Here is a 144179-nt window from a genome sequence, read left to right as displayed (position 1 = left end):
AGGGCCATAAAGCGAGTTTCTGTCTTGAGGACACATCGTGTGACTACGGCTACCACAGGCGATTTGCATGTACTGCACACACACAGGTAGGATGGCAACCCACACGCTTCAGAGAGAAAACAGCCATCTATCTTCTTTCCTCCTGCCCATCTTTGTGAAAAACTAGTTTACTCGGGGGGTCATCTAGTCCAAATGGTAAACTATTGGGAAAAGGAAAGTGATGGCTTGATGATCCAAATTACTTTTAAAAAGTATTCCATCATCACAGAAGGTCAAGGTGTATACTTGGTATGTTCCACAATGAAGAGCAGTAGTCTATAATCTGAAAAGATCGGAAGGGTTTCCCATTTTTGCACTCAACTCAACTGGTAAGTAACTGTAGGAGAGAGATGTTTTGTCACCTGTAAAACTCTCTCTCCATCTGAGCTAAAAACAGAATGGTGGTTGGGGTTAACAAAAGGACAGAAATAAGTTTCTTAAAGAGCACTTAAAAAAATGTCTCTTTTAATCATGCAGAGAAGAGCAGAAGGACAGTTTCTTTCTCCATGCATATATATTTAAACCTACGGTATAATTGATGTCAGATGTTCTTTGGATGGATTTTTAAAAATAGTGCTGTCCTAAGCAGTTTGTATGTCTTATAATGGGAAAATGTGTGTCAGTTAAAAGCCGCGCCAGTATTTCCATAAGAAACCCTAATTTGTAAAAGGACATTATAATTTTACTCCAGCAGAAATCTTGGCAGGGAGTAGTGAATATATGTAACTCAGGGCACAAAGATCAGCAGCTGGCATCTTGGGAAGCAAATTCCAGGCCTGTGGCAGGAAGCTTTCTGGTGACCTAAATATTATCACTGCTTCTTTCTCTGGACTTAAAACATCATAGCAATTGGAAGGCAAAAGGTTCAGTTCCTCTCACCTGGGGCAGCGCTTACTCTAAGAACAAGAAGATGTAACCTCACATTACACGTATGTTTGTGTAGAATCCCTTTTCACACAGTGATCCCCAAGTCCCACAGCACCTGCCAGTGCAGGGTACCTTGAGTTTACTCTCTTAACTTAGGAAAAGAGGCACTCTGAACAGCTCAGTGCTGAAGTATTTGAATCTAAGACTATAGGCAGCATGTGAATCCCCCAACTCCTTGGCTGGTGACCCTACTTCATTTTATGTGGTAGCTTTCTGATTAATTACCCTCCATTTTATATCCTGTTTAACCACTGTTCACTAGATCTTGCACTGCAAATGACTAATGTATTTGTGTTTTTCACTACACTGGTTGTCTCTTGAACATGGGCTTCCTTTAAAGGGAAAAAAAATTTTCACAAAGCCCCAGTGTTGACTTAGTTATATTATGACCCTTTTAAATGTATCCAAATATAAAACTAGATATAACTTCTTTATATTTATACTCTCATATAAATTCTTGGGCTTCCCTTCCCTCAGCTGGTAAAGAATCTGCCTGCAATGTGGGAGACCTGGGTTCGATCCTTGAGCTGAGAAGATCCCGTGGAGAAGGGAAAAGCTACCCACTTCAGTATTCTGGCCTGGAGAATTCCATGGACTGTATAATCCATGGGGCTGCAAAGAATTTGCATATTAAATATATATGAAGCTAGAAATTACATTAACCTCATTCATGTAATAGTTACATTTGGCTAAAACCAAATAATTTATGTAGTCTTGGCTGTGGTTCTACATTTTTTAAGTTTTTCAAGTTTGAATACAGGAAATGCCTGTTTGCTTACTGCCCTGAAAAACCCTTTTTTTTTGTTTGCCAGTTCAAATAATCAAAACTTATACTTAAATTCTGCCATCTGAGTAAGGTAGAGTGCCAATGTCAGCATTCTTTAAAGTGCTCTTGTTCACTTGAGGGTAAGATAAGCATTATTGAAACCAGTCTTAAATAGGTATCTAATTTGGTGAATCCCTTACAGTGCCATGAAGGTGGTACTAGTAGTAGAAGTAGCAACGATAGTAGCTAACACTGAGTATATGCTCTGTGCCAGAGTAAGAATTATGTGCTGGGAATCAGAAACTGAAAATTCTTCACAATATATTGACTACGCAGCATAAGGTTAATGAATGATTGCAGGTTGGTATGGACCAGCATGGGAAAACACTTCTCACTGCAGTGGCACAGGTCCTTTCTGAGTTTGGCCTGTCTGTACTATTGCGTACTGTATGAGAACACAGTGCTCCCCCGCAAACCAGCACTGGCACAGCATGCTCCAGATGATTCTGCCCTCTCTCTGGTGGCCAAGGTGATCTTAAGCACCAAACAATATCGAGTTTAAAGGACTGCAGCCTATTCTTTTAAATTTACTTTGATTAGTATTAGAATGAAAATACAAAAGTGAAAACTTCTGATAAAGAACCAGTGGAATCAAGAATATACCTATGGATTCCACTTTGAGCAAATTTCTCCAGACTAACTTGCTGGAGGGCAAGAACCATATTTTAGTGGTGTTTTTCTCCTCTCAGCCGCTAGAAGGCACTCATTTACTACTGAAGTGAGTATCTGAGCAAGTAGAGTTGACGTGGCATTCATCCCTTTAACACAACAACAAAATATTCAGTGACGATGTGAGAAAGATTACAGCGTGGTGGTTACAAACAGGGACCCTGGACCCCAAATGCCTGAACTCAAAACCAGCTCAGCCACTTACCAGCTATTTATTCTTGGATGAGCTATTTGACCTTATACAGCCTTAGTTTCTTCATTCATAATATGTGTTACTACTACCCTCTCCCTTGTGTAGTTGTGAGAATTAAATTTATATATATATATATATATATAACATGCTTAAAATTGCTCCTGGCACATAATACATACTTCATAAGGGTTAACTATTCAAAAATGCAGTAAGACTCCATCCTTAGGGAGCTTACAATCTCTAGTAGATTCATTCTTACATAGGATGATTTTAATATAGAGACTAGACGGATAAATAGCATAAAATGTATACACAAATTGTGTATCATGGGCTTTCACAGTATAGGAAGGTAATTTCCAAGAACAGAAATTGGAGAGAGTTCCACCGATGACAAGACATTTGAGCTAAATTATTATGTGGCCTTTATTCCTGAACTGGTAATATTCAAGGATTTTGGTGGAGGCCTATTTTGTCACTTAAGATTGTATTTATCACTAGTGATTTATTACACTTTTAAGCGAGATGTACTACTACTTATATTAGTCCTGTATTTTTTTTAGCTGGAGGTGCTATAAGGCTGAGTAATATATACTTCTCAAAGGAGATGCAATATAAGTATAGTTTTATGTCAAACTCTTGTAAGTACTAAATTAAAATTTAATTTGCAAATACTAAGCATATTCTTTAGCATACTCTAACCATATACCATCCTTTTAATTTTTGAATTTTATTTGTTTCAGGGCTTGAGTCCTGGCTGCTATGATACCTATAATGCAGACATAGACTGCCAATGGATTGATATCACTGATGTCAAACCTGGAAACTATATTCTCAAGGTAGAGAACTTTGAACATATACCCATAATGTATTTCAATTGTGACTCAGTGGGCTTATTCTCTGGAGTCAAATGTTAAATATTCATGGTCCTGCAAACAATTATACATCTTCTAGAACTACTTTTAAACCAACCTAGATATATTAAAAAAATTCTTATTTGAAAGAACTTTATGGAAAAAGATCCAGCCTCCTTCAAAAACTCCAGAGTTGAAACACATGCCTAACTTACACCCTCTTCCTTGCCTGATTTAGTTGAATTATGCTGTCTCTATTTTAGCCTCCATTCTGGAAAGAGGAAAAAAATTAACCAGTAAACACTGCTGATGAAATCTGAAACACAGATGATGTTTGTTTTGCCTAGGTCAGTGTGAATCCCAGCTATTTGGTGCCTGAGTCGGATTATTCCAACAATGTCGTCCGCTGTGAAATTCGCTACACAGGACATCACGCATATGCCTCGGGCTGCACAATTTCACCGTGAGTCCCATTTGCCTAGCTAAGTAATTCTCTTGACGATGAGTTTCAATTCATTGATAGGCATTCTACACATACATCTGTTTTCACTACTACTGCAGCTTCCTTGTAAAATAGGTCAAAGGTAGAAAATGATAGCGAGTCTGCACTATCATATAATGGGAGCTGATCCTTTTTTGATAATGCTAGAAAACAGAGTCACAGATTTGATCCCTGGAAGATCTCCTGGAGAAGGAAATGGCAACCCATTCCAGTATTCTTGAGCGGGAGATCCAATGGACAGAGGAGCCTGGTGAGCTATATAGTCCATGGGATTACAAAAGAGATGGATACAACTTAGGGACTAAACAAAAACAAGAGGATGGAGGAGCAGATATGCTCAGGTTTTTAATCACCCTGAAACTTAGCTTTTAAGACAAGACACAGAACACATGTATTTACCCACAAAGCCTGTGTGGCAGCTGAATCTGTAAAATATGCAGTGTGGGTGACCTTGTGGGAGCCCAAAGAGTTGGGTTTCTGGCCTCTTCCTCATAGTCCATGAAGGAGCCCTGAAAAAATTCCTAGAATTCTTCAAAATACATTTTGAAAGTCACTACCTTAAAGTAAACAACTGAAGAGGTCAGACCACCTGTTCTGTAGAAATCAAGATTCCACATATTTGAGTTCTACAAACACAAGTAATAGGGAAATACCTTGCAAAAGAAGGGCTGTGTGGAGATGCCTTCATAATTTTTCTAGTCCAAAAGCCCTTCTTTGGATGAAATTTTAGAAGGAATCCCAGCAGTTACTATAACATGGTGCTTTGACGAGAGTAATGAAAGAAAGTTGGGCAGTTTTGCCTTCTTGTGTCTCTGTCCCACCCTGACCTGTGGCACTGCCTGCCCCAGTGATGCTGGGTTATAGATTCTAACTCATATGCCACCTGGGAGGGATACCTTCCCAACAATAAGAATACCATTAGAGTGATACTGAACACAAGCCAGGTTTGCTGTGATGGGAGAGAGGCACGAGTTAGTAGAAAGGTGTCTAACAGAACCACACTGGAAACATAATAGAAAATTTTCCCTGTTACACAAACCAGGGCAATGATTACTGCACATGGACCTGTAGTTTGTGGGCTTTCCGAACTCCACATGAACCTGTCTGGTTGTGCATATTTTGTCAACTACTCGGGGGCTAATGGCCAAGGGAAAGATGGAGCTTAAAGCAGCCCATGCTGTGCACTGTGGACTGGGCTACATTCACCTTGGAGAGGTGAATTTCCATGAAGGAGCAAAACCTGTGTTTTTTAAGTGTCATTATAGCATTAGAGACATATGTAGTCTATGACAAACAAAGGTGTAGGACTGAAAGAAGATTATCAAGTAAATTCTTCTGAACATGCCTGAAATACAGAAAACCTGGCTGGGTTTATGGCCCACACTGTGTGGAACTGATCACAGTATAACTGAAAATCCCCAGAAAAGGAATATAACTTAATTTAAAATTATTAATTTCTCTTAATTTTTATAATTCCATAATTTATTCACTCATTATTCACTGGCACTTTTTGATATAATGCTTAAATTGCATGGGGGGGTGCTAAAATAAAATGCATTAGAAACAGGAGGACCTCTACGATGATAAGCTAAGTGACTCTCAGGTACAACTGCTGATCTCCTATGAGGAAAAAGTCTGAGAGGTGATTCTATTGTTGTATAGAAAGTGACTTGCTTGTTTATCATCAGTAGAATCCATTGGGTTGGATATTGACAGACATTTAGAGCAAATAAAAACTGTTACTCTGTTCCAGCAGAGAGTTTCTTTCTCTTTTTTTCATTTTAGCCAGTTGTCATTGACTGTAAATTGTAAGAGTGGTTGATGAAAAACTTTAATGACCAATACGGATCAGATGAAGATATGCAAAAGTTAAAGGACGCATGGGTAGTGATTTGTAATTAAATAACAATCTCATACATATCTATGAATGGAAAATAATGGGAAAAGTACAAAAACCTTGACTTAAACCCCCACCTTCAGGAGAATGATGCTCGCCTCTTATATTGGCTCTCAGTTCCACCTCCCTTGATAGGGATCAGAGTTCAGAGGAAGAAATTTTCTCTGGCTATAGCTTTAGGACAGCACTTGAATTGGGCCTTGAGGGCTGAGGAGGACTGCACTGGAGAGGGTTAAGGAGGGCCATGCTAGGAGGAGTCAACATCACCCGCAACTACATGGCAAGAAGAAACTGCAGGGCATGTTTGGAAAAGCAAGTTAGCCTGGCTAAGGCATAAATTTCATGGGCAAAAAGAATGGAAAAGTTGGGACGAGATCAAAGTGAGCACTGAAGAGCAAGCTGAAAAGTCTCAGCTTCATCCTAGTGACCATGGGGAGTCTCTGAGGTTTCTTGAGCAAGGTGTGTATCTTGCCTAAAGCCATGTGGTCGCTCAGTGACTCTGTAAGCAGCAGTGTGTGTGTGATTCCCTTGGTAATGTTATTGTAATTAAAAAAAAACAAAACTCTTAAAGACATATCATCTCTTAGTTCACTGGTTGTTTTTCATGCTAATCAAATATCTGAGCACGTGTGTGTGTTTGTGTTCGTCGCTTCAGTCATGTCCAACTCTTTGTGACCCTATGGACTATAGCCCGCCAGGCTCCTCTGTCCATGGGATTTCCCAGGCAAAAATACTGGAGTAGGTTGCCATCTCCTTCTCCAGGGGATCTTCATGACCTAGAAATTGAACCTGGGTCTCCTGCATTGCAGAAAGATTCTTTACCATCTGAGCCACTAGGTATCGGTGTGTAAAAAAGTGTGTGCCTTGGGTGTATCCCCTCTCTCTCATTTTCCTTTCTGTAAACCCAGTGAATGACCCAGGTGACTCTGTGGCCCAGCTCAGTTCTAAGATACCATCATTAAGTTCTTTCTTCACAGAAACTACTTGGGAATAAATTCACAGAAATTATTTGGAAACTGATGGTTTATAATCTGGACTAAGTGATTCTTATTTCATGTACATAGGGATCTGTGATCACAGTATAAATACAGTATTTGATTTACTGGCTTTGACCCAGTCTTGGCCTATTAGTGTAACATTCTACATCCAGAACTTTGCTGGGAAACAACCAATGCCGGACAGTATGGAGGTCATGAACCTGCTTCTTGGTGGGCCTGCCACACTAGCTGCACAGAGTGAACTCACTTGGCCAGGGCTGGTGGTCCTGTAAGCCCTGCTTTATTCTTACATGTTTCAGAGGGTGTTTCTTTTAACTCTAAACATCAAGTTTGTAGGTATCAGGCATAAACTTTCTCCTAGTGACATAGTCACCATCTTCAAATCATGTATTAAATAATGTATTAATGGATAATTTCAGAAGGTGACTGTTGCATAGGTGGAGGGAAATTGTCATATATATATATATATTTTTTTTTTTAAGATGACTTTAAACTTGTCTACTATACTCATTCAGAGTATTATCAGGTTAATAACTTGTTTTATTTTGTTTTCTTAATCTAGGTATTAGAAAGCAAGCCAAAACTCCCAAAGGATATATCAGTGCCTGGTGTTCTGAAGTGGAAAAAAATAGATTAACTTCAGTAGGATTTATGTATTTTGAAAGAGAGAACAGAAAACAACAAAAGAATTTTTGTTTGGACTGTTTTATAACAAAGCACATAACTGGATTTTGAACATTTCAATCGGCATTATTTGGGAAATTTTTAATATTATTATTCACATTACTTTGTGAATTAACACAGTGTTTCAATTCTGTAATTGCACACTTGGCTCTTTCTGAGAAATCCAAATTTCTTATGCTTCTTCTGAAATTATAGTGCAAAAGGGAAAAAAAATTCGATGAATGAGTCAAAATTATTTTAAAACTGAGAATTTTCTAAAGTTCTAAAACTTTAGTGAACCTTAATAATAACTGGCTTATATATGTCCTAGCATAGATCACTTTAGAAATGAAGCTCCTACTGTTTAAATAGATATGGACACATTTGGTACTGAGGGAGGAATAAACAGGTTACCATTGGTGTCAAGAAATGTTACTATATAGCAGAGAAATGGCAATGTATGTATTCAGATAGTTACATCCCTATATAAAATTTGTTTACATTTTAAAAATTAGTAGATAAACTCCTTTCTTTCTGTCAAGTGTACAAGTTCATTCTGACTTAAGTCAGCTTTTGTTGTGGAACAAATTAAGTAATTGAGCTGCCCAACTTGTGTCTGACATTTGTTGATGCGCCCCTCTATTCTTTAATTTTTCTATGGGCAGAGACCTTTTCAGTGACATTCTTAAAATTACTGTTATGGGGATCTGCTAGACATAGGACAACTGTATCAATGGGAAGTCGTTCTGATGATAGATGTGATACATTCAAAGACAGTATGCACTTTAGTATCTTTAACTATTAGCCAAAAAAATGCCCTTGCTGACATAAAAATCATACAAAAAAGTCCCCCAGACCACAACTGTCTCTAAAATACTTAGGAATATTAGTGAGAAACTTAGGATTTTCAACTTTTCTACACTTTTTTAAATGATCAGCTTTAAAAAGAGTAAGACTAACATTTTTTAAATTATCCAGAATAGATGACATAATGTATATGAATACACAAACATTATTCTGGGTCATCTAGGAATCAGTCATATGTGTTTTTTGTGTGTGTATCTGAAATATAATACAAACTAGCAAAGCACATAGCATTACATACTTGAGACGTTGGTGAATAAGGGGGACCAAAAGAGAACAGCTTTCTGCAAAACCAAGGAGTGTGTTGCATAATGAGACAGCTGTGATTTTATTTTAAACTGTGAAACCATGTGCCACATCAGAATTTGGAGAATTTCTTTTTTTCCTAGATTCAAAAGATGTAGAAAGAGATCAAATTACAGTTTTTAAGTTAGTGGTGCTGAAGCAGAAGTTTTCCTCTCTTAACCAGTATTCAAATCCCAAGCAAGGTATTTCCAGTGCCAAGACACATTAGGTAGAATTTTAAAATGAGTGGCATCCCTATATTGTGTCATACAGTTGTAAAGTTAGCACCAACTACCAACCATTCTTCACTCACCGAGTGCTCTGCACTGTAAGAAGGGCTAGAGGTGGGCAGTCGTCAGGGGAGATAGAGCGGGCTGCAGGAGCCTCATCTGCCAGGCACACACTTACCATGAGACAATACAGACAGCTTGATAGAGACCCAGAATTTCCATTGAGCTAGTATCTGAGCTATGGAATAGCTTCTTTGATGTACCTCTTTGCCTTCGATTGCTTTTAGTTTTAAGACTGTAGAATGATCCTTTAAAATTGTAATCTTTTCTAATAGAGATATTTTAATATACTTGCTTTTTTAAAAAACAAAAACTACTGTCAGTATAATACTGAGCCAGACTGGCATCTACAGATTTACGACCTATCATTTCATCAAGATTCTCACCCCCATACTAAAAGCTAGCTAATATCATGGCCTTTGGATACGTATGAGATGTGTTTACTGTCATTCCATTGGCCTTCCATCTGCCTGTAGATCCATCATTTTAGGGCCTAAAATATGCTAGGGACTAACATGCTAGGCATTATGATATGAAAAAGGCTGTCCCTAACCTCATTAAGTATTCAAAATGCCATTATTACTCATTAGGTTCAACTTATCTCATTTTTAACATCATAAGTACATGTCTAGAAAATTTCTATTTTAAGCACTATTGTTTTTCATGACCATATTTTATTAAAAAATAAGTTTAAAATGAATACATATATGCATGTATGTGTTACTAATAATTAAAACTATCTAATCCCTGAAATCTCTGCCTTTTAAATATAACACATACTATTTCATTGATTTTGGGAAAAAAATTCAATTAAAAGGTTAAATATTCTCACTTATTCCTTATATAAATATTCCTCCCCCCTTAATCACTCCTAAACACTCTCAAATAACTCACAAATATTGATTTAACACTCAGTATTTTTGAACCTCAAAGAATCTCTTCTCTGAATAACCACGAAAACTCACAGATAATGATTAGTTGGTAAAATGTATCTATTAATAAAAAATATAATCCCGCCTTACCAAACTCTAAATAAAAAAATCTTTTAAATAGGAAGTAGAAATGAAACAAAGAATTTTGAGTACTGAAAAGAGACTGGTTTTTAAACACAGACTGTGAAAAAAATAGGAAGATAACTTAGTGAGTCTTCCACATGCCATATTAGTGGCCTCATAATTATTCAGACCACAGTTTGTATTAAAGAGGTCTTGCCTTCTAAGGCTAGGATTCAGTCTCACATAGCTTTCCTATTTCCAGGAAATCTTTATATTTTTACATAATGACATTCACAATTGCTAATCATTCACTAGACATTATTTTTAATAATGAAGAACAAATGTTTTTTCTCCTTGACCTCATAGGAGATCATCACACTCATAATCTTTCTCAATATTCAGATTGTAGAGGAAATGCAGTTCACTAAAATCATGGTACTAAGAATTCCTCTTTACCAAATTATGTTAAAATACTGAACTTCTGATCAGAAGACATTTTGTTTTAAAAATAACTTGTTTTGATACTAACAGTACAACTAATAAGTAAAACTACCCTTTTCTATATATCACAATCAATAGCCACATTTCATTCCCAGCTACCAAAAGTCTTGGGCCACTTTTGAATGCTTAAAGCATGTCATTTATCCTTCTAATCAAAATGGTGCTGAATTATTTCAACTTGAATGTAAAATGTGTTGTCTTAGCTCACAGGATATAAACATTTAATATATAACTGCTTGCTATGAACTACGTAACATGTGATTTGGTATTGTAATGTTTTTAATGACGTTTTAGTTTCTTCCAAATTTTTCAGGAATACTAGTTGTAAAACATTTTTAACTTTTTTTTTTGAAGAGCTCTTATTTTAAATGCCCAGACACTGGCTTTATAATCTTCTTTACACTCGCACATTCTTTTATTATATGCCTATACTATGATTGCAAGATTATGTAAAAATGCCTTGAATAAATGATTTCAAGTGTCTAGAGTGGTCATTTGTTGTTACATATAAATAAATGATATGAATTTCACTTAGATTAAGATCTTAAAGCCATGTGTATGGTTGGTGATTTTGCTTAATTGCCTTTTATATTAACAAACTGTTTATCAAGCTCACACAACTTGAAACTTGTCTATGATGGATAAAAATCTAGCTGATATTTTAAAAAGAAACTATCATACCGGAACAGATTCTAACTTTTGTCATCATTACCAACCACTTCCAAGGATGCGGAACAGGCACAGAAAGAATAACTGCCCTCTGTTTTGATTCGCATCTTAGAAATGCTCATGAGCATATGTGCACCCAGGGGACACATCTGGCTCAAGATACAAATTATTTATATGAAGAGAAACATTGCTATCACAGTAATCCTTATTTAAATGTGTACCAGATTAACTTGAAGCTAGTAGCCTAAGAAGACAGACAGGCCCCAAACTGTGAGCAAGTGTTTTGGGAGAAGAATAATTAATCCACAAACAATTTACCTTTAAGGAGCTCTTGCAGGTAAAATAGACGTAGGCTTGTGGCTGGCAGTTTTCATTTTTGACAGTACCAGGGACGGGGGAGCCTGGTGGGCTGCCGTCTATGGGGTCGCACAGAGTCAGACATGACTGAAGCGACTTAGCAGCAGCAGCAGGACATTAGCGACACCTGAAACCACCGATTTCCTGCTTTTCTCACCTGCTCATGGAAAGGTATTAGTGTAAAAGACGATTACTTTGGTGTCATCCAGTGTTCGCTGTTTCAGGCACTGTTCATTATTATTAGTTCATTAATCAAACATACATTCTAATTAGTCACAGTCCCTCTAGAGTGGGTACAATTCAATGGCAGAAAACCTGAGAGAAAAACACAGCAAAATATTAGTGTTCTGGAAGAAATGCAGCTGTAATGAGAGGGTTGGGGGAGAGGAACAGTAGTCAGCTGTACCCCTCCCTCTTGCAGTATTATCTTAGTGTTTTCACCACTTTTTAATCCATGATATAGAAAAATTCACATGTGGTTGATGCTGGGGTGAGGCAAGAGTGGTGCAACTCATTCCTGACGTTTCTGCGCCTGAGTCCAAGAGCATCAGCAACTGGGTTAAATTTGCTTTGCAGATGAGAGATCTGAGGGGACGAAGTAAGAGGAATGGGATAGAAAACACATAAATGGTGCAACTTCTTCCCTAATTTAGGCAACTGGTTCTCTGGAAAGTGACCTACAATGTCAAGATTTTCTCCAAGGCCCAGGCTGACCAGAGATGACTTTTCGTCCACAGGGAGTTATCCTGTTACTCTTTCAGAGTTTGAGAAGGCGTATCAGGAGCTAAGCATACAAAGCCTTATTTTCTGCCCCTTGCTCCCCAATTTTCTAAAAGGAATACTTCTGAGTATTAGAAACATGGGAAAAAAAGGTCATCCTCCTTTTCTCTTTTATGTACAGGATTCCACAATTTAGCAACAGGTGGTCCTCTGTGATTTTTTTTTTCTCTTTTGATGATCAACAAGAGGCCAATAAGAGTTTTAACCTCAAACAGTAGTCTCATTTGAATGTGCTTAGAAAAACATCTTAGGGTTGAGTTTGCCTTATCAGAATATTTTAGATATTCATTCAATACTTCCATTATGAAGTTATTTAAAGTTGATTGTCATCAATAAATAATGTTCCTTTCACTGCAGTAAAATTAACGTAACAGCTCCTTAATAGCATCAAATACCTAGTTAGCATTCAAATTTCACTGATTGTCTTAAAATTTTTTTTTAAGTTGATTTGTTTGATTCAGGATCAAACAAGGACACAATGACTTAGTTATTAAGTGTTTTCAGTTCAGTTCAGTTCAGTCGCTCGGTCGTGTCTGACTCTTTGCGACCCCATGAATCGCAGCATGGCAGGCCTCCCTGTCCATCACCAACTCCCAGAGTTCATTCAAACTCACGTCCATCGAGTCGGTGATGCCATCCAGCCATCTCATCCTGTCGTCCCCTTTTCCTCCTGCCCCCAATCCCTCCCAGCATCAGAGTCTTTTCCAATGAGTCAACTCTTCGCATGAGGTGGCCAAAGAAATTCTAGGGCTGATCTCCTTTAGAATGGACTGGTTGGATCTCCTTGCAGTCCAAGTGACTCTCAAGAGTTTTCTCCAACACCACAGTTCAAAAGCATCAATTCTTTGGCACTCAGCTTTCTCCACAGTCCAAATCTTGCATCCACACATGACCACTGGAAAAACCCATAGCCTTGACTAGACGGACCTTTGTTGGCAAAGTAATGTCTCTGCTTTTCAATATGCTATCTAGGTTGGTCATAACTTTTCTTCCAAGAGTAAGCATCTTTTAATTTCATGGCTGCAGTCACCATCTGCAGTGATTTTGGAGCCCCCAAAAATAAAGTCTGACACTGTTTCCACTATTTCCCCATCTATTTCCCATGAAGTGATGAGACCAGATGTCATGATCTTCGTTTTCTGAATGTTGAGCTTTAAGCCAACTTTTTCACTCTCCTCTTTCACTTTCATCAAGAGGCTTTTTTGTTCCTCTTCACTTTCTGCCATAAGGGTGGTGTCATCTGCATATCTGAGGTTATTGATATTTCTCCTAGCAATCTTGATTCCAGCTTGTGCTTCTTCCAGCCCAGCGTTTCTCATGATGTACTCTGCATAGAAGTTAAATCTTTTTAAAATCCATATATTTCCCTTTTATCATTTTTTGTCTTGCTATTAAAGTATGTGAATTTTTTTTTTTTTTTTTTTTTTTATATAGGACACCTACTATCTTATAGAATTTTCCACATTCTAGATTTTGAAGACTGGATACTGGTGGTGTCATTTAATATTAACACATTCTTCTGTTCCTTGTATTTCCAATGAAACGTCAAATCTGGAGGCTTGACCAGATGTAGGTTAGGTTTGATTTGGGGGTGCAACAAGACATGCTAGATGGTGGTGCATCCTTCATAACTCCATCATACGAGGAAGCCCAGGATGTCTCTACCATCTATCTTTTTGTGATGTTAAAAATGATCAGTGGGTTCAGCATTGTCAGTCTGATACCTCCACTATAGAAATCCCCAATAGATTCTTACCTACTCATTTTAGCAGTCATTGATGATCATTGCTAGATCTATTAACAAATTTCCATATTAGGTGATTTTCTAAAAAAAAGAAATGTTGAGTATTTCATAATGGTATACATGCTTTTTAATTTGAACTGAACTGTTTATTTCATTAATGCACTTTACTAATTAAATAACATTTAACATGAAGCTTAGTAACTGATCTTTATTTCCCCTCCTTTTAGTAATTTGAGATACTTCTGGAACCTTATAAAAGACATTCAAGGTGCTGTGCTCTTTCACAAGAAAAGCCAAAACGTTGTTTTTGGAGCTGTTTTTCCCATATGTGTGTGTATTTTTCTCCCATTATTGTTAAAGGTAATTTTAACCTTACACAAATGATCTGTTGATTTGAAATATCATGGGAAAACTTTGGCCTAGAACATTTTCAAAGAGGTTAGTTACTGGAAATACAAAAAAGCTAAGGATACTTGGCAAGGTGGTTATATTACATGCTTCAAATCTCTACACAAGTACATAGCTTTCTCCATCCTCAGATTTTTCAATTTCCAATTGAGTTTCTCAATTTCCTGTAAATTAAATTTCAAGAACCTTAAATGACATTCAAGGCCTTCTTTTAGCCTTAATTCTCCAGTTCAGCAGTTTCATATCTACCACTTTTCTGCATTCTCTTCTGTAGCCAAACTAGACAACTGACTGTTCCCCTTACTCCTCCTGTCTCTCCAGGAGTCAAGTACTTCCCTGGGGTACACATGGGGAGTTTACTTCTCTCTTAAGGTGTTTCGTTTCTTTCTATTAACAGATTCACATATATTCATGGTCTCTTACTAAACTTGTACAGGACAGCTACTCTTTCTTGGCTAACACCATGTCTTTCTACTATTTAAGAGATATTAGCGCCTTGATTTCCTTTGGGGGGGAATACTTTGCCCACATTGCATTGCTCACCATGATATCCTACACCAAGCAGGACACAGCTCCAGATCCCATGTTCAATGAATTAAAAGACACCTTCTCCCTAAAATGTTAATTGTCAGCAAAGTGACTAAAAGATTGACAATGTTTATAAATGATTAATCAGCAGTCAGATGAGTTTCTCAAGAACTAATAGTTATTATTTACTGAGTGCCTGCCAAGAAACCCTATATAGTATGTATGCAATCCATGAAGTATTTATTTTGTTGTTTTCAGGCTTTTTCTCACCTTTTCTTTCTCACTTAGCCTCAATTGGTCATTTCTTTACTCCCAGTTCATATTCACTTAGGAACAAACATTCAAAAAAACCTTACTCCTAAAGTGCCTGATGAGTTCTTATAGCCATACTTGTAGGGCTGTTTTCTCTGGCCTCAAATAAAACAGGGTCTGGGAGAAAGAGAAAAGTAGAGTAGGAATTCAAACTGATAAGGAAGATGGTTAGAAAGAGGAAGAACAAAAATTTTCAGAGTTTTGGGAAGCAGCATGAAAGGTTTTCTGACTTTTTACCTACAGGTAACTTGTCATTCAGGCTTCCCCAGTGGCTCAGATGGTAAAGAATATGCCTGTCAATGCAGAAGACCCAGGTTCAATCCTGGTGTTGGGAAAATCCTTTGGAGAGGAGAATGGCAACCTACTCCAGTGTTCTTGTCTGGAGAATCCCATGGGCGGAGGGCTACAGTCCATGGGGTTGCAAAAGCTGTATACAACTGAGTGACTAAGCACACACACAACCTCTCATTCAACAGTCCTGGACACTTGTGGGTCCTCCTGGAGAAAGGGGTGAGGGAATTTGGATACCTTACACGAAGATGAGGATAAAAAACAAACAAAAGCATCCTTACTGTAACCACAATAAAACTGGAATAAAATGAATGGGAAATATACTGTAAATAAGGCAGAGGTAGAACCGATGTTAATTTTATTTCTTCCTTTCCATTTCTAACTGCACTGGCTTCAACTTTTAAAACAATGATAAGTGAAAATGTAGTAACAGTATAATGAGAGCCATCCTTGTTATGTTTCTAACTTCCAATATTTCTCCACTAAGTGAAATACTGATTATTAGTGTCAGTCAGTCAGTTCAGTCCCTCAGTCACTTCTGACTCTTTGCGACCCCATGAATTGCAGAACGCCAGGCTTCCCTGTCCATCACCAACTCCCGGGGTTCACTCAAACTCACATCCATTGAGTAAGTAATGCCACCTAGCCATCCCATCCTCTGTCGTCCCCTTCTCCTCCTGTCCCCATTCCCTCCCAGCATCAGGGTCTTTTACAGTCAACTCTTCGTATGAGGTGGTCAAAGTATTGGAGTTTCAGCTTTAGCATCAGTCCTTCCAATGAACACCCAGGACTGATTTCCTTTAGGATGGACTGGTTGGATCTCCTTGCAGTCCAAGGGACCCTCACAAGTCTTCTCCAACACCACAGTTCAAAAGCATCTTCTCCGGTGCTCAGCTTTCTTCACAGTCCAACTCTCACATCCATACATGACCACTGGAAAAACCATAGCCTTGACTAGACGGACAATTGTTGGCAAAGTAATGTCTCTGCTTTTTAATATGCTATCGAGGTTGGTCACAACTTTTCTTCCAAGGAGTAAGCATCTTTTAATTTCATGGCTGCAGTTACCATCTGCAGTGATCCTGGAGCCAAAAAAAAATAAAGTCTGACACTGTTTCCACTATTTCCCCATCTATTTCCCATGAAGTGATGGGACCAGATGCCATGATCTTCGTTTTCTGAACGTTGAGCTTTAAGCCAACTTTTCCACTCTCCTCTTTCACTTTCATCAGTTCCTCTTCACTTTCTGCCATAAGGTTGGTGTCATCTGCATATCTGAGGTTATTGATATTTCTCCTGGCAATCTTGATTCCAGCTTGTGTTTTTTCCAGCCCAGCGTTTCTCATGATGTACTCTGTGTATGAGTTAAATAAGCAGGGTGACAATATACAGCTTTGACGAACTCCTTTTCCTATTTGGAACCAGTTTGTTGTTCCATGTCCAGTTCTAACTGTTGCTTCCTGACCTGCATACAGATTTCTCAAGAGGCAGGTCAGGTGGTCTGGTATTCCCATCTCTTGAAGAATCTTCCACAGTTCATTGTGATCCACACAGTCAAAGGCTTTGGCATAGTCAATAAAGCAGAAATAGATGTTTTTCTGGAACTTTCTTGCTTTTTTGATGATCCAGCAGATGTTGGCAATTTGAGCTCTGGTTCCTCTGCCTTTTCTAAAACCAGCTTGAACATCTGGAAGTTCACAGTTCACGTATTGCTGAAGCCTGACTTGGAGAATTTTGAGCATTACTTTACTAGTGTGTGAGAAGAGTGCAATTGTGCGGTAGTTTGAGCATTCTTTGGCATTGCCTTTGGGATTGGAATGAAAACTGACCTTTTCCAGTCCTGTGGCCACTGCTGAGTTTTCCAAATTTGCTGGCATATTGAGTGAAGCACTGTCATAGCATTACCTTTCAGGATTTGAAAGAGCTCAACTGGAATTCTATCACCTCCACTAGCTTTGTTTATAGTGATGCTTTCTAAGGCCCACTTGACTTCACATTCCAGAATGTCTGGCTCTAGGTGAGTGATCACACCATCGTGATTATCTTGGTTGTGAAGCTCTTTTTTTGTACAGTTCTCCTGTGTATTCTTGCCACTTCTTCTTAATATTTTCTGCTTCTGTTAGGTCCATACCATTTCTGTACTTTATTGAGCCCATCTTTGCATGAAATGTTCCCTTGGTATCTCTAATTTTCTTGAAGAGATCTCTAGTCTTCCCCATTCTGTTGTTTTCCTTTATGTCTTTGCATTGATCACTGAGGAAGGCTTTCTTATCTCTCCTTGCTATTTTTTGGAACTCTGCATTCAGATGCTTGTATCATTCCTTTTCTCCTTTTCTTTTCGCTTCTTTTCACAGCTATTTGTGAGGCATCCTCAGACAGCCATTTGGCTTTTTTGCATTTGTTTTCCATGGGGATGGTCTTGATCCCTGTCTCCTGTACAATGTCATGAACCTCCGTCCATAGTTCATCAGGCATGCTATCAGATCTAGTCCCTTAAATCTATTTCTCACTTCCACTGTATAATCATAAGGGATTTGATTTAGGTCATACCTGATGGTCTAGTGGTTTTCCCTACTTTCTTCAATTTCAGTGTCAATTTGGCAATAAGGAGTTCATGATCTGAGCCACACTCAGCTCCTGGTCTTGTTTTTGCTGACTTTATATAGCTTCTCCATCTTTGGCTGCAAAGAATATAATCAATCTGATTTTGGTGTTGACCATCTGGTGATGTCCATGTGTAGAGTCTTCTCTTGTGTTGTTGGAAGAGGGTGTTTGCTATGACCAGTGCATTCTCTTGGCAAAACTCTATTAGACTTTGCCCTGCTTCATTCCATACTCCAAGAACAAATTTGCCTGTTACTCCAGGTGTTTCTTGACTTCCTACTTTTGCATTCCAGTCCCCTATAATGAAAAGGACATCTTTTTTGGGTGTTAGTTCTAAAAGGTCTTGTAGGTCTTCATAGAACTGTTCAACCTCAGCTTCTTCAGTGTTGGTAGGTGTTGTGAGAGGGCATCAGAGGGCAGACACACTGAAACCATAATCACGGAAAACTAGCCAATCTGATCACACAGACCACAGCCTTGTCTAACTCAATGAAACTAAGCCATGCCCTGTGGGGCCACCCAGGATGGGAGGGTCATGCTGGAGAGGTCTGACAGAATGTGGTCCACTGGAGAAGGGAATGGCAAACCACTTCAGTTTTCTTGCCTTGAGAACCCCATGAACAGTATGAAAAGGCAAAATGATAGGATACTGAAAGAGGAACTCCCCCAGTCGGTAGGTGCCCAATATGCTACTGGAGATCAGTGGAGAAATAACTCCAGAAATAATGAAAGGATGAAGCCAAAGCAAAAGCAATACCCAGTTGAGGATGTGACTGTTGATAGACACAAGGTCTGATGCTGTAAAGAGCATTATTGCATAGGAACCTGGAATGTCAGGTCCATGAATCAAGGCAAATTGGAAGTGGTCAAACAGAAGATGGCAAGAGTGAACGTCGACATTCTAGGAATCAGCGAACTAAAATGGACTGGAATGGGTGAATTTAACTCAGATGACCATTATATCTACTACTGTGGGCAAGATTCCCTTAGAAGAAATGGAGTAGCCATCATGGTCAACAAAAGAGTCTGAAATGCATTACTTGGATTATTAGTGTAAGACACTCCTTTTTATGCTGAGAAATTAAACTTCTATTCTTAGATTTTTAAGTGCTTTGTTTAGAAAAGGACAGATTAAAGAAAAGAAAGAGAAAAGCAGAGTAGGAATTCAAACTGATAAAGATGATCATTAGAAAGAGGAAGGACAAGAACTTTCAGATTGTATACATAGCACATACAGACCTTAAAATTTTGATAGGGCTTATAAATTTCTCCTTTATCACAGGTGGTACCTATGATTTAAAAAATAATCAGAACTAGTTCACACTTACTTCAGACTTGAGCTAAATTGTTTATTGTTGGTGTATGTGAAGACTGTGAACTTCTGTCCATAAGAGAGCTAAGCTAAACAAAGAATATTCATATCATGTTTAGTTTAAAAATAAACACAAATAACACTCCACCATTCACTGATCCTCTAAGTTTTGGCTGTCTTTACTGAAAAACATCCTTTTAATTATATCCTGAAAACAGCATGGAGAATGACTTTCTTTCACAACCAGTTTTCCCTTGAGGGAAAACTCATGTTCAAAGTACAAACAACATTCCAATTTCCAACTTAAGGCTACTTAATTTCTGCACAATAATGTCATATTTAAGACTACTGAGCTTGCTCCTGTTCATATCATTTCTTCTGTAGTTCCACATTTTAGGGCCATCCATGGAAAGAGACCCATCATTTTATATAAATAACTACAGAACAACAATGAGAACACTTCTGAAATACAAATACCTTCCAGGTTACAAAAAAATTTCTAAAAGGAATCAAAATTAATATTCCAAGACAATTTTTTGAAATAAAACCTATAAGCTGATTTTAAAATCTGTTGCTAAAGAAAAGATATAAGTCTTGCTAAGAAAATTCTGAGGGAAAAAAAAAAAACCTTGTTAAGTAAAAACAGCTACTCAGTGTCTAAATAAATTACAAGGCTATAATAATTTAAAATGCAGTATTTGGTCAGAGAAACAGATAAGCAGCCAAGGGAGTGAGTCTATGAACAATGGACTGAATATTAATATACAGTGACATTTCAAATCAGTAGAGAAGGACAGACAACCCAACTATTCAAAAAAGGCATTAGAACAATATATATTTTGGAAAAACTAGAATAGTAAGGTACCAACCACACATACGTTTTACAATAATTCTTAGCTGCAGTAACAGCTAACACTCTAAATCTCAGTGACATAACCAAATACTTACTTAGCTCTTGCTCATGTGAAGTTCAATCGGTGGCTGGATACAACCAAGCAGGGACCCTGGCTGATATTAACAGAAATTTCACCATCTTGTAAATCTGTCTTGTAAGGCTGCCCAAGATGTTTAACATCTAGCTGAAAAACAAAGAGAGAAATGTGGAGATTCCCTGGAAAGTTCTATGGGGAAGGTGAAAATCATGTACCCACATTCTTCTGGCCAGCATTTGCCAACTTCAAGGAGGCTGGGAAGTGTAATTTAGACAGGTACCTAACTAAAAGAAGAAATAGATTAAATGAACACTTAGCCAGTTTCTAACATAGTATGTCCTTCTGGTTACCAGGTGCCCTACCTCATAAAGCATACTCCCTCCTTCCCCAAGAGAGAAAACTCAAAATTCCATTCAGTTATTGCAATCAGCTCAAAGGCCAAGATCTCTGAACGTGTGGTTCTTTCCACCAGTTCTGGATATGGCCACTTGAGGTTCCAGTGATACTTGCACTAACAATAAAGTTACAGAAATCTCTCTATTGCCACCAGACCCACTTTACAACGATAAAGCATGGACAGGAGGTTTGTGATATAAATTGCCATCTGGTAAAAGGAATACGGGAGACACACAGAAGGCACTGGTTATGATATTCTTCTGGCAGGCATTTTGAGATCCCTCTTTCTGGTAGTGGGCCACTTTCCTGATAGCAGCTTTTCTATCTAGAAGGAACTACTTATACAGTGTTCTTCATAGCTCTGAATCTACCTTTCTGGAGACTGTTTGGTCCATTACTACATTTGAAATAAATGATGGGGATATTGACTTTCCTGGGAGCCTTTAGTTTTTGCAACTCATCTCTTCTCTAAGCAAGTTTGGGATCCCCCACTCATAATGAAAGAAAATTCAAAGGCTACTGAAATCCAGACTTCCAATTTTGTTGGCATTACAAAAAGGCAAACCACTATTTTTGAGGGAGAGGTATCTATTCACTTACATATGCTAATAGTATCCTTCAAAGTTCTTTCCTAAATATAATTCTCAAGCCCAACTTATTTTTTCCATTTGCCAACATGGCTTAAAGCTATCATGCTTAGGAGGAAATGCCACATCTTAGGTCTGTGTAGACCCAGAAGTCTCAGTGGACATTTGTCCATTATCTCTTATTATTTGGGACTAGAAGTCATGGCTTTTTCATCTTTTTTTTTCTGCTTTTGAACTAACAGATTTTTGCTAAATCCCATTTTTCCCCCCCATCACCCTGTTAAGTCCAGAGTAACAATCAACACTCAATACCACCATTCCATTCTCCAGCCTCTCTCCTTAGTACTATGAGGTCAATAAACACGTCATCTACCTTTTAAGCAATTGCAAATAACCATTTAAAAAAATGTTTTGTCATTGCATGCACAAATCTCCAGTTTTATAGCCTTGGATTATTAGTTTCCATCTTGACTGTATAGTGGACCAATGCTAAGTATATTTTGGATTTTTGTCATAGGAACATTCTTTTTCTAAGAACAATTTCTGTATCAGAGTAATACTTGTACTACAAAAAAAATTCTCACTGGTTTTACACAAAGATGTTTGATAGAGGCTAACTTAAGTCAATTTGGCTTAAGTGGAGGGAAAGGTGGTAAGTATGATTTCCACAGTTATTGCGGTTCCCACATTGATGGTTATTTCTTCATCTTAAAAACAGGGTCCTCTACTGTCTCCCCAGGACTTGACACCTGAGGGTGAAAAGAAGGGTAGAAGATAGATGACAATTTCCTGGGGCAGATCTAGAAGTAGTTTATATAATTTTCACTCATATTCCAATAATTAATTCTTGTTACATGTCCCCAACCTAACTTCAGGAGAGGCTGAGAAACACAAATTCACTGTAACTAACTGGTGTGATTATTTAGCAGTTTGCCCATCAGGGTAAATTCCAGAAATATTAAGCTTGAAAGGTAAACAAAAACCCATAAAAGTTCTAGAGGAAAATGTAGTATAATTATTTAGAGATGTCAAGAACTCTAAAGGGTATGGGAATTCCATAGGTCTACACTGGGCACTCAGGAGAAAGACTGGGGACAGAGCAAAAACTTTTGTTGATGGTGCAGGCCTGAAAGAGGAGAGCTACTACTGAAGCAAGGACACAAATACCTACAAGATCCTTCTTCCTTACTGAGAAAAAAAGCCTTAAGCCACAATAAGGTCGTCAAACATTGTTAACCAGAACACAGGTACAAAGACTTGCTGTGGGCTGGGGAAGGGTAAAAGGAAAAATACGAAAAACAAGAAACAACTCTGCATCCCTGGGAAGGGTCAAGGCTTCACCCAGATCTCCTAACTTGGGAAGGAACAAGAAACTCCACCACAGATACAACGACTGTTTAACTGTCACAAGCAAAAGGGGCAGGATCACTGAGAAAGCCACAAACCCAAGATCCAGTCATGTTTAACTATGAAAACCAGAGAAAAAAAAATTTATAGTGTGAAAACTACAGAAAAACATTGAAGCATCAAGAGCTCAAACAGTTTTTTCCATGAGTTCTTTTTGAGGAATCTGCTAGAAAATGAACTTTATCCAACAAAAGATGACTGAGAAAACTTGAGCAATTTAGCTTTAACATACTTAATTGTAAATCTAAGCCTAAAATGAAGGTGGGGATAAGGGAACAATATGTTATATAATAATGCTCTATGTTATGTGTTGTATCTCCTAATGAAGTAAAAACAACAAAACTAAAAACTGGAAGAGAATGCAGATGGAAGGAGGAAAGTAGAATAAACCCATTAGTTGTGGTTTAGGCAACAAGTGAAACTTAAGAGATGTCACTGAAAATGGATAATACAGATTGTGAATTTAAAAAAAAAATACAGGACTAAAGGCATTAAATAAAGGTAGAAGCACAAAGATAACTACCAAAACGGAAATACTGGCTTTTCTAAACATCAAATTTAGGAATCTCTTTCTAAAAAAGAGAACATAGCAGACATTATGGAGAGGAACAAAATGAATATAATAATTATTGCCTGAGAGGATGAGAAGGTTGGACAGCATCAATGACTCAACGGACTTGAAAATGAGCAAACTCCAGGGACACAGTGAAGGTCAGGGAAGTCTAAAGCACTGCAGTTCATGGGGTTGCAGAGTTGGACTTGACTGAACAAAAATAGCATAACATAATCTGAAAGAGTTGAAAGCAATCATATTCATCTTATTAACAACTGTGAAAGGGTTTAATTTGATTATACAGAAAGATTTTCAAGCTGGCTCATAAAGGCTCAACAAAATGCTCTTTTCAAGAGACATATCTGAAACAGAATGATTCAGAAAGACTAAAAATCAAAGGATAGTCAAAGGTGTTTCAGACAAATGGAAACACAAAGAACACAGGGACAGCAAAATTGATATCAAAGTAGAAAGAAAGTAGCAGAGTAAGATTTTCTAACTATGATCCCAAATGTATATATAAAAATTAAAATAATAGTAAATACAGAGGAACCAGTACATCCGAATACATCAAATAAGTGATAGACAAACATGATGGAAACATGAATGACAAAAATCAAGACAACTGACAATGTATGGGGCTATTTTTAATAAAACTACATACACATTTACCTTCTAACCTAACAGTATTACTTCTAGGAACTTACTTCAAAGACACCCTCCAACAATATGAAAATACACAGTTGATTCATATTTTATTTGAAAATTGCTTGCAGTTGTAAAATATGAAAAATAACCAAAGGCTCATACATGGTGGTGGTGGTGGTGTAGTTGCTAAGTCGTGTCCGACTCTTGCGACCCCATGGACGAGCCTGCCAGACTCCTCTGTCCATGGGCTTCTCCAGGCAAGAATACTGGAGTGGGTTGCTATTCCCTTCTCCAAGACTCATACATAAGTGAGTGAATAAATAGATCTACTCAATGATGTGTGATGCTATTGCTATTCTGTAATGGCTTAAACAAAAATAAACATAATCTAATAGTTCTAAAGTCTGACATGGGTCTCAGTGGGCTAAAATCAGAGTTTCAGCAGGGCTGTGTTCCTCTTTAGAGGCACTCAGGTAGGGTCCTTCCCATGGCTCATTCAGGTTGTTAGCAGAATTCAGTTTTTTGAGGTGGTAGGCCTGAGATTCCCATTTTCTTCTTGATGTCAACGGAAGGCTTCTAGAAGCCACCAGCTTTCCTCAGGTTGTGATTCTTTCTCTGTCTTCAGAGCAAGCAACAGTGGATACAGCCCCTCTCACACACCTGGCCATGCTCCAGGTGCTGTGCACTACATCCTCAATACTTTTTTGTTCCTAGCAGTTTGAACCTCTTAATCCCCTTCACCTATCTTGCCCTTCCCCCACCTCTCTCCCCTTGGTAACCACTAGCCTGGTCTCCATATCTGTGTCCATTTCTATTCTGTTATATTCACTAGTTTTATTTTAAAGAAGGAAGACCTCTATGGACAGATCTGTAGAGATTTACAGAATATGTTGGGTTGGCCTTTGGTTTTTAACTAAAAATAAGACACATTTTTCATTTTCACCAAGAACTTTATTGAACAACACATTCACTATGTTGTTCCACTACCTTCTGGCATTTTTCAGGCAACTTTGTCATTCCATCATCCCAAAACTTTCTCTCTTTTTGAGCAAAGAACTATTCCAGGTGCCTTTTCAGTCTTCTAGGAAACGGAAGCTTTTTGCATTAAGAGAATTTTGTAAAGACTGAAATAACTGGACATGTGAAGGTGCAATGTCTGGTGAAAATGGTAGATGAATCAGAACTTCCCAGCCAGGCTTTAACAGTTTTTATCTGGTCATCAAAGAAATATGCAGTCTTATGGTAAGCTGATTATGCATTTTCTGTTGACTAATTCCAGACACTATTCTTTGAGTGCTTTCAGTTGGTCTAACTGGGAGCAATATTTGTTGGAAATAATCATTTGGTTTTCCAGAAGGTGCTCATAAGAGGACTCCCTTTCAATCACACCATATACACAACATCACCTTCTTTGGATAAAGTTTGGCCTTTGGTGTGGTTGGTGGTTCATTTTGCTTGCCGCAGGATCTCTTCTGTTCTACAACATTATACAGTATTCACTTTTCATCACTTATCACAATTTGTTTTAAAAACACAATATTTTCATTACTTTGAGGTAGAGAATTGCATGCAGAAATATAGTCAAGAAGGTTTTTTCACTTATGTGGAACCCAAATGTCAAAGAGATTAACTTGGCCAAGTTCGTGCAAATTATTTTCAACACTTGAGTTGGATATTCTGGGTATGTTGGCTATCTCCTGTGTGGTAAAATATTGATTATTCTCAATTAATGTCTATTTGATTGCTATCACTTCAACTGGTCTACCCGAAGACCATGGAAGATTTTTCAGCGAAAAATGTCCAGAATGAAACTTTGTAAACCATTTTTGACATGTCTGATCATTCACAGAACCTTCTTCATACACTGTACAAATCTTTTTCACATATTAGTTGTTTTCACCTTTCTTGAAATAATAAAGCATAATATGCCAAAAATGTTGCTTTCCCCATCTTCAATATTAAAATGGCTATACAAAAATTCACCAATTTTGATAAGTTTTTAATGCATGCTGATATGACAGCTGTCACAATATAATCTAACAAAATTGTTTTGAACAATGTTAAGGACAACTAAGCATTAACAAGAGCCATCTTATGGAAAAAAACAAATGAACTTTTGGACCAACCCAACATTTTTAAATGAAGAACGTGAACATGAAGTTGCTCAGTTGTGTCCGACTCTTTGCGACCCCATGGATACCAGGCTTCTCTGTCCATGGAATTTTTCTAGGCAGGAGTACTGGAGTGGGTTGCCATCTCCTTCTCCAGGGAATCTTCCCAACCCAGGGATCAAACCCAGGTCTCCTGCATTGTAGACAGACGCTTTACTGTCTGAGCCACCAGGGAACTCCTTTTTTAAATGAAGAAACCAAGGATTATACAAGCATCTAGAAAATTTCAATTTTTATGTAAGAAAGGGGAAATAAAAAATTAACATTTATTAGTCTGCAAATAAAAACACAGGAAGAATACACTAAGGATGAATGAGGCTGATTATCTACATGGGGAGGGAGGGCTTGGGGTGAAACGGAAATAAACAATTTGAAGAGCAGAGCTGCCACTTCTCTGAGTATACTGTTTTATGGAGCTCTTAACATACAGAACAATATTAACGTTTCACATACATAAAGAAAAAAGTAAATACAATTACCAAGGATATAGAAAATAATCCTTAAAATAAAATACAATCAGAAATATTTGAACTAAAATGCATTTCAAATGAAGTACTATATGGAAGGAAGAAGAGTGGGGGAAAAAATACACTAACCCAGGTAAAATGTTATTATTATTTTAAAAAAATGAGATATAATTCACATACAGTAATATGCATCCTTACAAAGCATACAATTCAGTGGATTTTTGTATATTCACAAAGTTGTGGAACCAACACTACAATATCCAATTTCAGAACACATCCAGTCCTTAAAGAAATGTCACATCCATTAACAGGCACTCCCTATTCCTCTCCCCCTCAGCCCTTCTCAGCCACTAACCTACTTTTGATCTCAATGGATTTACCTATTCCAGACATTTCACATAAACAGAACTCTAATTCATCCATGTCACAATATGTATCAATACTCCATTCTTTTTTAATGGCTCAATAATATGCCACTGCATGTATATACCATTTATCCAGTCATCAACGGATGGATATTTGGGTTCTTTCCTCTTTTTCTCTATTATGAATAATGCTCCCATGAACATTTGCATTCAATTTTTTTTCCTTTAAATATGTTTTCAATTCTCTTGGGGGTACACCACTATACTGGAAATGTGGGGTCATATTAGACTCTCATTATGCCTATATTAACACACTTGATGGTATCCCCATGGATCTTCAAGAGTCTACTAACTTTCATTATTTATTTTCAACTGATGAATTGTGAGCTTCAGTCAATCCTTCCTAACTGCTCAAATGTACTGTCGAACCCGTGTGTTGACATTTTTGTTTCAGTTATGTATTTTTCAATTTCTAAAATTTTTTCTTTCTTCTTTATAATTTCTATCTCATTACTTATATTCTCTATTTGATAAGAATAGTTCTCAAACTTTCTCTTAGACTTTTAGTATTGTTTCCTTTTGTTCACATTTAAAATAGCCTATTTGAAGTTTTTATCAAATAAATTCAAAGTCTGGGCCTATTTGGGACAGTTTGTATAGACTGTTTTTTTTCTCCTTGTATATGAGCCATATGCTGTGTATGTGTTACAACATTCTGTTGAAAACTAGACATTTTAAATAACAATGTATGTTGCAACTCTAAAAATCAGATATTCTCTTCTCCTTAGGGTTTGTTGTTGCTATTTTTTGTTGCTGTTTGTCTAGTGACTTTTCTTAACTATTTTTGTGAAATCTGTATTCTTTGTTGTATATGGCCACTAAAGTCTCTGCTTCATTTGCTTAGTGGTATGCTAATAACTGGACAAAGATTCCCTTAATGCCTGGAATTGATACTTCACTAACTTTGTTGAGAGCCTGTGTTGGGGTACACCTTCAACACTTGGCCAGGAAGTTGACAATTCCACACTAGCCATCACTTCCCGCTTATGTAGAACTCCCAAAGTCAACCAGAAGTGAGGGTTTAGGGCCTTCTCAACACTTTCCTGAACATGCACATAATCCTGTCATTCATATGACTTTCTTAATTCCAGGAAATACGTCAAAACTTATCAAAGTTCCCAAGGATAGTGAATTTTCCAGATTTCCTTTTAAACTGTTTGATTAACTTCTGTCTTTCCCAACTTATTCACTGCCTTGGGAAATTGTGATGTTAAACAATTGCCTCTAACTGATTTCAAAAAGTGATCTCAGAAAAAAGGCTTTTCACATTGGGCAAGCTCTTAGCCAAGTTAGTTAAAGACAGAATTGCCATGGGGTGTTCCAGTGAACTACCTTACTGGTCAAATAAAGATAATTCTCAGGGAATTTGAAAAAGTTCTGAAAAAGTTCCAACCTTCTTCTGGCTCCTCCAGTATCTGTCAGGCTGCAGGTTTTCATCATGATTGTGGGCTGCTGATTTTCAAGACACCATGGACTTGGGGAGTGGGGAATGAGAATAGAGCAAGTTAAAATGTCACAAAGATACTCTATCAAGTTTCAGCCATTTTTAATAAATAACAACCCTTAGTAAACTTTTGGTTAATTCTGCAGTTCTGAAAACGTCAATTCTGACACTATGAACAGCTTTCTCCACTGCTTTTAGAGGAGAAAGGTAATTCTTGGATGTCCTTAGTCAGCCATTTTTGCTAACAATATCCCAGATAACTTGCAAACTTAGTTTTGAAACCATATGCCCTCAGGCTAAAGAAAAAAGAACTTCAAACATAAATTAGTTTGGCTAATTTATTTAGCCAAATATACTTGTGTTTTGCAGAGGTATCAACCAGCAATTTTGAACTGAACTTCTGTGTACTCTGGGGCTGAGAAAATAAATATATTGTGGAAACTAAGAAACCACCTTCCTCACTACTACAGAAAGGACTTACATGCCAAAAAAACACAGGAAACAACTTGAAGGGGCTTCCACTAAGCAAAGTAAGGATAAACCAAGCATCGATATAAAGAACTTCTATTTCCTACCATTACAAAATAACAGGAATTAGATTTATTTTTCTATATTAAACTAGAAAACTGGACAAAACAGATGTGAAACAAAGGTTTCAGGCAATGGACAAAGAGCAGTACAGGATATTAATACCTGAGAGAAAACACAAATGAGTGCTCTAAGTGCACAGCTCACTGGTTGAAGAGTTTCCAAATTATAATGCAAGAGGAAGGGACATCAAAATAGCGCAATAGCTTTACTTAGGAGACAGTTCAAAGTTTAGGTAGGTTTATGTGACTAGAATTTGTGAGGCAAAAAAAAGAGGAAAGAGATGCACAGAGAGGAGGAAGCGCTCTGGAGGTCTATACAATGATTCCCTGAAATCAATCATATTAGACCGATCTGCATAAAGTATATAAAGAATCTAACAGGGCCAGGGGAAAAAAGTCACTAGACAAGAATTAGTGGAAACATCCTAACATAGGTCCAGGTACAGTCTGCTTTCACCAGACACAACAGAAAAATTTCCTAAGAGACAAAGAATTAGGCAGAGTTCTTAGAATGGTAATGCCTCAACAGTGGCACCAAATGAGCCCCAGACCAAGATTTCATAACCTTGGTACTGCTGAAATTCTGGGTGTGGTACTTATTTCTTGCATATATAATAGAATATTTAGCAGCATCCCTGGCCTATATCCACTAGATGCAACATTGTTCCCAGATGTGACACTCAAAGTATCTCTGCTGCTGCTGCTAAGTCACCTCAGTCCTGTCTGACTCTGTGTGACCCCAGACAGCAGCCCACCAGGCTGCCCTGTCCCTGGGATTCTTCAGGCAAGAACACTGGAGTGGGTTGCCATTTCCTTCTCCAGTGCATGAACGTGAAAAGTGAAAGTGAAGTCGCTCAGTCGTGTCCGACTCTTAGCGGCCCCATGGACTGCAGCCTACCAGGCTCCTCCATCCATGCGATTTTCCAGGCAAGAGTACTGGAGTGGGGTGCCATTGCCTTCTCCACAAAGTATCTCTAGGCAATGCCAAATATACCTTGTTGGTACAAACTGCCCCAAGAGAATGACTGCAGACAAGATCATTAAAACAGCTATTAATATTCCAGGAAGTAGAGAAAATCATAAACATGATACAAAGAAAAACAGAAATTTTAGTAAAATCAATAACAATGCACTACAGGGTTAAATGTAGAAGCAAAATGTATATAAACAATAGTACAAAAGCTTGGGGAGAAATGTGACATTTACTACAGTAAGGTGTTTGGATCGTATGTAAAGTAGTATAAATACTACTTGAGATGTATACTATAATAAATCTTATAATCCAATGATCGATAAAATGAATAAAAAATAGCCAATTAATAAAAAAATAATAGAAAAGGAGAAAAGTACCCATGAGATAATACTGAAATACATTTAAAAGCTCAACTAACAGGAAAAAAATGTAAGATTCTCCCTTATTCTAAAAAGCCATCTAGTAAGTATAGAAAAACAGTGAAATAAAAAAAATAATAATTTAAACCACTATAGCAATAATTATTTCAGGTTAAGAATTATGAATGAATGTTAAAACTAGTGCATGAAAGTTTCAAGACAGTTTCACACAGTCTCAAAGTATCTCCCCATAAGATAATTATTCATGACAAAGAGAAAATAGTAATCCTGCAGTGGAAAAACCATATAAATACCACTTAAAACAAGTAAGCAGAGTTAATATCACCAGTAAAGGCCCAGCCATATCAACATCATCACCTAACCTCAGATATGATGCAACAGGACAAATGCAACATTCTTTCTGCAACATTCCTGCCAAAAGTACATAACTTGAACATGAAAATGTGAATATTAGACAAGCCCAAATAAAAGCACACTGCAAAATAACTGATGTGCATTTTTGAAAAAGGTCAATGTCATGAAATCTTAAGACAGACTGAGGTACTTTTTCCAACCAAAGAGAGATAACTGAATGTAAGGTGACAACTGGATGTAAGGCTTGATGCTGGATTTTTCTGTTGCCATAAAAAGACACTGGGACAATTGGCAAAATCTTAACATTTGATAACTGAAGTGTGGTAATACAAAAGAACAAAGAATGACTTTGTTTTTAGAGAGAGGCTGTAAACAGCATAGAGAAAAAGAAGAAATGGTAAAAGGATGAGAGGAAGAGAGCAGATGGAGAGGGAGACAGGGATAAAATGAGGAAAAGAGAGATGAAGGGATAAAGATTATAAAAAAGGAAGGAGAGAAAGGGGAAAAGGGAGGAAAAAAGGAGGAGAGAAGGGAGTATGAGAGCCAAAGATAAAGTAGATACAGAAAAATGTTAATATTGGGGGAATTCGGGTGACGGATGCTGTGCAGTAAAGAACCTGGCCTTGCCCAAAGAGAGAAATGGCCTTTGCCTTCAGCTTCTTGAGGCACTCTATGTCATACCTGATAGGAGTGTCCTTGTTTAGAGCAGGGGTTGGCTGCACTACAAAAGACCTCATTTAGGATGAGCCTTCGGGTCATATGATATTATCAATCTATCTGAAACCATCACATGGGCAATCAACTGAGCATGTCTATATATGAAAGATACAATAAAAACTCTGGACACTAAAACTCCAGTGAGCTTTTCAGATTGGCAACACTGTACATATTGATGCAACGATGGTAATGCAACTTGAGGACAACAGAAACATTGCTTTTAGAACCCTCATGGACTTTGCCCTATGCATCTCTTCCCTTGGCTGGTTATAATCTGTACTCTTTACTTGTAATGAACTATCTGTTGTTGTTCAGTCACTGAACTGTATAATGAACTGTAACTAGGAATATAATAGGTTTTAGTGAGTTCTGCAAGCACATGTTTGAATCTGACAGTATTTGGGGAGCCCTCCCCTGCAATTTCCAAACCTGCAGTTGGTGTCAGAAGTGAGCAGTCTTGTGTGGCTTCTTTCTTCTAACTTTGTAGTCAAACCCTAACTCCTTGAAGTTAGGGTTAGAAGTGTTGGGTCGATGAATAGTGCGCTCAACCTCATGGTTTAGCTAAATCTGGGTAGGGACAGAAACATTATTTTTCAACTTTCTTAGAGTCGTTTTTCATAATTAAACTTTCAATTCAAATTAATTTCAATGTGACATAATTTTGTATGTAACTGTAAACAAACTTAAAAGAAAAAACAAATTTTGCATTTAACACAGCAAAAATAATTTTATTTCCGTATAACCTCTTGAATTCTACTGCTTTAGTTATCTAAACTCTTTAAGCATTTGAAAAAGATAAAAATGACTTTCCAGAGTTCCTGAATTCCTACCACCAGAAAGCTTTATTTCATCATTAATAGGATCAATGCATAAAAACATAGAATTTAGTTAGCATTACTTAGTTAACCAAGAACTTGAATTTCTCCCAGTAGCAAGAAGTGAAACATTTGAAGGGATTTTTAAAATTCTGTTTTCCCTTTAAATAACAGTACTATGAAATATAAAGCAGTCCCATCTTCAGTGAGTTATAACCTCTGCTTAGCTATCAGTGAAAATGCTTCTGTAATTATATCTCCTTCAGAATTTGCTCTTGTAAATTCCAAACCTATGATTCCTCAAAAACTGTTTCTATAAAGAACACATGTCTAGTATGTTATATATTTATGATTTTACACAAATTTTATATGCAGTAAAACCAATTTTTGGTTGGTTGCAACATTTGAACATGAATGCTGCCCAAATAACTAAACATAATTCAGAAATCCAAAAATTTCCTTGGAAACTATTTTAAACAGTCAAAAACTAAAAAATTACAAATAATTAAAACTATAATAAAAACTAATATTTACTTATATAACTTATTATCTGTATACCCATAATAAAAGTTATCATCTTAGTTTTGCTAACAAGAGTATCTTTCAGTAAAAATAGTCTGTTTTAAATAGCTACACTTTCCTCATATTTTTGCATTATTATTTTAAATATCACTCAACATTTATTTTCAAAGTAACGAAACACAGAGCTGACCTAGTGAAATACACTTCGTGATAAAACCAAATGAGAAAATGTGAGATAGCTATCATCTCAAAATTCTTTTATAGAGGGACAGCAGTCTAGACATATTTAAAATTAAGTATATACTTGATCAACAGAAGCTTAAACGTACATGAACACACATAAAAAAATAAAGACAAAATCAACTCATTTCTATAACCCATTCAGAGACTTACTTAAATATATATTTTAATAATGAGCTAGTTTAAAAAATAAGAAGAAAATCAAATTTAGACAGAGAAGTTAACAAAAATATAGTACTGATCAATCATCAAAAGTAATTTTTTTCCCCTGAAACACAGCAATTTTGGATTGCTGTTCTTTTCGCCGCCGGCTTGCTTCCCATGAAGGATGAAGAGGCAGCTGTGATTTCTGTTTTGTATTTTCAAATCCTCTTTGTGCTTTCTTATTAAACTGATTCTTGTTCTGAGGTTCAATGTGCTGAAAATCTGTAGGAGAAAACAAAATTAATGAAAACTAAGTCTACACATAAATAGCATAGAAGACAAAAACATTTTATCTTCTCAAACCAGTATTTAAGGAAGAAATTTAGTTTTACTTACGTAGAATACCTCATACTGTTAAAAAATCTAAGTCCTACTGGGAACTTTGAACTTGAAATACACATATGGCCAGTGATTTTGGGACACATGCTTTCTGTTGTCAATAAATGTTTGTTGCATGCCTCCTAGTATATGCTGTTCTATCTTTTTACATTGACATTAAGGAAACAGTCCAGACAACACATAAGGAAACAAAATTTTAAAAGTGGAGTATTTTGTATTTTTAAAGGAATATGATTCATTGGCATATGATATCTGTGTGTGGAGCAATGCAGCCAGAAAACTCACATGTTTTAACTAAAATATTGAATTCAACAGTGTGGATAAGTGAGCTGTTTAAAGGGCTATTAATTGATTCCACTCCCTTCTGTTACTGAACAAAAAATTTGTGACTGCAAGGTAACTGCTATATCTACTCAAATTTAAGACACTGTTCTTTTTGACCATAATATAAGTTATCCACCAAATATGAGGGTGGCAATTTGTAATCTAGCTCTTACCTCTTTCATTATGAGAAACTTCTATTACATTATTTTGAACAAAGTACTGGGAGACATACGGGCCTGGATGGACTGAATCAATGCACATTTATAGGATCAGAAAGACAAGGCAAAAAATTTAATACCGATTTACTAATCAGTCCTAGGGGTGCATAATTTCTCCACTGCTAGTTAGCCATCATTGTCAAGAAGCCTTTTAAAGATCTTAAAAAGTGTCATAATGTTATTGAAACAAGTGTACAATTGGGATAAATTTCCAAAGATCACTGCACACAGATTCAAAACATCCCATATCTTGTACAAATCACATGTGCTCTAGAAATCTGTTATAATACTCCAAGAGTGCCTATAGTGATAAAGAGTGAAGAATGAAAATGTTAAATGAAACCATTTCATGTAACTTAAAATTTGAATAAGATAGTATTTCTAAACTGGTATGTATTTTAATAACTATGTAAGGCATACTTGGATGTGAAAATAAATGGATAAATTAAATATCATAAATTTATAAGCTAAGTAGAAACAAAAACACGTTCTACTTATGCCTTCTCATTAGGAAGATGTGGGAATTTTTTAATTTGCAGCTATTCCGTATTTGTGAATATAAGGCCACGTATTTCCCAATGACTTTATACAGTCATTAAAATAACATAAAAATGTGGCATGGGTTTTGCAGTTCTGTAGTAGGTAGTATGGCACCCCACTCCAGTACTCTTGCCTGGAAAATCCCATGGATGGAGGAGCCTGGTGGGCTGCAGTCCATGGGGTCGCTAAGAGTCGGACATGACGAGCGACTTCACTTTCACTTTTCACTTTCATGCATTGGAGAAGGAAATGGCAACCCACTCCAGTGTTCTTGCCTGGAGAATCCCAGGGATGGGGGAGCCTGGTGGGCTGCTGTCTATGGGGTCGCACAGAGTCAGACACGACTGAAGTGACTTAGCAGCAGCAGCAGCAGTAGGTAGTAAGGAAATGATATCTAAGGCTGCAAGTGAGTATCCTATGTGTCACAAGTGAGCATCCTATGTGTGAGTATCCTATTTGTTAGTGAGTATCCTATGTGTTAGGAAAAAGTAAAACTGTTGTTAGTTAAAACTTGGGAAGCAGGCTACATGCTTATGGAACTGCAGCACAAGGTTAAGTGTCTGGAAAGAATAAAAAGATTAGTGTACTGATGGCTCTTTGGCAAAGTACTAAAAAGAAAAAGAGAACAGTTCAAAAAAAACTGGCCAGTTCACAGGCAGATACAAAAGGGAAAAGAGGGTACAGATATTGGGCATTTAAGGTTTAGAAAAGCCTTTGGACTCCAAACTGTGAGAGATAAGACTGAGAAAGATTTTAAGCAGTAATGACCTACAGAGATGTAGCCCTGTAGCAGAGCTAAGAGTAAAGGTATGGCTCTCTCATGAATGCAAAGAAGAGAAGCAGAAGGCAAAGGAGAAAAGGAAAGATATACCCATTTGAAGCCAGAGCTCCAAAGAATAGCATGGAGAGATAAGAAAACCATCCTCAGTGATTCATGCAAAGAAATAGAGGAAAACAACAGAATGGAAAAGGCTAGAGATCTCATCAAGAAAATTAAAGATACCAAGGGAACATTTAATGCAAAGATGGGCACAATAAAGGACAGAAACAGTATGGACCTAACAGAAGCACAAGATACTAAAGAAGAGGTGGCAAGAATACACAGAAGAACTGTACAAAAAAAATCTTCATGACCCAGATAACCGCAATGGTGTGATCATTGACCGAGACCCAGATATCCTGGAATGCGAAATCAAGTGGGCCTTAGGAAACATCACTACGAACAAAGCTAGTGGAGGTGATGGAATTCCAGTTGAGCTATTTCAAATCCTAAAAGATGATGCTGTGGAAGTGCTGCACTCAATATGTCAGCAAGTTTGGAAAACTCAGCAATGGTCACAAGACTGGAAAAGGTCAGTTTTCATTCCAATCCCAAAGAAAGGCAATGACAAAGAATGCTCAAACTACCGCACAATTGCACTCATCTCACATGCTAGTAAAGTAACGCTCAAAATTCTTCAAGCCAGGCTTCAGCAATACGTGAACCATGAACTTCCAGATGTTCAAGCTGGTTTTAGAAAAGGCAGAGGAATCAGAGATCAAACTGCCAACATCCATCGGATCATGACAAAACCAATGAATTCCAGAAAAACATCTGCTTTATTGACTACACTAAAGCCTGACTGTGTGGATCACAACAAACTGTGGAAAATTCTTCAAGAGATGGGAATACCAGATCAGCTTGCCTGCCTCCTGAGAAATCTGTATGCAGGTCAAGAAGCAACTGTTAGAAATGGACATGGAACAACAGTCAGTCAGTCAGTTCAGTCGCTCAGTGGTTTCCGACTCTTCGCGACCCCATGAATCGCAGCACTCCAGGCCTCTCTGTCCATCACCAACTCCCGGAGTTCACCCAGACCCACGTCCATCGAGTCAGTGATGCCATCCAGCAATCTCATCCTCTGTCGTCCCCTTCTCCTGCCCCCAATCCCTCCCAGCATCAGAGTCTTTTCCAATGAGTCAGCTCTTCGCATGAGGTGGCCAAAGTACTGGAGTTTCAGCTTCAGCATCATTCCCTCCAAAGAAATCCCAGGGCTGATCTCCTTCAGAATGGACTGGTTGGATCTCCTTGCAGTCCAAGGGACTCTCAAGAGTCTTCTGTTCTCCAACACCACAGTTCAAAAGCATCAATTCTTTGGCGCTCAGCCTTCTTCACAGTCCAACTCTCACATCCATACATGACCACTGGAAAAACCATAGCCTTGACTAGACGGACCTTTGTTGGCAAAGTAATGTCTCTGCTTTTGAATATGCTATCTAGGTTGGTTATAACTTTCCTTCCAAGGAGTAAGCATCTTTTAATTTCATGGCTGCAGTCACCATCTGCAGTGATTTTGGAGCCCCCAAAAATAAAGTCTGACAGTGTTTCCACTGTTTCCCCAGACTGGCTACAAATCAGGAAAGGAGTACGTCAAGGCTGTATATTGTCACCCTAGTATTTCAACTCATAGGCAGAGTACATCATGTGAAATGCTAGGCTGGATGAAGCACAAGCTGGAATCAAGATTGCGGGGAGAAGTATCAATAACCTCAGATATGCAGGTGACACCACCCTTATGGCAGAAAGTGAAGAAGAACTAAAAAGCCTCTTGATGAAAGTGAAACAGAAGAGTGAAAAAGTTGGCTTAAAGCTCAACATTCAGAAAACGAAGATCATGGCATCTGGTCCCATCACTTCATGGCAAATAGATGGGGAAACAATGGAAACAGCAAGAGAGTTTATTTTGGGGGTTCCAAAATCACTGCAGATGGTGACTGCAGCCATGAAATTAAAAGACGCTTGCAAAAGCGTCTGCCTACAATGCAGGAGACCTGGGTTCGATTCCTGGGTCAGGAAGATCCCCAAGGAAATGGCAACCCACTCCAGTACTCTTGCCTGGATAATCCCATGGGTGGAGAAGCCTGGTGGGCTACAGTCCATGGGGTCGCAAAGAGTCAGACATGACTGAGTGACTTCACTTTACTTCACTTGCTCCTTGGAAGAAAAGCTATGACCAACCTAGACAGCGTATTAAAAAGCAGAGACATTACTTTGCCAATAAAGGTCCATATATTCAAAGCGATGGTTCTTCCAGTCATCATGTATGGTTGTTAGAGTTGGACTATAAAGAAAGCTGAGTGCTGAAGAATTGACGCTTTTCAACTGTGGTGTTGGCAAAGACTCTTGAGAGTCCCTTGGACTGTAAGGAGATCCAGTCCATCTTAAAAGAAATCAATCTTGAATATTTATTGGAAAGACTGTTGCTGAAGGTGAAACTCCAATACTTTGGCTACCTGATGCAAAGAACTGACTCATTAGAAAAGACCCTGATGCTGGGAAAGATTGAAGGCGGGAGAAGGGGATGACAGAGGATGAGATGATTGGATGGCATCACCAACTCAATGGACATGAGTTTGAGTAAACTCCGGGAAGTTGCTGATGGACAGGGAGGCCTGGGGTGCTGCAGTCCATGGGGCCGCAAAGAGTCAGACTTGACTAAGTGACTGAACTGAACTGAAATCAAACAGACTCAATATTACTGATAAGTTCTGTCTGTATCTTTCCTACTGGCAGAACATAGAGAGTTAAAAAAACCACCTAATATAAAAAAACAAAAAACTATACTGATAATTACAAGATGCTCTATTTTCATTTCTGTGGGCACAGAATTTATTCAGACTACTAAGCAACCAGGCTTCTCTGGTGGCTCAGTGGTTAAGAATCAGGAGACACAGGTTCAGTCCCTGGCTCGGGAAGATCCCCTCGAGAAGGAAACGGCAACCCACTCTAGTATTCTTGCCTGGGAAATCCCATGGACAGAGGAGCCTGGCAGGCTACAGTCCACAGGGTCACAAAAGACTCAGACAGAAAAGTCTCAGACACGACTTCATGACTAAATAACAAGTAAGCAACCAGAGTTTTTCTTCTTTCCTCTTTGGAAAGGAACTGCTCAACTGTATGTGGAAGTCAGGTAGTTATTAGTACATACCCATGGTTTTGCTTCTTGGAACCTGTTCTCTGTGATTTCTAAAAGAAGAAAAACACCATTAGGATATTTAATATTGAAACAAATCTTCTGACTTTAAGAAGACAACATAATAAGAATGTTGATAAAACTCACTTTAAAAACTATCATGCTCCTTTACCTCCCCCACTAGAAACAATTAAAAAATTATGAAAACCCCATGTTTTAGCTACATCAAAGGTTTGTTAGATCCCAATATCACTATGGGCTTCCTAGATGGCACTAGTAAAGGTGGTGAAGAATCCACCTGCCAATGCAGGAGATGCAAGAGAAATGCATTTGATCCTTGGGTTGGAAGATCCTCTGGAGTAGGGATTAGCAGCCCCGTTTAGTATTCTTGCCTGGAGAATCCCATGGACAGCGGATGCCGATGGGCTACAGTCCATAGGGTCACAGAGTCAGACGTGACTGAGCGACTGAGCACAGTATCACTACAGAAGTATGTAGGAATCTTTCTCTCAACATCCTTATCGTGACTTTTGGCTATAAAATATCCTGTCTTGGTTACCTTGGATGCTTGAGAACTATCTAGACAAAGAATTTCAAAAATTTTCTTACTGGAACAATGAATCACATGTAACAAAAAGTAAGTTAACAATATTGGGGAAAAGAAAGGGATAGTGGTGTGTAATTTTCAAGTGAGGAAAAAAAATAAATCTTTCGAAGGCAGAGTTGGGAGCTACAAGGACTAATTTAATAATTTTCAAGGCTTCAAAGATGGTTTATGGGTCTTTTCCATACTCTTACTTTCTGGGAAAATTTCAACATCACTTTTTTTGTTTTATTAAAAATTATGCCTAACCTATTTATTATAGAAAAAGTTTACTGAAGAAGATAGCTAACCATGATTTTTATTCTAAAATGTAAAGATACCGCCTAACATTAGAATTACAAATGAAATTAAACCTATTGATTTACAACAAAACAGCTGAAAAAAACAGTGATTACAGAAGGGATAAGGATGACCACCTAGTATAAGCACCACCAAATAGAAAGCAGTCTGGAGATACTTGGTGTTAGGGCAAGCAAGCAGCCTTATATACTGAAACAGGAAAATGTATAAAACAATTGTTTTACAATAATGCTCTAGGTCAACAAGAGAAAAAACAAAACAAAACAAAAATTCACCAGTCTTTTCAGAAAGTTCTGTTTAGAAAGTGAAATACATGAGACATTTTCCAAAGTTTTCACCAAAAGTTAACTCAAAAGTTTCAAAACTTCAATAAGTGAAGGAATAAACTTAAATTAGCTAGATATTAAATTAGATAAATTATTTATCTATCTCATTTTCTGATGAGGCTGGAAGAATTTGGCTTTATCATACGTATATTTGAATATATTACTCCAATATAAAGTTGGAGACGGCCAAGTCTAAAGACAAATTCTGTACAAACTAGAATTATGTATGAGAGATAGCCATGTCAATGTCAGGGTGTGTAGCTATTTCATACCTTTCACAAATTAAGAATTAATAATTATTTCAGAATGAAAAAATATTCTTACCTTTCAAGGCTCTTAGATCCAGATAAAGACTGGAAAAACACTGATTCAAACCTCCTTGCCTCTGTACGTGGCTTGTTTTTATCATTTTGTAAATTTTGATGGGTTTCAAGTATACCTTCTTCAAGCAACAAGTTTTTGGGGGGGTTTTGTTCCTTATCTGAAAAACGACAACTACTTTCCTTCTTTCGTGCCCGTTTGACTTTCCCAATGAAGAAGTCATCACCACTATCACTATCCTCAGACATGGAAGACTGTTTGTAAAACCTTTCTTCTGTGCTATCATCAAAATATTCCTTCTCTTCTTCATATAATTCTTCTCCATCACTGTCAACATCAAGTGAGCTACTGGACTCTTTCATTTTTTTGGTTTTACTTAATGCTTTCATTTTGGGGTCAGAAGGTGTCTTCTGGGATGCTGAGGAAGCTGGAGAATCTTTTCCGGAAGGCTTTGATAGAGAATTTGGGACATCCATTGCTTTGGGTCCATGATCCATCTTGGCTATTTTTTCTTTTGAATTATTTATCGGTTTCTTTGCCAATATTTTGGCTTCCTTCTCTTTTTGTTCACGGATAATAGTTCCTTCATGCTGTAACTTGCTGGCATCATCATTTGAACACAAAGTGTCCTTGGAATGATTTTCTTCTGAAGCACTGTTTGATGACTTAACTTCAACAACATTTTGTCTTGCATCTTTAAAGGATTTGACAGCAGCTGCAAGAGAAACAGCACATGACTTGTTTCAGCACTGAAACAAATAATAAAAAACATCACTGTTTTAGTACCATATTTCTTAAATTATTTGGAAATACTTAACAGAATGATTGGAATTTAAATTACATATATATAATAGGTGCAAATTCACAAAGAACTCTATTAACTTTTAGAAAACCACAACACTTATGAAATGCTCAGAGATATCCATTTTAAATCTCTAAAATTAAATTTATTCTTCCATATATGATGTTAAAAACAGTAAAAACTTCACTGAATATAAATGAATAAAATTTTGCAACTTTAATTTCTATAGCAATAATGTATTAATACAATTTCAGGGTACTATAAATTGTGCTTTCAGGCATAAAAATAATTATCTTCTAATCTGTGTCAGAAGCATTTAGTTCTTTCATTGTATTTTATAATATACAAACATAAATAAAAATTATGTGACTGAATGGCAAGGTAAGTAATAATGTGAATTACATCAATATTTAGAAAGGGCTTGGTGGCTCAGTTGGTAAAAAAATCTGCCTGCAATGTGGGAGACATGGGTTCAATCCCTGGGTTGGAAAGATCCTCTAGAGGAGGGCATAGCAACCCACTTCAGGATTCTTGCCTTGAGAATCTCCATGGACAGAGGAACCTGGCAGGCTACAGTCCATGGGGTTGGAGAGTTGGACACAACTGAGTGACTAAGCACAGCAAAATATTTAGAAAGTCAGTTGTATTTAATATTACCATGAGTATTATCTATTTTAAGAATTTATAAAATTTAGAAAAAACACAATTTTTTAGATATAAAAAAATTTTCAGGTTGTTTCCTACATTTGGAAGCATTTGAAAAGACATTTATAATGTAAAAGATCCTCAAAAGTTAAAAAAAAATCATAAAAGTAAATAAATGAATGGCCATTTATTCAAATTATTTACTGAAAATGGCTTAAGTCATTTAATTCATACCTTTCAGCACATCTATTTTTTTCTTCAGAAGAGGGTGCACTGCTAGTCTAGCAATTGCTCTTTCAGCAGCAGTCGAATCAGGCTGCAAATTGAAATAATAAACACATGGGAATAAAAACTAACATTACTAAGAAGTGAATAAAATGCAACTCATAATTTTTAAAAGTTAAGAGTTAGGGAACAGAAATTTGTTAATATTCTAACTAGGTAACTCACCTATATAATGCATTCTAAAGATAACATGCTGAAAAAAATACTACTGTTCTTGACAGTTATAATTATGTAATCAATTAACAAATATTCTTTGAGTAATTAATATTGTTCCAGAATTGTGGTAGGCATCATGTGTGATATTTTAAAAAATGTAATATAGATCCTGCAGTCAAAGAGTTTAAAAATCTAGTATAGAATACTAAAATAACATGAACGAATCAAGTAACATATTAGTACTAAGCTGGGTGATAATCCATGACTAATATAACGCCTGAAGTTCCATTTACTAGAGACCTAAAGTTACCAAATACTATATATTTTTATGTTGAATGACTAATACCACTATTTCATTCTCAGAACTTTTCACCAGTGCCTGGCTTATAGCCAACACTTTGTAGATGTTTGATGATGACCGAATGGGATTATATACATATAATGATATGTGTGTGTGTGTGTATGTGTACACACATACACAAACATACAGACACACACATACATAGTATTTATTCATTGAGAAAATTCATAGTTCAGACTACTTTAAATAAATATTATCTGTGGTTGAAACTTCCAAATTTCTACCTCAAGCTCTAACTTGATCTCCAGACTCATATATCCAACTACCTACTTGACATGTTAAAAGAAAATTCTGTGATTTTCTCCTGAAACTTTAAACCTTTTCCCATCTTATTAGATATAAGTTTAATTTTTCTGTTGGTTAAGGGTTAAAACTCATGATTCTTCCATTACGTTTCTCCTTTTTTCACAGCTCACAATAAATCCTTCAGCAAATCCTGTGATTTCATCTGCAAAATCTATCCAGAACCAGTCACTAATCACCATTTCTACTTACTTCCTTTGACCAAATCACCAACACCTCTCACCTGGACCAAAGCAATAAGCCCATAACTAGTCATTCTCCATTGGCTTTTGTTCTTCCACAGACTGTTTTCCATATAGCAGTTACAGTGAAGTTTAAATGTAACCAGATCATGCTACTTCCTTATGGGTTCTTTTGAAAGCTTTACTGCCTTCTGATGCTTAAGCTATCCTTTGCAAGTTCTTCTCTACTTGGCTGATCATTTCATTGTATTCAGGTCTCTGCTCAAATGTTATCTGAATTAACACAACACTTTTCATCACCATTTACTTCACATCACAAGAGGCAGGGACTCTGTCTTCCACATTCCTGTAGACCTAGTGCCTAAAACAATAACTGATAATAGTTGGTATTCAATAAACACTCCCTGAAGCATGTAAAAATTTCACTAGTGTGTGAGAGCAGAGCTATCAGCTTTAAACATCTTTATATTTACCCTATTGTTAATAGCCCAATAAGGCTATTTTTCCTCCCAGTCATAAACACAGATGAGTACCTAAGCGAAAGCAAGATAGTAGCTTGAAATCTATTCTGTATGGAGAATTTATCTAGGTAAAAATCACTCAGAAAACAACTTTAGACCTGATGCAAATCCTGTGCTAGGATCACTTGCTGCCTAATTACGGTTTTTATCTTGGGTCAAATGGTATTATCCTCAAGTTTGATACCTAACAAGAAACTGCAAACGTGATCCTAGTTGGAAATAGGAACAAGGGCATTGCAGATATAATTAAGAGGACAGCATACTGGTTTAGGATGGGGCTTAAATCTATTATGACTGGTGTCCCTATAAGGAAGACACGTGGATACAGAGACACAGTAGACAGCAAGAGAATAACACTGAAGTAAAGGTTGGAGGTAGCCTCCCACAAGCCAAGCTGGAAGAAGCTACTGGCTCCACTAAAATGAGGAAGGAAACAAAAAGAGTGAGGAAGGCATGGATATGAGAAATAGGAAATTCAGGCCAAAGAAATGCCCAGGATGGTGACAGGGGATTTAGATTTATATTTAGAATACCTAGTGTTACTAAATATCTTGAGAAGAGATTTCAAAAACCAATGAGGAATTTGGTTTTACATAGAGTACACAATCAACAAAATAAGCATAATAATTATAAACTATAAGTAGAAATATTATACAGAAAAACAAAAGTAATAAACATTCACTAAATGACTCATAGCCAAAGTAACATAATCACTAAATGTTCACCTCATCTAAATCTGACCCAAGCATATTAGGAAGACAGAAGAGATAAAGAGGGTACATATATGACACAGAGGCTGAAGGAGGAAAGAGATCTAAATCCTTGTAAACCACAGCAGGAAGTCAATAGCTAGTGCTTAAATGTATTAATATAAACATATTGATGTGGGGGTAAATTCCATAAGAATCAACTGTAACTGAAGGTGGGGGATGACCAATAGAGAACTGTCATTTCTCTCTCTCTCTCTCTCTCTCTCTCTCACACACACACACACACACACAAATCTTGTAGAAGTATTTGATTTTCAAAATCATTGGCTGGCAAACTAACTCATGTGCCAGTTTCTCACCTGCTATCTGCTTTTAAAAATAAAGTTTTATTGGAACATAAAACCAAATTCATTCATCTATGGCTGCACTATGTCACCGTTGTATTGTTCAGTAGTTGTGACAAAGACTGTAAGGCCTAGAAAGCCTAAAATATTTACAATATGGTCCTTTATGGAAAGAGTTAATGTCGCTCTATATTACATGCAAGAAGAATCTTCAGCGGGGATCAACCAAAAACTGATGAAAACAGAAAAAACATTTTTTTTTAAAGTGAGCTCATGATGTCTAAAACTTGAATTTAAAACAAAAACACTGCCCTGACAGTTTTGCTGCCAAATTGAGGCAATGGGTTATAGCCCTAAATGCAGTAAATGTGCTTCCTGAACTGTGATATACTAAGATATTCTGGCTTAGTAGAAACAATTTGGTGTTCAATGCAGAGGCACTATTCTTAATCCTCAGGACTGCTGCTGCTGCTGCTAAGCTGCTTCAGTCGTGTCCGACTCTGTTTGACCCCATAGATGGCAGGCCACCAGGCTCCCCCGTCCCTGGGATTCTCCAGCCAAGAACATTGGAGTGGGTTGCCATTTCCTTCTCCAATGCATGAAAGTGCAAAGTGAAAGTGAAGTCGCTCAGTCGTGTCCAACTCTTAGTGACCCTATGGACTGCTGCCTACCAGGCTCCTCCGTCCATGGGATTTTCCAGGCAGGAGTACTGGAGTGGGGTGCAAATTACATTTTCCCTGGGTAGCTACTAAAAATTCAATTCACTTAAAAGAAAATTCCTGATGATATATGAACAACTGTATCTGTAAAGCAGAAAAACTAGAAAGTAACTATTTTTATCATGTGAGTTAATTTCACATGTTTTAGATAAGAAGTTCTGGGAATCCAAAATAGATTTTGACTAATGTATTCATGTATAATTGTTCAAAGCTATATTTATTACTGTTTCCAAATCTCTGTTTTGACAACTTGCAAAGAGTTTTAACGACCTGGGCGTTTTTCTTTCCAGAGCTAGCTGCATCTTTCCAGTTAGTCAGAAAAAGTTTAAAAGAACAGTGGTAGTACATGCATATCGAGTGTAGACACTAAGTAACACCACCTTGATAAAAATCACTTTACTTTGAATTTACTTAGCAATGCTACTTCTGTTCTCTGGAAAATATCTCAGAGTAATCTAACTTAGTGATCCAATTTCAGTAAATTTTATTTAAATTAAAAAAGAGCCCTAGAATATGATTTAAAATTGTATAATTACATATGACTTCTAATAAATGAAGAGTTATTCTTATTTGTTACATATTGTTTAACTGTATTTTTACGCTGCAACCTTTGCGGTGGACTTATTTGGGAAGAATACCAGGTTATTAAGAAGTGAGATTGAGTAAAAAAGAGTCATTGTATTCCATAATCCTAGGGTTGGCATTCACACTAGTTGTCACAATTGGAGTTATACAGTATATTGCTTATGCACCCAAATGTAAACGGTGAATTCAAACAAAAACATTAAGGCTCGAGTCGACAAGTTACACGGGTCTATAAAACTAAGTAGTTACTAATCAGGTATGATTACATAACAATAAGTAGAATTACCTATATCACAGCTTTAGGTTTTGTGATTATATGCAATTTGTGTTTTTAAAGAAAACAATGATATCAGCAAATAAAATTTTTATTATTCTTCTGAAAGTACACTGTTGATGAGTAATTACTTTAAAATAAAGATATATAATGAATTCTCATTCTTTGTGCTTCCTAGCAAACAGCTAGTGTGTGATGACAAGCGCTGGTGGCTCAGATGGTAAAGAATGCAATGTGGGAGAGCCAGGTTCGCTCCCTGGGTCAGGAAGATTCCCTGGAGAAGGGCATGGCAACCCACTCCAGTATTCTTGCCTGGAGAATTTCATGGACAGAGGAAGCTGGCTTGTTGAGGCAGTGTCCAGTACTATAAGGCAGTGTCCATGTCCTTAACAGTAGCTAGGAGAAACAGTACTCCATTGGTAGGAATACAATTCTGCTTAAAAAAACATAAGGAGACGAATGAGTTTCTCTAATGGTTTCTCTAATCAATGGTTTCTCTAATGCCAATCCTTTCAAACTCTTTCAGAAAAAAAAAATGAAGGGAGAACATTATTAAAGTACCAAAATTCAGCAACCACCACCCTGATCAGTCAGCAGTCATAAATTTCAAGGTAAGACCCTCCACCAGCAAAAAGAATACAACTTGCTGAAGACTCAGATGATGGCTAGTACTTTTCGGCAATGAAGTATTTTTAAATAAAGGTATGTACATTTTTTAGACATAATGCTATTATACACTTCATCGTCTACAGTAGTGCAAACATGACTTTTACATGCACTGGGAAACCAAAAATTTGTGTACTCTTTTATTGTGGTTATTTGCTTTACTGAGGTGGTCTGAAATTGAACACCCAATATCCTCAATGTATGCCAGCAGTTCTTAAAATGTTTGATTTGGATAAAGTCTTAGTTAAAAATATCAAATTTTATATATTAGAGCAAACATTTAAATAAATTCATAAAATTCTCTAAGTAAAAAATTGTCAAATTTAACACTTTAAACTTTTCTTTAACTTTATTCTTAAGAAAGCAATTAGAAAGCATTTATTTAATTTTTTAAGTTCAAATTTTAACAAGAGATTAAAGAAGTAAACAGAATAGAGATCACAGATTTTATCAACAATTTAATTAACAGTATTGACTTGATTTCAAGACCACTTAGCCAGTTAGGAACAAGTGAGAACTCAAAGTCAGGTTTCTAAATTCAATCTAGTATTCTCAACAAGCTTTTCTCTCAACTATTTCAAATTGGGTCATTTTGTGACCCAATTCCAAGACACCCTCAAATCTTTTTGTAAAGAAATTAAATATAAACGTAAAAACAAAAAGAGGCTTATTAATCAAGTGGGCTAAGTTCATACCTTTGGCAGTGTTTGGGGTCTGTGCTGCAATAAGAGATGTCTACATTTTCCTTAAGGCACTGAGGTTAAGTGTAGGAACTCACAAGAGTAAGTACAACAGTCCCTGAAATAAGGGACTTCCAATTCTTTATCTAACTTCCTTACTTCTTTCCCATCCCTTTTCCTTCCTCACTTAAGTTTCTCCCTCTTTATATTTACAGATATCTATATATAAATAGATACAGCTAACAAAACACGTACACTAGAACAAAGTAATGCTCAAAATTCTCCAAGCCAGGCTTCAACTGTATGTGAACCGTGAATTCCAGATGTTCAAGCTCAATTTAGAAAAGGCAGAGGAACCAGAGATGAAATTGCCAACATCCACTGGATCATCGAAAAAGCAAGAGAATTCCAGAAAAACATCTGCTTTGTTGACTATGCTAAAGCCTTTGACTGTATAGACCACAACAAACTCTGGAAAATTCTTCAAGAGATGGGAATACCAGATTACCTTACCCCTGCCTCCTGAGAAATCTGTATGCAGGTTAAAAAGCAACAGTTAGAACTGAAGATGGAATAACAGACTGGTTCCAAACTGGGAAAGGAGTACGACAAGGCTGTAAATTGTCACCCTGCTTATTTAACTTATATGCAGAGTACATCATGCAAAATGCCAGGCCAGATAAAGCACAAACTGGAATCAAGATTGCTTGGAGAAATATGAATAACCTCTGATATACAGATGACACCACACTTAAGGCAGAAAGTGAAGAGGAACTAAAGAGCCTCTTGATGAAAGTGAAAGAGGAGAGTGAAAAAGCTGGCTTAAAACTCAATATTCAAAAAAGTAAGATCAGGCCATCTGGTCCCATCACTTCACAGCAAATAGATGGAGAAACAATGAAAATTGTGACAGACTTTATTTTCTTGGGCTCCCCAATCACTGCAGATGGTGACCGCAGCCATGAAATTAAAACAATCTTGCTCCTTGAAAGAAAAGCTATGACCAACCTAGACAGCATATTAAAAAGCAGAGACATTACTTTGCCAACAAAAGTCCATCTAATCAAAGCTATGGTTTTTCCAGTCATCATGGATGTGAGAGTTGGACTATAGAGAAAACTAAGCACCAAAGAATTGATGCTTTTGCACTATGGTGTTGGCGAAGACTCGAGCGTCCCATGGACTGTAAAGAGAACCAACCAGCCCATCCTAAAGGAAATCAGTCCTGAATATTCATTGGAAGGTCTGATGTTGAAGCTGAAACTCCAATACTTAGGCCACCTGATGCTGAGAAAGACTGAAGGCAGGAGGAGAAGGGGATGACAGAGGATGAGATGGTTGGATGGCATCACCAACTTGATGGACATGAGTTTGAGCAAGCTCTGGGTGTTGCTGATGGACAGGGAGGCCTGGGGTGCTGCAGTCCATGGGGTCTCAAAGAGTCAGATGTGACTCAACTGAATGACTGATACGTAAGTATGCTTTATTATGTGAAGGTGAAATCTTACACATAAGGATACAAATATCATCTCTTGAGGCTCAGAATCTTTCACTAATTTAAAAGTTTAAAACAAATGCACAAATAACTAATCCAAAGCAGAACGTGATAAACTTCACAGGAGAGACTGAAAATGTTGTGGAGGTTTATAGAAGAATTAAAATATAGTCAAACATCTTAAATTTAAATAAAAATATTTTGAAGCTTAAAAGCCTAAACAATCTCTATTAACAAATAGAGATTTGTTAATCTCTCTTCCACACCTGCAAGAAACAGTCATCACAATATTGGGAGATATGCAGGAAACCACAATTTTCCTTATTTGAAGTTGACACAGTGTTTGCCTTGGAGCATTCTCAGGAAACTGTGGTTTTCACACACCTCCAGTTTCTTCCATTTCTAATAAATTAAATCAAAAAGGGAAAACACCTCATCTTGGAATGGAAAAATTTTATTTTGGCATATGGGTATTTCTGTGAACACAAAGCATTTGGCGCTCAATTTTGAAAAGAATTTTGAGAATGTACATGTAAATATAAACAAGAGTCTAAAAGTGGAACAGCTCTCTTACATGCAATGTTCATTCCTTTGAAATGTTGTTGCCTTAGAGAAGAACTAACACCTATCTCTGCTCAAACTGTTCTAAAAAATTGCAGAAGGAGGAAAACTCCCAAACTCAGTCTATGAGGCCATCACCATCCTGATATCAAAACCAGACAACGATATCACAGAAAAGGAAAACTACAGGCCGATATCACTGATGAACATAGATGCAAAAATCCTCAGCAAAGTTCTGGCAGACAGAATCCAACAACACATCGAAAGGAACAAACACCATTATCAAGTGGGGTTTACCCAAGGGATGCAAGGATTCTTCAATATATGCAAGTAAATCAAAGTGATACACCATATTAACAAACTGAAAAATAAAAACCATATGATCATCTCAATAGATGCAGAGAAAGCTTCTGACAAAATTCAGCACCCATTTATAATAATAATAATAATAATAATTAAAAAAAACCTCTCCAGAAAATTTGCAAGAGGAACTTTTTACCTCAACATAATAAAGGCCATACACAAGAAACCCACAGCAAACATTACTCTCAACAGTGAAAAACTAAAAGCTTTTTCTCTAAGATCAGGAACACTTACCACTATTATTCAGTACAGTTTTGGAAGTCCTGCTGCTGCTGCTAAGTCGCTTCAGTCGTGTCTGACTCTATGCGACCCCATAGACGGCAGCCCACAAGGCTCCCCTGTCCCTGGGATTCTCCAGGCAAGAACACTGGAGTGAATTGCCATTTCCTTCTCCAATGCATGAAAGTGAAAAGTGAAAAGTGAAGACGCTCAGTCATATCCGACTCTTAGCGACCCCATGGACTGCAGCCTACCAGGCTCCTCTGTCCATGGGATTTTCCAGGCAAGAGTACATGAGTGGGTTGTCACTAGCCACAGCAATTAAAGGAGAAAAAGAAATAAAGGAATCCAGGTTGGAAAACAAGTAAAACTCTCACTGTTTGCAGATGACATGATACTACACATAGAAAACCCTAAAAATACCACAAAACAACTACTAGAGCTAATCAATGAATTTAGTAAAGTCGTAGCATATAAAATCAATACACAGAAATCCCTTGCATTTCTGTACACTAACAATGAAAAATCAGAAAGAGAAATTAAGGAAACAATCTCATTCACCATTGCAACAAAAAGAATAAAATACCTAGGAATAAACCTACCTAAAGAGACAAAAGACCTGCATGCAGAATAAGACACTGATAAAGGAAACCAATGACGACACAGATGGAGAACTCGACCATATTCTTGGATTGGAAGAATCAATACTGTCAAAATGACTGTACTACCCAAAGCAATCTACAAATCAATGCAATTCCTATCAAATTATCAATGACATTTTCCACAGAACTAGAACTAAACATTTCACCATTTATATGGAAACACAAAAGACGACAAACAGCCAAAGCAATCATGAGAAAGAAAACCAAGCTGGAGGTATCAACTTCCCTGACTTCAGACTAAACTACAAAGCTACAGTCATCCAAGACAGTATGGTACTGGCACAAAAACAGAAATATACACCAATGAAATAAGACAGAAATCCCAGGGATAAACTCATGTATACATGGGCACCTTATTTTTGACAAAGGAGGCAAAAATATACAATGGAAAAAGAAAACCTCTTCAATGAGTGGTGCTGGGAAAACTGGTTAGCTACATGTAAAAGAATAAAATTAGAACATTTCCTAACAACACACACAAAAATAAACTCAAAATGGATTAAAGACTTAAATGTTAAGACTAGAAACTATAACGCTCTTAGAGGAAAACACAGGCAGTACTCTCTGACATAAATCACAGCAATATTCTCTCTGACCCACCTCCCTGATTAATGGAAATAAAAACAAAAATAAACAAATGGGACCTAATAAAACTTAAATAAAAGTAAAAAATAAAGCTTTTGCATAGCAAAGAAAGCCATAAACAAGATGAAAAGACAACTCTCAAAATGGGAGAAAAAAACTGCAAATGAAGCAACTGACAAAGGATTAGTCTCCAAAATATATAAGCAGCTCATACAGCTCAACATCAGAAAAACTAACAGCCCAATCAAAAATGGGCAGAAGACCTAAACAGACATTTCTCCACAAAGAAAATATCAGATCACATCAGATCAGATCAGTTGCTCAGTTGTGTCCGACTCTTTGCGACCCCATGAATCGCGGCACGCCAGGCCTCCCTGTCCATCACCAACTCCCGGAGTTCACTGAGACTCACGTCCATCGAAGTCAGTGATGCCATCCAGCCATCTCATCCTCTGTCATCCCCTTCTCCTCCTGCCCCCAATAGAGGTGGCTAATAAACACATGAAAAGATGCTCAACATCACTTATTATTAGAGAAATGCAAATCAAAACTACAATGAGGCATCACCTCACACCAGTCAGAATGGTCATCACCAAAAAATCTACAATCAATACTGGAGACGGTGTGGAGAAAAGGGAATTCTCCTGCATTATTGTAAACAGTATGGACACTCCTTAAAAAACTATAAATAAATCTACCATATGTCCCAGCAAATCCACTACTGGGCATATACCCTGAGGAAAACACAATTCTAAAATACACATGTATCCCAATGTTCACTGCAACAGTATTTATAATAGCTAGGACATGGACCCAAGCTAGATATCCATCGACAGATGAATGGATAAAAAAGATGTGGTACATAAATACAATGAAACATTCCTCAGCCATACAAGGGAACAAATTTGAGTCAGTTGTAGTGAGGTGGATGAACCTAGAGCCTCTTATACCAGTAAAGTAAGCCAGAAAGAGAAAAACAAGTACCATATATTAACACACATACGTGGAATCTAGAAAAATGATACTTTTTACCTAGTACAGAACAGACTGGTGTCCACGCTTGTTGTCTTGTATGTGTATCATACTATCATGTGTAAAACAGTTAATGGGAAATGCTATAAATACAGGGAGCTCAGCCTGGTGCTCTGTGATGACCTAGAGGGATGGGTTAGAGTGAGTGGAGGGAGGCTCAAGAGGGAGGGTGTATATATATACACGATGAAGTGTTGGTTTCTGCCATAAGCAGCATGAATAGATTGCCATGTGCTGTAAACATCATAGTAAAGCAATCTTTCATCAGTTAAAAATAAAAATCAAACTGACCAAAGGAACTCGTACAGGTAGAAAGCTAGTAGCAGTACTTTTAACATTAACTCGACTTCAATTCTAGGTTTTACCTAAAGATAGAAGTCAACACATTCATATTTGTATTTATTAAAAACATTTAGAAACATAATAAGAAACAGTCCTCTTAGCTGAATCAGAAGAATTGTGACAAGTAAAGGGCTTAGAGTCCACATTTAGGAGAACAGGAGATTTTTCTGTATTCATTAAACTCTTAAAATCCCATGATTCCAAAATGCTTTTACATATAGACACTTATTCTATCCTTTTGTCCTAAAATTTCATTTTGCAGGCAGAGACTTTGCTTGTCTAAACCTTGGATCTAACATTTCCTACTGATTGATCACAGGTATATTTTGACCTTTCTGGGCCCACTGTCTCATCTGTTAAATGAGATTATTATCATCTTAATGAGAAAGCTAATGTATATAAAGTATCTAACAAGTCAGCTACTAGCAGATGTTAGCAAATATTAATTTGCTTCCTCTTATCCTTTAAAATCAACATTCAGAAAACAAAGATCATGGCATCTGGTCCCATCACTTCATGGGAAATAGATGGGGAAACAGTGGAAACAGTGTCAGACTTTATTTTTTGGGGCTCCAGTATCACTGCAGATGGTGACTGCAGCCATGAAATTAAAAGATGCATACTGCTTGGAAGAAAAGTTATGACCAACCTAGATAGCATATTGAAAAGCAGAGACATTACTTTGCCAAGAAAGGTCCATCTAGTCAAGGCTATGGTTTTTCCAGTGGTCATGTATGGATGTGAGAGTTGGACTGTGAAGAAAGCTGAGCACCGAAGAATTGATGCTTTTGAACTGTTGTGTTGGAGAAGACTCTTGAGAGTCCCTTGGACTGCAAGGAGATACAACCAGTCCATTCTGAAGGAGATCAGCCCTGGGATTTCTTTGGAAGGAATGATGCTAAAGCTGAAACTCCAGTACTTTGGCCACCTCATGCAAAGAGTTGACTCATTGGAAAAGATTCTGATGCTGGGAGGGATTGGGGGCAGGAGGAGAAGGGGACGACAGAGGATGAGATGGCTGGATGGCATCACTGACTCGATGGACATGAGTCTGAGTGAACTCCGGGAGTTGGTGATGGACAGGGAGGCCTGGTGTACTGCGATTTATGGGGTTGCAAAGAGTTGGACACGACTGAGCGACTGAACTGAACTGAATCCTTTAAAATAACTATGTTCTATTCCCTTCCTTTTTTACATAGTGCCTGGCCAACTGTTCTGCATATAATAGACATTTGGACTTGAGAAGTCCTTGAAATTCTGGCAATAATTGTCTGGAAATGTCACAGTTCTAGTGCCCAAACTCTATAGTTTTAAAACTCTCATACAAATATTAACTGGCTACTTAATCTTTCTAACCATTTCTGAATTTGGAAAATGAAGATACTACTAGTATTACTACACACATGTACACACATGCATGTGCACACATGAATGTTTTCACTTGAAATCAATGTTGTAAGATCAACTGAGATACTAATGTATATGGAAGAACTAAGCAAGCTCTAAGGAGTTACACACATCAGCTTGTTCTGCTCTATTCTGATGGTCAGACAGCTTCAAATGTATAAGCTCTATGTAATAGCCTTATACTACCTCTTTGGTCATCTTTAATTAACTTCCCTTCCTGTGGCAAACCAGTCTTCTCTCCATGACACTCAGCTAATTTATTAACATATTTTGATACAGGAGAACATTAATTCAATGGGAAGAATATCATAAGTGAAATAAAACAGTAACAAAATAGTTGAAATCAAATAGCTCAGGAGGAATCTGAAACCATTCTTAAGCAAGGCAATTTCCCTTGGCTCTAAATCGTCAAGGGTTCCATCAAGAACTATAAAACAGAACTGTCTTCCTTTGTCCTTCTCCACCTCCCTTTCCTTCCTTTCATTTGGAGGAAGGTACCGAAAGGGCAGAAATGTAATGAATTTTTTTTTTTTTGCTTGACAACATTCCAGTTTGAGCCCAACTTTCTACATGTTTATGATACATCTCATGACTATAAATCTAGTGATATGCAAATGTATTTACTATTTAGAAAATATAAATGATAAGCGAATACAGACGCATTTCCCCATTTTTAGGATCACATTTCACACACTGGAAGGTTAAACAAAAGGTTGTAAATGTAATAAGATGCGCTAAAGAAACCTGATTTTACAAACACTACACATACATTAACTAACAATAACCTTCCAAGTGAAAATAATCAGACTGAAAAGTTCAAAGAAAAAAAGACAAAGATATATTATTTTGGATATTTTCAAGTTCCAATTAAAAAATACTGTCAAGCTTCAGTGCTGAAATTTAAATGGAAACATGATATTAGGCAACAAAAAGAAATTGGTTTTTATTCCCATCATAAATTAAATATTACTGAGATACTTTTAGGGTGCAGCAACCAGAAAATGAAAAAAATTTATTCTGGTAAAAACCTTAAATGATTATTTTTTTAAACTCTCAAGAGAAAACAAATACATTCTATCATATTTTTATACAATTACCACTATTCTATTTAACATGTCATTGTTTTGTCAGAAACATATACACCAAGTAAAAAAGTATCACAGAACTAAATTTTTTTCCTCTCTATGAATGAATGCTATGAAGTAAGAATATTTACTGCAGAATCAGGTAGAATCAAAATAAGGAAGCTGTAAAATCATGCTCCTGACTCTTTGGTGTCGCTTTCCTGACAAGGACCATAACAACAAAAACAAACGTTCCCTTTCCTCAAACATACAACAACCTTTCATTTTCTGCCCTTCTTACAATAAAATGTTTTAAAATTCTAATGTCTAATATCAATTAATTGCAGAGAAATGAGTACTAGTGTACATAAATGTGGAGTTAAGAGTATTTTTCTTCTTAAAGCTGTAATAGGAAAACTGCCATTTATAGTTGTAGATTCCAATACATCTCTCCTAGTAATCAATAAAACAAGCAGGCAGAAAGTCAGTAAAGCTGTATATCATCTGTACAACACCATCAATCAGTTTGACTTAAATGACATTTACAGGCCACTGATCTCAATATAATAATATTGCTTTCAAGTACACATGAAATATTCACCAAGATAAGCCATACTTTGAACAAGTAACATAAATACTAAAGTTAAAAGAATAATAATCATAAAAACTATGCTCATGGATCATAAAGAAAACAAAAAGATACCCCAAACCCTCTAATTGTTCAGAAATTAAACAATATCCATCTAATTAAACCATAGGTTAAAGGTGAAGTTTCAAGAGAAATTTAAAACATTTTAAAATCAAAGAAAATAAAATACAACATATCATATATATAAGATGTAGCTAAAGCAGTGCTTAGAGGGAATTTTATTGCATTAAATGTTTATATTAGAAAAAAAGAGAAATGTCTAAATTAGTAATTTAAGCTTCTAAATTAAGAAACCAGAGGAAAGAGCAAGTATACACAAATGCAAGAGGAGGAAATAATACAGATTACAGCAAACATGAATAAAAGTGAAAACAGAAAATCAATAGTTACAAAAATCAGTTAATTCAAAACTGTTCCCTGGTGGAACTGTTATGTAGGCTTCAGAAAAGTGGGCAGAAATGAAAAAGAGGGAAAAGCAAGAAGCAAGTGTAGCAAATGCAAGGGGTAGAAGCTCTGTGTAAAAGTCCATGTAAGTAACTGAACGTAACAGTGGTGTACTCTTACTTAGCTCACTTCTTACTTTCCGAGCTTCAGTTTCCTTACTTATAAAAAGGGGGTAGAAATAATTTCCATAGGATAAATGCAGAGATTAAATATTTATAAAAACTAGTATGTGGAAAAAATAAAAAATCTGTGTTCTAAATAATAAAATTAACAGACTAATTGCAGTCTAGCACACAAATGCCACATTAACGTCAACATACCTTTTAAGGTCTCTGGAGGTGTGATATAAGAATAAAGTAAAATTCATTAATTATCATAAAAATTTTTTTGGTAGCAACAGTAGAGCTCAAATAGAGAAAATCATCATACACTAATAGTAACTGGTTTATTCAAGGAAAAAAAGTTAAAAGAAAAAATGAGGTCAAGAATATAAATATGGAACTATTCCCCAAAGAAATACAACTTACTGCAAAATTACCTTTTTGCAGATTTTTTCAAAGTTGATATCTTCACCAAGAGCAGATTTAGTTACTACATCAGGTTTCAACTCCTGTAAAAGAATAAATTAATTTTAGTTATGACCCTAACTTTAAACTGTCATTATATTATGAGTTGAATTTCTTCCTGTGTTTTGCTTTCAAGGACTCTGTTATTTAAAGAAATTACTACTTATTTTAATGATATTTCAGGACACTGGAAATTCTATCAATTTATAAAGAAAAGCTGATATTTACAGAGAAATACTTAATTTTAATCCTTGATTTAAAAAAATCTAAACCACAAATATTTTTCTACTCTGGAAAGGATAAATCTTTTATTTTAGAAAACTAAGAAACACAGAAAAACAAAGAAAAGTAAATAAAATTACTGGCAATGTTTACATAATTATAATTTTATTATATATCCTTCTACAAGCTTCTTTCAGAGTTTAAGTTTGATATGCATTCCACTAAGGAATCGTCAGTACCAAAATCAGACTGATTCTATTCTATGCAATTGAAGATGGAGAAGCTCTATACACTCAGAAAAACAAGACCTGGAGCTAACTGTGGCTAAGATCATCAGCTCCTTATTGTAAAATTCAGGCTCAAATTGAAGAAAGCAGGGAAAACCACAAGCTTATTCAGGTATGACCTAAATCAAATTGCTTACACTTATACAGTGGAGATAATGAATAGATTCAAGGGACTAGATCTGGTAGACAGAGTGGATGAATAACTATGGACGGAGGTTCATAACACTGAACAGGAGGTGATGACCAAAATCATCCCCAAGAAAAAAGAAATTCAAGAAGTCAAAGTGGTTGCCTGAGATAACCACTGAGAGATAAGAAGAGAAGTGAAAGGCAAAGGAGAAAACATATACCCAACTGAATGAAGAGTTCCAGAGAACAGCAAGGAGAGGTAAGAAAGCCTTCTTAAGTGACCAATGCAAAGAAATAGAGGAAAACAATAAAATGTGAAAGACTAGAGATCTCTTTAAGAAAATTGGAGATATCAAGGGAATATTTCATATAAAGATAGGCACATTAAAGGATAAAACTGGCAAGGACCTAACAGAAGCATAAGAGATTAAGAAAAGGTGCAAAAATACACAGAAGAACTGTACAAAAAACCTCTTAATGACCCAGATAACCACAATGACGTGATCACTCACCTAGTCAGACATTGTGGAGTATGAAGTCACGTGGGCCTTAGGAAGCATTACTATGAACAAGGATAGTGGAGGTAATAGAATTCCAGCTGATCTATTTCAAATCTTAAAAGATGATGCTGTTAAAGTGCTGCATCCATTATGCCAGCAAATTGAAAAACTTAGCAATGGGCACAGGACTGGAAAAGGTCAGCTTTCATTCCAATTCCAAAGAAAGGCAATGCCAAAGAATGTTCAAATTTCCATACAATTGCAATCATTTCACATGACAGCAAGATTATGCTCCACATTCTTCAAACTAGGCTTCAAAAGTACATGAACCGAGGTCTTCCAGATGAACAAGCTGGATTTAGAAAAGGCAGAGGGACAAGAGATCAAATTGCCAAAATATGCTGGATCACAGAAAAAACAAGGGAATTCCAAAAAAAAAAAACCCATCTACTTCTGCTTCACTGACTATGCTAAAGCCTTTGACTATGGATCACAACAAACTGTGGAATATTTTTTTTTTCCCAGAATATTCTTAATGAGATGAGAATACCAGACCATATTACCTGTCTCCGGAGAAACCTGTATGCAGGACAACCAGCAACAGTTGGAACTGGATATGGAACAATAGACTGGTTCCAAATTGGGAAATGAGTACGTCAAGGCTGTAAATTGTCACTGTGCTTATTTAACTTATATGCACAGTTTATCATGCAAAATGCCAGGCTGGATGGAGTTAAGATTGTAGGGAGAAATATCAACAACCTCAGATACACAGATGATATCACTTTAATGGCAGAAAGTGAAGAACTAAAGAGCCTTTTAAAGAAAGTGAAAGAGGAGAGTGTAAAAGCTGGTTTAAAATTCAACATTCAAAAAATGAAGAACATGGCATCCAGTTCCATCACTTCCTGGCAAATAGATGGGGAAAATGTGGAAACCGTGTCAGATTTCATTTTCATTTTTCATTTTCTTGGGCTCCAAAATCAATGCAGATGGTGACTGCAGCCACAAAATTAAAAGAATAATTGGAATAATAGCTATGACAAACCTAGACAGTGTATTAAAAAGCATAGACAACACTTTGCCAACAGAGGTCCATATAGTCAAAGCTATGGTTTTTCCAGTTGTCGTGTCTGGATGTGAGAGTTGGACCATAAAGAAGGCTGAGAACTAATGAACTGACACTTTTGTACTGTGGTGCTGGAGAAGACTCTTGAGAGTCCCTTGGACAGGCAGGAGATCAAACCAGTCAATCCTAAAGGAAATCAGTCCTGAATAATCATTGGAAGGACTGATGCTGCAGCTGAAGCTCCAACACTTTGGCCACCTGATGCAAAGAGCTGACTCACTGGAAAAGACCATGATGCTGGGAAAGACTGACGGCAAGAGGAGAAGAGGGCGACAAAGGATGAGATGGTTGCATGGCAACGCTGACTCAATGCACATTTTGAGAAAACGCGCAGAGATAGTGAAGAACAAGGAAGCCTGGTGTTCTGCAGTTCATGGGTTGCAAAGAGTTGGACATGACTCAGTGAATGAACAACAACAATAGCATAATTCAGTGTTTTGGGTCAATTCATTTTTAACTTAATTTTAAATATAACCATATCTCCTATGACATCATACAAAATTTTTAAATGGTGCTTAAGTATCACTGTATAAATAGAAATGCTATGCCATAACTGGAATTTTGGTTCAGAACTATCCTAATTAGACACTGAGGAATTTAATAAATCAAGCAGTTCACTTGGTAATAAAATAAAAATAAAATAAAATATAAATTATAAATATATAAATTATGAACTTATTCTTTCCTCCCTTCAGTTTTATTCAGAAAAGATCAGGAACTGCCTTTCAGAAAAGACTCTTTGATATGTTATTCCAAATGGAGAGCAGCACCTCAAATGTTAGTATTCTTTTTAGAAGATACGATGAAATCTAACTGACAGCCTTTCTCAATTCTTCTAAGAGTCAGCTATGCAGTCTACTTGTGAAATTCATGGTAAACTCCCAAGACTTTCAAATTGTTGCTCCAAATTCTAAATCTGTATCTATTCTGACTCAGTATATCTAATACATGTTTAAAGGAAGAAGTCTTAAGAAACTATTTTCATTATTCTTGGATTGGATTTAGTAGTTCTAATGATAGGTTATAATCTAGCCACAAAACTCAATTTACTCATATTGTAATAATAAATTATCCTTCAAATTGATTATGAAAGACAGTTGCTATAGCAAAATTCACTAGGGTCTAACAGATCAGTAATATAAGCTACAGGGAATAGTATAATATTTTTTTAATACAAGATCTGAAGTAATCCACAGTTTTCAAAGAATGCCTTGGATGATGGGAATTTTTTACTGCAGCAAATGGGATGGGAAGTTGTGACTATAGAACCTTACCTGACATTCAGCTACTTTCTTCATTATAAATGAATGGCTTCCCATAAGAGTTTGAAAAGCATGTAAGATTGCAAGCTTTGTACATAAAACTCCAAAAAGCCCTCATTTAGGTAAAAAGTAGAGAACTCTAAAAGACAAGTGGTATTTAGAAGCTTGGTCATGAAAGAGTTTCAACAATTTCAGCTTTCAGGCTAGCTATTCAGAAATAGAAGTATAATCTAACCAGCATCTTGGGAACACTTCCACTTCAAGTACATGGGAAGAAGCTAGCTTGAACATGGTTAGGCAGTAAGCCATCTGGTCAAAAGGTCCGAGGAACTACATAAAAACATTGGGGAATAATTTATGTTTATGTTAATCTTGTTTTTCATTTTCTTGATGGGAAAATAAAATGAAGGGCCTAGAATGTAAGTTTTTCAAGGGTGAGAATGGTTTCTTATTCATCTTTGACTATCTGATCCTAGTACAATGACACATTTATTCAACAGAAATGGACCAGGGACAAGAAATTTAAAGTGCTTATTCCTCAGTGAGAGGTCAGTGAAGTCTTTTATCAACAGAAAAGGCAAATTCAGAATTTCCAAAGAATTTTTAGATGCCAATGTGGGCTTTTTCTTTAGAAAAGCAAAGGCAAGTACTATAAAAAAACCTACTAGGACCTACTAGAATGTTGCAAAGTAGAACATTATGCTCCAAAGTATTCTACACTACCTTAATTTTTATGTATAGCAGGAAAAGGCTAAATACTACTTAAGAACTCACTGAAACATATAGCTGTATCTTGAATGGCCAGGAAACCACACTAGCTAATAAGCCAGGCAGGTGCCATAAAAGACAAGACTGCTCTTTCTGAGAAAAGACTTCATACTAACTCAAAAATTAAGATTCATGTCTAGACCCAGGAAAAGACATTTACACAACAGCTCTGTTCCTATTCCAAAGACATTATACATACTCAGTGTAGAAAGGTTGTGTGATCCCCTCATGCACTAGACTTAAACGTAGTGTTAGTCACTCAATCGTGTCCAACTCTTTGCAACCCATGAACTGTAGTCCACCAGGCTCCTCTGTCCATAGAATTCTCTAGGCAAGAAGACTGTGCCATTCCCTTTTCTAGGAGATCTTTCTGACATAGGGATCAAACTCAGGTCTCATGCATTGCAGGCAGACTCTTCAATGTCTGAGCCACCAGGGAAGCCCTCAACATGGTTAAGAAAATACCGGTAAAAATATGAAAGAAAAGACATCAGTTCAGTGCTTATATGATAATTTTACACTATGCCATTTATAGTATTTGGGGTTAATGATAAGTAAAATGACTAAGACAGGAACACTTAGCTTTCTTTTATATAAAACTAATTCTAGTATCTTTTTTCAGATAAAAGTATTTTTCTTAAATTTTAGAGCTTTCTCTACTTTAAATTGAATTTAACCATTTCAAATAATTCTGCAACTTTAAATGCAGAACAAGATGCATTATTACAGATGGTAATTTGCAAATTTTATACCAAAGTCATACATTATGGACTCTGGGGGAAAAAAAAATGCCTAGGTATATTTCAAGGAGAAGGCAATGGCACCCCGCTCCAGTACTCTTTCCTGGAAAATCCCATGGATGGAGGAGTCTGGTAGGCTGCAGTCCATGGGGTCACGAAGAGTCGAGCACGACTGAGCGACTTCAGTTTCAATTTTCACTTTCATGCATGGGAGAAGGAGATGGCAGCCCACTCCAGTGTGCTTGCCTGGAGAATCCCAGGGACGGGGGAGCCTGGTGGGCTGCCGTCTATGGGGTGGTACAGAGTCGGACACGACTGAAGCGACTTAGCAGCAGCAGCAGGTATATTTCAACTTATGAAAAGAAAATGTTGAACACTTTTAAATCAAAGAAATTTTAAATATGACCCAAGCACATTAAAAGGGAAAAAGAATAACAATATTAAAATGCAAAAATAAATAAATAAATAAATAAATAAAAAGCAAAACTATTCTCAATTAGAAAACCACGGATCAAGAAAAAACAATGGGAAAATAAAGATACTGCAACTATGTAACAGGTGTTAAATATTGAATACTTCACTAAACAAGTTGAAAATGAGTGAGAGACTAACATTAAACAAGACAAGTAAAACTTGAGTAATTTTACACAACTGTACAAAAATGCTGCAAAATTTTTTCACTAAAAAAAGATGTTTAAATTTATCATAAGTGCCAGAGAAATTAAAAATATCAATAATTTGCTAATCAAATGCTAAGTGAACTTAAGCTTCTGAAACTGGGCTTAAGTAATTTTTTCCTCCATAGACTTCCTTAATGTTCACTTCCTTAATTTCCTTTATGTTCATCTTCCGACTTGTAAGCTTATTCATTAGTGAGCAGGGCTTGTGTTGACTTGTATAAGACCCACATTCTTTTGTTTTTCGACATTCAATTCAGCTTTGTTTTCTAGCATCAGCATAACTTCTTTTATTTCAAGTTTCAAATAGTTATGATTATCTAAGCCTTCTTAAAGATGAAATAAAACATTAACTACAATATATGAGTTACTAATCTGTTCATAAAACATCATAATTATTAGGGACTTCAGCTATCACATAATTCTACACCTGTGCAGGAAAGGGTTAAAGTCAGCAGGCGTGGGCTGCTCCAACTGCACATTCCTGAGAAGGCCTAACTTCTTCAGGACTGGCCTTTGGCCAGTTCCTAGGAATTAAGTTCTGAGCCCTTGGCCACAGGCTTACCAAGCTGATCAGGTAGTTTACCCTAGTAATGTGATTTATGGTGACTATGTCTTCACTCTGGGGAGTTGGAGTTTGCGTAGTAGGGAGGAGTCATGCAGGTGATTCATGTCTCTGTGACTGGCTCCCAATAAAACCCCTGACACCAAGGCTCAAGTGAGCTTCCCTGGTAGGCAACACTTTGCAAGTGTTGGCATACATCTCTGCTAGGAGTGTGTCCATGCAACCATACTATACTGGCTGAGGGCATCTACAGGCTTATGTCTGATTTTTCCTAGACTTCCCTTAGGGGCCTTTTTCTTTTGCTGATTTTAATCTGTATCCTTGAATATAAATAAACTGTTATTCTGAGTATAAAAGTTGCTTTTTGTTTTTTTTTCCTGAGTCCTGTGAATCCTTCCAGTGAATCATTCAACCTTGGGCACCCTCAACCATTCAATTTTAAAAAGAGAAAATGAGAAGCCAATAAAGTTTAAGAAACTCATTAATTTAAACTAACATTGCTCAAGTTTCCCACATTAAAGATAGCCATTCACTAATAACCAGACCCAGCAGAACATTTCAGTTCCTTATTCTACAGTGCCAGATGCTATGCAGCAAACTCGGTGGGAATTAGCTAATCTCAAATTTTGATTATTTGGCTATCTTCTTGTCTTTTTTTCTCTCCAAAGGCTTTTGTTTGAACAAATGAATATACCGAGTCATAACTAAACATAAAACTAGTGTGATGTTGTCTCTGGCTGAGTGGGCAAAGTATGTTTGCAACCAAACTATTCTGTATCAGGCTGTGGGGAGGGACACTAAGACGAAAAATAACTTGAAGGCATTAATCAAGCTGATGCTTTTAATTCCAAGAGACTCTCATTAAGGTTGGGCTTTTAATGTAATAAAATATAAAACATGTTTGTACTTTCCAAAATGTGATTAAAACTGGAACATGATATTTTAGATTACGAGGGGTTAATCTCTAATACCAGGGACTTACAAGGTGCCAAGAAAAGTCTGGATTCTTGGAGGTATTTTTTGTCTATTTGGAAATGAAGCAATAAATGCATTTCTCTGAAATAAAGAACCTGAAATAACTCGTGAGAGAGCTATTGACATCCAAATTCATGCTTTTCCACAGATGGGAATGTCATTATGGTTACCCTTCAGTGACAACAAAAACCCTATTTCCTATATACTGTTCTACTGTCTCCTAAATACAGTACCAGATGGAACTTCAATAAGGTTATACTCTGTCACCATATCGCCAAGGGATTTTTCCAAATAAAACATCTCTGTCTTTGTCCTTCACCTATCCCTGTGTTATCTACAGCATTTAATGGCATCTCCAGCCTCTGCTACTCAGGTTAGACAGCTCAGAGTCATCTGATACTGCGGGCCTCCTCGTCACGCCTCTGCTATGCTCCCATCCCCCTTTCCACTACTCTGCTGTGGTGTCTGTTGAATTTAGTTCCTCCTTTGGATTACCATTATTGTACCCACAGAATCAGAACTTCATTATGGATTGTGTGGGTTATAATAACGTAACTGAGTTTCCTGCCTCCACAACCAGTAATTCCAAGGACCATTATGTCACTGTCTTGAATACAGAAAGAAGCCCAAAACCTTTATTCTGGTGTTGAAATCCTTTCATTATCTGGTCTCGGTGCCTCCTTCTAACACTATAATACTCTTTTTCCATAAGTCTTATATGCATTCATTCAGCTTTACATAGAATTCCCTGAATAAGTTTCCTATTCTCCCACCCCAGTATCTTTGCTGCGTGCTTTAACAATTTTTATTGCAAAATGCCTTTCTCTTATCAGTCACCTGGCTTTCTCACGCTTTCTCCCCAATCAAGATCTATTAATGTTTCAACTCTTTGTTTCTGAGTGTCACTGAAATGAAGCAAGGCTTCTTAGAGACATGGCTGAATAGAATCTAAGGCAGAAAAAAGTATAATCCATGCAACGTTCTGTTACGCCAGGAAAGAAAATTGGGTTCTCTCAAAAACTCATAAAAGGTAGCTTAGAAAGGATACTACTGGTCAAATTTGGGTGTCAAAAGAATAATGACAGCAAAGAATCATAACCACACTGACCATATAAGTAGCTGTTTAAACCAGTACCCATCTGAGAGTGAAATGAGGCTCTATTAAAAATAATGCTGGGACAAGTGATGATTACCAGAACACCAGGGAAATCTAGTCATATAGCCACCCTAATCATAACACTTGCCAATTTTTCTCTTTTTCTCTTAAAGCCACTGCAAGCAGACTTTTAGCACGATTATCCCCATCAATCTCATTTTTGTTTTCACCAATCTCCACACTGCTAAATCTAATGAGCAGACCTCAGCACTCCTCTTACTTGAGGAGCATCAGGTGTCTTTTAAGCACCTAGAAAAGGGCATGTCATTTGGTAAATGTTCAGAAATACTTGTTAACAGAATAGATACTGAAGTTATTTTTACCCATTAGGCATTATAAATTGCTAAACTAAGTATCTATTATCTCAGTATTGGGTATAATATATGCCAGACCTGCTAGTAAACCCTGCTTCTGCTCAGGAGCTGAAGGAACTACAAGAGAGTACACTTAGAACTATGTCTTTCCTTCACATTTGTTATTTTTCAATTTTCTAAGTTAAAAACAAAAGACCCCATTAATTTTTATCCATGACTACACTGAGATGTGAATCTAAATCACTATCACAGATAACATAATTTCATTTAGGCAAACTTGTAAAATAATCTAAAAACTTTATAACTCTTGATCTTACAAGTACTTTCTTTACAAATTTTCAAAACAAGCACAATAAAGGCATATAAATTTAAGTGTCCATTCTGTAACCTGTGAAGTTACAGTCAGTCACTTTTTTTTTTTTAATTTTATTTTATTTTTAAACTTTACATAATTGTATTAGTTTTGCCAAATATCAAAATGAATCCATCACAGGTATACATGTGCTCCCCATCCTGAACCCTCCTCCCTCCCCATACCATCCCTCTGGGTTGTCCCAGTGCACTAGCCCCAAGCATCCAGTCTCATGCATTGAACCTGGCAGGAAGTTTCTCTTGAGTCCTCAAAGCAGTACTAAGTGGTGCTCCTCCAAGACATCTACCAGTAGATGTATTGTATTCAATACACTGGACTGAAACTGTTTACATGTCCATGTCGCTCATCAGACTCCAAGTTTCTCAAGGGCAAATGCCATACTGATTTCTATATACCTGTAAATTAGTACAGTATTTGGCATACAAAGTACAGACCTAGTACATTTTTGTTGAGCTGAAATAAAGTGCTTTGGCCATCTGGAAGGTTCTGAAGTCATTATAAAAATGTGCAAACTCTTCAGGCAAAGTACAGTTCTAAACATACCAGGTAAAACTTTCATTTTTGGATCCTACGGTACAAAGTAAAAGAATGAGAATGATTTCTGCACTAGTCTAAAGTCATAGTGCAACATGGACAATGATGATGGACTGTGTGGTATGCTACGTCTCCAAAAGACCTCTGGTTCAGGAACTCTGTCGTTGAATAGTTTTGGCCTACCTTTAAAAAAATGGTATTGAAGACAATGGCTATCTCAAATAATATTTCATCCATGCAAATTATATGGAGTAAAAGACTACAGAGATTCAAAATCTTGAAAAATTGAAAGAGTACCATACTAGGAACATTGATGTGGCATATTTTATTTAATCCCTACAGCAAATAGTTCAGACAGGAATTATTTCAAATTTTAAGGTGAAGAAACAGACTCAAGGACACAAATTAGTTAATGGTACAAAAACAGTATCAATCCAACTTGTTAAAAATTTCAGGAAATAATGTAAATGGTTTATTCTTCTTCACTGTTAGAATTACACCCTTCTGCATTTTAAAAGTTACCAACTTACTGTTGATTTTAGTTCAAAAAACTACTGAAATTCAAATTCTTAAATCCAAAATTCTTCAACAATAAAATCTCAAACATTAGCATTAGATAGAAAATAAGAAAAAGAAACAAAACATACCAAACAACTTTGATAGAGATCTATCTTCCTTTTGATTAGAAAAATTTAATGGCGCTTTGCTACTACCTCTTCAAATATCTGTTTATAATAGATATGTGCTTTGCTATTACCTCTTCAAATATCTGTTTATAATAGATGTGCGCTTTGCTATTACCTCTTCAAATATCTATCTGTAATAGATCTGTTATTAATATCTGAAACATGTTACTATTGTGCAAAATATCAGGCGCTGTTTAAAAATGCAAATAACCAGAAAGAGTACAGTTTTTAAAATAACATGCAAATGACCTGACATAACACAAGGGAAGATACACTAAAATACAGACTGTTAAAAACTATCACTTAAGAACTATACATATGAAGATGAAGTAGCAGGGCAATTTCTCCTCAGTGTTGTAGCTCTCAATGGTGGGAAAATAAAAAGATCCTCAAATTACTGGGAACCTTTCTCAAATTGGCCAAACCTCCCATCCATTATGATATACATGCCAGGCATGAATCTTTGTGCATTTATCCCCTGCCTCCTCCAGTAAAACCACTGTTACAGAGGATGGTGAAGGCTGTGAAAATGATTCACTCTAGTTTTGTAAAGAGCATGTAAGAGTTGGTGAATTCTGCCTTGTTATCAATAAAGCCCATGAAACTTAAAAACAGGATAATGTACAAAGTATGTGGAGGAGATACAACGCCAACCGTAATATGCAGACAAAAATGATCAGGAAGAGAGAGACCAACTGATAAAAACCTTTAAATACCCACAAGGAATTAGATCTGGTCTGGTAGACAACAGGAAAAGCTAACTTAGGTTGATTATTATGAGAATGATATAACAAAACAAAGTAGGTTTACTATTAGAAAATTTTACCAATTTCAGGTTTTTGCTGGCAGCCAGTTCAAAGCATTACTAAAGAATATACTAAAGATCAGTACTCTACTGATCTTTATATAATATATAAAGTATATTATACTAATAGTACAGTACTCTCCCCTTATCTGTGGTTTTGGTTTCTGCGGTTTCAGTTACCCACAGTAAACGGCAGTTCAAAAAATTCCAGAAATAAACAATTCATAAGTTTTAAATGATGAGCCATCACTCGAGTAGGGTGATGAAATCTTGTGCCATTCTGATCTGTCCTGCCTGGTACATCAATCATCTGTTTGTCCAGGTTTCATGCTCATTAGTCATTCAGAAGCCATTCCTATCAGACTGAGTGCTGAGGTATCACAGAGCCTTGGAGCAGTGACACTGGCAATTTGGATATGCTAAAGAGAAGCAGTAAAGTGCTTTCTTTAAGTGAAAACATGAAAGTTCTTGAAAATAATAATAATAATAAATCCTATATTGAGGTTGGTAAGATCCACAGTAAGAACAAATTTTCCATCCATGAAATTATCACGGAAAAAAAAAAAAAGAAATTCAAGCTAGTTTTGCTGCTGAGCCTCAAACTGCAAAAATCATGGATAAGTGCCTAGTTAAAATGGAAAAGGTATTAAATTTGTTGATGGACAACAGGAACACAAAACACATTTCAAGTCATGGCCGTGGGCTGCACCAGAAAGCCCTGAGCCTACAGGAAGACCACAGCCAGAGACTTACTGAAACAGGTGACACTAGCTTCACTGCAAGTAAGGGACGATTACACAGATTCAGTAACAGGTTTGGACTGAAAACTGTAAAAATTACTGGAAAGCTGCATTTGCCAATCAAGAAGCCTCTGCCACATTTTTGGCAGAGTTGAAGAGGTTGATAAAGGAGAGAGATCAACATTCACATAACTTTTATTACAGTCTACTGTTAAAGTTGTTCCATTTTATTATTAGTTACTATTAATCTCTTACTGTGCCTAATCTGTAAACTAAACTTTACTGCAGGTATTTACATTTAGGAAAAAACGCAATATTTATAGGATTGGTTTGAAACTGTTAGTCACTCAGTCATGTCCAACTCTTTGCAACACCGTGGACTGCAGCCCGCCAGGCTCCTCTGTCCGTGAAATTTTCCAAGCAAGATTACTGGAGTGGATAGCTGCTCCCTTCTCCAAAGGATCTCCACAACACAGGGATCAAATCTGGGTCTCCTGCACTGCAGGCAGATTCTTTACCATACTAGGCAGCAGGGAAGTCCATAGGATTGGATACCATCTTCCACTTTAGGCATCTACTGAGGGTCTTGGGAAATGTGCAGATAAAGGACTATTATACTGCCTGACTTTACTTCCATCTTGACTTGCATTCATGTTTAAAGCTGAAGTTTTGTATTTTAAAAACAGAATTCATCTTTCAACTATAAATTATTTTCAAGATATGAAAATAATTAGACACAAAAATAATTACAATTTCAGTGTGCTAAAAACAACTTGTACAATTCGACAGTCCAAACATTTGCATTTCACTTAAAAATAGTAACTAAGCATAAACATCATCAAATAATTTAGTCAAATGAAACTCTAAAACCACCTTATCTCTCACAATAGAACACTTTTTAGAAAACAGAATAGGACATTTTTATCCTTCTTTCCCCTGATCTAAACTGTTCTTGGCACATAAAATGACTCACTTCTGTCATGTTCAAAGAGGCAGGCAGAGAGAATGAGATAAGAGTAATTCTATCAACCCAGAGACTCTACACAGAACACTTCTGCATTCTAAAATAAGTCAGAGTAAACAGATTTTTTCATTCTAGAGATTCTTTTCTAACAAAATGGCTGGCTTTGGGGATAAAAGTTAACCATTTTTGAGTGGAATCCAAACATTTGTTTAAACGGGCATTATTTCGTGGCAAATTTATAGGGAGTAAACAAAATACTTAAACACCATATTTAGAATAACATGTTGAGAATAAGAACAATTAGAGAAGGTGAGATAATATATAGGTATTATTTTTTATTATTTAATAAGTATGTCAAAAAGAGGATAAATTATAGCTTGGTATGAATATAATAAATGTACTTTACTCCTGAATTTTTTTTTAATCTATATATCTTTGCAACTTTAGATTTCTTAACCCAACAACAAAGAGCTAAGGAAACGAAGAAACAAACAAAACCTCAAATTTAATGAATAATTATATAAGATCATAGCAAATATTCCCCACAGTGTAGCACCTAGAAAATGCATCAAAAGGCAGGAAATTGTTAGGGAAATTGTATTAGGTGCCTGAGGCAGTCTTTCTCTGTAATTTTAGAATTATGACTTAGATATAGGGATGTTCTAAAAGGGTTATAGGCATGTATTAAGAAAGAGAGCAATCTTTAACTGAAAGAATAAGGAACAATCTTTCAAAGTCTCTAGAAAGTCACATTATTTGTTATTACAAGTTCTAATTCCTTCAAAGTATTTTCTCTAGAACCTTCAAATTTGAAGCAAACTTTTCCAAGGGCATATATGATAACAAAATACATACTCATTTCTTAATTATATTTCTAAGTGTTAATAGTTTAAGGAACCTGTATCAATAGGATGTTACATTCAAGTATGTTTTTAAAGTGAAAGTGAAAGTTGCTCAGTCATGTCCGACTCTTTGCGACCCCATGGACTATGGACTACTGCTACAGTCCATGGAATTCTCCAGGCCAGAATACTGGAGTGGGTAGCCTTCCCCTTCTCCAGGGGATCTTTGCAACCCAGGGATCGAACCCAGGTCTTCCACATTGCGGGCAGATTCTTTACCAGCTGAGCCACAAGGGAAATACAGTGCCAAACTGAGTAAGGAATAAAACTTTTTTGAAATATAATCACTGTTATCAGTACATAATCCCAAGGGAATTGATTATTTTGGTATTTAGCTTCCAGACATTATTTCTAAATATTAAATTTACACACAAAAGCCTTTATGGATAACAAGACATTCTGTATCTTTAGGAAGTCCCAACTATTCTAATTATACCAAATTAAAAATGAATACTATTTTTCAACTCAAAGGAGCAATGATGATACAGTATTTCACCAGTATTTTTACTTTTCTATTAAAAACACAATGCAAAAGCACATTTATCATACCTTTATCAATCTTGATAAAAAAACTGTGTACTTAATTCTTTTTTTTTGTTTGTTTGTTTTTTTTTGTACTTAATTCTTAAGAGAGGTTAGGTTAGTAGAGTGTTAAGAACACAGGTTATTGATATAGATAGACATAGACTGAAGAACTCTGAGCAAAGCAATTAACACTTAAATCCCCAGTTTCCACCTCATTAAAACGGGGTTAAACAGGAACCTTTATGAGTTAATAAGATTACAAATAATACATGTAGATTGTAGCAGAAAATATGACATAGAGCAAGTGCTAAATAATAACTAAAATTACTAAGCTATTTATGAGCAGTATCCTTATATCTGAAATTGAGCTTCACAGTGCTATAAATAATATGTAAGTCTTGGATATGAAGTTGTTACATGAAACACTGTTCTTGCTGTCTAATTGGGATTCAATTAAATACTATCAAGGAAATCACATCAGTTTGAAAAATCAGTAATTTTTAAATTAAACTTTCCCAAGAAACATTCCTCAATTAATTACTAGCTAAAAGCAATCTTTTCTCTTCCATAATTTTCAAAGACCTTATCATAACTTGGAGGTACTTGCAGATCTGTATGCATTGTTCTTGTGCTCTATTTATCTAGTCTACCTTTTTGAAAACAGAATCATACTTATTCTTCAGGTTCCAACTCAGTACCACAATTCTGTAAGATCTTCCCTAAGTCCTAAAAGTAATTAAATAAATTGATCCTTTCTCTAGGTTCTTACAACTTTTTCACTGTAACAGGGTATGGCATATATTATAGAGACTAACATGCTTTTTCCCCAGAGAACAATGTGTTCCCTGACAGCAGAAATCTATTAATCTACACATATAATAGGCTCTAATTTAAAAGACATTTAACCAACCTGAGTATACAGTATGGAATTTATAACAGCTGTACTGTAAATTCCTAATTGTTTTTTTTTCTTTATATTTTCTTCTTTTCTGGTTGCAAATTTCATGGGTCTTAAAGATATATGATCATTAATAAACTAGGATGCTATCTTAGATTGTGATGAACAGCAGAAAACTATAGTTACTGATTCACTACAACCAAAACTCATAAGTTCTACTATATTTTAATATACCAAGTTTCAACAAAAATCAAGAATTTTAAAAAGTGAGAATTTCTCTCTCAACCTCACTCATATATAAAATTAAAATGCCTTTTAAGGAGTTTAGTTTTTATAGAAGGGGAGAATAAAAGAGAAATATATATTTTCAATGCAAATTGCTAAAAAAAATTTTTAATTGAATTAATTACTACTTGGGATTATTTTTGTTTCTTGGAAGACTACATAGTTTACATAATTTAGTGGCAGGTAGAGAAAAAAATAAAATTCTTCACAGGCAAGAAAAATTTTCTCTTGTCACAAAATACTGATTGAACAGCAAGCCACTAACACGAGGTATTCTAACATAGAAAAAAATATAGAGAGAGCTTCCATCACAATAGAAATCTGGCAACATAAAATATATGTTCAAAGTAAGGAATTTAAATGTTTAAAAATAATCTGTCTCCATTTAACCCAAAATTCAGGTGATATCCCAGATGAATAGAAAGAAAACCTCATTAAAAGAACAGTTACTTACTATTCTTATTGCTGCTTTTCTCTTGGGCCCTTTGTCTTCCACTGGGTATTTCCAACAATGCTGTAATATTTGCTCCTTTTCTCAATCACTGCATTATTCCATATTGGAATTAGGACAGTAGTATTGGTTGTCCAAATTTTTAAAAATTAATAGTTGAAAGGGGCTTTGGGTACTTTCACAGTTAGTTGGAACGTCATGCCAAGGTTGTAAGTTCAAATTTCCAAAATTACAAAACTTAAAAAATCAAATCAAAACAAAACAGAAAAAACAATATACATTTTGGGGGAAAAAAAACTCATATGATACTCCTTCCTTCCTACCCCTAAATCCTGTTTACACACTAAGTAAGTAGCCTTTGAACTAGGCTTAACTGGACTGAAGCAATTCCAAAGTAAGTTTTTCATTTTAAAATTAAGTGTACATGACTCAGTAAGTGGTAACAGTACTTCATCAATTTTACCAACAAGGACCTGTACCTTTTCATTTTCAAATAAAAGCAAGGAGGTTAAAAAGCAGGGAATGGATACCACTTTTATTTGCTACAACTGCTCTTATTTAAAACACAAAAATACTTTAAGGCCACCACAGACTTGACATAACATCTTTAATATCAAAGCAGCTTACAATGAAAACCATGACTCCTACATATTAAAAAATGCAACACTGCTAAGGATTTCAGGAATATAAACTATTCAAAATACTGGCTTCAAGCTGCAGGATCCACATGCCAAGAAAGCAAACTGGAATTCCAATGTGATGATCTGTTACTAAATGATGTTGTATGAGTGTGAGGAGAGTGGTATATACTGGTCCCTTGCCCTTTTAAAATACCACTATGACTTCCTGTTTATCATTTCAAATGTCACAAGCTGAGTACAGAAGGATATTAAATCAGGGCATCCTGCTCTGCCTTCAGAAGCAATAAAAGTTCTCCCTTAAAAAAAACAAAACTGAATTAGAAGTTAAATGGTCTTAGGAGTGCTGGTTAAGCTGACTATAAAATGAACAGCCTATTCATTCTTTGGTTTCTGATAATTAACATTAAAACCAACAAACAAAAACACACTATCCTAAGTTGACAATTTTTATTGAGGATCTTTAAAGTTACCTAAAGGTTTAAAAAATTATTTATTACTTGATTTCTACAATGCATTAGAGAAAAATAATCTAAATAAAAAGTACAGATTTATAAGAGACTTACAGGTCATAGTGCTGAACCTGTAACTATAGAAGACCATAATGTGGGTTATGCTCGAGTATGGAAACCACACAAGAAACAGAAACATTATGCCTCTTTCATACTTGGACCAGTGTTTGCAGCTTCTAGGTTTCAGACATAAAGGAAGAAAATATGAATGTGGAAACATTTCAAACTTTTGAGATTTTAATATCATTTTACAGAAACAATCAAGACAGGGAAGGGGAAGAATAGAAGGCATGCTTAGGATGACATGAGCAAGAACAAAACCCCTTCTGGTTCTATCAGCACAATTCTGCAAGGTATTCTAGACTCTAGAATTGAGACAACTTGAAAAATTCATTAGTGATTAGGATCTAATAGGTGAGTTTACACTTTACAAATAATATTGCTAATTTTGTAAACAAGAACAACAATATAAACACTTAGTTCATCACTCTGTTCTCTTGAGACAGTTTCTTCACTTGGTTTCCTAGATACCATACTCTCTTGGTTCTCTTTCTCCTTCACTATCTACACTTTCTCAGTCTATTTATTCTGTCTCTCTAAGATCTAAACTCTCAGTGTTGTGGGGTGCTCAGTCCTCTTCTCTAGCAATTTATAATTACTTTGAACTTTGGCTACTTCCATTTCTGGGAATGACAGACCAAGGTACTAGCAGATAACATGATTAACCCTTCCTTCAAAAAACAAAGTAAAGCAAAAATGAAAACTGGGCACACTACAAAAAACCTTCTCTGAAGGTAAAGCAGAGTAAATGCAAGAAGGCAGAGTCTGATGCAGTGTCAAAGCGCACTACGAATACAGATGGAAAGCTGTACAAATAAGTCACAACCTCTTAAGAATGTAACCTAAAACTAACTGCATTCTTCATGGTTCAGAAGCAGTGGCCAAGAACACATGGAACCCATGTGAAGCCTAGGTACATTACCCGCTCAGAGAGTAGGGGAAACCCAGAAGAGACGGAACCATACAAGGGGTTCTGAAACTTGAACAACTCATCAAAGAAACAGATTCAGTTCATCTCACCAAAAGGCAAAAGATCCGAACTGAAGCTAAAAGTGCTATCCAAGAAACACTGTTTGAAATTCAAGTGAAAGTTGCTCAGTCATGTCCAACTCTGCGACCCCATGGATTATACAGTCCATGGAATTCTCCAGGCCAGAATACTGGAAAGGGCAGCCTTTCCCTTCTCCAGGGGATCTTTGCAACCCAGGGATTGAACCCAGGTCTTTTGCATGGCAGGCAGAATCTTTACCAGCTGAGCCACAGTTTGAAATAAAAGCCTACTCCAAAAAGCCACCATTCACTGGAGAAGAATAACCAAACCCTGAATCTCTATCATTTAATCTTCGTAAAGTTCAGAGTACAATGCAAAATTATCCAGCATATGGTACTTCCCTGGCAATCCAGTGGTTAGGACTCCATGCTTGCACTGGCAAGGGGCATGGGTTCGATCTCTGATAAGGAAATAGATACTGCAGCATGCTGCACAGTGCAGCCAAAAACAAAACAAAAACCCCCTCAAATTACTCAGCAGATGAAGAACCAACAAAAACAACCATCTTTTCCTCTCTGAAAGCAAAAATGGCTATTATCCCTTTCCTATGATGCTAAAAGGAGAAGGCAATGGCAACCCACTCCAGTACTCTTGCCTGGAAAATCTTATGGACAGAGGAGCCTGGTGGGCTGCAGTCCATGGGGCCGCTAAGAGTCGGATATGACTGAGCGACTTCACTTTCACTTTTCACTGTCATGTACTGGAGAAGAAAATGGCAACCCACTCCAGTGTTCTTGCCTAGAGAATCCCAGAGATGGGGGAGCCTGGTGGGCTGCCGTCTGTGGGGTCGCACAGAGTCGGACACGACTGAAGTGACTTAGCAGTAGCAGCAGCAGCACCATGATGCCAAAAAAGAAAATCCTTTCAATGGATTAAAATCTTATGAGATAAATTAAAAAAAAAAAAAATCCCAGCACAGAAACAGAAACAAAAAAACTGGTAACTGATTCAGTCACAGAACATCAGTCACTGGGTGAAAAGACCACAGGATATTCATATAATCTCAAAGTTACCATTTTACAGATGACTTAACAAATGCTAAAACAGAAAAAGGAGCCTTTAAAAGGGAGGAATCTGTCAGACAACATCTAAACCAAGTGTTTGGAACTCACCATTGCCAGTAAGGGATAAACATGTATGTGATACAATGTATTATTATTATTACACCATAACATTACAATTTTCCTTTAGTTTTGAAATATTTTCCAAAAAGTTAGAGGGAAATACAAACAAAAAGAAAAAAATTGCAAAAAGGTGTATTTTTACAAATCAGAGAGAGAAGAATTAAAACAGCTGCCTTGCCATCTGTTCTCTTTTCTTACCAGGAAGAAACTCAGGGAAAGGTAGAAGATGGAGTTTAATGTGTAGTTGAAAATCTAGGTATAAGTTGCATATAACTTAGAAACAGGCCATGATGGAGCACAAGACAAAGCAATTCTAACAGCTGATAAAATGCAAAGGATGCTTTTAATAAGAGATTGAAACATGCAAAAACAGAAAAAGAATGGAACAAAAGGTGAAAGAGTTTTAACACAGAGAAGAGTAGCAGACAGAGCAAGATCTCACATATAAATTTTCATTGTATACGAATACTTAGCATAAAGAAAATTAATGGCCTCAGAGAAGTGAAGAAAAAAAAGTTAACTGGGTATATTTAGCTGTGAGGAAATAAAGAATCTGAAAACTCATCACACATCTTTGGACCTTTTTTCCTTAGAAAGCTTCATGTTTATTATATTACCTCTTTACTGGTGGCTTAGATGGTATGGTAAAGAATCTGCCTACCAATGCAGGAGACTCAGGTTCAATCCCTGGGTCAGGAAGATCCCTTAGAGGAGGAAATGGCAACTCACTCCAGTATTCTCCCCTGGGAAATCCCATGACACAAGAGCCTGGTGGGCTATAGTTTATGGGGTTGCAACGAGTCGGACACCACTGAGCAACTAACTCATCCAATCTTTAGGAGATAGAGTCTACATATATTTCTGAAGTTCTCATTTTAATGAAGGAGCATAGTGAAATGGCTAACACTATCAACTTTGTAGTTAGTTACAACTAGATCATTACCTAACAACTATTTGACCGAGAACAAGCTGCTGAACTTCTCTAAGCCTGTTTCCTACTCTGTAAGATGGAGATAATGATATCTACTTCATGAGATTGTGAATATAAAACACACAATACAGTGCCTGGCACATAGTAAAGAATAAAAGCTAGTTATTTAACCCTTATTATTGAGAAGAAAGATTTCTTGTACATTTTTATTAATTTCATTCTATGCTTTAATTTTACTGTCTCCTTCTCTAGCTAAACAACCTAGAAATCTAAGTCAAAAAGCTACCTTAATATCCAAAGAGAAAAGAACTGTTTCAGAAGCCAGTGTATATATACCAGAATCAAAGTTAAAAGTGTGAATACTATTAGAAAAGGCAGCAAGATTTCTTTCACATTCATACATTAAAGGCTATAAAACTGGAATCTATCATTTTATAGTATCATAAAGACCAGGCAATTTTTTTCCTTGACCAGAAAAAACAAACTCTTATTTCTAAAAATATCTCAGGTTTTCTTCTTAAGGAAGTCCTCTTGCAACAAAATACCCTATTATCATAGAAAGCAAGTATAGGACAAGACCATAAAAATGTAGTGGTATATGAGCCGAGGAAAAAATTCATGTGGAAAAATGAGTAAGAAAAGGTTTTTTCTTCAAAGTTAATTGAGACTGTGAGCTTTCTGTTTTGTGACTATTTCTTTGATACTCCCATGTACATGATAAAACATTCCCTTAAGAAATTACAAATGATCTTTCAATTTAAAAATGTTTTATGTATGTGCTTCTTTTAGAAAGAAAAGTAGACCAATTTTGTAAAAGAACCATAACTGAAGAATGAAATTTGACATGCAAGGAAAGCAAACATATAGACTTACTTTTTTCTAGTTTTTATATTTAGATTTAATCCATTTTTTAAACAGCACTGTGAAAGTTGAAGGTAGAGTATCCAAATTAAACTACCCTAACCACTGACATTGACTCAAGAAATATATATACTATTAATTTTATGAATTCAAGGACTATATCAGGCAGTGAATTTTAGCTTTCTATGAGGCAACAATTCCATAGTGGTCTTTTATAAACACAAGGAAAAACAGAAACAAACAAAAACTATAATCATGACAGTAATCTTAAAAACCTATGAACTTTATCAGTAAGTCTGATTTTCTACTGCTGATGAGGTTTAAGAATTACAGAAAACAAGTTTCACATATAGATCAAATAGGACAACTTAGTCCCTAATTAACTAAATTAAATTCACTATTGAGTTATGGAAGGCATGTAGTTTAAAGATTAATGAATATCTTTTGTTTCTAAACTCCTGATACAATGCACAGAGGTTTACTGTATATAATCCATCCTTTCCACAGTAAAATAAAATCACCAATTATATAGTAGCTCAAAGCCTCTGAATAATTTAGGACTACAAAAATGACTATTCAGAAGAAATTACAGAGAAAAGTTTAGGTAAGGAATGTAATTTAGTAAGGAGCTTGGTTAAGAGAAAGTGAAAGACAACAGCACAAATCATAACTTCTTACCTTAGTGTTATCCTCAAAAATCTCTAAAGATTTTATTTCTCATAGGAATTTTATGGGAAAAAAAGTCTAGATGATGTATAAAACAAAGTGATACAAATAATAATTAAGAGTCAAATATAGAGTATTTTGAATGAATGGCTGGACAGTAAGAGTATTAAAACTTATGACATATCAAATGGATGCCATGAATTTTATGGTCCTGTGAAAAACAATACAAATTGAGGGAAAAAAGCCACAAAAACCATACCTCACACCAAAGAATCATGTCCTACATCTGTTTCTATTCAGATCAACTATGGTAACTTTGTCTTATAGGACACTTTATCATCCTTTCAAAAGGAAAAAAACAGTGAGAAGTTTTGATAATCTAACTCAATTAAAATATTGTTAGAGATTTCTCTTGCTTTTTTATCTATCTCAAAACTTAGAAGTTCTACCAAAATGTAATAGTCAAACATACATGCAAAATGACCCTGCAATTAAGGTAATTGCTGGTACCAAATGTTGTTTTTAAGTTCTTCAATAAAACAGTCTTCCAGACATTTAATAGTATGTCATTTGGTAAATGAAAGTTTCCACAAAGAACAGCGAGAAGACCTAAAAATTATGTTAGAGAAGAGTCTGGCTGAAAGAAACGAAAATACGGATCATTTTGGTCCAATACTAATTTTATTTCAAGTTACTACAGAGCTGAATAATATGGTGATGCCACCACACAAAAATTTATTGAGCTGGCAATAGGCAAAGCATGATGTCAGCCATCAATATCACCATCCACATTACCAAACAACAGGAACTTAACTTAGACTTCATGCCTAAACTTTTAGTAAAAATAAAAACCTTAGGTATGAAGCATTATTAAATATAGAAGAGTTTAATCTGGCAGTTTTGACTCAAATTAATCTAGTACTTTAACAACTTAAGTAAAAAACATAAAATAATGCAAACAAATCTAATTTTCTAAATGTAGTGCTACATTCTTCACCAAACAGATCCACACAAACAAGCCTTAGCCAACTCACAGTTATATTCAATAAATAACACCGAACACACATACACAAAATGCAGCTGACAGGAGACATGGAAACACACATATACACAACTCCGCATAAGTTCTTACCTTCATGGCACGAATTTCTTCGAGCAATCGTTGTGCTCGTCTTTGGTTTTTTAACAATGCATCTTCACTACCCCTGCAAAAGACACATTATAATACGTAGCCAGAAAAAAGCATGTATTTTAGACTAGTATCATAATAAAAAGTCCTCCATTTCTTTTGGAAAAGCTTAATAATCTCTAAATAACAAGCATTCTGTCATTCTGCACTGCCCTTTCCCCCATCCAAAACACACTCCAACTCCATCAACAAACCCAAGATTTTGGCATTATATTAATGACTATTATCACTGATAGCTTGTCTTCTAATTCCTTAATAGGAAAGCCAAATAACACTTTCCAGTCAATTAATAGCACATTGCATTTCATGTAAGCGATAAGCTTGGATACAATTAAATGAAAATTTGTTTTCTGGAATTAAATAAATACCTAAAGAAATTAAATATATAATTGTATCAGAGGAGAGCTACCTTATGAAACACACACACAAAAATAAGAAATTAACCAGAAACAAAACATGTTTGAAGACTCTGTAAGTATTCACGCTTTAAAGCATAAGAAGTATAAATAACATACTTTTGTTCTCATACTAGTGATACCAAAAATATAAAACATTATTTTTTCAAAAAAATTAAATGGAACATAATGTTTTGACAAATACTTCCAAAAGGTACTAAAGATTTCAAATTAATCAGCAATTCAAGGAATACAGTGATATAAAATCTTCATAATTGATTCAGAGTATCACTTGATTTGCTAACCTATATGAAAAACATCTTAAAAGAATAACTTCTAATAACATAAAAAATATAAATAACTTCAAAGACTTTTCAGTTTGACAAAGCCAAAAGAAGAGTTTTGAAAACAGAATTTATCCTGTCTTAAGTGAATATGTTCTGAACTATGTAAGCACATGCTGACACAGCACATTTTATCTCACTCAAGATCTATCCACATATAAAACAAAGTGCTGTAAGAGTAAGAAATTTAATTAATCCTCTAGGCCCCACCCTCAAATTTTGTAAATACTGAACAAAAACAACTTTCAACATTTTGTTAGTCACAGGACCATAACATTAAATGACTAACTTTTTTGACTTCAGTCTGCCAACACTCCTGACAAGTTTTCGGATAACCAAAACTCGGATTCTCTTCACTTCTTTTCTCATCTTCACAACCTTCAAGGAATAAAGCCAAAATTAGAGAGGGTCTTAATTCAAGAGAGAATATACCTTATAGTGCATACTAATAATGCAGAATATGCCTGCCACTTCGGCAGAGTTTCGTTTAACTGTATTTATAGCTTGATGAAATCTAACTTCTTTCGTAACAGTGAAGGAATAAGAAATAAATCAACATTCTAAACAAGTGTATGAGGACTTACGAGAAACATCTCATGATTTAAAACACAAAACAGAGCATTCCCAGTGGCTAGTGTTTTAAATTACACTTATATCTTGTTGGGTTTGGCACACAATAAACTGTGAACTCACTGAGATCAGAGACCATCATATTTATCTCTAAATCCTTGTGGTTTAAAACAAAGCTTCACCTAAAAACTGTAGGAATTTAATTTACTGAATGAGCATTTGTATTAACAAAAGCAAATGCATGAAAGTGATTTTATTTTACTTATTTTTAGCACATCCCTTTAATTTATATTTAACAAATCATTTGAAGCATAACTTGAAAAACACAAGGGCAGACACCATGCAAGCACACACAGACACTTTAAATTACTCCATTAGAGAACAATGCTGAGCTCTAAGAATCAAAAAAGCCCAAAAACAAAAAACTGTTGGCCAAGAGAAAGAACTATTCTAATGATAAACAACTACATGTTATTAGTGCAATGGGATGCTACCATTCTGAGTTCCTGTTTTCTCCATCATTGTTAAGAGGCATACATATATAATTCCTCCTGTAATGTCCTTCATCCCATTCTCCACTTTAAGAACTACATGAAATTCAGTTTGGATGTATCATTCCTGTGAAATCTTCAACGACTTCTTCAGTAGGAGAGTCATCCTCTCCCTGGAGTTGCCACTATGCCTGTAGGCAGCGCTACCACCGCACTGTCACTATTGCTCATAAAACGGTCTTTTTCTATAACCTCCCAAAGGGCAGGGCCCTTGCAATATTTACATAATGTATTCTGTGCCTTGCAAGCAAGAGTGTCTGGCATGTACAATTCTCAAAGTCTTCTTGCCAAAGTAACAGTAGTAACATCATTCTGTTTTTACAAGGCTCTTGTATTTAGCTGTTACTTTTTTACCCTTCATTAATATCATTCATCCCCTTATTCATTGACAATATGGGTGACCAACCCACAATTTCTCTCCACCATAAGTTTTGCCATTATTCTGGGTGATGCAGATGTCCCAGAATTATTAAGGTGTCCACTTGAATAATCTACCCAATATTATAGCCTCATTCCTTGATTTCCTCCTTTCTAATGGCTTAATCTGTTCCATCACAGCCACCCACTTTCATGGTCACACTGTAGTCCCTGTCATTGTTCATGATTATTCAATTTCTAAAACCAATTTAAATTCTATACACTGAGATCAAAACTGCTTTCAGCTTGCATGTTCAACCCCAGCCACCACAAAGGTGTAACGATTTCACTGGAACCACCAGTTCACTGACCCCTATTACTTTTCCTCAAATGATTAGTCCTTTTCAATTTCCTTCTCTTATCTAGTTTAGGTACATAACCAACACTTGCCAATATATTATACTCATGCCTCTGGCTAGTGTATCCTGGATAAAAACAATATTCTGAGTTCTTTATCACAGTACCCCAAGAGCCATGAAACATCTGAGATATTCTATCTACTAGATATCTATCATAATTAACCTCGAATGAGTCCTTACTCTTCTTATCATACACAAATACCTACTTTGGTCAATTCACTTTACAATCATTATTCTAAATCTGTGCCTGCTTTCCTAAAACATCTAACCTTTCTCTTCCTCTCCTTCTCAATTTGATGAAGAAAATAAACATCAGATGGGAACCATCATCTTTCTACTATTATGAATGTAAATTTACTTGCATCACCCATCCCCTCTATTAATAAAGTCATGTGCATGCTCAATCATATCCAACTCTTTGTGACCCAAAGGCTATAAGCCCGCCAGGCTCCTCTGTTCATGGGATTTTCCAGACAATAATACTGGAGTGGGTTGTCATTTCCTCCTCCAATTCCCAACCCAGGGATTAAGCCCATGTCTCCTGTGGCTTCTGCACTGGCAGGCAGATTCTTTACCACTGAGCCACCTGGGAAGCACTTAATAAAGTTACAATATAAGAAATATTACTAAACTTTTCTGAGGTTAATCTTCTAACTGTATTTTGGATCCCATTCTTTTCTGCCTTCCTAGAATGCTTACTGCAAACTATGCATTTACTCTAGCATTGTCAATCTCTTAAATGGATGTTTCTCACTCATTTTTAAAAAACTGGGGTACAGTTGCTTTACAATGCTGTGTTAGTGGTGTACAACAAAGTGAGTCAGTTACATGTGTATATATATATTTCCCTTTCCTTTTGGAGCTCCCTCCCCCCATTCCACCCATCTGGGTCACCACAGAGCACTGAGCTGAGCTCCCTGTGCTACACAACAGGTTTCCATGAGCTATCTATTTTACACATAGTAGTTTATCTATGTCAATTCCAATTTTCCAATTCATCCCCCACATCCGTCCCCACCCCTTGTCCACATTGATTTTTGATCATGTTTGAGTCATTTTCATAAAAAACAGAAACAAAACAACCTCACTACAAAGTTTACAGGAAGCATCATCTCTCTTCAACCGCCCCAGAGTCAGGCTTTTTAGAGATGTTCAAACAGATCACTCCATATATGCATGCCATACAATTCCAGTTTAATTTCCCTTTCCACCAGTCTACTAAATGCTGTCACAAAGACACCAATGACTTCTAAAAGTCCCTGAAGCCAACAGGAATTTTTCAGACTTATTTTGCTTGAAATTTCAGCAGCATTTGATACTGATGAATACTTTCTCCTTCTTAAAATACTCCCCTTTGGCTTGTATACCAGAATATTTATTTTGGTTTTCCTTCTTCCTCTCTAGCCACTTCATCTTCGTCTTCTTTGGAGACACATACACATCTAATCAGTCTTGAACTGATTAGGCCAGCTCTTCCTTTCAAGATGTATTTTTTAGCCCTAAGTGATCTTATGTGTATATACAGTTTTAATTTGCCACCAAAGAAAGATGACTCAAAAATTTCTACAATTAGCTGAGATCTCCACTTTAGCTCCAGACCTAAATGTGTAACTGCCTACTTAACATTTCAAGTATGCTTAAAAACATCTCCAACTCACACTGAACCCATGCTTTCACTCCCAACTGGATCTCTTTTTTGGTCTTTCATATTTAAGGGAATAGAACAATTCTTTCAATTATAAACCTAACTTTCTTTTCTAAATCCCTCACAATGAATCTATTACTAAGTCCTAATAATTTTATTTCCTAATTATCTGCCAAATTGTACCATTTTTCCTTCTATCTTGACTCTCTTGGCTCTCTCGGCTGAGTTACTGCCAACTAGTTTCTCAATATTGTCCTTCTCCAATCAGTTATCCACAACTCAATCAGAATACATTTTTTAACACTTAGATCTGATGTAACACCTTTACTTATCTCTCTTCAGTTCAGTGGTTTCAACTGTTCTTAGGATGGCCACAAGCACCATCTTTTAGTCCATTCTCACCATGCTTACAACTACCACCAATCTTTACATCTGCCGTCTTCTCTGTTAGGAGTACTCTTTCTCCTCATGTTAGCTTGTTAACATCTTATCTGATTTGGCCTAATTGTCATTTCTCACTAAAGTGTCTCCTGGCCTCCCTCAGAGGGTCAAAAAGTGCTTATAGAATTATCTTGACCCTTATTTTAATATTTTACTTTTAATCTGATAATGCTTAATGTGTCTTTCTCCCACTAGGCTATAAATTCCATGAAAGTAAAATATCTGGTTTTATTCAACATTGTATCTTAACAGTGAGCATAGCAGATGACACAACACATGTTCAATAAATATTTGTTAAGTAAATGAACAGAAAAGGAGCAGTGCTCCCAGTGATCATTCACTGTTTCTAAACAGTAATATTTTAACAGAATATAATCAGATTTCCACTGTCTATATTAACCTCTTTAGAATTTGTTTCAAAGTTAGATCTATTTAGGAAAAAAAAAAAACAACATACTTGCATAAACAAAAAGCCACTGAGATGAGGTTTAAGTGCAAAATGAACTGCTACATTTCATAAGCAGCCTAATAGTGGATTATGATCCACTTCTGAAAGTCAGGTCATTCACAAAATGAATAGCAAGTGATAAATTATGCATTAAAATATATTAACAAATGTTTCCAACCGCTGTACCCTGCAGGTGCAGGAGAAGATTATCCATTTGCTAACTGCTGTTAACCAAACTTAACTAATAAACTGCAGGAAGCAGAACTGGTCCTCAGTTACATTCCAATCATGGGAAAGCTAGACTCCAATTTTAAAAATCCAATTTAAGAAGCACTATGTTTGTCATTACTGCATAAGGGAATTCTGAAAAGCAAAGGGAATGCTTCATGTGCTTAGTTTCATGCCGATGCCAAAAAATGCTTTTTTAGCCTATTAAAATTTTCAGTTATTTGGTAAGTTTAGTATACTAAAAAAATACATATATTCACTTCATATAAAAATGGAATTATTACTTTTATTTCCCTCATACTATTTGTCTCAAACACTTAGCTTTCTCCAAGCATTTAAATTTATTTTTGCACAACTGACAAACAGCTACCAGTAGCCCTTTACTTAGAATTTAAAAGGCTGCCAATTCATTTGTCACCCAGGAATTATGAAGCTGGTTGACAGATATCCCAGACATCAACAAACAGTCCTTAGACACCCAGTACTGTCAGAAGGCCAATGAACTGCTTAAGGGCAACACACTTTGGTGAATTCTTTAACCAAAAGCAAACATAACTGTGATTGTTACAAATGTGAAAAGAGTATAACACTGTTTGGGAGGAAAAGAAGGAAAGAGAAATAAAGTGAGAAAGAACAAAACAGGAATAATAATGAAATGTGCTGACAGGAAAGAGACACAATGAAAAAGAAGTAGAAGAGTGTGAAGTCAAAAACTGAAGGACAAAACTCTGCAGTGCATCATTACCAGGACTGGTAAGGCCACACTGAGTGCTTCTAAGCTGCAAAAGAATGCATTCAGTAACTGCAAGGGCACAAGAAGAAGAGTTAAGACACAAACATCCACATCCACACAAAACACACGCACTCACAGTGAGGTATCACCTAGAACCTGGGCACAGAGATGCCCTCAGTTAACCTGGTGAAACCTGAACACAGTAATGTAAACCTGGATCAACTCTTATGAAGATAGTAGAAAAATTATGATAATTAAATGAAAAGCTAATATACTTGCTCGGAGAAAGACCAAGTGAACATATGGGCAAGACTCAATATAAACACAGGAAAGGGAACCACAAAGAGCAAAAGCTGGCAGTATCTGAATCAAGAAGATTCCAGAGAAAAGTTCCCCAGCTCAGAGCCTTGGGAACTCCAATTTAGACAGGAATAACTCAATTATGGGGACAGATCTTATCACAGCCCAACACTGAATCATGCAACTAAAACCCTTGCTGTGGTAAATGTAAATGTTACTTTGAAATTATGCCTAGTTGGCTATCTGCTAGTCTGTCAATTAGCCAACCTCTTTTGGTAATGTAGTAACTTTGCTACATATATGAATTAGTGAAGTCACTCAGTCCTGTCTGACTCTTTGCAACCCCATGGACTGTCTCCCCCATGGGCTGTAGCCTACCAGGCTCCTCTGTCCATGGGATTTTCCAGGCAAGAGTACTGGAGTGGGTTGCCATTTCCTTCTCAAGGGGATCTTCCTGACCCAGGGATCAAACCCAGGTCTCCCTCGTTGAAGGCAGACGCTTATCTGTCTGAGCCACCAGGGAACCACATATCATACTGTATAAATGCAGTATCATAATATGTATCATTCTACAAGTTACTTTTTCACCTAACACTATTTTCAAAGTTTATCCATAATACATATAGATGTCTTGCATTGATCTAAAATATAGTACACTGCTTATGCTTTGTTTACATAATATATGAATTAATTTATAACACAAACACATGGTTATTAGAAAACAATTATTCAAAGTTCCAGCTGGTGTGGAGAAGCTTGCAGTGCCAAGAAAAATCTGAGTATTCCTCTGTTTTGTAAGACACATTAAAACTTCTTTTTACTCATTACTTAGGGCTTCCCCAATAGCTCAGTTGGTAAAGAATCCACCTGCGATGCAGGAGACCCTGGTTCAATTCCTGGGTCAGGAAGATCTGCTGCAGAAGGGATAGGCTACCCACTCCAGTATTCTTGGGCTTCCCTTATGGCTCAGCTAGTAAGAATTCACCAGCAATGCGGGAGACCTGGGTTCAATCCCTGGGTTGGGAAGATTCCCTGGAGAAAGGAAAGGCTACCCATTTCAGTATTCTGACCTGGAGAATTCCACGGATTGTATACTCCACGTCGTCACAAAGAGTCAGACACGACTCAGCAACTTTCACTTTCATTTTTCACCTGTCAGACTAGCAAATACAAAAGAATATAACACATTCTGCTTGTGAGACTTTGAGCAGGCACTCATGCACTGCTGGTCGGAATGCAAATTGGTATACTCCTGGGGGAAACTGGCAATATCTAACAAAATCCCACTTCCAGGAATCTGTCCAGAAGACATACCTCCAGCTACAGAAGAAGGCTACACACAAGACTACTCAATGTGGCATTCTTACAAAATGTTGCATAAGAGAGAAAATATCGGATATAAACAAAGCATAAGCAATGTACTATTTTAGATCAACGGAGGGATCTATATGTATTATGGATAAACTCTGAAAACACTGTTAGGTGAAAAAGTAACTTTTAGAATAATGCATAGTATGGTAACTGCATTTATACAGTATGATATCACACATGTAAAGTGTAATACTATACACTGGTTATGTATATGGGTATATGTTACAAAAACTATAAAATACATATGAGAAAACACAGAGAATAAGTAATGTTTACTTCTAATGTGGAAAGGAAGGTAGGTGGAATCAAGCATTATGATATGACAACATACTGATATTTGCTAAATATAGGAAGTAGATTACAAGGATATTTTTTGTATCATTTTTCCATACATTTACACTATTTCATAGTTAATAACATTAACTACAGTTTTATACAGAGGACTTCTAATTTGACCAATTGGATGATATCTTATTACTGAATTATATCTTTTATTTCTGATGAGCAACAATTTAAAAATTCTAGCGTGCTTGGTGATTGTCTACAACTTAATCATGACTGAGTATATGCTGCCACCTAGCCTAATTTCCTAGAACTGTTAAAGAACTGAACAGAAAATGATTCTCTTATACTGAACCTAGTTTAGTATTTCAGTAAAGAATTATTTAAAAAGTTATCACATATTTAATTATGAAACTGGAGCTTTGCAACTTCAAAAACATATACAAAATTAGTTTTTGACAATAAGCCTTTGCAAATCAGCTTGTTCTCTGTCATTTTAGTTTCTACTATCTTAAAGGACATGGAAAGCAATTTTTAAATAGACTCCTTGATAATCTGCTATCAAGAATAAAATAATGTCAGTTTCATATAGAAGCCCTTGGTCCTCCTATGGAATTAAAGTACTTTACCATATTAGAATGTTTCACTTTCTAATTCTCATTTTTATATATCATTGCAGCCTAAAGAAACAGATGACTAGAGAAAATCCAGCTCTAGATTCGCAAATTCTTTATCCAGTAAATGCCTTGGCACTATTGTTTTCAATTATACATCCCTTTTCTGGTTCTAATGGTAAGGGAGAAAGAAGTTTACACTTAGAGGATTTCTCCCCCTCATTTGAACATTAAGTGATTCAAGTTGAGCTATTCATACTTTTATCTGCCCAGTAAGTATATAGTACCTATTATTACCCATACACAAGGAACTATGTTAGAGATTAGGGAAGCTACTATAATAAATCAGTTAAATATTCTCTCTTCAAAGTCCACATGAGTACTTTTGAAGATAAAATATGCAACAAATAATCATAAGATTAAGTAAAAAGTGATTATTTTATTTTTTTTAAAAGTAAAGGTAGGAGCTTATATTCTTTCAGAAGACTACATGTATTTTAAGAACCTAGAGTCAGGAAGTGTTCTGTAACTGTTAGCTGTCAGCCTTGGAAAACAACTGGGGAAAAAAAAAAGAATTAGGGCTGAACACATTGAAAGTTCGCATAATATAATAGTTGTGTCTGCAGTCAGGCTTTTATTTTTACAAAAGACATTCTGGGAAATTAAATATACTGTAAATTAGCTGGCCATATAAGTTTTTAAAAGAAAAGACTATAACCTCTGCCCCCCAGAGACAGGCATAATAAGCACAACAAATTGCACATAATTTCAGGCAGTTATATGATCCCTGAAATCTTCCTGAATCTCAGTTATAGGAGAGCTAATTATTCAGTTATCAAGGATCAAAAAAACGATGTCTCAAGTTACTCAGTCAACACACAGGCACTGCGGATATGATGGTGAGCAAAAATTTAGTCAGGTAGAGGGCATAAGAAATCTCTCATGTTCACATGCCCCTCATATTAAGCAATTCTTACAAATGCTAAAATGAAGTAAATAGTGCTACAAAAGCTCACAAAAGGAGCAAATGGAAGTCAAGAACCATTTCCCTGATAAAGCAACAAAAAAGTATAGAATGTACTGAGAGGAAAAGGAGCTATGGATAAAAGGAATACCATCTATGCACATGGTAGGGCTATGACTGACAAGGAGGAAAGCCAGTGTGGCTTAAGTACAGTGCCTGAGGCAGGTGAGGGGTGTGGTGTAATAGTGGAGAGATTGGCCTTCTTTAGATTGGTCTTGACCAAAAGCAACAGGAAGCCACCACATCAGTTTTAAGCAAGAAAACACATGATTATGCATGTTTTTAAGATCACGCTTCATCTGTACTACAGAGATGAGATTAGAAGATGGGTCAAGTAGTTGGGAGGCAATGACAGTAGTTCTGCTGGGAGATATAGCTTGGATTTGGATAGTGAGGATGAAGGAAAACCTACAGGGGTGGGATGGGGGTGGGAGGGAGGCTCAAGAAGGAGGGGGCTGATTCGAGTTGTTGTATGGCAGAAACCAATACAACACTGAAAAGCAATTCTCCTCCAATTCAAAATAAACAAATTTTTTTTAAAGGGGGAAAATGTAATGGAAAGACATGAAAGAAAACAGTGAATTTGAACTCTTTTTCATATATATATATTTCTTCCTTAAAGAACTTAATTCATTTAACCAATTTCCTATGAGATTATTTCTCTTCGTTTCCATTAAGCTATTTTATAGTAATGACATTAGCCATTTATCTGTCGTATCTACTGTATTTTTCTTCTAACTGGTTGTCTCATTTCTTCCCCCTGGGTTTTTGAATTTTTATGTAAGCAATATGTTTTTCCCTTTGTAGTCATTGTCCTATTAATTTTAAATTATAACACTCTTCTTCCACCATCACCACTTTGTCTTTTTTCCCCTACTTTCATATTATAACATATAAGATTTACTTCAGTATGGGATGTATAAACTTACTAATTTGATTAGTTCATTCACTTATCCAGCAAACATTCATATACCACACATGGCGCAGGTGATAGACCCACACACAAAAAGAGAGAAACAGGTAAACAAATGCTTTCAGGGTAGAGAGCATCCTGGTTGCATAAAGAATGGACACCTAGCTCATACCGAGATGAATTGGTGACGACATCCTAAAGGTCAAATTTTAACTGTTCTGAAGAGGGCTGGAAAGTAGCTAAAAGGAAAAAGAAAGAACCTTTAAGTGAAGAGTAAAGTAAATGACTGTCACCACTCTTCAGAGTAATTTCAAAATCGAACAGGAAACTCACTAGTATTTGCAGTGAATTTCCAAGGACATCACTCAGATTACGGGCTTTTATATCTCACCTGTAATCTAACAGGAAAAAAGACCACCAAATGCTTTCTGTAATTAGCACGAGATTAATGTATGGTTATTAATATAAACCAAATACCTTCAAGAGTTCTCTTCAATATACCCTGTTGTCTACTGTCAAGTGAAATGCAGACTTATTAACCTGGCAGTAAGACAGTAACGTGGGCCTTAGGAAGCCTCACTACGAACAAAGCTAGTGGAAGTGATAGAATTCCAGTTGAGCTATTTCAAATCCTAAAAGATGAAGCTGTGTAAGTGCTGCACTCAATAGGCCAGCAAATTTAGAAAACTCAGCAGTGGCCACAGGACTGGAAAAGGTCAGTTTTCATTCCAATCCCAAAGAAAGGCAACGCTCAAACTACTGCACAATTGTAGTCATCCCACATGCTAGCAAAGTAATGCTTAAAATTCTCCAAGCCAGGCTTCAACAGTACATGAACCCTGAACTTCCAGATGTTCAAGCTGGATTTAGGGAGAGGAACCAGAGATCAAATTGACAACATCTGCTGGATCACAGAAAAAGCAAGAGAGTTCCAGAAAAACATCTACTTCTGCTTTATTAACTACACCAAAGCCTTTGACTGTGTGGATCACAACAAACTGTGGAAAATTCTTCAAGAGAGGGCAATACTGGACCACCTGATCTGCCTCCTGAGAAATCTGGAGCTCAGGAAGCAACAGTTAGAACCGGACATGGAACAAACTAGTTCCAAATAAGGAAAGGGGTATGTCAAGGCTGTATATTGTCACCCTGCTTATTTAACTTATATGCAGAGTACATCATGAGAAACACTGGGCGGGGAGAAGCACAACCTGGAATCAAGATTGCCAGGAGAAATATCAACAACCTCGGATATGCAGATGACACCACCCTTGTGGCAGAAAGTGAAGAACTAAAGAGCCTTTTGATGAAAGTGAAAGAGCAGAGAGAAAAAGTTGGCTTAAAGCTCAACATTCAGAAAACGAAGATCATGGCATCTGGTCTCATCACTTCATAACAAATAGATGGGGAAACAATGGCAATAGTGGCTGACTTTATTTTGGGGGGCTCCAAAATCACTGCAGATGGTTACTGCAGCCATGAAATTAAAAGACGCTTACTCCCTGGAAGAAAAGTTATGACCAAGCTAGACAGCATATTAAAAAGCAGAGATATTACTTTGCCAACAAAGGTCCATCCAGTCAAAGCTATGTTTTTTCCAGTGGTCATGTATGGATGTGAGAGTTGGACTATAAAGACAGCTGATCACTGAAGAATTGATGCTTTTGAACTGTGGTGCTGGAGAAGACTCTTGAAAGTCCCCTGGACTTCAAGGTCCAACCAGTCCATCCTAAAGGAAATCAGTCCTGAATATTCATTGGAAGGACTGATGCTATGCTGAAACTCCAAATGCTTAGGCCACCTAATGTGAAGAACTGACTCATCTGAAAAGACCAATGCTGGCAAAGACTGAAAGCGGGAGGAGAAGGTGAGGACAGAGAATGATAGGGTTGGATGGCATCACCGACTCAATGGACATGAATTTGAGTCAACTCCAGGAGTTGGTGATGGACAGGGAAGCCTGGCATGCTTCAGTCCATGGGGTTGCAGAGTCTGACACGACTGAACAACTGAACTGAAGACAGTAATACACTAGCTTTATTTCCTACTTCATCTCACAAGTTCTCATGAGTAGAGTGTTCTTTACTCCTGTATAACTCAAGGTGTTTCCCACTTCCACTTCCCCCACTCCCCGATACTTTTAGAGAATTTAATATGCTTTATATAAAAACATAATTCTCAACCATTGCCATATTTATATTACCTTTTTTTCTTTTAACACCAAAAACATCCTTTCTTCGCCTATGTGTCCCTCTGGCTAGAATGCCTTCTTTCCCCTTCATTGAATCACTAAATGCAATCTTGTGTAAGATCCTTAAAGATCAAGACCAAATATCACTCATTTCATTTTGCTTTCTTTGGAAACTTTTCTGCACTAAGTATCTTTTTTTTTTCCTGTGAGTATTCTGTATCATTGATGGATGCTGATTACCCTTTCCTACCTGAAAACAGGTTGGTTAAAAACAGAAAGTATGTCTAAAGAGCAGACACATAACCACTGAATAAATACGAAGAACTTCCTTTGCTGGAGCTGTAAAGTTCTTAACTGACCCCCGCTTTCCAGCCTACTTCAATTCTTCGATGACTTTTGAATTTCCTGAATAGAACCAGAAACCAGAAAGGGGATAATGACAGAAACGGTAAGCTAGTAAAATTAACCCGTAAGGGTGGAGGTGATGAGGGCAAATGTCTGATAAGACTGGATTTAAGAGAGTTGAGATGAAAACTTGGGGGCAGCAAGTATTAAAATTTTGCTGCAAATGGTAGCAGAGAAATGGAACAAAAGCTGAAGGAAGAAATGAGGTACTGAGGAAGCATTCATCCTTATAAATGATACGGTCTCATTCAAGACGAGCAATTTCCTAGGAAAAGCCACCGCTCTCAACCTCTCAAGGAAAGTACTACCATGAGCTTCCTTTTACAGACGGTTACTGAATAGAGAAATTAAATGATCTTCCCAAGGTCCATGGAAAAAAATTCAAGACAACCGACAGCCAAAGACATTTCAGTCACCTAGAAACCAGGAGGTGGAAGAGTACGGGTGGGGAGTTACAGCTGTCAGTTCTCAGAGTTTCGGAAAATCCGCCTGAGCCATCAGGCGCACTTCCCGCTTCGTCCCAGACCCTTCCAAAAGACGCAGAAAAGCCGTCCTGAGGCCCCCAAAGATCAGCCCCACACGTTTCCAGACCTCCGTGCTCACCTCATTATTGAGGTTCAAAGTCTCCGGCTCGGCCATGGTAGCTCTTAGCAGAAGATCCGCTGCTGCCGCATGTGAACTGTAGCTGCCGGAACGCGGATGCGTCCTCACGCCCCCAACGGCGGCCTCAGTGGCCCAAAATGCATCCGCCTTCTGCTCAAGCAGACGCGTAAGTAAAAGGTATACTGACTTTGAGGGGAGGAGCGGAAGTGACGAAGAACAACTTCCTGCGTAGAGTGCGCCGTACCGGATTTGCGTGTTCCTATGGAAACCAGGCAGGCCGGTGGCTGAGAGGGTGTTCCGCAAGTAATTGCCTTCTTCAGAAGTTTTTCAAGATGCTGATTTTCTTATATTCCTTTGCAGAATGGTTCCAGCTTTGTAAGGACCTTGTTTTTCTTGTCTCAATGGGAATGAAAACCTTTATGAAAGGATCACTTGAGCGACCAGTTTTGCCCCGAATTTTTACCTAGCTTCTGTGAAGATTTCTGCGTTTTTGACAAGCACCTTTGTTAGATTCACCTTTTTTCCTATCCTCACGGTATAGGCATGGTCATATTTTTCTGCACACTGAAAGGTTTAAATTTATATAGAGAACATATAAGCAAAACCAGGATGTACAGTTGCTGCTGCTTGTGAAAATGGCTGTTTTGAAGTATAATGTGCATGCAGAGAACCAAGGAGTGAGTCGGAATTAAATAACATTATTAATAGTTAACGCCTGGTGGTATTGAGCTTTATAAGGGGTCCAGTACGTGTATTATCTCTAAAATAGTCAAATCTAAAGAGATAGGAACTATTATTCTTATTCTACAGATTTGGAAACTAACTTTTGAGGAACCAAGTGTCTTACCAAGAGTTGCCCAGCTGGAGCCCACCACTGCTACAGGACCTCAGGGCTGGTGACATAATTTGAGGGGCCCAGGGCAAAATGAAAATGCAGGACACCACTCCCCAACCCCGTTCCCCGCCCCTGGCCCAATTCAAAAAGTGGGGGAAAGTTTCTTTTCTTCTGTGGTGTCTTTTGACCTGTCATGTGCTTTTTATTTGGTGTTTAATGTGGTGCTTCTTCAAGCAACAGGGATGCCTTGGGGCTAGTGCACACCTTCACAGGTGCCTGGAACCCATGTTTGAGGACCCAGGGAGGGGTTCCTGTACTGGACCAAGATGGCAGCAATTGCCAGGCAGAGACTGGGAAGTAGGAAGCCAGAGAATCCGAATGGGAGTATGTGATAGGAAAGACCACACTGATCTGAGACTAAACTCTTGACATATGTTCCATTGTCCCACTGGATTTCACTTAACAAAACTCAAATTCTCAAACTTATTAAGAATTTCAAAACTGTAATGAAAGAAAATTTAAACCAGGCCCCCTTCTGAGGTTCTGCCCAAGAAGAGGGTGCTGTGTAGAGTCTATGCTCTTGACTCCTGAGTCTGTATTCAGTTTACAACTTAGTCTTGTCTTTGGATTGGTATTCTTTAATGTATGATTTGGGCACAGTTGGATTAACCCTGGCTTTCTGTTTGACTAGTGTTGTGTAAAGGTAGTTTTTGTATTCATAAATCATATGCTGAAATTGTAGTTATCTTCATATTCAGCTAGTTCTTCTTATCAAAACTGATCTCCTGGAGTGAAGGGGCTTTTCACCCCAGTTGGGGAGTAGGCACTTCAGGCATAAAATATATAGGAAAGGATGTTTTAAAGATAAATGTAGAGCTTATGGGAAATCTGTCTTCTAATTCAGGAAAAATGTGTTTTTAGTATGATTCCATAATGCTTTAAAATTATTTTTATTTACAGTTTTCTACTTTTATTTTGAAATTTTTTATGTACTGTTTATTCTTTTATGTGATCAATTCAGTTTAATTCACTCAGTCATGTCCGACTTTTTGTGACCCAATGGACTTCAGTACAGCAGGCCTCCCTGTCCATCACCAATGCCCGGGGTTTACTAAAACTCATTTCCATTGAGCTGGTGATGCCATCCAACCATCTCATCCTCTGTCATCCCCTTCTCCCACCCTCAATCTTTCCCAGCATCACGGTCTTCTCAAATGAGTCAGTTCTTCACATCAGGTGGCCAAAGTATTGGAGTTTCAGCTTCAGCATCAGTCTTTCCAGTGAACATTCTGGACTGATTTCCTTTAGGATGGACTAGTTGGATCTCCTTGCAAGTCCAAGGGACTCTCAAGAGTCTTCTCCAACACCACAGTTCAAAAGCATCAATTCTTTTGCACTCAGCTTTCTTTATAGTCCAACTCTCACATCCATACATGACTACTAGAAAAACCATAGCCTTGACTAGATGGACCTTTGTTGGCAAAGTAATGTCTCTGCTTTTTAATATGCTGTCTAGGTTGGTCATAACTTTTCTTTCAAGGAGTAAGCATCTTTTAATTTCATGGCTAGCACCACATGGCTAATTTTATGTGATAAGCTCTCAGTAAACTTAGATATCATTTTTAAAGTGACTAGTAGTTTTTCATTGTCCTTGCTGTATCACTTCCTTATCTATCCAGCTCTGTCTTTTGATGCTGCAATCTCAAAATTTTTGATTCTTTACAAAGGTGATTCTAGTAATGAATATTTCCTCTAATAATGTATTAATATTTATGTTAATCAGGCTACATGTTTCTGTAGAAAGCAGTACCTACTTGTTTTATTTTTGAAGAACTGAGCTGGATCAGTTAAATGCTGTCAGAGATATGAAACAGCAATAGTATTACCATTAAAAGCAACTGGTATGAGACCTCTTTTGTCTTTATTACAGTGTTCCATTTAATGGAAGTAAGGATTCCCAAACGTATACAATGGGGACTCAAGTTTTCTAACTTGAAGTTTCTTAAGACTTTATCAGATTCCACTGTATTTGTCTACTCAGGCTACAACAAAATAGCACAGACTGGGTGACTTAAACAACAGAAATTTCTTTTCTTACATTTGCTAAAACTTCTAATATATTCTACATCATTCCTGATTTTAATGGGAATAGCTTTAATATTTTACCATTTGAAGTGACATTTTGTGTTTGTTGTAGTGAATAGTTTAATAAAACTCAGGTAGTTTTCTTGTATTTGTCTAGCCTTTTTTTTTTTTTGATATGTAGAAGTGGTTGATGAAAAAAGAAAATGCTTTTTCAATTTCTTTTGTTTTGATCATACAGTGTGTTTTTCCCTTTAAAGCATTTCCCCCACATATGTTCTAATTTTATTGTGGCCTTTGGAAAAGTATAGGTGTGGACCTTAGCATCAGGCCTGCCTGTATGTGGACCCTAGCAGTAAGCCTGCTCATCTGTGTCTCATGCACAGCCCTCACCAGCCATCCTTCCTGTGGACCCTGCCAGTAGGCTCACCCAGGATCTCTGGGCAGTTTGCCTGGTAAATGACTTTCCTGTGAAGCCAGATTGGAAAGTCTATTAGAGGACAATGCAAGGCTACTATGATAATGGAAATCAAGGAAACATGATACCACCAAAGAAGCAAAATAAAGATCAAGTAACCGACCCTAAGGAAATGGTGACTAGCAATTTTCCTGACAGAGAATTCAAAATAATCATCTTATATTAACCTCAGTGAGCTAAAAGAGAGCAGACACATAAAACGAAATATCATCAAGAAAACAATATATTAATAAAATGAGAAATTCAACGTCTTTTCATGATAAAAACTCTCAACAAATTGGGTATAGCAGAAATGTACCTCAGCATAATAAAATCCATGTGTAACAAGCCCAAAGCTAACAGCTGAATGGTTGAAAACTTTTCGTCTGATGTCAGGAATGAGACAAGGATGCTCACTCCCACTATTCCTATGCAACACAATACTGGAAATCCTAGCCAGAACAATTTGGCAAGAAAAGGAAATAAAGGGCACCAAAATTAAAAAAGAAGAAGTAGAATGATTTCTGTTTGCAGATGACATGATCTTATGTGTAGAAACCTTGAAAATTCCACACACATAAAAAGTGGACTAATAATATACACATTCTGTAAAGTTTCAGGATAAAAATCAACAAATAAAAATTGTGTTTCTGTACACTTAACAATGTTCTATCCCAAAAGCAAATTAAGAAAACAATCCCATTTAAAATAGCAGAAGAAAGAATAAGATATTTAAAATAAATGTAATCAAGGCGGTGTGAAACTTGTACACTAAAAACTATAAAACACTGATGAAAGAAATTAAAGCAGGGCAAATAAATGAAAAGACGATCCTGTGTCTATGGACTGGAAAAATAAATATTGTTAAAATGCCCATACTACCCAAAGCAAATTCAATGCTTTTAAATAGAAAAAACAATCCTAAAATGCATATGGAATTATTAAAGACCCTAAATAACCAAAACAATTTTGAGCAAGAATAATAAACCTGGAGGCATCACCCATCCTTTTCAAAATGTACTACAAAGCTACAGTAATCACAACAGTATGGAAACAGTATGGTAAAAGCAGGCACGCACACACTCACACACGGAACAGAATAAATATTCCAGGGATAAGCCCACACATAGAGTCGATTGATTTTTTTTACAAAGATGCCAAGAATATACACTGGGGAAAAGATTTAAAAAAGAAAGACTCTTTTAAAACTCTCACAATAAATGGTGTTGTGAAAACTATATCTACCTGCAAAAAAGACCTTAAACCACAAAAGTCCTTAAACCAACAAAACATAAGGAAAAAGCTTCTTGACACTGGCCTTGGTAATGATATTGGATATATCACCTAAAAGTTCAGGGAAGTGTTGATAAGTAGTATTACAGCAAACTGAAAAGCTGCAAAACAAAGGAAATCATCAAAATTAACATGCTAAGTCACTTCAGTTGTGTCTGACTCTGTGCAACCCCATAGATGGCAGCCCACCAGGCTCTCCTGTCCCTGGGATTCTCCAGGCAAGAACACTGGAGTGGGTTGCCATTTCCTTCTCCAATGCATGAAAGTGAAAAGTGAAAGTGAAGTCGCTCAGTCGTGTCCGACTCTTAGCGACCCCATGGATTGCAGCCTAACAGGCTCCTCCGTCCATGGGATTTTCCAAGCAACAGTACTGGAGTGGGGTGCCATTGTAACTCACAAAATGGGAAAATTTCAGACCATACATCTGATAAAGGGTTAATATTTGAAAGTTATACGACTCAATACCAAAAGGAAAACAGCCCAAGTTTAAAAAAAAAAAAAATGGGCAAAGGACCTGTATAGACATGTCTCCAAAAAAGACATACAGATAACCAGCATGTATGTGAAAATATGTTTAACATCAATAGTCATCCCGGAAACACAAATCCAAATCACAGTGAGATATCACCTTGCATCTGTTAGGATTTCTATAAACAAAAAACAGAACATAACAAATATTGGTACTAATGTGTAGAAAAAGGAACCCTTACACATTGTGGGAATGTAAATTGAGGCAGCCAATGTTTACTGCAGCATTATTCATAGTAGCCAAGACAAGGAAGCAACTTAAATGTTCATCAGTGGATTACTGGAAAATGAAAATGCGATTCACACAAGCACAAAGATATTACTCAAGTTTTAAAAAGAAGGAAATTCTGCCATTTGTAATAACATGGTTGAACCTGGAAGACATCATACTAAGTGAAATAAGCCAGACACAGAAAGACAAATACTACATAATTTCAGTTTAGCCACTCAATCATGTCCGACTCTTTGTGACCCAATGGACTGCAGCACACCAGGCTTCCCTGTCCATCACCAAGTCCGGGAGCTTGCTCAAACTCATGTCCATTGAGTTGGTGACGCCATCCAACCAACTCATCCTCTGTCAGCTCCTTCTCCTCCTGCCTTCAGTCTTTCCCAGAATCAGGGTCTTTTCTAAGGAGTCAGTTCTTTGGATCAGGTGGTCAAAGTATTGGAGTTTTACCTTAACATCAGTCCTTCCAATAAATATTCAGGACTGATCTCCTTTAGGATGGACTGGTTGGATCTCCTTGCAGTCCAAGGGACTCTCGAGTCTTCTGCAACACCACAGTTCAAAAGCATCAATTCTTTGGTACTCAGCTTTCTTTGTAGTCCAGCTCTCACATCCATACATGACAACTGGAAAAACCATAACTTTGACCAGATGGACCTTTGTCAGCAAAGTAATGTCTCTGCTTTTTAATATGCTGTCTAGGTTGGTCATAACTTTCCTTCCAAGGAGTAAGCGTCTTTTAATTTCATGGCTGCAATCACCATCTGCAGTGATTTTAGAGCCTCCCAAAATAAACTCTCTCACTGTTTTCATTGTTTCCCCATCTATTTGCCATAAACTGATGGGACCAGATGCCACGATCTTAGTTTTTTGAATGTTGAATTTTAAGCAAGGTTTTCACTCTCCTTTTTCATTTTCATCAAGAGGCTTTTTAGTTGTTCTTCTTCACTTTCTGCCATAAGGGTGATGTCATTTGTGTATCTGAAGTTATTGTATTTCTCCCGGCAATCTTGATTCCAGCTTGTGCTTAATCCAGCCCAGCGTTTCTCATGATGTACTCTGCATATAAGTTAAGTAAGCAGGGTGACAATATACAGCCTTGATGTACTCCTTTCCCGATTTGGAATCAGTCTATTGTTACATGTCTAGTTCTAATTGTTGCTTCTTGATCTGCATACAGATTTCTCAGGAGGCAGGCAGGGTGATCTGGTATTCCCATCTCTTGAAGAATTTTCCACAGTTTGTTGTGATCCACACTGTCAAAGGCTTTGGCATAATAAATAAAGTAGAAGTAGATGTTTTTCTGGAACTCTCTTGCTTTTTCTATGATCCAAGGGATGTTGGCAATTTAATCTCTGCTTCCTCTGCCTTTTCTAAACACGGCTTGAATATCTGGAAGTTAACACTACGTAATACTACTTACATCAGGAATCTAAAACTGTCAGACTCATAGAAGCGGAATAGAATCATGATTGCCAGAGGCTGGAGGGAGGGAAAAGTGGGAAAGTATTAGTCAAAAGGCACAAAGTTTTAGTTATACAAAATAAATAGGTACTATGTATGATGCTTGGAGAAGGCAATGGCACCCCACTCCAGTATTCTTGCCTGGAAAATCCCATGGACGGAGGAGCCTGGAGGGCTGCAGTCCATGGGGTCGCTGAGGGTTGGACGTGACTGAGCGACTTCACTTTCACTTTTCACTTTCATGCATTGGAGAAGGAAATGGCAACCCACTCCAGGGTTCTTGCCTAGAGAATCCCAGGGATTGGGGAGCCTGATGGGCTGCCGTCTATGGGGTCTCACAGAGTCGGACACGATTGAAGTGACTTAGCAGTTAGCATGGATGATGCTAAAGCTGAAACTCCAGTACTTTGGCCACCTCATGTGAAGAGTTGACTCATTGGAAAAGACTCTGATGCTGGGAGGGATTCAGGGCAGGAGGAAAAGGGGACGACAGAGGATGAGATGGCTGGATGGCATCATCGACTCGATGGACGTAAGTTTGAGTGAACTCCGGGAGTTGGTGATGGACAGGGAGGCCTGGTGTGGGGCAATTCATTGGGTCACAAAGAGTCGGACACGACTGAGCGACTGAACTGAACTGATTTACTATACAGCATAGTTCTTACAGTTAACAATACATTATTGTATGTTTAAAATTTGCCAAGAGGATGAATCTTGAAAACATTTTAGTGTTTTTATCATCAGAACAATAATAAAAAGGACAGGAGGAAACTATTGGAGGTGATGGATATTTTAATGGCATAGATTGTGTTGATGGTTTCACAGTATATACGTCTCTCCAAAGTCATCAAGTTGTATATATTAATTATTTACAGCTTTTTGTATGTCAATTATGCCTCAATACTTTTTTTTTCTTTTTTTTTTTTAGAAAAGACAGCTATGGTGTATAAAAAAGTAGAGAGAAATGCTACACCTTTCTCTCACTTGAATAAGTGGATAAAGAGAACTTAATATTGAAATACCTGTCAGTTTTTGAAAGCATGTTGTTTACAATCTTTAGTACTTGAACTATTATTATTAATTCACCTCACCACAGATTCCAACACAACCGAGTATTTCAATCCCAGGTTAAGAACCACTGCATTAAGTTTCTCAGTTATTCTGGCTCTGCACTTTCAATCCTCTATCCCCTGGATGGCAGTGTTGTTCTCCAAATTTCACATTACAATAGAAATTTGACATCTTAAAGAAAGCCATCTGAATAAATGGCTTATGATGATAGCATTTTTGACTTAAAAGGAAAAGAGATGGATGCCTCAGATTTTATATTTTTAATGCTCTGGTATCAATTTTTAATTTGAAGTGAATTACCAGGCAATAATAAATCCTCAAATTGAGCCACTAATGGATGTATTTGATTCAATGTTTTATATACATAACATACTGAAGAGACAAGTAGTTGGCAAGTCACTAGACTAATATATTTATTTACTAAGTCAATCCTCCAGTCTAACAGATTTTTTTTTCCCCTAAATTGCATGTCAATGTTTATGGAATATTTTGGTTAGATTTGTTACTTTATATCTCTGGAAAATTTAAAGAAAAGTTTCTGTTGTAGGAATTTTAGGTCTTAGAAAATTTTAAAATAGCTAGTTAATATTATGTAGTCAAGTTTTACAAAATCTGAAGGGATGGAGTTTAGCAGTTTAGCACTTTGTCTAAGAGCTTTGGCTGTGGAATCAGACTGATATCAAATTCTAATTCTGTCTTAGTAGCTATATGCCCTTGGGCAAATTATATCAGCTCTCTGTGACAAGATTTCTTTATTTATAAAAATGGGAATGATAATCACCCTCACAAGATTGTTGTTTAAATGAAAACACAATCTAGAGTTGAATATTTACCTCTCAATAATTTAATCTGCTATTAGTTTCCATTATCCAAATTGATCTTGACAGTGACTTTGGAAGATAGGCTTGGTACATATGAAGAGTGCATGTCTAATGAATAAGAAATATGCCTGAGATCAAAGAGGTAATAAGAGGGCAATCCAAGTATCTTGACATAAAATTGATGGTGGCAGTTTTACAACAACTGTATATGAATGTATAAATTACATTAATAATTTATGACTGCTATTCTTTCCCATTCACCTAATTGTTTATTGATTTTTTTAGCAATTAATGAATGAGCTAAGGTATTTTATAAACTATAAATCAACACATATATGATTTATTTTAATTATTACCAATTAGCCCAAGATAGGCTCAAAGATTATGCAAGAAAATCTATAATAATTTAATTTAAGTTTAGAAAGTATTAAAGTTTCCAAAAACATTATTGGGCAGACATAGAAATTAAAACTTTTTAAATTTTTAAAATATGTTCAGTTCAGTTCAGTCGCTCAGTCGTGTCTGACTCTTTGCGACCCCATGAATCGCAGCACGCCAGGCCTCCCTGTCCATCACCAACTCCCGGAGTTCACTCAGACTCACATCCATCGAGTCAGTGGTGCCATCCAGCCATCTCATCCTCTGTCGTCCCCTTCTCCTCCTGCCCCCAATCCCTCCCAGCATCAGAGTCTTTTCCAGTGAGTCAACTCTTCGCATGAGGTGGCCAAAGTACTGGAGTTTCAGCTTTAGCATTATTCCTTCTAAAGAAACCCCAGGGTTGATCTCCTTCAGAATGGACTGGTTGGATCTCCTTGCAGTCCAAGGGACTCTCAAGAGTCTTCTCTTCTCCAACACCACAGTTCAAAAGCATCAATTCTTTGGCGCTCAGCCTTCTTCACAGTCCAACTCTCACATCCATACATGACCACAGGAAAAACCATAGCCTTGACTAGACGGACCTTTGTTGGCAAAGTGTTTGGTGCAAAAATAATTGTGATTTTTATGTTGTTGAAATTTGCCATTTTATGTTGAAATACATTCTAAATAAATGTGGTTATGTTATACATCACTTTAATGTGCATTTCTTACTTTATGTTTTTTTACTAATGACTTATTTCTTGCTGTTTGTTTTAGACTATGGTAATGATGTTAGACAAAAAGCAAATTTGAACAATTTTCTTACTTAAGTTCAAAGTGGATCATAAAGCAGCAGAGACAACTTGTACATCAAGAAAGCACTTGGCCCGGGAAATACTAATGAATGTACAGTGCAGTGATGGTTCAAGAAGTTCTGCAAAGGAAACAAAGGGTTTGAAGATGAGGAGCATAGAGGCTGGCCCTCGGAAGGTGACAATAATTGAGAGCCATTATCGAAGCTGATTCTCTTAAACTACACCAGATGTTGCTGAAGAACTCAATGTCGACCTTTAAGGTCATTTGGCATTTGAAGTAAATTGGAAATGTGAAAAAGCTGGTAAGTGGGTGCCTCATGACCTGACCACAAATCAAAAAAATTGTTATTTTGAAGTGTCATCTTCTCTTACTCTACGCAACAACAATGAACGATTTCCTAGATTGGATTGTGACATGAGATGAAAAGTGGATTATATACAACAACCAGTGATGACCAGCTCAGCTCAGTGGTTGGAATGAGAAGTTCCAAAGCACTTCCCAAAGCCAAGCTTGCCCCCAAAGAAGGTCATGGTAACTGTTTGGTGGTCTGCTGCTGGTCTGATCCACTACAGCTTTCTGAATGCTGGCAAAACCATTATATCTGAGAAGTATGCTCAGCAGAAGGATGAGATGCACTGAAAACTTCAACACATTGGTAAACAGAAAGGGAACAGTTCTTCATGTCAACACCCACCCACACATTGCACAATCAGCTCTTCAAAAGTTTAATGAATTTGGCTTCAAAGTTTTGCCTCATCCACCAGATTCTCAGGACTGTCCTCTCACCAACTGACTACCACTTCTTCAAGCATCTCAACAACTTTTTGCAGGGAAAATGTTTCCATGACCAGTAAGGGGCAGAAAATGCTTTTCAGGAGTTTGTCAAATCATGTATTTTGTTGTTGTTCAGTCACTAAGTTGTGTCCAACTCTTTGCAATCCCGTGGCCTGCAGCACACCAGACTTCCCTGTCCTTCACTATCTCCTGGAGTTTGCTCAAACTCAGGTCTGTTGAGTCAGTGATGCCATCCAACCATCTCATCCTCTGTCACATCCTTTTCCTCCTGCCCCCAATCTTTCCCAGTATCAGGGTCTTTTCCAGTGAGTCGTCTGTTGCATCAGGTGGACGAAGTATGGGAGCTTCAACCTCAGCATCAGTACTTCCAATGAATATTCCAATCCTTTAGGATTGACTGGTTTGATCTCCCTGCTCTCTGAGAGATTCCCAAGAGGCTTCTCCAGCACCACAATTAAAAAGCATCAATTCTTCAGCATTCAGCCCTCTTTATGGCCCAACTCTCACATCTGTACATGACTACTGGAAAAACCATAACTTTAAGTATACTAACCTTCGTTGGCAAAATGACTCTCTGCTTTTTTTGTTTCTTGTTAAAACATTTTATTTATTTTTAATTGGAGGATAATTGCTTTACAAGATTGTGTTGGGTTTTGCCATACGTCAACATGAATCAGCCATAGGTATACATATATACCCTCTCTCTTGAACCTCCCTCCCACCTCCCACCCTAGGTTGTCACAGAGCACCAAGTTTGAGCTCCTTGCATCATACAGCAAATTCCCATTGGCTATCTATTTTATATGTAATGTGTATGTTTCTACTTTTGAATACGCTGTCTAGGTTTGTCATAGCTTTCTTTCCAAGGAGCAAGCATCTTTTAATTTCATGGCTGCAGTCACTGTCCACAGTGATTTTGGAGCCCAAGAAAATAAAAATTTGTCACTGCTTCCACTTCTTCCCGATCTGTAGTATTTGCCACAAAGTGATGGGACTGGATGGCATGGTTTTAGTTTTTTTAATGTTGAGTTTCAAGCCAGCTTTTTCACTCTCCTATTTCTGCACTACTTAACTCTAACACAATTTTCCCCTCAGAAATTGGGGTCATCTTAGAAATGGGTTAGTCATATTCCTCAGTTTGTATACATTTTCATCATTAGTCAGGACAAAATTTCTTTCTTATTTGAGTTATGTATTTCCTTTCAGTTCAGTCGTGTTCAACTCTTTGCGACCCCATGAACGGCAGCACACCAGTCCTGCCTGTCCATCACCAACTCCCGGAGTCTACCCAAACCCATGTCCATCGAGTCGGTGATGCCATCCAACCATCTCAACCTCTGTCATCCCCTTCTCCTCCTGCCCTCAATCTTTTCCAGCATCAGGATCTTTTCAAATGAGTCAGCTCTTCGCATCAGGTGGCCAAAGTATTGGAGTTTCAGCTTCCACTCCTATTTCCACCCTCTACCCTGGTAGGTAAGTACTCTACTGTATTTAATATGTATCTTTTTAAAAGGAGTAGGTGTGTTTCCATACAAACTATGTATTACCTTATAAATTAAAACATTTTAATTCTCTTTTAAAATCTTCACTGTCCACCATACAGGTCAAACAGAAGATAAAAAACATAAATAATAGCATGATGTAATTTAAAAAAATAGAAAAGGTTGAGTTTTGAGTATCTATTACCTTTGTTGCTAATACAGTTTATTTCATAATAAATTTACATAAATTTTAATAATGGTTATGTTTTGAAACATTATATTCTTGGTTTTTTTTTCTCCTTTTTTGGTGTATGTTTACTCTTTGAGGAATATCATCTGCCCCCAATGTTTCACCTTTCTTTTGAAACATTTCCCGAGTAATGTTCTACACAATATTTCACAGCATTAGGTCTAGCTAGAAAAATGGTCTATATTCAAATACATTTAGAATTTTCTATATGATTTATGATGTAAAATAACATTGATAATGTAAACTAAATCCTGTAATTCTGAAATAATGAGCCTCTCAACCATGTTGAAACTAATCTTTTCCAATCTCATTGAAGTGTAGATCACCGTGCGTTTACCAAAGCTACTAGAACTGTATATATGAGTTTCAGAAATATTAGCATAAAAGTTGATAACTTTCCAATATATGTATCCAGTCTTTCCTTTTATCTGAAATCCAAGACTGAATTTTCAACTGTCTCTTACATACCCAGAAGTTTACATAGTCTGATATTAGCAATGAGGTGAAGCCAAAGACTACCAACATACACTTACAGTTAAATGAATTAAATGTATTACTGGTTACAGCAAGGGAAAATGCAAAACATAGTGAAAGAGGATGTCTCACAAAGAGTGTGTTAGATCTTGTAAGATTTTAATATAATTTGAGTAATTTTGAAGAGGACCGAAGGAAGTAGAGGCTAGCTCTAGACTGGGTGCTGCCAGAAAAAAAGAACAAATCTATGACTGAGTATCTCAATAAAATTTTTGTGTCAGGGGGCTGGACAGAGTGAGAATAAAGCTATAATTGGTAAAGGAGTAACAGTCACTTATTTTAGCTGAGGGAGGGAAATATTTGGTATTTTGTGGATTTCCAAATAATCATCTTTTTGTGTTATTTAGTCATGGTTACAGAGTTATTTGTGTTTGATGTTCATCTTTGCTGAGGTTGTTTATGTCCAAGAGCAGAACACCATGGTTTAACTGTTAGCATCATAAGGACTTGTAGTAACACCGAGGCCTACCTGTGTGTTTCAGAACAGGTCTCCAATATCAGGAGCTATTTTGTCTTTCCTTAAATCCTTTACAATACTTGTTCTTTGTTTTGTATTATTTACTAGCATAACCTTAGTCATCCAAACAAGAAACATATGGTTAATGTTCATCTCTCATATTCCTGACACTTTGGAAGTGAAAGTGAAGGTGTTAGTCACTCAGTCATGTCTGACTCTTTGTGACCTCATGGACTGTGTAGCCCACCAGGCTCCTCTGTCCATGGAATTCTCCAGGCAAGAATACTGGAGTGGGTTGCTAATCTCCTGACATTTTAGAGGATTATTAATCACCAATTTCAAGCATAAGTACCCATGAAATATTTTTCAAAATCATTCCTGTACCTCTTATTTCAATACCTAGATTCAGGCCCTCATTATTTCTTACCTGAAGAGTTGCAGTTGCCAATAAACAGATCTTTCTGATTCTGTTTTATAGCCAATCATGTTATCCTTTCCCTATTGTCGAAGATTTCTTCCCAAAACATAAGTAAAATCATGTCCTTCCTCCATTTTACAAACTTAATGGTTCACTTTATCTACACATTTTGTTATGCATTGTATAAGTACCTACCCTGCTATTTATTTAACGTCCTTGACAATTTGATATATCTTTACAGTCTCACTTCACACACAGTCCTGTCACCATATATGGTTTTTGCCCTAAAATTCATTCAATAAATATTTGTTGAAATTATTTATGATGTGTTTTCTTTGGGCCATGTTATTCATCTAAATAAGTTTTAAAATTATATGGCAATTAGTGTGCTTGTTTATTTTTTTTTTTTTTTAATTTTATTTTATTTTTAAACTTTACATAATTGTATTAGTTTTGACAAATATCAAAATGAATCCACCACAGGTATACATGTGTTCCCCATCCTGAACCCTCCTCCCTCCTCCCTCCCCATACCATCCCTCTGGGTCGTCCCAGTGCACTAGCCCCAAGCATCCAGTATCGTGGATCGAACCTGGACTGGCAACTAGTTTCTTACATGATATTTTACATGTTACAATGTCATTCTCCCAAATCTTCCCACCCTCTCCCTCTCCCACAGAGTCCATAAGACTGTTCTATACATCAGTGTCTCTTTTGCTGTCTCGTACACAGGGTTATTGTTACCATCTTTCTAAATTCCATATATATGCGTTAGAATACTGTATTTATGTTTTTCCTTCTGGCTTACTTCACTCTGTATAATAGGCTCCAGTTTCATCCACCTCGTTAGAACTGATTCAAATGTATTCTTTTTAATGGCTGAGTAATACTCCATTGTGTATATGTACCACAGCTTTCTTATCCATTCATCTGCTGATGGACATCTAGGTTGCTTCCATGTCTTGGCTATTATAAACAGTGCTGCGATGAACATTGGGGTACACGTGTCTCTTTCCCTTCTGGTTTCCTCAGTGTGTATGCCCAGCAGTGGGGTTGCTGGATCATAAGGCAGTTCTATTTCCAGTTTTTTAAGGAATCTCCACACTGTTCTCCATAGTGGCTGTACTAGTTTGCATTCCCACCAACAGTGTAAGAGGGTTCCCTTTTCTCCACACCCTCTCCAGCATTTATTATTTGTAGACTTTTGGATCGCAGCCATTCTGACTGGTGTGAAATGGTACCTCATAGTGGTTTTGATTTGCATTTCTCTGATAATGAGTGATGTTGAGCATCTTTTCATGTGTTTGTTAGCCATCTGTATGTCTTCTTTGGAGAAATGTCTATTTAGTTCTTTGGCCCATTTTTTGATTGGGTCGTTTATTTTTCTGGAGTTGAGCTGTAGGAGTTGCTTGTATATTTTTGAGATTAGTTGTTTGTCGGTTGCTTCATTTGCTATTATTTTCTCCCATTCTGAAGGCTGTCTTTTCACCTTGCTAATAGTTTCCTTTGATGTGCAGAAGCTTTTAAGGTTAATTAGGTCCCATTTGTTTATTTTTGTTTTTATTTCCAATATTCTGGGAGGTGGGTCATAGAGGATCCTGCTGTGATGTATGTCGGAGAGTGTTTTGCCTATGTTCTCCTCTAGGAGTTTTATAGTTTCTGGTCTTACGTTTAGATCTTTAATCCATTTTGAGTTTATTTTTGTGTATGGTGTTAGAAAGTGGTCCAGTTTCATTCTTTTACAAGTGGTTGACCAGATTTCCCAGCACCACTTGTTAAAGAGATTGTCTTTAATCCATTGTATATTCTTGCCTCCTTTGTCGAAGATAAGGTGTCCATATGTGCGTGGATTTATCTCTGGGCTTTCTATTTTATTCCATTGATCAATATTTCTGTCTTTGTGCCAGTACCATACTGTCTTGATAACTGTGGCTTTGTAGTAGAGCCTGAAGTCAGGTAGGTTGATTCCTCCAGTTCCATTCTTCTTTCTCAAGATCGCTTTGGCTATTCGAGGTTTTTTGTATTTCCATACAAATTGTGAAATTATTTGTTCTAGCTCTGTGAAGAATACTGTTGGTAGCTTGATAGGGATTGCGTTGAATCTATAAATTGCTTTGGGTAGTATACTCATTTTCACTATATTGATTCTTCCAATCCATGAACATGGTATATTTCTCCATCTATTAGTGTCCTCTTTGATTTCTTTCACCAGTGTTTTATAGTTTTCTATATATAGGTCTTTAGTTTCTTTAGGTAGATATATTCCTAAGTATTTTATTCTTTCCGTTGCAATGGTGAATGGAATTGTTTCCTTAATTTCTCTTTCTGTTTTCTCATTATTAGTGTATAGGAATGCAAGGGATTTCTGTGTGTTGATTTTATATCCTGCAACTTTACTGTAGTCATTGATTATTTCTAGTAATTTTCTGGTGGACTCTTTAGGGTTTTCTATGTAGAGGATCATGTCATCTGCAAATAGTGAGAGTTTTACTTCTTCTTTTCCAATTTGGATTCCTTTGATTTCTTTTTCTGCTCTGATTGCTGTGGCCAAAACTTCCAAAACTATGTTGAATAGTAATGGTGAAAGTGGGCACCCTTGTCTTGTTCCTGACTTTAGAGGAAATGCTTTCAATTTTTCACCATTGAGGATAATGTTTGCAGTGGGTTTGTCATATATAGCTTTTATTATGTTGAGGTATGTTCCTTCTATTCCTGCTTTCTGGAGAGTTTTTATCATAAATGGATGTTGAATTTTGTCAAAGGCTTTCTCTGCATCTATTGAGATAATCATATGGTTTTTATTTTTCAATTTGTTAATGTGGTGTATTACATTGACTGATTTGCGGATATTGAAGAATCCTTGCATCCCTGGGATAAAGCCCACTTGATCATGGTGTATGATCTTTTTAATGTGTTGTTGGATTCTGATTGCTAGAATTTTGTTAAGGATTTTTGCATCTATGTTCATCAGTGATATTGGCCTGTAGTTTTCTTTTTTTGTGGGATCTTTGTCAGGTTTTGGTATTAGGGTGATGGTGGCCTCATAGAATGAGTTTGGAAGTTTACCTTCCTCTGCAATTTTCTGGAAGAGTTTGAGCAGGATAGGTGTTAGCTCTTCTCTAAATTTTTGGTAGAATTCAGCTGTGAAGCCGTCTGGACCGGGGCTTTTGTTTGCTGGAAGATTTTTGATTACAGTTTCAATTTCCATGCTTGTGATGGGTCTGTTAAGATTTTCTATTTCTTCCTGGTCCAGTTTTGGAAAGTTGTACTTTTCTAAGAATTTGTCCATTTCTTCCACGTTGTCCATTTTATTGGCATATAATTGTTGATAGTAGTCTCTTATGATCCTTTGTATTTCTGTGTTGTCTGTTGTGATCTCTCCATTTTCGTTTCTAATTTTGTTGATTTGATTTTTCTCCCTTTGTTTCTTGATGAGTCTGGCTAATGGTTTGTCAATTTTATTTATCCTTTCAAAGAACCAGCTTTTGGTTTTGTTGATTTTTGCTATGGTCTCTTTTGTTTCTTTTGCATTTATTTCTGCTCTAATTTTTAAGATTTCTTTCCTTCTACTAACCCTGGGGTTCTTCATTTCTTCCTTTTCTAGTTGCTTTAGGTGTAGAGTTAGGTTATTTATTTGACTTTTTTCTTGTTTCTTGAGGTGTGCCTGTATTGCTATGAACTTTCCCCTTAGGACTGCTTTTACCGTGTCCCACAGGTTTTGGGTTGTTGTGTTTTCATTTTCATTCGTTTCTATGCAAATTTTGATTTCTTTTTTGATTTCTTCTGTGATTTGTTGGTTATTCAGCAGCGTGTTGTTCAGCCTCCATATGTTGGAATTTTTAATAGTTTTTCTCCTGTAATTGAGATCTAATCTTACTGCATTGTGGTCAGAAAAAATGCTTGGAATGATTTCTATCTTTTTGAATTTACCAAGGCTAGCTTTATGGCCCAGGATGTGATCTATCCTGGAGAAGGTTCCATGTGCGCTTGAGAAAAAGGTGAAATTCATTGTTTTGGGATGAAATGACCTATAGATATCAATTAGGTCTAACTGGTCTATTGTATCGTTTAAAGTTTGTGTTTCCTTGTTAATTTTCTGTTTAGTTGATCTATCCATAGGTGTAAGTGGGGTATTAAGGTCTCCCACTATTATTGTGTTATTGTTAATTTCTCCTTTCATACTTGTTAGCAGTTGTCTTACGTACTGTGGTGCTCCCGTGTTGGGTGCATATATATTTATAATTGTTATATCTTCTTCTTGGATTGATCCTTTGATCATTATGTAGTGACCTTCTTTGTCTCTTTTCACAGCCTTTGTTTTAAAGTCTATTTTATCTGATATGAGTATTGCTACTCCTGCTTTCTTTTGGTCCCTATTTGCATGGAAAATCTTTTTCCAGCCCTTCACTTTCAGTCTGTATGTGTCCCCTGTTTTGAGGTGGGTCTCTTGTAGACAACATATGTAGGGGTCTTGTTTTTGTATCCATTCAGCCAGTCTTTGTCTTTTGGTTGGGGCATTCAACCCATTTACGTTTAAGGTAATTACTGATAAGTATGTTCCCGTTGCCATTTACTTTATTGTTTTGGGTTCGAGTTTATACACCGTTTTTGTGTTTCCTGTCTAGAGAATATCCTTTAGTATTTGTTGGAGAGCTGGTTTGGTGGTGCAGAATTCTCTCAGCTTTTGCTTGTCTGAAAAGCTTTTGATTTCTCCTTCATACTTGAATGAGATCCTTGCTGGGTACAATAATCTGGGCTGTAGGTTATTTTCTTTCATCATTTTAAGTATGTCTTGCCATTCCCTCCTGGCTTGAAGAGTTTCTATTGAAAGATCAGCTGTTATCCTTATGGGAATTCCCTTGTGTGTTATTTGTTGTTTTTCCCTTGCTGCTTTTAATATTTGTTCTTTGTGTTTGATCTTTGTTAATTTGATTAATATGTGTCTTGGGGTGTTTCGCCTTGGGTTTATCCTGTTTGGTACTCTCTGGGTTTCTTGGACTTGGGTGATTATTTCCTTCCCCATTTTAGGGAAGTTTTCCACTATTATCTCCTCAAGTATTTTCTCATGGTCTTTCTTTTTGTCTTCTTCTTCTGGAACCCCTATGATTCGAATGTTGTAGCGTTTAATATTGTCCTGGAGGTCTCTGAGATTGTCCTCATTTCTTTTAATTCGTTTTTCTTTTATCCTCTCTGATTCATTTATTTCTACCATTCTATCTTCTAATTCACTAATCCTGTCTTCTGCCTCTGTTAGTCTACTATTTGTTGCCTCCAGAGTGTTTTTAATTTCACTTATTGCATTATTCATTATATATTGACTCTTTTTTATTTCTTCTAGGTCCTTGTTAAACCTTTCTTGCATCTTCTCAATCCTTGTCTCCAGGCTATTTATCTGTGATTCCATTTTAGTTTCAAGATTTTGGATCAATTTCACTATCATTATTCGGAATTCTTTATCAGGTAGATTCCCTATCTCTTCCTCTTTTGTTTGGTTTGGTGGGCATTTATCCTGTTCCTTTATCTGCTGAGTATTCCTCTGTCTCTTCATCTTGTTTAAATTGCTGAGTTTGGGGTGTCCTTTCTGTATTCTGGCAGTTTGTGGAGTTCTCTTTATTGTGGTGTTTCCTCGCTGTGTGTGGGTTTGTACAGGTGGCTTGTCAAGGTTTCCTGGTTAGGGAAGCTTGTGTCGGTGTTCTGGTGGGTGGAGCTGTATTTCTTCTCTCTGGAGTGCAATGAAATGTCCAGTAATGAGTTATGAGATGTCTATAGTTTTGGGGTGACTTTGGGCAGCCTGTATCTTGAAGCTCAGGGCTGTGTTCCTTTGTTGCTGGAGAATTTGCTTGGTATGTCTTGCCCTGGAACTTATTGGCCCTTGTGTGGTGCTTGGTTTCAGTGTCGGTATGGAGGCATTTGATGAGCTCCTGTGAATGAATGTTCCTTGGAGTCAGGAGTTCCCTGGAGTCAGGGTTTGGACTTAAGTCTCCTGCTTCCGATTATCGGTCTTATTTTTACAGTAGTTTCAAAACTTCTCCTTCTATACAGCACCATTGATAAAACATCTACATTAAAGATGATAAGTTTCTCTACAGTGAGGGTCACTCAGAGAGGTTCACAGGGTTACATGGAGAAGAGAAGAGGGAGGAGGGAGTTAGAGGTGACCCAAATGAGATGAGGTGAATCAATAGTGGAGAGAGTGGGCTAGCCAGTAGTCACTTCCTTATGTGCACTCCACAACTGGACCACTCAGAGATGTTCACGGGGTTATACAGAGAAGAGAAGAAGGAGGAAGGTAACAGAGGTGGCCAGAAGGATAAAAGGGGGGAATGAAAAGGAGGGAGACAGATCCAGCCAGTAATCAGTTCCCTAAGTGTTCTCCACCGTCTGGAACACACAGAAATTCACAGAGTTGGGTAGAGTAGAGAGGGGTTAGGGAGGAGACACAGGCGACCTGGTGGAGAAAAAGGAGGGTCCAAAGGGAGAGAGAGCAGTCAAGCCAGTAATCTCACTCCCTAGTGAAAAATGGGTCCTGAAGATTGGGTCCTTAAAGGTACAAAATTGGTAACAAATACATAAAAGCAAAAATTAAAAATCTAGAGTAGAGTTTGGAATTTCAAAAATACGATGTTAAAGAAAAGAAGAAGGAAAAGAAAGAGAGAAAGAACAAACAAACGAAAACAAACAAGGTCGCGAAAATTATAAAGAAAGTACAGGTACAAAATTGATAACTAATACCAGAAAGCGAAAATTAAACATCTAGAGTAGAGTTTGGCATTTCAAAAATACGATGTTAAAGAAAAGAAGAAGGAAAAGAAAGAGAGAAAAAACGAACAAACAAAAACAAACAAGGTCGCGAAAATTATAAAGAAAGTACAGGTACAAAATTGATAACTAATACCAGAAAGCAAAAATTAAAAATCTAGAGTAGAGTTTGGAATTTCAAAAATACAATGTTAAAAAAAAAAAAAAAAAAAAAGAAGAAGAAGAAAAATAAAGAGAGAAAACAAACAAACAAATACGAACAATGTCACAAAAATTATAAAGAAAATACAGGTACAAAATTGATATCAAATACCAAAAAGCATAAATTAAAAATCTAGAGTAAAGTTTGGAATTTCAGATATACCATGTTATATAAAAGAAGAAGAGAAAGAAACAGAGAAGAAGAAAAAAAAAAAAAGTCACAGAAATTATATAAAGAAAAACTATAGGTACAAAATTGATAACATATACCAAAAAGCGAAAATTAAAAATCTAGAGTAGAGTTTGGGATTTCAAAAATACAATGTTAAAGAAAAGAAGAAAAAAACAAAAACAAACAAACAAAAAAAACAAGGTCAAAAAATTATAAAATATATATATATGAAGTTTGCTGAAGAAGAAAAAAATTAGGGTCTTTTTTTTTTTGCAAAGTAATAGGTTATAAAAGTGAAAATTAAAGGAACAATAGAGGACTTAAATTTTTTTTTTTTAATTAAAAAAAAGAAAGAATGATTGTAAAAATAATAAAAATATATCTAGGACTTTTTTTTTTTTTTTTTTTTGGGTGTTGTGGGTTCAGTTCATTTTTGGCTAGTTCCTTGGTCAGATTTATATTTCTCAAGATCTATAGGCCCCTTCCTATGTAGTCCGTAGTAACCACAGGGTTTTGATCTATTGCCTGTAGCTTCCAAGGCGTTTCCCTCTGTTATATCTTCTTCTGTTTGCTAGTCTCTTCAGTATCTGGTTTCCGCCCTGACTCAAAGGGCACGGTGGAGGACACTTTTTTTTTTTTTTTTAGGCTTACTTGTTCAGTCGCGCTGTGGGGAGGGAGGGAGGGATGCTGCAAACAAATAACACTGGCGTGGGCTCGCAATGCCTCAGCCACCCTGGGTCTGCCCCTGCTCACGGCGCGTGTAGCCTCCCTGTCCACACTGCTCGGACTCTAGGTTGTTCCGCCGGGAACAATCCGAGGCTGGCCCTGGGCTGCATGCACCTCCCAGGTCCAAGCCGCTCAGGTTCAGGCACTCGGGTAGTCCTCAGAGGCGCAGACTCAGTTGGGCCTGCGTTTTGTGCTCTTCCCAGGTCCGAGCGCCAATTTGCTCTTCCCAGGCGAGCGCCAATGCTGCGACTTATCGCCTCCCCGCCACTCGGTTATCTGGATGTAAAACCGGCGCACCTTCTCAGGCAGATATTGACCGTCCAGACCCCCAAGAAGTTTTAGTTAGCAAAGAAGCCTGCTTACAATTTTATAGATAATGTCTCTCTGGGGCTGCGATTGCCCCCTTCCGGCTCTGGCTGCCTGTCACTGGAGGGGGAAGGTCTGCAGCCGGCTATCTCTGTTCAGTCCTTTGTTCCGTGCGCGGGCCTGGCGGTCTTAGGTTAGGGCTGGCTTTTCGCGTGGTAGGTATCCCACAGTCTGGTTTGCTAGCCCAAATTATTTCGCTCAGATAGCGCTCAGGGTATTCAGGCCAGATTCTTACTCTCAGCGATGCAGCCCACGCTGCGCCTCCCTGCCCAGCCCCGGTTTGCTAATGGCGGATGCAGGCGTCTGCGCTGCTTCTCTGCTGGGGGAGTTACTGTAGGGCTCGCAATCTGCGAGTTTTAAATTGTATATTTATTTTTTCTCCCTGTTATGTTGCCCTCTGTGCTTCCAAAGCTCGGCACAGATTCGGCAGTGAGAAGGTTTCCTGATGTTTGGAAACTTCTCTCTTTTTAAGATTCCCTTCCCGGGACGGAACTCCGTCCCTCCCTCTTTTGTCTCTTTTTTTTTGTTTTTAATATTTTCTCCTACCTCCTTTCGAAGAGTTGGGTTGCTTTTCTGGGTGCCTGATGTCCTCTGCCGGCATTCAGAAGTTGTTTTGTGGAATTTACTCGACGTTTAAATGCTCTTTTGATGAATTTGTGGGGGAGAAAGTGTTCTCCCTGTCCTACTCCTCCGCCATCTTGGCTCCTCCCCCCAGTGTGCTTGTTTAATATCTATCTCCATACTAAACTTCAGTTCAGAGTCAGCAGGCGCCATATTTTGTTTTTTCACTATTTCATTCTCCACCATCAAGCAGAATATTCAGACTGCTAACATAGACTACTTAGTTATATAACAGGTGCAGGATTAAACTGAGGTTAAGTTCAAAATATTTTGAATTGAAAATACTCAAAGTCAGACTTTCTTAATATCCAACTATGATTAATAGTTGAAGGCGAATAAAAAGATTGAGCAATGAATTAAATGAATCCTTGTAAAAGTACACAATGTAGCTAATATAAAATGACAATAGTTAGACCACCCTTCTGAATCAATGTTAACATAGATCTGAAAATAAGAATTCTAAATTGTTGTGCTGAGACTTTTTCAACGTTGAGAAGCTAAAATTTGATGACTTATTATATCCTGCCAAGATAATATTTAAGTAGATTTAAGGCCTATGAAATAGGAGTCAGAATGATATGTCTAGTACTAATACTAAAACTTAGTAGCTCTGTGCCTGAGAACCCTGCGTTCACTTTCCTGAATCCCAGAATCCTCACCTGTAAAACTAGGGTAGTGCTCTAATAATGCTCCACATAGATTATCTTAATTCTGTAAGATAAAAGATACAGCAAATTCTCCCCCACCTCAAACGCCTTAGAAGTCCATCTCACATTTCTTGCAAGAAGCAGTGGCAGTTTTTTACTTCCCATCATTATGTTCTCCTTAATCTAAAAGATCCATTGATCAATGATAATGTAGTGCGCCCTACTTTATATTTCTGCTTCTCCTGTCTAAAAGACCAAATCTGGTCCCATGAAACATCACGGTAGATCCTTGAGGTGTTCAGCATATATTGAGTTAGTTCTTAAGCCATCAACCACTTTTTACTCAATATTGCCTTTCTCTGTACCTTGTCTCTAATTGGTCTCGCCTTTTTAATCCTTTAAAGTTTTGATTGCTGAACTTTCCAGTTTGTCTACATCTTTCAGTGTACAATATCCTATATTGATAATTCCATAATAACTGACAGAGACTGAGAGTTTGTTCTGTAACTTCTTTTCCTCATCTGATATTGTAAAAGAATCACTGATGTTTTAAGCTTAGAAAACTAAAAATATATTCAGTCACCTAAGTATAGATTCTGTTAAGCTTCCTTTACAGATAGGCTAGCCACCTTATCAATTTGTGACCAAAGGGTCATAAATGAAAAGTGGTTTGTATGGCTTATGTTGAAGTGAATGTACCTATTTCTCTGTCTCCTTTACTGGAATGTTGACATAATGTTGACATAATGGCAGGAACTCCAGCAATATTTAAAAACATATAAATGAAGGCTACATAAAATAATGATGAAGTCAAAATTTGGAGGAGTTTGGGTCCTTGATTACTTCATGGCCCAAGATAGGGCTATTCCTTGAGTGAAAAGAATTATAAGACAAAATTTGTGTGTTTGGGCCACTTAAATTTGGATTTTTTTTTTTAACATGAGGGTGAACTTAATTTTCTCTGATATAATAATAATGGTAACCACATTTTTAAGAAATTTCATTTGATTTAGCTACCCATTTGTCACTTTTCTTCCCATACATTACCTATCAATATCTATCCAAAAGAACTCAATGCAGTGTGGTGGGATATTATAAAACATGAAAATTACATAGTATTAATATAAGTATCTACCTCCTTTTTCAATCTCCTGTAATAGTTTCATCTGAACCCTGAAAACTTCTTCTCTTCCCAGTCAAAAGTACAAGAACTACTCAAGAGTAGAGCATAAAGGCTAGAGAAAGTATTAAAATAACAAACAAATGAAAAGAATTTTTGTAAAAAAATAACAGCCACCAGCCAAAGCAGAATTTAGAAATCTTAGGATATACACATCTAATGTTAGTTTTCTTACTTACATAAGCTAAATAAAGTGCATGGGCAGAGGAGAGAAAGAGTTGAAAGAAACATGGGGGTAAAAGAGAATGTGCTGGAGAAATTAAGAGCCCCTGCCAGAGTTACAAAAAACTATTTCTTGATTGGGCTTCCCTGGTGGCTCAGAGGTTAAAGTGTCTGCCTGGAATGCGGGAGACCTGAGTTCGATCCCTGGGTCGATCAAAAGCCAGCTTTAGCTTATGGAATATTAGGTTTCAATTAAAACTTGATTGTGCCAGTCTCACACCTCTAACCAATATATCGTTTAAAGGCAACCCTCTCTCTGATGGCTCAGGACAATTGAAAGCCTCTGCAAATGTATAGTGGGAGACCCGGACCCTGAAGTTTGAAATGTAACATGAAAGTAAACCTTGCCTCTGTTCAAGGTAAGACAAATGAAAGCAGTTTGAAATTGCACACAAAGTGGAACTGTTTTGAAGTTTACAAATATACAATTTGTTGTAGGATAAATTTATAAAGTCAGTAAGGCAAATGGAAAAGAAATGGAAGAAAATAAGATGGAAGCAGAACCTTGGTTATATTCTAAATGGATGCCACATTTTTTAAGGATAAGCCATGAGTTAAAATCTAAGATTATAGTGTTAATATACAGGGAGAAATACAGTACTTTTGATGTTTTAAAAGTTCATAACATAAAATATGTCTTGTTGCTTAGAAATATCTGTTGTTCAGTCACTAAATCATGTTCAGCTCTTTGTGACCCTGAGGACTGTGGTACTCCAGGTTCCTCTGTCCTCCACTATCTCCCAGAGTTTGCTCAAACTCATGTCCATTGAGCCAGTGATGCCATCCAACTATACAAACTAATACTAATACAAAGATAACAGAGAACCAACCTTAGCTTGCTCCTCCTCCCTGAAGCCATCATGTCAATGAAGATATTCTCAAAATTTTTATAGTGAACATATCATTTTTTCCTGTTGTTTACATATTTATCTGTCCTTAAAAGAATGTTTATATTTTGTGTTCTACAACTGAAGGGCATTGAAAGTTTCAATTCATCAAAGTATTTTTTCAAAATATTAAAGATTAAGTTAAAAAAAGTGGGGAGAGGAATGTTCATCTTCCAGCCTTGAGAGACTAATACGATCTGATATTACTTTCAGATGTAAAAAACTAGAAAACTGTGTGAAATATATTAAATTATATATATAATTCATATATAATTTTGGTACATTGAACAATAGGAGCACAGGAATGTAATCACTGAAAAAAAGTAAACAAATGAATTTACACCTAATTTAAGATGTTCTTTTATGCTCTCAGAGTTAGCATTAATTATACCTCTTCTGAACTGCAAGATCAAGACATATTTTATGTTGTGAATATTTTGAGTTTTAAAATTATTTTATTGTGTTTTTTATAGTAGTAAAATCACATCTAAATATCATAGTATCATTTAATCTGTCCTCTAACTCTTATATTTCTTATAATTTGGTACTTAGATCTGGAAGATAAATAGAATTTTTATTTTTCTTAAAATAAAGATACTTCATTTGTAATAATGTGTACCTCCATAAGAAGGCAAGGATATTTGACTCCTGTGACATAATGTAGCTATTATAATCATTGATTAGTTCAGTTAATTTCCTAATGGCTCCAAAATGGCATTATTTTAATTTCATGGTTAGTTTATTTAGGAGTTTTCTTACTTCTATAAAAATAAACTTCCTTTTGAATTATTTGATCATATTAGGGCACAGTCATATAGGAAAGACAAAGTAAATACTTGCTAGACTTTTTCAATTTTAAAAATGAATTGATTTCCCAGCATGCTCAAAAATTGACTAAAGAATTTTCTGGGATTTTGTTCGTTTGGTTTTTTAAATGCTTGTTTTAGAAAACAAGTACCAGTTTTGGGGGAAAAGATTTACCTCATTGGGGTCATTTTCTTTAAAATATTTATTTATTTATTTGATTTTGACTGAACCGGGTTTTCCTTGCTACACGCAGGCTTTCTCTAGTTGGCGAGCGGGGGCCTGTAGTGTGCGGGCTTTTCATTGTTGTGGCTTCTCTTGTTATGGGGCACAGGCTCTAGGGTGGGCGGGCTTCAGTAGTTTCAGAGTGTGGGCTTGGTCGTTGTGGGGCATGGGCTTCGTTGCCGGTGGCATGTGGGATCTTCCTGGATCTGATGTCCCCTGCATTGCAAGGAGGATTCTTAACCACTGGACCACCAGGGAAGCCTTCAGTTCAGTTCATTCCTTCACTGGCGTCTTAATCATAAGACCGATTGATGACCAGATGGTCAGGAAATAAGTTGAGGTAGATCCCATTGTTTGCTATTGCTATCAGAAGTTATGTAAAGGCTACTCAATTACTTCCTCTCTTTTCATAGACTCACTTCAGACAAATTGAAATGTTACTGCTCCTTCCTTAATAGTTTTCTTTTTTCCTAGGAGAAAAACAAAGTGACAGGAATAAGAATCCTAGGGGGAAAAGTAGGATAGGTAGGCAGAGGGATATGGATTATCTTAAGCTGGGGATTCACAAACCAATCAGGTTGTTGGGGGAGTCTGTAGTTACATGGCTCTTTGATCAAGCTGTTGATTTCCCAGAGTGGACCAGTGTAGAAAGACCTAGAGAGGGAGAAAATATTGTGTTTTAGACCACAGAAAAGGAACAAGAGAGGAAACTAAGCTCTGTTTATGAAGTTTTAGAAGTGATGACTGGGCAAAATACGGGCGGGTAAAGAAAAGAATATTAGAGGCCACACAGGCCCTAGGATCAAGAGAAGGGCAAGATCAAAGGCAAAGTCCAAAAATCTAAGATAATTGCTTTTAAAAAGTTGGAGAATCCAAGGGTTACTCTCACTGAGTCAGTTTGCACAAGACTTACAAATATGTGGGAGGAAAAAAATCCTTAAAATGCTGAAGTGCTCAGCCCTCAATTTATTCTGAAACGTGTGTCGTTGCTCAGTCGTGTCTGACTCTTTGTGACCCCATGGACTGTAGCCTACTAGGGTCCTCCGTCCATGGGATTTTCCAGGCAACAATACTGGAGTGGGTTGCCATTTCCTTCTCCAGGGGATCTTCCCGACCCAGGGATTGAACCCAGGTCTCCTGCATTGCAGGCAGATGCTTTACTCTCTAAGCCACCAGGGAAGCCACCAAATTTATTCTGGGGTGGCCTAATTTATTTCAGATTTTGGGAGATGGTTGATTATGTTTGATTATATGCTGATTGAAATGCTGTGTATATCTTTATCAGAATAGAGCTCAGTTTTAAATGGAGTTGCTCCAATTTTTACTATTTGGATGATAAAAAGACTTAATTCTAATAGTCCTTAAACAATCATGAATAATAACCTCTTGTCAGAAATCCTAGATGAAAGGATAACAATTGCTTGACAACATCATCAGCCTGCCATGTTACAAATCCTTTATTTTCAACGTTAAGCTTCAACAGCACTGCTGCTGCTGCTGCTAAGTCGCTTCAGTCGTGTCCAACTCTGTGAGACCCCATAGACGGCAGCCCATCAGGCTCCCCCGTCCCTGGGATTCTCCAGGCAAGAACACTGGAGTGGGTTGCCATGTCCTTCTCCAATGCATGAAAGTGAAAAGTGAAAGTGAAGTCCCTCAGTCGTGTCCGACTCTTCACGACCCCATGGACTGCAGCCTACCAGGCTCCTCTGTCCATGGGATTTTCCAGGCAAGAGTACTGGAGTGGGTTGCCATTGCCTTCTCCGTCAACAGCACTAATGCAGTGCTAAAAATGAAGGAAGCCACTAGAATTCTTAAAGTTGCCTTTGTGTTGTTATATCTTTTGTAACCAAAAGAGGATTGTGTCTTATTTAGCATATGTCCTTAACACACAAGAAATACTAATAATTAAATAAATTCCCCGACCTCAGTTGCAAATTCAATAGAGGCAAAAAGAGCAATAGTATAAATGATGTTCTTCCAGTGGAGACAGATCAAGTTTGAACAGGCAGAAAAAAGCTAGATGATTAAAAGTCATGGAAAGGTTTGAAAAGAAATGTATTTTATGTGAGAATGCTAAATGTGTCTACTGCTAATAGTATGTCAAATCCAAATAGTGACAGAAGTGGTTTAAAAAAATGTCAGCTTTGATTAGAATTTTGACAATTTTCTAGCATTAAATGATTTTATGTCCATCCAGCATAGAATGCTGTATCTAAACAGAAATGGGAAGAATGGACTCATGAACTTGGCAGAATTATGCCTTATTCATCTATAGTAATATTTTTGTGCCAAAAAAAGAAGCCCAAAGCTATAGTTTTATTGACTTTACCTTGTAATTAGGAATTTTTGCAAGACGGCTTCCATAGCAAATTAAAGAAATGCATTTTTTTTGGAATAAATATGACTTTATTTTTCAGTTTTCAAGAAGGGAAAGAACTTTAAATTTTAGCTTTTATTATTTAACACAAGAAAATCTCATAATATTAGTATTTTAAAATGTAGGAATCAATTTCAGTGTTATATGATTGTATATTCTTAAAAATGATCTCTACATGGATCCACTGATCAGAGAAATTTTATATCCTAAATGTATTATAATATGATACCAAAAATAAAATGCATTTATGAAATGGTTCTTAATTTTTTATTTAAGCAATAGTTTCCTATGGTCAGGCGTATTTAGTGTATTTACTAGAGTTTAAGTCCATTCTTCATTGGCTTAACATTGAGGTTTTCAGGAGAGGACCCCTCTGATACCAGAGCCAAAAAATTAGGTCATCATTGCTTGTAAAATAAGGGAGCCATGTGAATTCCTAAGGTAATGCAAACAAAGGTATTGAAATAACATTAAGTTTTGTTAATTCAACTCTGCAGCTATTCTAAGAGATAAATAACTTTTTATTTTTCTTAAAAATAAAGATACTTCATTTGTAATAATGTGTTACCTCCCTCAGAAGGCAAGGCTATTGCTCCCTGTGACATAATGTAGCTATTAAATCATGATTAGTTCAGTTAATTTCCTAATGGATCCAAAATGGCATTATTTTAATTTCATGGTAGTTTATTTAGGAGTTTTTACTTCTATAAAAATAAACTTCCTTTTGAATTATTTGATCCTATTAGGGCACAGTCATATAGGAAGACAAAGTTAAATACTTGCTAGACTTTTTCACTTTAAATAATGAATTGATTTCCAGCATGCTCAAAATTGGGACTAAGAATTTTCTGGGATTTTGTTCGTTTGGTTTTTTAACTGCTTGTTTAGAAAAACAAGTACCAGTTTTGGGGGAAAGGAAAAGATTTCCTCATTGGGTCATTTTCTTTAAAAATATTCAATTTATTTATTTGATTTGACTGAAACCGGGTTTCCTCTCTCATCACGCCAGGCTTTCTCTAGTGCGCGAGCGGGGCCTGTAGTTGCGGGCTTTTCATTGTTGTGGCTTCTTCTTGTTATGGGGCACAGGCTCTAGGGTGGGCGGCTCAGTAGTTTCAGAGTGTGGCTTGGTCGTTGTGGGGCATGGGATTCGTTGCCGGTGGCATGTGGGATTTCCTGGATATGATGTCCCCTGCATTGTCAAGGAGGATTCTTCACCATGGACCACCAGGGAAGCCTTCAGTTTCAGTTCATTCCTTCACTGTCGTTCTTATCATAAGACCGATTGTGGACAGATGGTCAGGACATAAGTATTGAGGTAAGATCCATTGTTCTCTTTTCTATTCAGAAGTTATGTAAAGGGCTGCCTTTCTCTGTACCTTGTCTCTAATTGGTCTCGCCTTTTTAATCCTTTAAAGTTTGATTGCTGAACTTTCCAGTTTTGTCTACATCTTTCAGGTACAATATCCTATATTGATATTCCATAATAACTGACAGAGACTGAGAGTTTGTTCTGATAACTTCTTTTCTCATCTGATATTGTAAAAGAATCACTGATGTTTTAAGCTTAGAAAACTAAAAATATATTCAGTCACCTAAGTATAGATTCTGTTAGCTTCCTTTTACAGATAGGCTAGCCACCTTATCAATTTGTGACCAAAGGGTCATAAATGAAAAGTGGTTGTATGGCTTATGTTGAAGTGATGTACCTATTTCTCTGTCTCCTTTACTGGAATGTTGACATAATGTTGACATAATGGCAGGAACTCCAGCAATATTTAAAAACATATAAATGAAGGCTACATAAAATAATGATGAAAGTCAAAATTTGGAGGAGTTTGGGTCCTTGATTACTTCATGGCCCAAGATAGGGCTATTCCTTGAGTGAAAAGAATTATAAGACAAAATTTTGTGTGTTTGGGCCACTTAAATTTGGATTTTTTTTTTTTAACATGAGGGTGAACTTAATTTTCTCTGATATAATAATAATGGTAACCACATTTTTAAGAAATTTCATTTGATTTAGCTACCCATTTGTCACTTTTCTTCCCATACATTACCTATCAATATCTATCCAAAAGAACTCAATGCAGTGTGGTGGGATATTATAAAACATGAAAATTACATAGTATTAATATAAGTATCTACCTCCTTTTTCAATCTCCTGTAATAGTTTCATCTGAACCCTGAAAACTTCTTCTCTTCCCAGTCAAAAGTACAAGAACTACTCAAGAGCTAGAGCATAAAGGCTAGAGAAAGTATTAAAATAACAAACAAATGAAAAGAATTTTGTAAAAAAAATAACAGCCACCAGCCAAAGCAGAATTTAGAAATCTTAGGATATACACATCTAATGTTAGTTTTCTTACTTACATAAGCTAAATAAAGTGCATGGGCAGAGGAGAGAAAGAGTTGAAAGAAACATGGGGGTAAAAGAGAATGTGCTGGAGAAATTAAGAGCCCCTGCCAGAGTTACAAAAAACTATTTCTTGATTGGGCTTCCCTGGTGGCTCAGAGGTTAAAGTGTCTGCCTGGAATGCGGGAGACCTGAGTTCGATCCCTGGGTCGATCAAAAGCCAGCTTTAGCTTATGGAATATTAGGTTTCAATTTAAAACTTGATTGTGCCAGTCTCACACCTCTAACCAATATATCGTTTAAAGGCAACCCTCTCTCTGATGGCTCAGGACAATTGAAAGCCTCTGCAAATGTATAGTGGGAGACCCGGACCCTGAAGTTTGAAATGTAACATGAAAGTAAACCTTGCCTCTGTTCAAGGTAAGACAAATGAAAGCAGTTTGAAATTGCACACAAAGTGGAACTGTTTTGAAGTTTACAAATATACAATTTGTTGTAGGATAAATTTATAAAGTCAGTAAGGCAAATGGAAAAGAAATGGAAGAAAATAAGATGGAAGCAGAACCTTGGTTATATTCTAAATGGATGCCACATTTTTTAAGGATAAGCCATGAGTTAAAATCTAAGATTATAGTGTTAATATACAGGGAGAAATACAGTACTTTTGATGTTTTAAAAGTTCATAACATAAAATATGTCTTGTTGCTTAGAAATATCTGTTGTTCAGTCACTAAATCATGTTCAGCTCTTTGTGACCCTGAGGACTGTGGTACTCCAGGTTCCTCTGTCCTCCACTATCTCCCAGAGTTTGCTCAAACTCATGTCCATTGAGCCAGTGATGCCATCCAACTATACAAACTAATACTAATACAAAGATAACAGAGAACCAACCTTAGCTTGCTCCTCCTCCCTGAAGCCATCATGTCAATGAAGATATTCTCAAAATTTTTATAGTGAACATATCATTTTTTCCTGTTGTTTACATATTTATCTGTCCTTAAAGAATGTTTATATTTTGTGTTCTACAACTGAAGGGCATTGAAAGTTTCAATTCATCAAAGTATTTTTTCAAAATATTAAAGATTAAGTTAAAAAAAGTGGGGAGAGGAATGTTCATCTTCCAGCCTTGAGAGACTAATACGATCTGATATTACTTTCAGATGTAAAAACTAGAAAACTGTGTGAAATATATTAAATTATATATATAATTCATATATAATTTGGTACATTGAACAATAGGAGCACAGGAATGTAATCACTGAAAAAAAAGTAAACAAATGAATTTACACCTAATTTAAGATGTTCTTTTATGCTCTCAGAGTTAGCATTAATTATACCTCTTCTGAACTGCAAGATCAAGACATATTTTATGTTGTGAATATTTTGAGTTTTAAAATTATTTTATTGTGTTTTTATAGTAGTAAAATCACATCTAAATATCATAGTATCATTTAATCTGTCCTCTAACTCTTATATTTCTTATAATTTGGTACTTAGATCTGGAAGATAAATAGAATTTTTATTTTTCTTAAAATAAAGATACTTCATTTGTAATAATGTGTACCTCCATAAGAAGGCAAGGATATTTGACTCCTGTGACATAATGTAGCTATTATAATCATTGATTAGTTCAGTTAATTTCCTAATGGCTCCAAAATGGCATTATTTTAATTCATGGTTAGTTTATTTAGGAGTTTTCTTACTTCTATAAAAATAAACTTCCTTTTGAATTATTTGATCATATTAGGGCACAGTCATATAGGAAAGACAAAGTAATACTTGCTAGACTTTTTCAATTTTAAAAATGAATTGATTTCCCAGCATGCTCAAAAAATTGACTAAAGAATTTTCTGGGATTTTGTTCGTTTGGTTTTTTAAATGCTTGTTTTAGAAAACAAGTACCAGTTTTGGGGAAAAGATTTACCTCATTGGGGTCATTTTCTTTAAAATATTTATTTATTTATTTGATTTTGACTGAACCGGGTTTTCCTTGCTACACGCAGGCTTTCTCTAGTTGGCGAGCGGGGGCCTGTAGTGTGCGGGCTTTTCATTGTTGTGGCTTCTCTTGTTATGGGGCACAGGCTCTAGGGTGGGCGGGCTTCAGTAGTTTCAGAGTGTGGGCTTGGTCGTTGTGGGGCATGGGCTTCGTTGCCGGTGGCATGTGGGATCTTCCTGGATCTGATGTCCCCTGCATTGCAAGGAGGATTCTTAACCACTGGACCACCAGGGAAGCCTTCAGTTCAGTTCATTCCTTCACTGGCGTCTTAATCATAAGACCGATTGATGACCAGATGGTCAGGAAATAAGTTGAGGTAGATCCCATTGTTTGCTATTGCTATCAGAAGTTATGTAAAGGCTACTCAATTACTTCCTCTCTTTTCATAGACTCACTTCAGACAAATTGAAATGTTACTGCTCCTTCCTTAATAGTTTTCTTTTTTCCTAGGAGAAAAACAAAGTGACAGGAATAAGAATCCTAGGGGGAAAAGTAGGATAGGTAGGCAGAGGGATATGGATTATCTTAAGCTGGGGATTCACAAACCAATCAGGTTGTTGGGGGAGTCTGTAGTTACATGGCTCTTTGATCAAGCTGTTGATTTCCCAGAGTGGACCAGTGTAGAAAGACCTAGAGAGGGAGAAAATATTGTGTTTTAGACCACAGAAAAGGAACAAGAGAGGAAACTAAGCTCTGTTATGAAGTTTTAGAAGTGATGACTGGGCAAAATACGGGCGGTAAAGAAAAGAATATTAGAGGCCACACAGGCCCTAGGATCAAGAGAAGGGCAAGATCAAAGGCAAAGTCCAAAAATCTAAGATAATTGCTTTTAAAAAGTTGGAGAATCCAAGGGTTACTCTCACTGAGTCAGTTGCACAAGACTTACAAATATGTGGGAGGAAAAAAATCCTTAAAATGCTGAAGTGCTCAGCCCTCAATTTATTCTGAAACGTGTGTCGTTGCTCAGTCGTGTCTGACTCTTTGTGACCCCATGGACTGTAGCCTACTAGGGTCCTCCGTCCATGGGATTTTCCAGGCAACAATACTGGAGTGGGTTGCCATTTCCTTCTCCAGGGGATCTTCCCGACCCAGGGATTGAACCCAGGTCTCCTGCATTGCAGGCAGATGCTTTACTCTCTAAGCCACCAGGGAAGCCACCAAATTTATTCTGGGGTGGCCTAATTTATTTCAGATTTTGGGAGATGGTTGATTATGTTTGATTATATGCTGATTGAAATGCTGTGTATATCTTTATCAGAATAGAGCTCAGTTTTAAATGGAGTTGCTCCAATTTTTACTATTTGGATGATAAAAAGACTTAATTCTAATAGTCCTTAAACAATCATGAATAATAACCTCTTGTCAGAAATCCTAGATGAAAGGATAACAATTGCTTGACAACATCATCAGCCTGCCATGTTACAAATCCTTTATTTTCAACGTTAAGCTTCAACAGCACTGCTGCTGCTGCTGCTAAGTCGCTTCAGTCGTGTCCAACTCTGTGAGACCCCATAGACGGCAGCCCATCAGGCTCCCCCGTCCCTGGGATTCTCCAGGCAAGAACACTGGAGTGGGTTGCCATGTCCTTCTCCAATGCATGAAAGTGAAAAGTGAAAGTGAAGTCCCTCAGTCGTGTCCGACTCTTCACGACCCCATGGACTGCAGCCTACCAGGCTCCTCTGTCCATGGGATTTTCCAGGCAAGAGTACTGGAGTGGGTTGCCATTGCCTTCTCCGTCAACAGCACTAATGCAGTGCTAAAAATGAAGGAAGCCACTAGAATTCTTAAAGTTGCCTTTGTGTTGTTATATCTTTTGTAACCAAAAGAGGATTGTGTCTTATTTAGCATATGTCCTTAACACACAAGAAATACTAATAATTAAATAAATTCCCCGACCTCAGTTGCAAATTCAATAGAGGCAAAAAGAGCAATAGTATAAATGATGTTCTTCCAGTGGAGACAGATCAAGTTTGAACAGGCAGAAAAAAGCTAGATGATTAAAAGTCATGGAAAGGTTTGAAAAGAAATGTATTTTATGTGAGAATGCTAAATGTGTCTACTGCTAATAGTATGTCAAATCCAAATAGTGACAGAAGTGGTTTAAAAAAATGTCAGCTTTGATTAGAATTTTGACAATTTTCTAGCATTAAATGATTTTATGTCCATCCAGCATAGAATGCTGTATCTAAACAGAAATGGGAAGAATGGACTCATGAACTTGGCAGAATTATGCCTTATTCATCTATAGTAATATTTTTGTGCCAAAAAAAGAAGCCCAAAGCTATAGTTTTATTGACTTTACCTTGTAATTAGGAATTTTTGCAAGACGGCTTCCATAGCAAATTAAAGAAATGCATTTTTTTTTGGAATAAATATGACTTTATTTTTCAGTTTTCAAGAAGGGAAAGAACTTTAAATTTTAGCTTTTATTATTTAACACAAGAAAATCTCATAATATTAGTATTTTAAAATGTAGGAATCAATTTCAGTGTTATATGATTGTATATTCTTAAAAATGATCTCTACATGGATCCACTGATCAGAGAAATTTTATATCCTAAATGTATTATAATATGATACCAAAAATAAAAATGCATTTATGAAATGGTTCTTAATTTTTTATTTAAGCAATAGTTTCCTATGGTCAGGCGTATTTAGTGTATTTACTAGAGTTTAAGTCCATTCTTCATTGGCTTAACATTGAGGTTTTCAGGAGAGGACCCCTCTGATACCAGAGCCAAAAAATTAGGTCATCATTGCTTGTAAAATAAGGGAGCCATGTGAATTCCTAAGGTAATGCAAACAAAGGTATTGAAATAACATTAAGTTTTGTTAATTCAACTCTGCAGCTATTCTAAGAAAGTGAAGACTATGCTTCCAGTTTTGTTGACTCCATAAGTATATCAAGGTACATATTGGTAATAGGCTCATGATTATAGTTATGGTTCTTAAAAGTATTACTAAAACAGTAATATTGACATAATATATCAGAACTACTCTTTTCTAGCTATTTGCAATTTTTACTATTTTGAATACTACATTTTGTTTTTCAAATGAGAACATCTTACAATGTATTAATCTTGTAAACCTCTCTTGACTGTAAACCTCTCTTGCTTTCCTTGTTTCCTTCCTGGTAATTTGCATTCTTTGACTGTAATGTTTGGGCTAGCAGTAGACAGGCAGGGAATGATCAAATTTTAGTTCAATATATAAAAGCTACTTAGTAATCTACACTCATTCCCTGATTCTAAAACCCAAATTATCATTATACAAGTTCACATTTGTATTCAACCTCATGTTACAAAAGCAATCTAATATTTCCTTTATTCCAAGCCCTCTCGACTTCCATTATGTCCTCAACTTTCATTACTTGCTGTCCTGAATAGTTATGGGCTCCATGATCATCCCAGAAACCTGAGACTGTCATGAATTTTTCGATTTATCTTACTTTTTGCATCAGTTGGTCCTTGTCCCTAAACATGTCTCATTTCTTTCCATGCTTCTCCATTCCTACTGCCAATTTCTAGCTTAGGTGTTAATTGTGCATCACCTGTCCTTGAAACAGTTTCTTAACTGGTCTTTCTGTTTCTAGAATGATGCCATCCAATCTGAGTTCTATCCTGAATCCAGAGTAGTCTTTGTAACCAGGATATGTTATCATGTCAATGTCACTTCCTTCTGTATGATTTTTCAATAATTCCCCACTATTTACAGGATACATTTGAAACCCTTTCCACATAGCAAATATTATCTTGCCTTTCTCAGCAGCTTTAACTTTTAGAACTCCTACCTTTGCTCTTGTAATATACCACATATGTTCAACTGTTTGAAATCCCTGAAACATCAAACTTACAAATGTCTGAATCTTGTTCAACTGTCCCTACTGCTTAGAAATCCCTTCCTAATCTGTCTGCCTACTAAATATCTACTCTTTCTGCATGTTTTTGGAAAGATACCTACAACTCCTTTCCTTCATTCAGAACTTTATCAACTCAGTTGGTCTTGAGACCACCAAGACCATTCCTACCACACCTTTGATTTTTGTATATTCTAGTCCCCGAAGGAAGCCCTGGGACTCTGTCCCATATGGCTTATGCTTAACCTTATCTGATTCTACTTTTTACCCATATTCCCAATTTCATTTCCTAGATTCTTATAGATCACCCTATGGAACTTGTGATTTGTCCTTATGAAAACATCCTACATCTTCAGCCTCTTAATTAAGCACTTCCTTTACCTTCGTGCTCTAACCAAGATTTGGTTATAGCCTTATTACATTTTTTTTTTTTAATTTATGTCTCTCAGGTAGTGGTTATTTTTTCTTCTCCTATGGCCCTTGTGATTCTGAATCTGAAATAGAAATAAATGGCCATTTTTATTCTCTCTGTTGTTTTCAGAATATTGCTTTTCCTTCTTTCCAAAAGGCCTTCAACACTGAAGCTCCTGCATTCAGAATGTGTCACTCATTATTATTTCTGTTAGCTACACACAGACCAGTCTCTCTCATTTCTTGAATACTTAAGTACTGGTTCACTGTCACACCCCGTTACAAGAAATACAAAAAACATTTTATCATTTCAGTATCCATATAGATTCAAGTAGATAGACTTTCCATTTCCTTGTCCTGGTTTCTCAACTCTTTGACTTTCCTTTACTAACCATGTTTTTCATCTTTAAACAGGCAGCTTTCATGTTCTTACTCTAAACCACCTGTAACAAATAACTGTACTTCCTCCATGCTTTCATGTTTAAGCATACTGCTTTCTTTTCCTTTCCAGAATTGTATTATAAAAAGTTTTCAAACATACAGAAAAATTAAAAGAATTTTTACAGTAAATATCTGTATATCCACATTTAGATTCTATCATTAACATTTTATTGTATTTGCTTTACAATATAGCTGTCTATCCACCCACCCCTTTCTGCATCATTAATTCATCTTATTTTAGTGCATTTCAAAATAAATTGCAGGCATGAGTAAAACTCCTTTAATACCTTAGAATAAATATCAGTAACTGTAATTTAATATTTATTTATGATAATAGTAATTCATACACATACATAATTATGAATATTTGCATTCTGCTTCTGCTTTAAAACAGAACCGTCATCTTCTTGAGCGTATGCACTTATATTTGTATTCTTAAGGGCTAACACAAGAGAATTTCAGTCAGTTCAGTTCAGTTGCTCAGGCATATTCGACTCTTTGCGACCCCATGGACTGCAGCATGCCAGGCTTCCCTGTCTATCACCAACTCCTGGAGCTTACTAAAACTCATGTCCATTGAGTTGGTGATGCCATACAACCATCTCATCCTCTGTTGTCCCCTTCTCCTCCCACCTTCAATCTTTCCGAGCATCAGGGTCTTTTCAAATGAGTCAGTTCTTCACATCAAGTGGCCAAAGTATTGGAGTTTCAGCTTCAGCATCAGTCCTTCCAATGAATATTCAGGATTGATTTCCTTTAGGATGGACTGATTGGATCTCCTTGCAGTCTAAAGGACTCTTAAGGGTCTTCTCCAATAAGAAACTCAATTCAAAAGCTCAATTCTTCGGCGCTCAACTTTCTTTATACTCCAACTTTCACATCTATACATGACTACTGGAAAAACCATAGTTTTGACTAGACGGACCTTTGTTGGCAAAGTAATGTCTCTGCTTTTTAAAAACTTTTCTTCCCAGGAGCAAGTGTCTTTTAATTTCATGGCTGTAGTCACCATCTGCAGTGATTTTGGACCCCCCCCCCCTCCAAAATAAAGTCTCTCACTGTTTCCATTGTTTCCCTATCTATTTGCCATGAAATGATGGGACCAGATGCCATGATCTTAGTTTTCTGAATGTTGAGTTTTAAGCCAACTTTTCACTCTCCTCTTCCACTTTCATCAAGAGGCTCTTAAGTTCTTCACTTTCTGCCGTAAGAATGATGTCATCTGCATATCTGAAGTTATTGATATTTCTCCTGGCAATCTTGACTCCAGCTTGTGCTTCACCAGCCAAGAGTTTCTCATGATGTACTCTGCATATGAGTTAAACAAGCAGGGTGACAATATACCGCCTTGACATACTCCTTTCCCGATTTGGAACCAGTCTGTTGTTCCATGTCCAGTTCTAACTGTGGCTTCCTGACCTGCATACAGATTTCTTAAGAGGCAGGTCAGGTGGTCTGGTATTCCCATCTCTTTCAGAATTTTCCACAGTTTATTGTGATTCACACAGTCAAAGTCTTTGGAAAGAGAATTTAGTAGGTAGTAAATAAATACTAGTTGAATGAATGAAAGTCTCACCTCACAATAATATCAATACCAAGGTAAGATAATAGGATAAATCCTACCAGATCATTCAAATCCAGAATTAGATTATCTTGACAAATCAGGCAGAGAACATTGCCAGTGTATTAGGACACTTAAGGATGAGTTCATAGACAAATCAGGGTTTTTCTTGAACCACTTTTCTTACATTTCATTACATCCTGAAGAAGTGACAAAATTGAAATTTATTACATGTCAAAAGACATAATCCTTAATTGGTTTCTTCAAAAAGCCATGCTTGTTATTGTAGTAACATTTATTTTCTATTACAGCTAAGTAGAGGCTAATATTTGTATTATAAGTTTGGTATGCCCAGAATAATTATAGTTATAGCCTCTTGATGTAGAATTACTTCCAGACTGCATTTTCCCTTTGGGCTTTGTTAAGCAAAACTATATCATATATAACAGAAAGATACCATTAACGAATAAAATGTTCACATCAAATCTTGTTAGGTTACATGGATCAGGTATTTAATAAACGGAATGCAATCTAACTTGGCTTTTATACATCTTGTTGATTTTCCATGGTTGCCTATAGTATAAGTTATATTGATGTCATCCTGTTAATGAGAAAATTTAGGCTGTGTAATGTACCATACTCTCAACAATGTAGTTGTATAATTTATTCCTCCTGCTAAGAGAATCAGTAAGTTTACTTACTGAACAGATGCAAAGAAAGAGAAATGTGTGAGATCTCTGACAGGATGACACCATCCACAATACTAAACAAGAAGCATGTGTCATAAATGCAAACCTTATATAATAGAATAACACCTTTCAAAACACAAGTGTGATTGTAAAACCATCTGCTTCATAATCAGCTTCTCAAGTACATCTGGTATTGCTATATTGCTCACTAAATTGTTCCTAAATGCATTTTAAAAACATAAAGTGAATGCAAATAGTCTATGGAATAAGAAACTAAATGTCCAAATGGCTTCCTTTAGTACCTTTCTAATTTCATCATTGTATTTCTTAATTAAACTCTCTCAGTAAGCATGTAACTGTTACTAATAAAAACATATATTATTTAAATGAGTGTTTAAAGGACTCAGGTACGTAGTGGTTTCAATTTAGCTGTGTAAGTTGGGTATAATTTTATTTCTATGTAATTATTTCTTTTTATTAAAAATAAAGAAAATACATCATGAGTCCTTATTTTAATCATAACATCATATATAGTATGACTGTATTGTTAGAAGTAGCAAGACAAAATGGTAAATTAACGTAGAGCAGAAAATGGGTTCTGACTTTAAACATTTTAAAAACAACAGTTTAAAACTTAGTCTAAACTCACAAGCACCCTTAGATTTTATTATTGACATTAGATATTTTGTTACTGTATTTTTTAAGAGTAACATTTGTGTTGGAACTGTTTCCTGGTTGATCAATATTTCATAGGCAAGTTCAGTTCAGTTCAGTCACTCAGTCATGTCCAACTCTTCGCAACCCCGTGAACTGCAGCACGCCAGGCCTCCCAGTCTATCACCAACTGCCAGAGTCTACCCAAACCCATGTTCATTGAGTCGGTGATGCCATCCAACCATCTCATCCTGTCATCTCATCTCTCCTGCCCTCAATCTCTCCCAGCATAGGGTCTTCTCAAATTAGTCACCTCTTCGCATCAGGTGGCCAAAGTATTGGATTTCAGCTTCAAATCAGTCCTTCCAATGAACATCCAGGACTGATCTCCTTTAGGATGGACTGGTTAGAACTGGACATGGAACAACAGACTGGTTCTAAATAGGAAAAGGAGTACGTCAAGGCTGTATATTGTCACTCTGCTTATTTGACTTATATGCAGAGTACATTATGAGAAACATTGGGCTGGAGGAAGTGCAAGCTGGAATCAAGATTGCTGGGAGAAATATCAATAAACTCAGATATGCAGATGACACCACCCTTATGGCAGAAAGTGAAGAAGAACTAAAGAGCCTCTTGATGAAAGTGAAAGAGGAGAGTGAAAAAGTTGGCTTAAAGCTCAATATTCAGAAAACGAAGATCATGGCATCCGGTCCCATCACTTCATGGCAAATAGATGGGGAAAACAGTGCAAACAGTGGCTGACTTAATTTTTCTGGGCTCCAAAATCACTTTCAGTGGTGACTGCAGCCATGAAATTAAAAGACGCTTACTCCTTGGAAGGAAAGTTATGACCAAACTAGACAGCATATTAAAAAGCAGAGACATTACTTTGTCAACAAAGGTCCGTCTAGTCAAGGCTATGGTTTTTCCAGTGGTCATGTATGGATGTGAGAGTTAGACTATGAAGAAAGCTGAGCGCTGAAGAATTGATGCTTTTAAACTGTGGTGTTAGAGAAGAATCTTGAGAGTCCCTTGGATTGGAAGGACATCCAACCAGTCCATCCTAAAGGAGATCAGTCCTAGATGTTCATTGGAAGGACTGATTTGAAGCTGAAATCCAATACTTTGGCCACCTGATGCAAAGAGCTGACTCATTTGAGAAGACCCTGATGCTGGGAAAGATTGAGGGCAGGAGGAGAAGGGGATGACAGAGGATGAGATGGTTGGATGGCATCACTGACTTGATGGACATGGGTTTGGGTAGACTCCAGCAGTTGGTGATGGACAGGGAGGCCTGGCATGCTGCGGTTCATTGGGTCGTGAAGAGTTGGACATGGCTGAGTGAATGAACTGAACTGAAATGGACTGATGTACCTGTTTTGCTTATTTCATAGAAACAACCACAGGAAGTCAAACAAAATAAAGAAACATAGGAGTACATTCAAAGAAAAAGAAAAAACCCTGATGAAATGAAGCTTAATAATTTATCTGATTGAGAGGTCAAACTAATGGTCATAAAGAAGCTCACCAAGTTGAGGAGAAGAATGAAGGAATACAGTGAGAATGTTAACAAAGAGAAAATATGAGAAAGAACTAATCAGAGATGAAGACCATAATGGAAATGAAAAATACATGAGGGGGAATAAGTAGTAGATTATGTTATACCAAAAAAATATATGTGATCTAGAAAACAAAATAATGGAAATCACCCAATCATAATAGCAAAAAAGAAAAAAGAATTTTAAAATATGAGGATGTTTACAAGAATTCTGGGACAACATGATGCACATCAACATTTGCATTATAGAAGAAGAGAGAGAAAAAGGGGGCAAAAAAATTATTTGAATAAATAATGGCAGAAAACTTACCTAACCTGGAGAAAGAAACAGATTTCCAGGTACAGGAATAATAGAAAGTCTGAAACAAGATGAATCCAGAGAGATTCACACCAAGGTATATCATAATTAAAACACAAATATTAGAGTATTAGAGTGGAAAGAAGAGTGCTAGGTGCCAAGAAATTCAGACAGCCTCTAGAAGCTGGGAAGATGGAATGTTCTGGAAGAGATTAAGATAGCAGAGTAGAAGGATGTGAAAGTTACCTCTCTCCATGAAAACATGGAAAATAAATCTTTATGTGGAACAATTCTCACTAAAAAGTAACTGGAGACTGACAGATAGACTCCTATACAACAAAGGCTGTAAAAAAAAGATTCATGTGGATTTGAGCAAGAAGGGAAGAGAAGCAATCAAGTTGGAACCTTTGCTCCTGGGAGAGGACTCAGAGCAAAAGGGAGATTACATGGGTGGGGATTTTTCCTGGGGAGTGAGTGGTTCAAGCCACATATTGAGTGTCCAAGCACTGGGGCCCAACACAGGGAATACAGGCTCCCTTTGTTGTTTGGAAGCTGGTGCAACTAACAAGAGGGCTGTGGGAAGCCTGAACTTGTTCATAAGAAGCACATATATGTTTTCTTGTTCCCAAAGCAGGGCAGAGAAGTTGGATTGAAAATTGCACCAGTGGTTGGATCTGTGATTGCCCTGGTGAATGCTGCAGCCTGAACCAAGCAAACAGTCCAGCCTGATGTTTCACGAAACAACTCCATACTGGGGCAAGGGTTTGGCTGTGCGACACAGACCCCAAACTGCATCTGAATAGAGTGGAAAAGTGAAAAGGGAGGTGAAAGTGTTAGCTGCTCAGTCATATGTCTGACTCTTTTCAATTCCATGGACTGTAGTCTACCAGGCTTCTCTGTTCATGGAATTCTCCAGACAAGAAACACTGGAATGAGTAGCCATTCCCTTCTCCAAGGGTTCTTCCTGACCCAGGAATTGAATCTGGGTCTCCTGCATTGCAGGCAGATTCTTTGCTGTCTGGGCCCAGCCATTACTGGCACTTATAGAAGCAACACATCAGAAGCTTTGACCCAAGTCAGATTTCTGCAGCCCGTTCCCGGACATGCACCAAGTAATTACACCAAGCCCTCTTGCTCCAGCACTGTTCCTCTTCTGGGTGAGGATGCAGGTGCTAGGAGAGGAGAAAACACACCCCTGCTTGGCCATGATCCTCTGGGCTTCTCTCATGCCACTTGGACCTACCCCTGCTCCTGGTAAGTTGGTGATAGCCACCGAGGAGCAGGTTTAGCCCCAGCTCGCAACTGGCTCCAGTGCCAGTCCTTCCATTTCTAGCCCCACTTCTCACCAAGGTGATAGCTGGCAGCATACCCAGAGGAAAGATGTGACTCGTGTTCACACCAATTCCAGCTCTCGCATCAAAGTACTGGGCATATGTGGGCTATATAGGGATGCCTCACATAAGGAAACCCATTCAAAACCACCAGAGATAACTGCTTCACATAATTTCGTAGACAGAAAGGTTAAGCAGAATGATAAGACAAAGGAATTTATTTTAGTAGAAAGAGCAAGAGAAAAACCCCTGAAAAGACAACTAATGAAATAGAAATAGACATTTTACCAGATAATCAAATCCTTAATAATAAGAATGCTACCTGAATTAGGAAAAAATAGATGAAAATAGTGAAAAAATTTGACAAGAAACTAGAAAATAAAAAAAAAATAGCAGTCAAATCAGAAGAATACAATTATTGGAATTAAAACATGCACACGCACACACACACACACTCACACACACTAGGAGGAATTAATAGCAGACTAGGAAGAACATCTGGAAAATCCCATGGATGGAGGAGCCTGGTAGGCTGCAGTCCATGGGGTCGCTAAGAGTCGGACACGACTGAGCGACTTCACTTTCACTTTTCACTTTCATGCATTGAAGAAGGAAATGGCAACCCACTCCAGTGTTCTTGCCTGGAGAATCCCAGGGACGGGGGAGCCTGGTGGGCTACCGTCTATGGGGTCGCACAGAGTCGGACACGACTGACGTGACTTAGCAGCAGTAGGAAGAACATCTAAGTGATCTGGAATATAGGAAAATGGAAGTCACCAAATCAGAACAGCAAAAAGAAAAAAGAGTTAATAAAAAGTTTAAGGGATCTCTGAGATAGTATCAAGCACACCAACATTCTCATTATAAATGTCCCAGAAGAAGAGAAAGAGGAGAGGATTGAAAATACATTTGATAAAATTATGACCAAAATCTTCCCAAACTTGAAGAAGGAAACAGATAATCCGGTACAAAAGGAGAGGGTTCTAGACAAGATGAACACAAATGGACCTACACCAAGATATAATTAAAATGATAAAAGTTAAAGGTAAACGTAATTCTAAAGTCAGTAAGAAGAAACAATCATATACAAGGGATTCCCTATAAGGCTATTAGCTAATTTCTTTTCAGAAACTTTGCCAGTTAGAAGGAGGCATAAATATGTTCAAACTACTGAAAGGGAAAAACCTGCAACATAGGTTACTCTCCCCAGGATTATATTTGAATTTTAGGAGAAATATGGAACTTCTTAGATAAGTAAAATCTAAAAGAACTCATCAATACTAAAGTTAATCTAAAAGAAGTAATGGGTCTTGAAGTTGAAAAAATGCGATAAAAAGAAGAAACTAGAGGAAATGAAAAATCCCACTAGTAAAGGTAAATATATGGTAAATACTGAGGATCAACCTCTTAAATAAACTAGTATGAAGATTAAAAGACAAAAAAATATAAAAGCAACAATTAGTTGTTGTTAAATAATAAGCATGAAGATTTAAAATATGACATGAAAGCCCCAAAATGTGGAGGAGAGGAATGAAAACGTAGAACTTTTAGAATGAGTTTGATCACTTCTCAGCCTTTTGGCTAAGAACAAGTGTAGGGTGAGTTTGAACTTAAAGGAAAACCTATTTAAATAAGTAGATATAACTATAAGTCAACATTTATGAACTGCATGTTAACCACAAATCACAAACCTACAATTGTTGGGCAAAAATCAGAGGGAAAGGAACATAAGCACAGCACAAAAGAAACTGATTAAACCACAAGGGAAGAAACAAAAATAAGATGAAGAGAACAGAGAACTTTAAAGACAACAGGAAAATAAGTACTAAAGTGGCAATAAGTATATACCTATCAATAATTACTTTTAATGTCAATAGACTAAATCCTCTAATCAGAAAACATAGGGTGGCTAATTGGATTTAAAAAAAACAAAACAGAACTCATCTATATGTAGTTCAGAAAGAAGGACAGAGACTGAAAGTCAAGGGATGGAAAAAGATAGTAATGTGAATGGAAACAACAAGAAAGGGGGATAGAAATACTCATGTCAGACAAATTACTTTATTAAAAAGTCTATTAGTTGCTCAGTTGTGTCTAACCCTTTGCGGTCCCATGGACTGTAGCCCGTCAGGCTCCTCTGTCCATGGAATTCTCCAGGCAAGACTACTGGAGTGGGTTGCCGTTCCCTTCTCCAGGGGATCTTCCCAACCCAGGAATCAAACCTGGGTCTCCTGAGTTGCAGGCAGATTCTTTACCATCTAAGCCACCTGGGAAGCCTGGTAAAAAAGACGGAAGGGCTTTAAATAATGATAAAGGGATCAATACAAGAAGACTCATTGACATGTATCACTCAATAAAGGAGCTTCTAAATCTGTAAAGAAATTACCATCAGACACAAAGGGAGAAATTGACAGTGACATAATAATAGTAGGGGACTTTAATACCTCTCTTACATCAATAGAGAGATCATCCAGACAGAAAAATTAAAAAGGTAACAGTGGTCTAAAATAAAACAATAGATCAGCTGAACTTAATAGATATCTACAGAATGTTTCATCCAAAAAAAAAAAAAGGAAAGTACAAACTTTTTCCAAGTGTACGTGGAACATTGTCCACAATAGCTAATGTATTAGGCCACAAATCAAGTCTCAGTAAATTTAAGAAGATGGAGATCATATCAAGCATGTTTTCCAACCATAGCAATATGAAACTAGAAATCTATTACAAGTATAAGACTGGAAAGATCGCAAATATATGGAGACTGAGCAACATGCTACGAAGTAATCAATGAGTCAATGAAGACATCAAAAAGAAAATAAAAAACTACCTGAGACAAATATAAACACAATTTTCCAAAATGTATAGGATGTAACAAAAGCAGTTGCTCAGTCGTGTCCGACTCTTTGCGACCCCATGGATTTTAGCCCACCAGGCTCCTTGGTCCATGGAATTTTCCAGGCATGAATACTGGAGTGGGTTGCCATTTCCTTCTCCACATAGTAATACCAGCCTACTTCAAAAAACAAAGAAAATCTCAAATAAGCAACCTAACTTTACATCTAAAGAAACTAAAAAAGATCAAACCAAGCTCAAAGTTAGTAAAAGGAGGGACATAATAGAGTGATATTTTGTAAGATAGAAAATAAAAAAAGAAATCAATGAACCTAAGAGTTCTTTGAAAAGATAAAGAAAATTTACAAATCTTTAGCCAGACTCATTAAGAAAAAAAGAGAAAGTGTTCACATAAAGAAAATCAGAAATGAAAGAGGAGATGTTATAACTGATATCACAGAAATTTAAAAAATAAGAGATTACTATGACCCGTTATACACCAACAAACTGGAGTAATATTGGAAGAAAAGAATAAATACGTAGAAATATACAAGCTTCCAAGACTGAATCATGAAGAAATAGAAAACCTAAGCAGGCCAATAACCAGTAATGAAATTGAAAGAAAGAAAGAAAGTTAAGTTGCTCAGTCGTGTCCAGCTCTTTGTGACCCCATGAACTGTAGCCTGCCAGGCTTCTCAGTCCATGGAATTTTCCAGGCAAGGATACTGGAGTGGGTTGCCATTTCCTTCTCCAGGGGATCTTCCCAACCCAGGGATCTTCCCAACCCAGGGATCTAACCTGGGTCTCCCACACTGCAAGCAGACTCTACCGTTTGCGCCACCAGGGAAGCCCAATGAAACTGAATCAGTAATCAAAAAAGTTCAACGAGGATCAAGGAGCTTCACAGGTCAATTTTGCCAAAATTCAACATCCATTTGTGATCATCACACGGCTAACATCATACTCAATGATGAAAAGCTGAAATTATTTCCTCCAAGATTAGGAACAAGATAAGGATACCCATTCTCACCACTTCTATTCAAAATATTTTTGGAAGTCCTAGCCACAGCATCCAGAGAAGAAAAAGAAATAAAAGGAATCTAAGTTGGGAAGAAAGAAGTAAATTGCAGGTGACATGATATTATACATAGAATAGAAAATTCTAAAGATGCCAGCAAAAAACTACAGAAGCTCATCAAGGAATTTGGTAAAGTTTCAGGATAAAATATTAATACACAGAAATATGTTGCTTTCTATACTCTTATAATGAACTATCCAGATGAGAAATTAAAAGAACACACCTATTTACAATTATATCCAAAAAATGAAATATATAGTAGTAAATTAGCTAAGAAGGTAGAAGATTTGTAGTCAGGAAACTATAAAACACTAATGAAAGAAATTGAAGATGACACAAACAGATGGAATGATATACCAAGTTCATGGATTGAAAAAGTTAATAATGTTACAATGACTGTACTGCAAAAGGCAATCCACAGATTCAGTACAATCCCTATCAAAATACGAATGACATTTTTCATAGAATTAGAACAAATAATTCTGAAATTTGTATGGAAACAAAAGGATGCCAAATAGTCAAAACAACTTTGAGACAAAAGAGAGCTGGAGATATCATGCTCTCTAACTTCAGACTCTACTACAAAGCTACAGTAATCACAACAGCATGGTGCTGGCATGAGAGCAGATTCATAGCTCAATGGAACAGAATAGAGAGCCTAGAAATAAACCCATACACTTATTGTCAGTTGATCTATGGCAAATGAGACAAGAATATACAGTGTAGAAAAGACAGTCTTTCAATAAATAGAGCTGGAAAAACTGGACTGCTGCTAAGTCGCTTCAGTCATGTCCAACTCTGTGCGACCCCATAGACAGCAGCCCACCAGGCTCTGCCATCCCTGGGATTTTCCAGGCAAGAACAATGGAGTGGGTTGCCATTTCCTTCTCCAATGCATGAAAGTGAAAAGTGAAAGTGAAGTCACCCAGTCGTGTCTGACTCTTTGCGACCCCATGGACTGCAGCCTACCAGGTTCCTCCGTCCGTGGGATTTTCCAGGCAAGAGTATTGGAGTGGGTTGCCATTGCCTTTTCAATAAATAGAGCTGGAAAAACTGGACAGACTCATAAAAGGATGAGTTTAGAACATTGTTTCATACCTTGTACAAAAATAAAATTGACAAAAGACTTAAATGTAAGACCTGAAATCTTAAAATTTGGAGAAGAGAACATAGGTAGAATACTCCCTGACATAACTCCCTGACATAAATTGTATCAACATATTTTTTTGGTTCTTCCTCCTAAGGCAAAAGAAGTAAACACAAAAATAAGCTAATGGGACCTCAGTTCAGTTCAGTCACTCAGTTGTGTCCGACTCTTTGCGACCCCATGAACCGCAGCATGCCAGGCCTCCCTGTCCACCACAAACTCCCGGAGTTCACTCAGACTCACATCCATAGAGTCAGTGATGTCATCCAGCCATCTCATCCTCTGTCGTCCCCTTCTCCTCCTGCCTGCCAATCCCTCCCAGCATCAGAGTCTTTTCCAATGAGTCAACTCTGCGCATGAGGTGGCCAAAGAACTGGAGTTTCAGCTTCAGCATCATTCCCTCCAAAGAAATTCTAGGGCTGATCTCCTTCAGAATGGACTGGTTGGATCTTCTTGCAGTCCAAGGGACTCTCAAGAGTCTTCTCCAACACCAAAGATCAAAAGCATCAATTGTTTGGTGCTCAGCCTTCTTCACAGTCCAACTTTCACATCCATACATGACCACAGGAAAAACCATAGCCTTGACTAGACGAACCTTTGTTGGCAAAGTAATGTCTCTGCTTTTCAATATGCTATGTAGGTTGGTCATAACTTTCCTTTCAAGGAGTAAGTGTCTTTTAATTTCATGGCTGCAGTCACCATCTGCAGTGATTTTGGAGCCCCCCAAAATAAAATCTGACACTGTTTCCACTGTTTCCCCATCTATTTCCGATAAAGTGATGGGACCGGATGCCGTGATCTTCGTTTTCTGAATGTTGAGCTTTAAGCCAACTTTTTCACTCTCCACTTTCACTTTCATCAAGAGGCTTTTTAGTTCCTCTTCACTTTCTGCCATAAGGGTGGTGTCATCTGCATATCTGAGGTTATTGATATTTCTCCCAGCAATGTTGATTCCAGCTTGTGCTTCTTTCATTGCAGCATTTCTCATGATGTACTCTGTGTATAAGTTAAATAAGCAGGGTGATAATATACAGCCTTGACGTACTCCTTTTCCTATTTGGAACCAGTCTGTTGTTCCATGTCCAGTTCTAGCTGTTGTTTCCTTACCTGCATACAGATTTCTCAAGAGGCAGGTCAGGTGGTCTGGTATTCCTATCTCTTTCAGAATTTTCCACAGTTTATTGTGATCCACACAGTCAAAGGCTTTGACATAGTCAATAAAGCAAAAATAGATGGTTTTCTGGAACTCTTTTGCTTTTTCCATCC

The 144179-nt window shown here is 36.8% G+C and overlaps 2 protein-coding genes across 4 annotated transcripts in view; one reads left to right on the top strand and one right to left on the bottom strand.

Moving 5' to 3' along the window:
- LOX (lysyl oxidase) overlaps positions 1–10983 on the top strand; it is a 15464-nt gene extending 4481 nt beyond the window's left edge. For 2 of the 3 annotated variants that reach the window (XM_027546960.1, XM_027546959.1), the window contains 4 exons: positions 1–86; positions 3395–3490; positions 3853–3968; positions 7465–10983. The exon at positions 1–86 is cut by the window's left edge and continues 71 nt beyond it. In XM_027546960.1, coding sequence (XP_027402761.1) covers positions 1–86; positions 3395–3490; positions 3853–3968; positions 7465–7471 — 305 coding nt within the window. In that variant the 3' untranslated portion in view covers positions 7472–10983. Of the gene's footprint in view, positions 87–3394; positions 3491–3852; positions 3973–7464 lie in introns of those variants that run through there. The other variant, XM_027546961.1, reaches the window with a different exon arrangement.
- Positions 10984–32249: 21266 nt separating this feature from the next.
- On the bottom strand, positions 32250–93835 carry SRFBP1 (serum response factor binding protein 1). The gene is made up of 8 exons (XM_027546958.1): positions 93631–93835; positions 80825–80913; positions 79740–79812; positions 56850–56921; positions 41937–42018; positions 40259–40970; positions 38720–38757; positions 32250–33552 (listed from the first exon to the last, which is right to left on the bottom strand). The coding sequence occupies exons 1-8, from the start codon at positions 93664–93666 to the stop codon at positions 33368–33370; spliced, it is 1287 nt and encodes a 428-aa protein (XP_027402759.1). The 5' UTR covers positions 93667–93835; the 3' UTR covers positions 32250–33367.
- Between the last annotated feature and the right edge of the window lie 50344 nt (positions 93836–144179).

The sequence above is a fragment of the Bos indicus x Bos taurus genome, chromosome 7 (assembly GCF_003369695.1).
Source record: "Bos indicus x Bos taurus breed Angus x Brahman F1 hybrid chromosome 7, Bos_hybrid_MaternalHap_v2.0, whole genome shotgun sequence".
NCBI classification, from domain to species: domain Eukaryota; kingdom Metazoa; phylum Chordata; class Mammalia; order Artiodactyla; family Bovidae; genus Bos; species Bos indicus x Bos taurus.
This window is presented reverse-complemented; position numbering and strand designations above follow the sequence as displayed.

What these genes read in the sequence shown, in the direction of transcription:
- SRFBP1 (XM_027546958.1), bottom strand. Translation starts at nt 93,666, where the DNA reads ATGGCCGAGCCGGAGACTTTGAACCTCAATAATGAG. An exon ending in AAAAATAGATGTGCTGAAAG is followed by an intron (nt 40,971 to 41,936) that starts GTATGAATTAAA and finishes TTTCTCTTGCAG; the next exon opens with CTGCTGTCAAATCCTTTAAA. An exon ending in TCCAAGAAGCAAAACCATGG is followed by an intron (nt 33,553 to 38,719) that starts GTATGTACTAAT and finishes TTTCTCCTACAG; the next exon opens with ATTTTCAGCACATTGAACCT.